General features: G+C 38.0%; 4 protein-coding genes across 10 annotated transcripts; 2 read left to right on the top strand and 2 right to left on the bottom strand.

The window, feature by feature from the left end:
• The first annotated feature begins 9,250 nt into the window (after positions 1-9,250).
• Positions 9,251-52,394, top strand: STXBP3 (syntaxin binding protein 3). Its single transcript, XM_070746422.1, has 19 exons — positions 9,251-9,466; positions 16,069-16,118; positions 21,795-21,876; positions 24,514-24,590; positions 26,607-26,685; positions 27,646-27,746; positions 31,245-31,393; positions 33,380-33,470; positions 34,813-34,937; positions 39,627-39,731; positions 40,341-40,398; positions 41,075-41,140; positions 42,396-42,476; positions 44,833-44,971; positions 46,285-46,391; positions 47,077-47,172; positions 48,855-48,940; positions 49,026-49,174; positions 51,527-52,394. Exons 1-19 carry the CDS (start codon positions 9,409-9,411, stop codon positions 51,622-51,624), a joined length of 1,797 nt encoding a protein of 598 aa, XP_070602523.1. The 5' UTR covers positions 9,251-9,408; the 3' UTR covers positions 51,625-52,394.
• A 953-nt stretch (positions 52,395-53,347) lies between these two features.
• Positions 53,348-75,961, bottom strand: LOC139164379 (uncharacterized). Its single transcript, XM_070746423.1, has 14 exons — positions 75,878-75,961; positions 66,696-66,755; positions 65,305-65,446; positions 65,068-65,210; positions 64,907-64,966; positions 62,241-62,374; positions 61,406-61,556; positions 60,887-61,056; positions 60,260-60,347; positions 60,027-60,100; positions 57,760-57,860; positions 55,532-55,616; positions 54,071-54,218; positions 53,348-53,581 (listed from the first exon to the last, which is right to left on the bottom strand). The coding sequence occupies exons 3-14, from the start codon at positions 65,372-65,374 to the stop codon at positions 53,438-53,440; spliced, it is 1,368 nt and encodes a 455-aa protein (XP_070602524.1). The 5' UTR covers positions 65,375-65,446; positions 66,696-66,755; positions 75,878-75,961; the 3' UTR covers positions 53,348-53,437.
• On the bottom strand, positions 68,634-69,632 carry LOC139163438 (protein AKNAD1-like). Its single transcript, XM_070744241.1, has one exon. The coding sequence runs from the start codon at positions 69,630-69,632 to the stop codon at positions 68,634-68,636; it is 999 nt and encodes a 332-aa protein (XP_070600342.1).
• Positions 75,962-76,005: 44 nt separating the features above from the next.
• On the top strand, positions 76,006-105,127 carry GPSM2 (G protein signaling modulator 2). Of its 7 annotated transcripts, XR_011558614.1 has the most exons (16): positions 76,006-76,317; positions 85,528-85,799; positions 91,555-91,776; positions 92,576-92,711; positions 93,346-93,488; positions 93,944-94,067; positions 94,697-94,812; positions 95,926-96,081; positions 97,440-97,548; positions 97,797-97,926; positions 99,245-99,315; positions 100,248-100,421; positions 100,743-100,896; positions 101,003-101,220; positions 103,415-104,702; positions 104,748-105,127. XR_011558614.1 is itself a non-coding variant. In XM_070746417.1 (15 exons), the coding sequence occupies exons 2-15, from the start codon at positions 85,744-85,746 to the stop codon at positions 103,580-103,582; spliced, it is 1,977 nt and encodes a 658-aa protein (XP_070602518.1). In that variant the 5' UTR covers positions 76,006-76,129; positions 85,528-85,743; the 3' UTR covers positions 103,583-105,127. The 7 variants fall into 7 exon arrangements, 6 of the variants coding, with proteins under 6 accessions (XP_070602518.1, XP_070602519.1, XP_070602520.1 ...); XM_070746417.1 differs by having other exon boundaries at positions 76,006-76,129; positions 103,415-105,127; XM_070746418.1 differs by having other exon boundaries at positions 76,006-76,142; positions 103,415-105,127.
• The last annotated feature ends 1,647 nt before the right edge of the window (positions 105,128-106,774 follow it).

Here is a 106,774-nt window from a genome sequence, read left to right as displayed (position 1 = left end):
GGTCATGTAATCAAAATTTGGGTGTGTGGCACCTTCCCTGCACTTATAACTGCTTCAGAAGTCTTTCAAAACTTCTCATGAAGGCCTCACATGACTTGAATAAGAACACATAATTTGAATAAAGAGCTGATGCGGCTTTAAGAAGGAAGCCTGGTGTAACCACAAGCTGCCCCATAAAGGACCAGATAGGAAGAAAACTGTGAAGGCAGCAAGCAAAAGTAAGCCATGTTCATTTAACAACTGTGTTACTGCAGTGATTCACTTAACAAATATAACAAGAAAGGTCACAAAATGGGGCTAAACTCATTTAAATGTCTTGCTTAGCACCAAAAATGTTGGTCTCAATTGTGAATGTAAGTTAAGGATTTTCCATATGGGAATGATCTTGTGTCAAATCCTGATATTCCAGGGGGAAAAAACAAGTTTCTCTATTTAAGTTGTTATAAATTTATGATGCGTATACAGTGGTACCTCTACTTAAGAACGCCTCTACTTAAGAACTTTTCTAGATAAGAACCAGGTGTCCAAGATTTTTTTACCTCTTCTTAAGAACCATTTTCTACTTAAGAACCCAAGCCCGGAAAAATTTCCCAGGAAATTTGGGAGTGGCACAAAGGCCCAGCCAGTTTCCTGCTACTCCCCCTTTAATCCCGACAATCTCAGGCTTTCGGTGGCGCTTAAGGAGGCTTTGGCAGTCCAGAGCGAACAAAGCAATTTCCTTTCTCTGAGCATTTGGAGAGGGAATAAGCGCCCAGAAAACAGAAATGATCCTCCTCGTCTTCCTCTTCCTCCTCCCACCCAAATTCCAAGCTTTTATTTCTTTCCTAATGGGTTTGCATGCATTATTTGCTTTTACATTGATTCCTGTAGTAAAAATTGCTTCTACTTACAAACTTTTCTACTTAAGAACCTGGTCATGGAATGAATTAAATTCTTAAGTAGAGGTACCACTGTACTTCATTCTAACACCCCCACTTTGGGGAGAAGTTACCATATTTTTCAGAGTATAAGATGCACTGGTTTTTGGGGAGGAAAATAGGGAATAGAATCTTCTTACCAGATATTCATCTGGCTAGCGTCCTTAGTCTGGTCAGCTTCAGCACATTATTTTATTCCCTGCTTAGGGCTTTAAAAAAGCGTTATTTGGAGAGAGTAACAATGAAAGAGTTTGCAAGCCAGTAACATCTGGGAGCACTGTTAGCACCTGGCTAGGGCTGGAAAGAAACATTTGGAGCAAGTAAAACAATTTTTTAAAATCCTGCAAAGATTTAGGACTTGGAAAACATTATTTGTAGAGAGTAACAATGAAAGAGCTTGCAAGCAGGTAAGAGCACCTGATTAGGTCTGGGGGGGGAAAAGCTTTGAGAAAAGAAAGCTACATTCAGAGTTTAAGATACACTCAAATTTTCAGCCTCTTTTAGGGAGGAAAAAGGTGCATCTTATATTCTGAAAAATACGGTATATTCATGAGATGAGGACAGCCCTATTAATTAAACCCAGGGAAGGATGAAATGTTAGGAATTCTGTACTGGGAACAAGAAACATGTCATTGGCTATTCAACAGCCAATCAGTATGCTCAGAAGTCTGCATTTTCAATGCCCTAATTATAACAATTCACTTCCCTAGCTATTCAGGTCAACCGTCATTTCACTACACAGTAATTACAATGTACACCAAAGAGCTTAGGTGAGGAAAGGCTCTAGGGAGCTCTATTCCTTACATTTCTTCCACATCCCAGCAACAACAAAAAAATCCTGAAGCTTAAAACGTAATACTGAGTAAAAGTCAGATCTATGCAAATCCCCAAGAACTGTAATGATTTTTAAAATATGACTTCCATCTGATATTATCAAATTGCAAATCACAACCAATAATAAAATCACACAGATATGCAGTTTTTTTCCTACCACAGATTTATTATACTTTTATTTATATTACATATTTCTAAACCCCCATCTCCCTCAAAATCTTATCTCTCTATTAAAGAAGCAGATAACATCTGTCTGCAAAGAATTGAACCCTAGCCCACTGTTGAAAGAAAAATTTGATCTGGTTTCAAGCTGGGAGAAAGCCCTGATTAAAAAAACGGAGGCAAGTTGCATGAAAAGGTCTCTGTTTATTTGCTTTTCCAGAAACTTCAGTGACAGAAGCATGTTATTAAGGTGGCCAACCAATTGGCTGGGTGAGTGGGTAAATTTTTAAAGGGTTCTGGGGTTTAGTGATTGAGATGCTCCAGGGGGTTGTGAAATGTAGTGAGCCTTGTGTCTTTTGCTATTCTAATGGTGGTGAGTAATCCTATTATGTCCTAAAGGCCTGTCCTTAGACTGGGGAGGGAAAATGAAGATTTTTAGGAATCTTTGTTTTTCTACTTTTTAAAATCTCATCAGCTCCAGCAATCCATGAGAGGTTGTGGCTGAAGGTGTTTTGTTTATGAATAGATTGGCCCAGTCTTTCCGAATGGATAAAAAATATCCATTGCAAAAAACCCCAGTCTCTTCTGCTTGAGGCTGTTTTCCTATGACAGGAAGACAGGGAGCACTTTCTACCTTTAAGAACATGTTCTTCCATTTCTCCTTTGGGGAAATATTCTGTCTCTTTTAATATCCCCAAAATATTTCATTCTCCACTAAGTGGGGACCCTTTCCACACCACTATAACGTGGATATCTGTTTCTTAAGTGTGTAGGGGCTTTTAGAATTAATTTAAATTAGATTTTTATTTTTTTAGCAGCAAATTTTTAGAACATTTAAATATTTCAATAGATAGATAATAAATAGAATTCTTTATTGGCCAAGTGTGATTGGACACACAAGGAATTTGTCTTTGGTGCATATGCTCTCAGTGTACATAAAAGAAAATATACATTTGTCAAGAATCATGAGGTACTGGGGTCTGAATGTTTGTCTGGTGGTGGGCACAATTCACACAAACACTTTTTTAATGTTGTGTGAGTCTTATAAAGAATCATGAGGTACAACACTCAGGGCCGCCGATAGGGCAGTATTACCGGTACTGGCGTCAGGGGCCTGGCCAAATTGAAAAATGAGGGGGGCCCAGCGATTGAAGAAGACCGGTAACATCTGCGGTGTGCTGGTGACTTGCTGGTGACTTGGAGCACTAAGGAAGCTAATTGGATTCAGTTGCAAAATTGTTACAATCGCGACCAGGCAAGAGCACAGATCAGCATGAAGTTTGGATCAGAGCTAATTTGGTATACATTTTGATTATGGTGTTAGGGTTTTTTTTTAAATTGTTCCCTTCTAAGTGTGAGGAAAAGATGTGTTGCTTTGGAGTTGACATGTTTTTTGGAGCCATCTCGCCATTTTAGATTCAAGAAGCAAACACCATCCTGGATTCGAGAAGCAAGCATTGTGGGAAGTAGGAAGATTTGAATATGCAAAGGAGAAGCTGTGTAGAGCTAAGGACTAAGGACTTTTCAAAAAACAAACAACTACATCATATTTTGAGACTTGTGCAGAGAAGATCTGAAGCGGGAGTTTGTTATTTTACATTTTACATTCTAAATTATGTTAAATGCATACACAGTAATATCTCACCGTATGTTTAATAGTTATGATAACATCCTAGGAAAAGAAGAAGAAAAGAGAAAGAAAAGGTGTTGTTCTTAGAGCCACGGACATGTTATTTGTTAAGAGACATTATACATTACACATTTAAAAGCTTAAATATATTAAGTTATGGAACTTAATACCGTGTTTCCCCGAAAGTAAGACAGTGTCTTACTTTCTTTTTACCTCCAAAAGCCCCACTACGTCTTACTTTCGGGGTATGTCTTACATTGGAAAAAATTTGAAAGGGTCCTTTCAGCGGCGCAGCAGCGAGGAGGCGAAGATTGGGGTTTCCCCTTTGCGTGGGCGGCGGGGAAGACCCAGGGAAGATTTCTTCGGCCACCCAGCAGCTGATCTGCTCGGCAGCGCGGTGGCAGGGAGAGGCTTGCGGCCGCCGAGCAGGTGAGAGAGCTCGGCGGCAAGGCACAAAGGATTTCCCTCGGTGCACGCATGGAGCCGCAGACGCGTGTCGGGGAAGCGTGTGTCTGGAGGGGAGGAGCCGCTGTGCGCAGTTGGGCAGCCCCACCTGCCTGCCGGAAAGGAGGCAGGCGAAGGAGGGCGCAGCTCCGCCCGCCCGCTCGGCTCACTTTGGACCAGCGCCGTCCTTCGCCTCACCACGGCGCCACCGCCTCTTCCCCGGCTTGGCAAAGCGAAGGACGGCGCTGGTCTGAAGCGAGCCGAGCGGGCGGCCGGAGCTGCGCCCTCCTTCGCCCGCCTCCTTTCCGGCAGGCAGGTGGGGCTGCCCAACTGCGCACAGCGGCTCCTCCACTCCAGACGCGTGTCGGGGAAGCGGGTCGGTTGCTGGGACGAGCGCCTTCGCTGCAAGCCTCCGCCCGCTTGGCTCGCTTCGGACCAGCACCGTCCTTCGCTTTGCCAAGCCGGGGAAGAGGCTGTGGCGCCGCGGCAAGGTGAAGGACGGCGCTGGTCCAAAGCGAGCCGAGCGGAGGGGAGCGCCGTCCTTCGCCTCGCTGCCACCGCCTCTTCCCCGGCTTGGCAAAGCGAAGGACGGCGCTGGTCCGAAACGCCACAACCCCTTTAGCGGAAGATGGAGAATTCTCGCTCGCAGGAAAAACAATCCAGGCTCGCCAACCCAGAAATGCAAGGCGAAGGACGGCGCTGGTCCGATGTTGTAGAACTTCCATTTTTCTGAGTGACCCCGCATTTCCGGGTTGGCGAGCCTGGATTGTTTTTCCCGCGAGCGAGAATTCTCCATCTTCCGCTGAAGGGGTTGTGGCGTTTCGGACCAGCGCCGTCCTTCGCTTTGCCAAGCCGGGGAAGAGGCGGTGGCGCCGCGGCAAGGCGAAGGACAGCGCTCCCCTCCGCTCGGCTCGCTTCGGACCAGCGCCGTCGTTCGCCTCGCCGCGGCGCCACCGCCTCTTCCCCGGCTCGGCAAAGCGAAGGACGGCGCTGGTCCGAAGCGAGCCGAGCGGGCGGCGGCTTGCAGCGAAGGCGCTCGTCCCAGCAACCGACCCGCTTCCCCGACACGCGTCTGGAGAGGAGGAGCCGCTCTGCGCAGTTGGGCAGCCCCACCTGCCTGTCGGAAGGAGGGCGCAGCTCCGGCCGCCCGCTCGGCTCGCTTCGGACCAGCGCCGTCCTTTGCTTTGCCAAGCCGGGGAAGAGGCAGTGGCGCCGCGGCGAGGCGAAGGATGGCGCTGGTCCGAAGCGAGCCGAGCGGGCGGCGGCTTGCAGCGAAGGCGCTCATCCCAGCAACCGACCCGCACCAAGGGAAATCCTTTGTGCCTTGCCGCCGAGCTCTCCCACCTGCTCGGCGGCTGCAAGCCTCTCCCTGCCACCGCGCTGCCGAGGGAACCGCCGCCAGGGCTGCTGCCGCGCTGCCGAGCAGATCAGCTGCTGGGCGGCTGAAGAAACCTTCCCTGGGTCTTCCCGACGTCATCGGGCTCCCCCCCGGTAATACCCCCGTGTTTCCTCGAAAGTAAGACATATGTCTTACTTTTGGGGTACGGCTTATATTAGGCGACCCCCCTAAAACCCCCGATACGTCTTACAATCGGGGGTGTCTTACTATCGGGGAAACACGGTAGCATGTACATGTATGAGAAAAAATCTTGGATTTTTTGCACATTTGCTTCCTAATGTGGATTTGATGATACATGAGGGTATGTTCTTTTTTAAAAGCAATTTTAAAATTTTGCAAACTTTGGAAAATGCTATAAGGAGATAGGTGGAGAGATTAATTAGAAGAAGAGGGAAGGGTTTTTTGCTCTTCCCTCCTCTTTCTCTTCTTTTTTCTTGCACTGTGCTTTTCTTTTTCTTGTTTTTTCTTTTCATCCTGTTGTGTCTTTATATTCATAGTTACCTTATCTACTTAGTGTAATTTTCTATTTTCTGTTTATATCTCTTTGTATTCTTATTTTTTTATAGATTTAATTCTATTTTTTTAACTTTCTTATTTTTAATTTTTTATATAAAGGAATTAGTAATTAGGTTTGTAATTGGATTAATTGGGCAATATTTGGTGATACTATTTGTTTTGTTTTTTTCCCCTTTGATTATGCTACCGCAAGATGTTTTCAATTTTTTTAGGGTTATTTTTTAATAGGCGCTAATTATCTGTAAAGGGTTGACCTTTTTTTACACTTATGGTGGAGTTTACGTATAGTTTTAAACATTATTGCGTATACAGTGATCTCTCGGTTAGCGCGGGGGTTACGTTCCAAGACCTCCCGCGCTAACCGATTTCCGCGTTATATTGGATGCGGAAGTAAAACCACCATCTGCGCATGTGCGCCATTTTTTTCATGGCCGCACATGCGCAGATGGTGGAGTTTGCGTGTGGGCGGCGGGGAAGACCAAGGGAAGATTCCTTCAGCCGCCCAACAGCTGATCTGCTCCGCAGCGCGGGAGCAGCGAGGAGCCGAAGATGGGGTAAAGGCAAAGGGGAAACCCCATCTTCGGCTCCTCGCTGCTGCCGCGCTGCGGAGCGGATCAGGTGTTGGGCGGCTGAAGGAACCTTCCCTTGGTCTTCCCGCTTGCCGCTTGCCAGTCCACACACGCCCCCCTGGATGAGCCGGCCACAGGGGCGAGGGGTGGGGATGAAGGGGCAGGACTTCCCGGGCGGAAGGCATGCTCGGCTCTGCCGCTCCAGCCTCTTTCGGCCGAGCCTCCCCGGCCAAGCAGCCAGGGAAGTCGAGCCAGGCGTGGCGGCGGCAGCGCTGCTTCTCCGGTCGCCCGGTCCTCTCCTGCCTCCTGCGCCGATGTTCCCCGCTGCGACGGAAGGCAGTCGCTTGGCTAGGGAGGCTCGGCCGAAAGGGGCTGGAGCGGCAGAGCCGAGCATGCCTTCCGCCCGGGAAGTCCTGCCCCTTCATCCCCACCCCTCGCCCCTGTGGTCGGCGGGGATGAAAGGGCAGGACTCCCTGGGTGGAAGGCGTGCTCGGCTCTGCCGCTCCAGCCGCTTTCGGCCGAGCCTCCCTAGCCAAGCGACTGCCTTCCGTCGCAGCGGGGAACATCGGCGCAGGAGGCAGGAGAGGACCGGGCGACCGGAGAAGCAGCGCTGCCGCCGCCACGCCTGGCTCGACTTCCCTGGCTGCTTGGCCGGGGAGGCTCGGCCGAAAGCGGCTGGAGCGGCAGAGCCGAGCACGCCTTCCACCCAGGGAGTCCTGCCCTTTCATCCCCGCCGACCACAGGGGCGAGGGGTGGGGATGAAGGGGCAGGACTTCCCGGGCGGAAGGCGTGCTCGGCTCTGCCGCTCCAGCCCCTTTCGGCCGAGCCTCCCCGGCCAAGCAGCCAGGGAAGTCGAGCCAGGCGTGGCGCTGGCTGTCAACTTTTCTTTTTAGCACTGGGGAGGCAAGTCAGCTCCTGCCCAGTTTTAAAAAGAAAAGTTGACAGCCAGCGATTGTTCCGCTGCCGCCAGCATGGCCTGGCTGGCAGCGGAAGATGTAACGGAGCCCACGGGGGATTCGCCTTCCTCCCACCCGCAGCCGAGACTGATTGTGGGCTCCTTCGCAACCTCGGAGAGCTTCCGGGGCATGAAAGCTCACGAAAACCAGGAAGCTCTCCGAGGTTGCGAAGGAGCCCACGATCAGTCGGCTGCCAGCGGGAGGAAAGCGAATGCCACGGGGCTGGGCTCGGCTCCCCCCTCGGCTCCCCCCCTTACCAGCCCCGCCGCGGAAGGCTCCATTCTGTTCCCTGCCGGCCCGATTGAGCGGCCGGCGGTCTCCATTCAGGGAACAGAATAAAAAAAATAAATTATTTTTTAATATTTTATTTTTTTAAATAATATTTTTTGAAAAACCGCGTTGCAGCGTTTCGCGCTAATCGAGAACGCGCAAGTCGAGGGACCACTGTAATTTATCTTCTGGTTACCTGTTATTTATTGGTATTATTGTGAAAACAAATATTTTTCTAGTGTGATGCAGGAGTATTTTGTCTTTATCCTTTGTGCCATCTTATTGCTGCTTTTAATATTGTTGATGGCAAAATTAATAATATTTTGTTAATTTGGTGTATTTGCACTGTTCTGGTTATTTATTTATATGTATGTAATATGTTGATGTCACTTGATTATATTTTCTGTGTTATTAACATATTATTAATCTGTCAAACAAGTGTACCTTGTTGTAGTGGCAGGGTTTAAATTTTTTTTGTGAAAGGTAAATTTAATACATAATAGGTATGTCACAAAATAAAGTAGTTTTAAAATGGTGGCGGGGAAGGGGGACAGACACTTAGGCTGTATGGGGCCCCAAAATTCCTGATGGCGGCCCTGACAACACTTCATGATTGTTATAGGGATCAAATAAGCAATGAAGAAACAATCAATATTAATAAAAATCTTAAGGCTACAAGCAACAAGTTACAGTCATACAGTCATAAGTGGGAGGAGATGGGTGATAGGAACTATGAGAAAAAAGTAGTAGTAATAGTAATGCAGACTTAGTACTGTAAATAGTTTGACAGTGTTGAGGGAATTATTTAGATATTAGATTTCTCCATGTATTGTATTTTTTATTGTGAGCCGTCCTAAGTCCCAGAAGAAGGGTGGCATAGAAATCTGATAGATGATAGATAGATAGATAGATAGATAGATAGATAGATAGATAGATAGATAGATAGATAGATAGATACATCCATCCATCCATCCATTTTGGGAATCCAAATGTGACCGCGAGTCACCAGTCTTCACATTTAGAGGTCAACAGCTCTGAACTGTAAATCGCCATCCAAACATGACAATCTGCACAGAATGAGCCATCGACGGTCACACCTTGCGGAATTTGTAGCCATTGAATTGCAAACTAACAAAGCGAACGTTAAGAAAGAACTGAAGGTACCCTAAAACAGAAGAATGCCGAGACTGAGAGGGTTTTTTTTGTAAAAGTCCCTCCAGTTATGCTGGATTCGCACATCACATTTAGCTGAGCTATGGCTGGGTGTCGGGTTCCGTGATTTTTGAGAACCCAAACGTTGTGTGGGCGCTTCACCGTTGAGCATATTGCGACCACCCGGGTTTATTGGGTAAACCACGGCTGAAGTTCAGCCGACATTTCATATGGTTATACAGAGCGATTAGCCAACATTTCCTACGGGTAAAGACCGACCAGCGAGCAAAAACCACCGCCCGCTCAGCTGCCGGCTTCCGCCCATCTGAATCCCCAGGGCTTGGGCGGGGGATTCCGGCTTCTTCTTGCGGCTTCTTCTACGTCACGCCAGTAAATTCGGCAGGAAAGGAGGCCGCAAACCTGCAAGGCCAGAGGCGGGGCTTAACTGAAGCGAGGGGCGGGGCTTGCGCGGCGGGGCTTGAATGGCTCCCTTGTCCGGGAGTGCGGATATTTTTTTTTGCTCTTTTTCCGTCACAGCCCTCGGAAGCGCAGAGGCAAGATGGCGCCGGCAGCGGCAGCGAGCGGGGACCGGGGGCTGAAGACTTTGGTGTGGCAGAGTGAGTGTCGAAGCCCGCTCTTTCGGACTTCCCTTCCGTCAGCAGCCGAGCGAGTCGACTCCTTCCCTCCCGCGTTTAGCAAAGCCCGCGGAGGCGGGTTTGCACAATGGCCTTATTAATAAAGGCGGGCGTCCTCTGCCCTGGCACGGTCGCCGAGGAGCGCGGAACCCGGGGGAAACGTGCGGTTGTGCGGAATCGCTCTTCGTGAAGCGACAAGTTACGGGGGTGTGTGGGATGGAGAGTTGACACCTTCGTTTGGGAGGTCTGGAGCTCTCGATGCGGCTGCATCTCGAGGGTCAAGGCGAAGCTGTGCCGCGGCTTTATTTGTTTATTTTATTTTTTCCGCCTCGGGAAGCACTTCACCTGCTAGATCTGTAAGCACGTCGCGGTCTTTTAAAAGTCCGTTTCCCACACTTTCCTCGCACGGCCACTCCTATTCGCATTCTTCCTGGTCCCTGGGATATACAGTATCTCCTCTCGCATTTTTAAAGCTTGCTCTTGCATTTTAAAAGGTCGTCCTGTTATTTAAAAAATAATATACTGAGTTCATTTGTGGAAATGGCTTTAACTGACACACACACATACACACACATTGCATACTGCACCGTGCGTGTGTGTGTGTGTGTGTGTGTGTGTGTGTGTGTGTGTGTGTGAAAAGCCCTGGGTCTTTTAATTTCATCCAGATCCTTGGTAGGGATGGAGAGAGCATGGTGCAGTGTGTATAATTCCAACTCTGGGCAGGTGGCTACTGCAGTGGTAGAAAAAAAATGATAATCAGATGGAGCCCTAGGATGGAAAAGAGAACAGATAGAAGATAGAAATGGATGGCACTATTTTAGAACTGGCATTGCAGGATTTTAATTTCTCCTCCTGCATGTATGTGGCTTTTAGGGAAGCAGAGGAGATGAATAAATGAAGATGCTACTATCACCTGAAAGCAGTCCCCTCCTAGCCTGTTGAGATCTCTGATTTCACTTCACTGTGAACTGCACAATGTGGTAGAAAATTGACCTAGTTTATGTTCTGTGATTGCTCTAGATAAAAATGTCATCAATCCACTTCCTGCATCCTGAGCTCCTTGAAGGCAGGGAGCATAAATTAATTTTAATAAACATTCTGTGGGATCTTTAGGATTTTTAAAAAAACATTATCAAAAATGGTTGCATTATTCCATGGAAGTATGGTTGATCAAGAGCCAGGCATATATGGAATACATAATGCATACCGGGTTCTTTTATTTGCAATTGACAGTTCTTATCCTGGAATGGACGAAGCCATTGAACTGTATGCATAACTGAATGGTGAAGCCTGATGGTCTATTTAATGTTCAGATCTTATTTATTTAGATTTATTTTCAAAGCTTTATGTACAAGATTGTGCTATATATATGCTTCAGATTTGGTCATCTCTTTTAAAACTAAATATAGATGTTGTACTTGTAGGATTATTAATTGAAAGGATCCTTTATCTAATTGTGCCTTGTGGAATGCATTCGTGGATTTGTACATATTTCTTAGTATTCTGTTTTGAGGAAAAGTAATGAAAATATGTTGCACCCAGATCAGCATGGTTGTGGCATTGTCTTTTCTGATCTTATTGTTTTTACTTCTGTTATGATTTAATGTTTCCTCTTTTTTTCTTTGAAAAAAATGTGACTTGTCAGCCATGTTAAGGTAACATGCTTACCTTAATTTAATTGTTTATTAAATGAGTGTCATAATAGTAAAGATATTAAGATATCTTAGCATACATATTTACAAGGATTGTTCCTTTCCTAGTTACACATAAATTTGATATAGATTCCTTTAAAAAATGTTGGTCTTTTGTTGATTTAGACTGGAATAAATTATTTATCTGTTAATCACAAGTTAATCACAAGTTTGGAGGTGCTTTAACATAGCTTTTAATTAAAAATTTGCAATACCTTCTTTTGGATGTACCTTTTACTCTGAAAAAATTTTGAAGTAAGAATTGTTAATTCAGGAATTTCCAGCCCTATATAACTCAGTAGGAAACAGCACATGATTACCTTCAGAAATGAACTTGAAAAAATTCTCAAGGGGATGGACTATTGCTATTGCTCCCTCTCAGACCATTCAATTTGTTCATTCATTTTGTGCATTTTTGTTCTACATTGTTACTATATATGAGCCCAGATGTTTTGTGGATAACACTAATAACACTTTTCCTCTTAGGATAAATTGTAAATGGTTGCAACTTTATAGTAAATTTGGAAAGATAACCACTGCTGGGAGAAACAGTGCCTGCTGAAAAATTCATTTAATTTCACTGACAGTAAAGCTTTCCAGTTAACTCTGGAAAGTTTGAAAGAAAAGATCTGAAAGAATAATTATGATTTTGTTTAAAGATTAAGGATATAGCATCATATAGAGCAGGGGTCCCCAAACTATGGCCCATGGGCCACATATGGCCTGCTGAAGCCATTAATCCATCTCTCATAGGGTCACAAGGTTGCCCTGCCCATCCATCAGCCCATCCTTTGGCTGAGTGGAGGCCTTACCTTGGCAAACCCTGTGGGCTGGAACTGGAAGATAAGACAGCTTTTGCTCAGGAAAGTGCTTTTGGCTGCTCAGGAGGCAAAAATGTGATTTGTGGGGGCCTCCATGCTTCCCCTTTTTGCCTAGGAAAATGCTTCTGGGGGCGAGGGAGGCAAAAATGTAATGCACGGGGGCCTCCACGCATCTTCTTTTTGCCTGGGAAAGTGCTTCCGGGGGCTAAGGAGGAAAAACTACAATGCACAGATGCCTTGAGAGGGAAAATGATGCCGCTCCCACCTCCGCTTCTTAGCTCATCTTCATTCATCCCTAGATTCGGGGTGGGGGATCAATAAGCGTTCCAAGTGGGCAAGCAGCCGTGCAGCTCCCAGCCTGGGCCAAAAGAGGCTCCTGCAAGCTGGTGGGCTCCTATTAATGAAGTGGGACTGGTGAGATGTGAGCGAGCTAGGAACTGGGTGCCGCAAGAGCTGCCCCCACCACCTTCTTTCCCCCTGCTGCTTGGCTGCCTGTCTTCCTGCTTGGCACTTGGCCATTCTGGGGCAGTAGCCAGCAAGCTGCCTGCCCCCGAAAGAGGATGGACATGTCTGTCCCTGGAGAGGGAGTCAGGAAGGGCTGGCCATCCAGCAGATCAGTGTCACTAAACCCCTGCCTACCAGATGTACGGAGTCCTTGCTTGAGATTCCAAAAGCTAATTGAGACCACTGCGATGAGAATGGAATGGAAATGGGAAAGAATGGAATGGTAATAGGAATTGAAGGGATGGGATGGGATAGCAATAGCATGGAATGGGAATGGAATGGAATGGAACTTAGCGAGGCATTCAAGGGCACTGCCAGGATTGAATGGAATCCTGCAGAAGATACCTCAGGATACAAATCTCGTCTATGTATCCATCAAGTATTCCCTATCCTGGTTTCTTTTCCCCAGCCCCATTTGCTCTTCTACCACACTTTTCTTTCGTTTGATATATTATAGATAAAAGTCTTTGAATATGGAATGGAAATAGGAAAGAATGGAATGGGAATAGGAATAAGAATAGGAAGGGATGGGATGGGATGGGATGGTATAGAATGGCAGTAACAATAGGATGGATTGGGAATGGGAATAGGATGGAATGGAATGGAATTCAGCAAGGTTTCTCTTCTCCACCCCCATTTGCTCTTCTAGTAGACAGAGAGAAGGGGAGGGAAGGAGGGGGGAGGGAGGGAAAGGAGAGATATGAGAGATGCTGATTGTAACGTCCTTGGGGCTAAGAAGAATTGCTGCAAAACTGAGTTTTCTGAAGTGGACCACTAGACTCATGAACAAGTTAAATCAGTGATGGCAAACCTTTTTTTCCGTGGGTCCTGAAAGCGGGCTCGCATTACACACGCAGGAGTGCCCACATCTATAATTCAATGCTTCCTGCATGCATGAACACACACCCCCGTGTTGCCTCATCCTGTGGATGTGTGTACGACCCCTCCTGTTCCCCTGCTGCCCCATTTCCTGACTTCCAGTAGGGCCCAGTAGGCCTGTTTTTTCCCTTCCCAGGTTCTAGAAGCTTTTTTGGAGCCTGGGGAAGGCAAATTTGCCCTCCCCTGCCCCCTGGAGGTCCTCTAGAGCAGGGGTCTCCAACCTTGGTGACTTTAAGCCTGGTGGACTTCAACTTCCAGAGTTCCCCAGCCAGCGTTGTTGGCTGGGAAATTCTGGGAATTGAAGTCCACCAGGCTTAAAGTCACCAAGGTTGGAGACCCCTGCTCTAGAGGCCAAAAATACCCTTCTCAGAGCCTCCATGTGAGCTGACTGGCATGCATATGTGCATGTAGCTCAGCTACGGCAATGGTTCGAATGACGGCTGATACCCAACAGGACCGACACAGACTTCAGAGGATAATCAGAACTGCAGAAAAACAATTGCTGCCAACCTGCCTTCCATTGAGGACCTGTATACTGCATGAGTCAAAAAGAGGGCGGGGAAAATATTTACTGACCCCTCACATCCTGGACACAAATTTTTTCAACTCCTACCCTCAAAACGTCGCTCAGAGCACTGCACACCAAGACAACTAGACACAAGAACAGTTTTTTTCCGAACGACATCACTCTACTAAACAAATAATTCCCTCAACACTGTCAGACTTTCTACTAAATCTGCACTTCTATTCTACTAGTTTTTCTCATCATTCCTTTCACCCATTTCCTCCCATGTTGACTGTATGACTGTAACTTGTTGCTTATATCCTAAGATTTTTATTAATATTGCTTCTTCATTGCTTATTTGACCCTTATGACAATCATTAAGTGTTGTACCACATGATTCTTGACAAATGTATATTTTATTTTATGTACGCTGAGAGCATATGCACCAAGACAAATTCCTTGTGTGTCCAATCACACTTGGCCAATAAAAATTCTATTCTATTCTATTCTATACACCACATGTGCCATCACTGACTTAAATGATCTAGTAAAAAGAAAAGTCAAACAAAAGCAAATAAAACACCCCCAGAAGGAAAACAAAGTTTAATTTGTGTATATTATTTAATGGTCTGTTAAATTGCAAAATGGACTGATAAATCACATGGACACCAAGCCACACCCACCCAGTCACATGGTAGCTGGCCTACGCCCACCTAGCCAATCTGGCCCCAACAGTCTGAGGACCATGAAGTGGCCCTCTGTTCAAAAGATTTGAGGACCCCTGGTATAGAGCATGGGTTTCAAGCCTTTTTTTATATCAGAGAACCTGTTACAAACATCTTTGGAATCGCCACTCAAGGGTGTGTGTGCTGAGTGGCTGAGTGTCACCCTTTCCCTTAGTGACTAAGGAAAGAGCTAGAGGGGAAAAAACTGCAAGAGGGTAAAACATTTATTTCCCCTTAACTTCATGGAACCCATTCAAATTCTTTCAAAATCCCAGTAAAAAACAAACAAATCCTAGCATAGAACTTTAATTTGGAAATTATTACAGGAAAGCTGCAATTGCAAGAATAAAAAGCGCTTTATGATAATTACAGTTTCCATATGATGCATTTAAATACATAAATATAACATAGTATGTAAAAATGGGAAATTAACAAAACCCATCAGGCTGATAAAAGCATATGCTGGTATGTTTGGTACTTGGTTGTTGTTTTCCAATAATCATAACCTAATGTTCTGGCTGCAGGTATCCTGTAAATAATATTAAAAACCAAAGGAACTGATTCTTTGATATGTTGTTGCATGAACTATATTTGTGATCTAAAGTAATAAGCTATGAGTTGTCTTATAACATCTACCAAGTTTGTTTAGGCATGTTTTTAATTATTACTCTATCAAATTTAAGGATGTTTGACATATAATGCATATATTCATGATTTTAAAGACATGTCTTTGTCCTATTTATAAATGGGCATGTTTATATTCATTTTATTTATTCCATGATTTTTGTATTTATAAGATCGTGTGAAGGTCAATTTTATGAGATCAACTAAATGATTTTAGGATTTTCCTGTCATTCAGGAAAATATAACTGGCTTTATAGAATTATACCATTGTTTTGTTTTCTAGTGAAAAGAGATAAAGAAGGTTAAAACTTGACTTAGACTCAGTAGTAATTATATAAATGAATCTGCAGGAAATATACCTGTTTTTGTTTTGAATCTAGTGACTTCATTTGCATGACATACTAGCAGTAAAGGTCATTGGATGAGTATACAAATTAAAGTTTAGTTCTTTGTAAGTCAAGATAGGGACTGTTTCAGATTCACTTAGTCCAGTAGACCTCAAGTTATAGAGCTGTTATATAGGTTCATTATTCAAATTCTACAAGATGCTGTGCAGAAGATGTGAAAGCCATGTTTTCCTACTATATCTATGTTAAAATAAATTGGATTTAAAATAGATTATTAGGATAAGGTGCCAACCTACTAAGAATTATTGTTTTTACAGTACTTAGTACTACTGTACTACAACACATTGTGCAATGCTGACTAGCTTAACTCTTTAATGTTACATATGACATTGCATGGGATTATTATTTGTAATGTAGATCATTTCTAGTTTAATTCTTTCTTCTCCATTATTTCATTTTAACCATAGTAATAATAATTTTTCTTTTAGAACTAAAAGCCTCAGTGTTTGATGACTGTAGAAAAGAAGAAGAATGGAAGGTAAGAAAAAATATTGAACTGATTTATCTATGACTTATATAGTATATTTTAAAAATCATGTATTCAAGTATATCTCAATGTGTAATGGAAAAAGTTAATGGTAATTGGAAGCTTTTGTAGGAATATAATGTATCCATAGTTCTTTGGAGGAAGTCCTATGTGTTTAACTGCTAATCATCTGCATTATTGACCACTTATTATGGCATCTCCATCAAGGTCTATAGGAATTACTCTACTTGGGATAGCTTTCTGGAACTCCTGTTGGACCTGGGTCTGGAACTGGAGGGAGCAGTAGTGGGAACAGCAACACTGAGGTTGTCTGTAACGATAGAATAGTGGTATAGTTGAAATTGTAGAATAGCTTTTGGCAGGGGCTGCTACTCAGCTGTTTGGAGATACATCTGTTAGAGTGACATTAGAGAAGACCCTCTCCTTCATAGCAGCATGGATGTGATTTGTTCCTGTGACACCTGATGGACAGAGTAGATGAACTGTCCTGGTAGAACAACACAGAACTGTCTTGACAGTTGAGAATTGTTGCACATTGGCATGATGGGATCAGGAGTTATCTGGCAATCCTGTGAAAATATCATCGAGTATCTTCTGGCATGTCAGGGTGCTTAAAGGACAGTCGCCTTCTTATTTTATCAGTGTGTCAGGGTCCAGAAAGGAGGAGCAGTGATTTCATCTGTTCCAATTCGCAAGAGGACTGTTTGAAGATGTTTGATCAGCCAACGGAAAAGTCCTTGAATAGTGCATAGTTGGGCTGAAGCTGTGCTATTCTGTTTTCTAGTGCAGCGTTTCCCAACCGGTGTGCCGCGGCACACTAGTGTGCCGCGAGACACAGCCAGGTGTGCCGCGAAGCTAGGGAAGCTCCAGCTGGGCGGGGCGCTGCCGGTGCCTCCGACCTCCCGGCTCCTGCCCAATGCCGCGGTTTCTGGTGCTCTCCTGCTGGGCCCCAAAGAAGGAAGGCAGGAAGAAGGAGAGCTTCATTCTTCGCGCCTTTTTCCCGCCTTCCTTCTTTGGGGCCCAGCAGGAGAGTGCCAGAAACCGCGGCATCGAGCAGGAACCGGGAGGTTGGAGGCACCGGCAGCTCCCCGCCCAGCTGGAGCTTCCCTGGCGTCGGCGGCAAGTGTCCTTTGGGGCCTGGCGGGAGGGCAATGGCAGCGGAAACAGGAGGCTGCCGGCTGCAGCGGCCCCGGGCACCGTTCCCTGTAGGCTGCGCACGTCTGCGTCAGCGCACCCCAAAATGCCCCCCCGCGCACCCTTTTCCAGGGGTGCGCAGGGAGCCGCGGCCACCCGCTCGCCTGCCCGATTTCCCTCCGCGCGGCTGGGGACACGGATCCACCGCCCTCGCCAGCCCGATCTCCCTCCACCCGGCTGGGGAGGTGGATTCGCCGCCCCCACCAGTCCGATCTCCCTCCAGTGGCTGGGGACGCAGATCTACCACCCTCGCCAGCCTGATCTCCCTCCGTGTGGGGGGGGGGCGATGAACCAACGACCGGGGGCTGTCCGTCCGTGTTGGGTGGTGCAGGGCAGGCACAGGCAGCCCCAGGGGAGAACAAGGGAGGGAGAGAAAGGAAAGAGAGAGAAAGGGAGGGAGAGAAAATTGAAGGAAGGAGGGAGAGAAAGAAAGAGTAAGAAGTAGAAAGGATAGAGAAAAAGGAAGAGAAAGGGAGGGGGAGAAAGGAAAGAGGGAGGAAGGGGGGAGAGAAAGAAGATATGAAGGAGGGAGAAAAAGAAAGAGAGATAGAAAGGAAAGAGGGAGAGAAAGGAATGAGAGAGAAAGGGAGGGAGAGAAAGGGAATGAAAGAGGGAGAAGGGGTGAGAGATAGAAAGGATAGACAGAAAGGGGGAGAAAGGAAAGAGAGAAAGGGAGGGAGAGGAAGGAAAGAGAGATGAGAGCGGAAGGAGGAGACAGAAAGAGAGGAAGGAAGGAAGAGAGAAAGAAAGAGGGATGGAGAGAGAAAGGAAGGAAGAGAGAGAAAGAGGGAGGGAGAGAGAAATAGAGTGAAAGGGAGGAAGAGATATTTTTTTTGTCCAAACTTTTTTTAGCCCCCCCCCCCCCCCCAAATGTTCCCCAGGATTTTGAAAATATGAAAAATGTGCCGCAACTCTAAAAAGGTTGGGAAACACTGTTCTAGTGTATAAGGAAAAACTGGAAATGATTCCTGACAGCATAGTATTTATCTCAATATGCAACTGGACTTAACTCTACAGGACTTTAGTCCTTAACAGATAGTTAAGACCCATCTCCTGAGATCAGGATGAATTGAATTCCAGTTGAGGAAGATTTCATTTCTGATTGCCATTTCAATAAAATATGTATTGACTGATTATGCTTTGCTCATCTTTGTTTGAGTTGGGCGTTCCTATAAATGCTGCAATAAATGAATAAATCAACTGGCTAGTATTATAGGTAGTTCTTATTGAAGAACCACTTGTTAACAGCATTCAAAGTTACAATGGTGCTGAATAATAAGAACTTATGGCAGGTCCTTATACTTATGGCCGTTTCTAATGTCCTTGCATCATATGATTATTGTCACTTTTTCTGCTGTTTTCTGGCAAACTAAGTCAATAGGGAAACCAGCAGAAAGTTACAAATGGCAACCACATGACTGGGGGACACTGTGACTATTCAGGATTTACCCAACAATGGCAATTGGGAATGATGCAACTACTATCCTAAGTTGTTATTAGTTGCATGAAGTCATACTTTACAACTGCATCTTAATGACAGAGTTGCCAGTCCCCATTACCAATGTTAAGTGAGAACGATGTAGTTAGTCACAGAAATCTGCATTTTGGAATGTAAGAGACTAGATATTTGTGTCAAATACTTATCTAATGTTTCTCTGCACAAGTAATCTTTGACTTTGACCAGTCATTTAATGACTCCAGTCACAACAGCTTTGGAACAGATGCTTTTCAGCTTGTAAAGCACTTCCACCTGTCATATCATGCCACACACACACACACAATTTGCTTTTACAACCAGTTATTGAATGCCTGTGGTTATGTAATTACCATTTGCAATATTCTCTCCTGCTATCCCCAGAAAATCAATTGGGAAATGGGTAGAGAAGGTTGAGGGAAGAGTGACACTGGATCTGAGATCCATTCCTCCTTTTCTGTTGGGCTCTCTGGTAGAATCCTCCCAAAAATTCACAGGTACAAATTTCAGACACACACATGTTTGAAAATTCAAAACAATGTTCTTTATAATGAAAATTCACTTAAACTAAGCCCTCTTTTGATACAGCAAAGAGCACTGGTCTCCAAACAAACTGGTAATTTATACAAGTCCCTTATCAGTCCTGTGATACTTAGCTTGCAGCTGTGAGGCAATTCACAGTCCTTCTTCTTTCACAAAGTGAAACACACTTTGCTCTGGTTTAGTTTCAAAGCGGGGAAAAATCAGCACACAAAAAGTCAAAGTCAGTAAAGCAGTCACGAAACACAATGATCAGATAATCCTCCCCAATGGCCAAACCCACAGGCTGCTCTTTATAGCAGCCTCACTAATGACCACGGCCCCACCCAACCACAGGTGGCCTCATTTTCGTTGATAATAATCTCTCAGTTGTCGTTGCCTATTCATCACTCTCCGCATGCGTGGCTGTATCATTAACTCTTGTTCTGAATCCAAGGAGGAGCTAGATAATTGATCTCCTTCTGAGCTGTCTGCCACACTCTCCTCCTCCCTGTCACTCATGTCTTCTTGGTCAGAGGAGCCTTCATCATCAGATTCCACCGGGGGAGGGGGGGGCAAAACAGGCCTGCAGCATGTGGATGTCTCCCTCACACCCACAGTCCTTGGGGCAGGAGCTGGGGCAGAGCTAACCACAACACCTCCCAGTGTGCTGAGGGATTTCCTCTTCCTTCCTCTTGCAGAGAGGTTGAAATCTTCCTGTGTGCTGAAAGAACATCCCTCAGAACTGGTGAAAACTCTGCATCCTAGGGAAGACCAATGTTCTGAGCCTTTCAAATGTTGCCTTTTGGTAGCATGCTGGCATTTGTTTACTTTTTCCCTTCCCCTCTAAAGGGGAAAACACTAACGAAGGCCAGCATTAATGTTAGCCTTCCTTTCTTGGTGTGCTAGAGGTCAGCATGCTACCCAAAGCCAACATTTGAGAGGGACCGATCTTGTGAAAATACTAGCAAATGCCATCATTCTTAGAATTGTTCCCCCTGCTTTGCTCAAAGACCAAGATTCTATGCCCAATCGCGGTTGTATATCAAAGGCTATCTGTAATTCAAAGCAAAATTAAACGTGAATAGATTATTCAAATACACTGTATCTAGATTTGGGACAGCTGTTGAATTATCGGAGTGAGGTACATCTATATAGATCTCTGAAGGGAAGTCTAGATGTTTAATTTGGAAGAGTGTCAATTCTTTTATAAAACGTGAAGTAAACAAAAATCCTGTAGTTATTACAGGTACGAATGCCAAACAAATACAACGTGATTCAATTTATTGTGTGGCAATCACTCAGTGTATTTTTTTTTTTTTGTAAATTAAAACATTTTAATTAAACAAAGTGGTGTAACTTTAAGAGGTATACTCTTTTGAAACAGGACAGCTCATTTTTACTTAAACAAATAGCTGGGTAGCAGGGTAAGCCAAATTCAGTCAATCCAGGATTTGGGTTTTTTTTGTTCACTACAAGGAATACACAGATTTAATTTTATTCCTTTCATGGTAACAATAGATTTATTTTTGGACCCAATCATGGCATTTGCTTTTATTTTTTTAAAAAAATTGGACCAGGATTTTTGATAAATGACCTAATCTTACACATGCATGGATCCAAGCATCTAAAATTGGTTTTATTATTGTAAATAATAAACATAAAAATGAATTAACTTGGCGTAGGACTGAGTATTCTGACCGAATGCCATAGTTGTGAAATCACAGTTGGGAGATCTACAATTGTTTTGAATCTACTTTTACTTGTACTTTTTCTTAGTAATAGAATCTGAATTGGAGGATCTCTGAAGCAAATACATTCTTTAACTTGTTCTTATGAGACACAAAGTTATATTTTTATAGTGTTACTTTAATGTAATCCTACTGTTGCATACACATTGGTTTTATTTGCACATTATGTTAAAGCAAAGATTTATCCATGATTTGTTGAATAAAGTTTTTTTGTCTGGATTGTACTATACATTAAATCCATATTATGGTTTAGCATAATGTATGAATCCAGCTAGCATTATTAAATTTATATGTTGCCTACCTTGCTATCAAGCAGTTGTTTAAACTGTAGATTATGTACTTGTATTATATACACTTGAGAAATTAAAAGCTTGGGGGTACATTTTGTCTCTACATGAATGAAAGATTTAGTACTTGAAATTTACTTTAGTGTAAACTCATTCTAATATTAATTCGGTAGTAGATGGGATGAGAGGTGATAATATCCTTGAGGAATATGAGAAAGAGCCATAGCCAAGGCAACGGTCAGATAACTGATTTGGCATTCTGACATTGTAATCCTGTAATAAAAAGTATTTTTAATACTTTTTTAAAAATATTCATGACTTTGTTGTTCAACTCCACTCAACCCCGAAGGACTGACAGTATAGTACCAAAATGTAATTTGCAGTCTAACATGGTATCCAGTTGTATGAACTACTGATTTGATTTTTACTTTTATTTATGAAGATAATTCTTCTAGATGACTTTACTACTAAGCTGCTGTCATCATGTGGTAAAATGACAGATCTACTCGCGGAAGGGATAACTGGTAAGTCTGCTAAGCAGAATTATTCATTGTGGCATAGTTTTTGCCAGTTAATACAGTTGCAAATTGAAAACTGTATTGATTTATTTTAAATAATTATATTTAGAATTACATATTGAAAGAGTAAAAGCTAATAAAAATACAAAAGAAACGAAACAAGTATAGTGGTATCTCTACTTACCAACTTAATTCGTTCTGTGACCAGGTTCTTAAGTAGAAAAGTTTGTAAGAAGAAGCAATTTTTCCCATAGGAATCAATATAAAAGCAAATAATGTGTGCGATTGAGGAAACCACAGGGAGGGTGGAGGCCCTGTTTCCTCCCAGGAGATTCCTAGAGAGGCCCCGCGGAGGCTTCTTCCTGCCCTTTCCGGTTACAGTTTCGGAGGCTCGGGTTTGTAAGTGGAAAATGGTTCTTGAGAAAAGGCCAAAAAATCTTGAACATCCAGTTCTTATTTAGAAAAGTTCTTAAGTAGAGCCGTTGGTAGATAGAGGTACCACTGTATTAAATAAGAAAAAAGAACAAAAAGAAAGGAAAAACAAAAAGAAAGTCTCCCTTTATACCAACAAGTAAAACAATACTAATTGTTTTAAATGCAACATAAGCTTTTTTTCATTACAGTGAACCCTCGATCATCGCGAGGGTTCCGTTCCAGGACCCCAAGCGATGATCGATTTTTCGCGAAGTAGCGGTGCGGAAGTAAAAACACCATCTGCGCATGTGCAGATGGTGTTTTTACTTCCACCGCCGCCCGCAGCGCGTTGCTGGGGAGCGCGCGCGCGTTGCTGGGGCCGCTCCCCAGCTGGGGAGCGGATCTGGGGTTTCCCCAAGCGCGCGCGAGTTGCTGGGGCCGCTTCCCAGCTGGGGAGCGGATCTGGGGTTTCCCCAAGCGCGCGCGCGTTGCTGGGGCCGCTCCCCAGCTGGGGAGCGGATCTGGGGTTTCCCCAAGCGCGCGCGCGTTGCTGGGGCTGGGATCTGGGGTTTCCCCAAGCGCGCGCGCGTTGCTGGGGCCGCTTCCCAGCTGGGAAGAGAAGCTAGGCTGCCACAAGCTCGCGCGCGCCGCCCGCCCGCCCACGCTGTTGCCGGCTCCGCTTCCCAGCTGGGAAGCAGAGCTAGGCTGCCCCAAGCTCGCGCGCGCCGCCCGCCCGCCCACGCTGTTGCCGGCTCCGCTTCCCAGCTGGGAAGAGAAGCTAGGCTGCCCCAAGCTCGCGTGCGCCGCCCGCCCGCCCACGCTGTTGCCGGCTCCGCTTCCCAGCTGGGAAGCGGAGCTAGGCTGCCCCAAGCTCGTGCGCGCCGCCCCGCCCGCCCACGCTGTTGCCGGCTCCGCTTCCCAGCTGGGAAGCGGAGCTAGGCTGCCCCAAGCTCGCGCTCCAGCCCACCGCCGCTGGGGTCTTACCGGGGCAAGAGGGGGAAGACCCAGGGAAGCCTCTGCCCGGCGGGGAAACTCCACCATCTACGCATGCGTGGAAGGGCACGCATGCGCAGATGGTGGAGTTTACTTCCGGGTTGAAAACTAGCGAAATAGCCCTTTCGCGATCCTTGAGGACGCGAAACTCGAGGGTTCACTGTACATAAATCATCTCTTAAAAGCAAAAGTCCAAAACTTTTATCCTTTATCTGCAAAAATATAGTAAGAGAAACCAGATATAGCTAATTTAATATTTTATTTCTTCCCTGAATTTTTAAGAATCTTAATTTTAACCCCTTCAATAAGAGTCTTGGAATTTGTTTGTGGTTCATCTTTTTTAAGACTAAAAATCTTTGAAAATTTGAATAGGCTACTTTTTTCATGCAATAAGAATGAAATCGCACACGGAGCTGCAGGTGCGCCCGTGTTTCGGCGAGGTTTCTTTGCTTCCGTGCATGGTGAAACATGGGTGTACCTGCGGCTCTGTGTGTGATTTTTCTTCCTCCACAGGTGCAGCACCAAAATTGCGCTGATCCCGCAAGAACTTATGAGCTGTGGCAGCGAGCGCAATTTAGCGTTCCGGCTCATAGCCCACCGCTGCTTAGAAGTGTGCATTGCAGTATGGGATTAATGGAATCCTTAACTCCTAGCCACTCAACTCATAGCCGGGTGGCGCAGCAGGTAGAGTGCTGTACTGCAGGCCACTGAAGCTGACTGTAGATCTGTAGGTCAGTGGTTCAAATCTCATCACCGGTTCAAGGTTGACTCAGCCTTCCATCCTTCCGAAGTGGGTAAAATGAGGACCCGGATTGTGGGGGCAGTATGCTGGCTCTGTTAAAAAGTGCTATTGCTAACATGTTGTAAGCCACCCTGAGTCTAAGGAGAAGGGCAGCATAAAAATCAAATAAATAAATAAATAAATAAATAAATAAATAACTAACTAACTAACTAACTAACTAACTAACTAACTAACTAACCAGATGCAAAATAACAGTCCCTGTAGTCTATTCACCAGGAGTTACTATCTGGAGTCACATGAACTATTTTTCCTTCCTCCAGAGAAGTTTCACCAATCTGATCCAGCATCCAGTCCCAATTCTCATTTTTTTTAAATTTTTTTAGCAACTTTTCCCTAGTTCATCTTCTTCATTAGTCTATTACATATGTTAGTATTTTAATTTAGCATGCAAATGTATTTTGGATAACTCTTATAATTAATATCTTATTTTACAGCCGTGGAGAATGTTTACAAAAACCGTGAGCCAGTCCCTCACCTGAAAGCCATTTATCTTATTACGCCTACAACAAAGGTTAGTTTCCAGAAAAATAATTCTTTTTTTATTCTGTTTTAAGGCAAGCCAGGAAACCCCCCCCACACACACACGCAAGAAATTTGTGAGCAGTTAATTGATTTTTTTTTTTTTTGTAATGCAAGGAAAGAGGGTGCTAAACATAATTCTGGTCAAGCATGTTAGCCATTTCCAAGATACAGTATATCACTTGTGTCAAGTCCCATATACTTCCTATGGAAGGGAATTCTTAGCAGTAACTGGAGGATGTCTAGGTTGAATGGACAAGTTTATAAAAGCATGCCTAATGTTATGAGTGCTTTGCCATATAAGTCTGTTTCTCCTTTATGTAGGGATCATAGCTTTACATTATGGTTACATATTTATGTACTTGCTGACTGATAGTTTAAGTTCCAGTTTAAGGTCTATTCAAGGCTATTCAATATGTTTAGATTCAGCAGTTGGTAAACATAGATTATTAGAGAATATTTCTTTTTGCATCCCCTATGTACATTATTTATTTGTTTGTAGAGTCATAGACTCTACATCCTTAACCTTGTAGCAGGTACGCAGTTTTCTTAATTTTCATCGTGTATCGGTTGCAAAGCATAAAGTAGAGGACCTACAATTAAAAAGACGACTGATAGAATGTAGGGTCATTTTTAAAATATCTGTTGATGTTCTAGTTGTGAATAATGTCTGCTTTCAGTCCCATACTAAATCCTACTTATAATGCTAGATTTAATTATCCCTCAAGATGCCTTTCAGCTATGCCTTCCAACAACTCTCATCCTTGTCTCTGCTAATTGAAACTCCCCTTAATAACATGTGAAGGATCAGTGATTCCATCCCTTGCCAATGTTAAAACATAATTCAATACATAGTATAGCCCTCAATTTACAAAAGTAATAAGTTCAGGAATTATGGTTATAAATCATGTTGGTTGTTAAGTCATCATGTGACCAACTTGATTTTATGACTTTTTCCCCCAAAGATCATAAAATGAACCATCGTGGTAGTTGAGCAAACTCCATGGTCGTTTAAGCGAATCCATTTTCTGCAGTGGGCATTTTTTGCTGGAAGCTAGAAGTAAACACCAGTTTCTGGCAAAAAAAACAATGTGAATTGCGGTCGTATAATTGTAGAATGCTTCAAAGAGCTGTTAAAGGTAAAGCTTTCCCCTGTCCAGTCATTGTGACTCTAGGTCAGGGGTGTCAAAATTGCATTGTCACATGACATATCATGACTTTTTTCATCTTCACTAAAATGGGAGTGAGCATGATGTACCCTGGCCACAGGCCCCTGCTCTAGGGGGTGATGCTCATCTCTGTTTCTTAGCTGAGTCAGCTTGTCCAAAGATATTTCTGTGGTCTTGTGACCAGCATGACTATAGGCTGGGGTGCAGTGAACATTGTTAACCTTCTCATTGAAGTAATACTGTTTATCTACTCATATTTGTATGCTTACAAACTATTAGGTGGGCAGGATACTGTTTACATACTTCTTTCGCTTTGTATGGCATGAACTAGAAGAAAATTCTAGAAGCATTCTTTTCTCAATTTTTAATTAACTAGAGTTATTAACAGTATCCAAATGTAGTCCTATGGTTAATTTACATCGAGTTGTGTTAATACAGGATTTTAGCCTACAATGTTATCACTACTTGTTTGTGCAAGTGCTAGTTGTAAATGTATTGTCTTTCCCCCTTTTATGTATACTGGTTTTCCATTTAAATGTGATATCATCCATTGCAAAACATTAAATATATGCTGGTTTTTCCATACAAATAAACTATATAAATGAATAATAAGGTTACATATGCGCTTATTTGTTTGCCAGAATATCTTCATCCTGACTTTGAAATCCCTCGCATAAGGAATATAACCTGAGTATTTATATTTGACTTATTTTAATAGTTTCTCAATTAGCTAACTAACTAATAGAAAAATTGGGTTAGAAGTATATAATTTATTAAATGTTTTAAAACATTTGTTCTAAGAACAAGCAAACAAAAATAATATTTTTCTTCATGATTAGTCTGTAGATGGACTTATAAATGATTTTGCAAGTAAATCATCCAGCAAGTACAAAGCAGCCTATGTCTACTTCACTGACTGTAAGTATTTAAGATTGAAAAAATAATTGATCTTAATTTATAGCTGTTGGTGTAGATGAGAAATGCCATTTTAATTTACAAGGAGCATTTAACTGTTTGTAGACTGTCAGGGTGGTACTAGGTTATATGGAGTTTCATGTAACACGGAAGAAATTATTTTATTTGGGAAATCTAAGCATGAATCATAAGGGTTATCATGTTAGCTTGGAACAATAGTCATAGCAAGAAGAATTTGCTTTCATTTTCTGCACATATCTACTATTTTGATAAATTCACTAATGAAAAGACATTCTGCTATGATTAAGATATGAAATTGCCTGAGAAACCATAATATTCCAGTATGAAAATAATTCATTAAATATTTTAGTCTGCAATTTTGTTTGTTTTTGTATTTAAACTACAGATAATCCTTCACTTAGGACCACAATAGAGTCTGGAATATTGTAGTCACTGCAGTCATAAGTTGAGACACTATGTAACCGGACTTGATTTTACAACTGTTTTTAAGGCAATTTGTTAAGCGTATTACCATAGTCATTAAGCAATTGATGTGTTGTCATAAGTCAAAATTCAGGTTAAATGTTTTTTGCAAGAAAATGGCAAAGAATGTTGCAAAACATAAAAATGTGACCATAGTACACTGTAACTGGTCATAAATGCTGGTTGCCAAGTATCCAAAATACAATCACGTATTTTCAGTGGTGGTATGGCAGTTATATCTTCAATGATAGGTTGTAAATAACTTCTTTCGAGTCCATCATAACTTCACTCATTAAGCAATTTATTGTAAGACAAGAACTATCTGTAGTTTGCAACTGTGTATGGAATATTTTGCATAAACTCAAAGTAGCTATGGAAAAATGCAAGATATACCAGTATTTTTAACTGATAGAATGAGGCATTTTACTTCTTGTAAAAAAACTGAAAACATGTAATATATATATATATTTCCCATTTTAGTTTGTGATGACAAACTTTTCAATAAAATGAAGTCATCTTGTTCAAAAGCTATCAGAAGATGCAAAGAAATTAATATTAACTTCCTTCCTAATGAATCTCAGGTAAAGTTAATACTCGAATTCTTAATTTTATTATTAAATGTTATACCATCTATTGCAAAACATTAAATGTAGCTAAATTAATTGCTTTGAGGTGAGACTATATTTTTATAACACTACCAAATAATGTAAAATTATGAAAAATATATGAAGTTACTGAAATGACATCTGTAGATCTATTTTTCCCATTAAAACACCTTTTAAACATTATACAAATTAATTATATTTCTAAATATAATAAATGGTTTCCTTATGTTCCTTTAAGATTTTTTTTTAAGATCACAGGGTTAAAGCATTGTCTAGAAACATCTCTCTTCCCTGGCCCTTTCTCCATTTTTCATTAGCTGAAAAGTAATGGATAATTTAAAGGTAAAGGTTCCCGTTGCACATGTGTGCTAGTTGTTCCCAACTCTAGGGGGCAGTGCTCATCTCCGTTTCAAAGCCAAAGAGCCAGTGCTGTCCAAAGACATCTCCATGGTCATGTGACCAGCATGACTAAAAAGCAAAGGTGCACAGAACACTGTTAATAATTAGAATAATTAGGGATTGGTAAATATAATTACATAGTGGTAGAAGCAGTTATTTCACTGGGCTTATTTTCAAAGTCAGCTGTATTATACTGTGGCCTTAACATGCATTTTGTTTACCAGAAAACCTAACAGAGTTTTTGTGTCTATATATGTTTTTAAAAAACTAACTGCAAGAGTGGTTCTTATTTGGCATATGTAGTCTTTAAATTTAACAAGTGTCTATACTTATACCAAGGAACTCAGAATTTTATATTACTACAGTTGCCCACTTATTTTGTTCTCACAAACTTTTTTGAATTACAACAGAATGATTAACCTACAATTTCTATACTTTCCTATTAAAAACACTTCCCTCCTGAACCAAATATATTAAAGGGTTAAATAAGGTTCAGGAGGGAAGTGTTTTTAATAGGAAAGTGAACATAAGAACAAGGGGACACAATCTGAAGTTAGTTGGGGGAAAGATCAAAAGCAACATGAGAGAATATTATTTTACTGAAAGAGTAGTAGATCCTTGGAACAAACTTCCAGCAGACGTGGTAGATAAATCCACAGTAACTGAATTTAAACATGCCTGGGATAAACATATATCCATCCTAAGATAAAATACAGAAAATAGTATAAGGGCAGACTAGATGGACCATGAGGTCTTTTTCTGCCGTCAGACTTCTATGTTTCTATGTTTAATTAACTTGTGAGAGATTTCCCTGTGAATGGAATTTTAAATCCTGGTGTTAGTATATGTTTCAATTACTAAACACAAATCTCTTGACAATAAGGAGTAATGCATTAATGAAAATAATATATTTTCTGAAAATATTTGGCCTATGATTATCCCTACAGTAAAATCATTACATAGTTTACCAACATTGTAGTTATGAATCTGATAAAATACAGTTAAGTGTAAAGCAGTGATGATGATAACTGAAGTGTCTTTTAAGAAGCTCAGTTGTAGTTGAGAGTTACCAAAGATGTTTTGAATATAATAACCCAACTGTAATATATCAACCAGAATACCTTATTTCAGTGCCCAGGGGCACTGAAGGTCTGGATTCAACCTTAAGAAGATTCAGCTGTTATGGAATTTGAGACTACTAAATGTTCTGCCGGCATGTTTCAACCGCCGGTAATTACAGGGTAATTAGTCTAGGAAGACACACACCACATGATAAAAGGAAAACCCAAAAGTTTTTATAAACAGAAAAACAGAAACAGCTCCCTTTTTAAATGTCAAAGGGATTTTCTGGTACACACAAGGCACAGGTTAAATGCAATCCAATTGTTCACCCAATAACTGGGAAATTGAGTCCAATTCTAAAGTCCAGAGAGTTCACACACAATCTTAAACAGCACAAAAACCATGATCTTGACAAAACAATGAATCAGATAAACTGCCACAAGGCTAAACCAGTACACTGTTCTTTTTATCTGTAGCACTAATTACAGCAGCCCCACCCAACCACAAGTGGCCTCATTTTCTCTTGTAATAATCCTTCAGTTGTTGTCTTCTATGCATCACTCTACACATGCGTGGATGTGTCATTAATTCTTGTTCAGAATCCAGGGATGATACAGATGATTGATCTCCTGGACTGTCTGCCAAACTCCCCTCTTCCCTGTCACTCACGCTTCCTTGGTCAGAGGAGGCTTCGTCGGCAGATTCCATTGGGAGCAAAACCGGCCTGCGGCATGTGGATGTTTCCCCCACATCCACCTGCACATTCCTTGGGGCAGGAGCTGGGCCAGAGCTAACAACAACACTAAAGGAGAGGCATCTTGCACTCATAGCTCCTATTTGAGGAGCAGATGACAAACATGTTTGGGAGAGTCCTGGCACAAATCCATTTTGCATCAGTTGCACTCATTCTTGAATGAAAAGACTCAGCTCATGTTCATTCGAGCTTTAGTAACTTCCTAATTGTATTACTGTAGTGCATTCTACACAGGGCTGCCCATAAAAGGTATTCAGAAACTCCAGTATTCAAAATGTAGGAGTGCATGCAGTCTCAGTTGCATAAATTGCTCACTCATGTGACCTCACTGCAGAAGTGATGGCTTCCAGTACGCTTCTCCATTCAAGGTGCCAATTATCACCTTTAAAGTCCTGCATAGCATGGGTCCAGACTACTTGTCTGTCTCCAGTAGTCTTAGCCTGTCATGCCAGATTTAAAAGATAGCCATGCTCTGTATCCTTCTGTAATTAGTCTTCTAATGGGCCTCAGGAAATGTGCTTCTTTTGTCACAGTGCCTTTCTCTCATGGAGAAATATAGATTTCTATAGTCCCGATCCTATTGGCCTTCCAAAAGACCTGGCTTTCCCCCTCAGGTATTGGTACCAGTATATTACCATAAGATGTATATTTGGGTATAGTGAGTTGTTCTTTGCTTGGAACCATTTGTCAGCCACTTAGATTTTTCTTGAAAAAAGATCCGAAATAGAGACTACATTAGTTTGTCTTTGTCTTCTACTTTGACCTATATTTCTCCTGCATGTTTGATATATATTTTTCCAACATTTTTGGCAGTGTGTAGACTGGTGATGGCGAACCTTTTTTTGCTCGGGTGTCAAGAGGGCGTGTGTGCCTACACCTATAATGCAATGCCCTGTCCCCCGCGCATGTATGCACAACCTCCCCCTGCACATGCTCACAGGCCTCACTGAAGCCTCTGGACTTCTGGTAGGCCCTTTGAGGCATTTTTCGCCATCCTCAGGCTTCAGGGAAGCTTCTGGAGCCAGTGGATGGTGAAAAACAGCCCAGTCTCTGGAGGCTTCTCTGAAGCCTGGGGGGGAGAGAGAAATGTCCTCCCCCCACTTTCTAGAAGCTGATAATCAGCTGGCCAGCATGCATACCCGTGCTGGAGCTGACATAGGGCAATGCCTCATGTGCCCTCAGATATGGTTCCATGTGCCACAGGTTTGCTATCACGGATATAGGCCAACAGGCTGTAACAAAACTGTTTCTTGACTTAGGTATTTACTCTTGATGTCCCAAATGCATTTTACCGCTGTTATAGTCCCAACGTAGAGAAAACAAATGATAATATACTGGAGCAAATTGCTGAGCAAATCGTTACCTTATGTGCTACTCTAGAAGAAAATCCAGGGGTCAGATATAAAAAGTAAGTGTGGAAACACTGTTTTTATACCATTGCGGGTTTATTGAGGGTTATGTTAGCTTAATAGATATGGGATTCCATATCTAACTTCCTAAGCAATCTGGAAGTTAAGTATATTATTCTGGAATGTGAAAAGGGATCTTACATTTGTTTATGTATTTGTTAAACTCCTGTACCACTTCTATCCAAATCTACTGAATGTGTATAGGTGCAGGAGATTGAATTTTATTGTCAAGTTATGATGGCAGTTAAATTTTCTCCATATAGGTTGGATATAGCATCCAGGAATGGGATAAATCTGTCTACTGTCTGATTGGAGTGAGTCTGTCAAAGTTTTTTAAGTCACTCCCTTGTTGCTATTGTAGCCAGCTTTATGACTCGGTCACTGAGCAAGAACAGGCATGCCTTCCATTCCTCTTTCGTGACTGTTTTATAATTCCTGGATGCTATATTCATCTGCTTTCCTTCTAATCGTGAGTGTTTCTGCAAACTGACTCCCAACCATCGTGTAATCTCTGGCCATCCTCTACAGCTGACTTCAGTTCACGCTATATGAGACTTCCAGGCTCCGACCAGCAGCCTGACAGAATTTTTTTTAATTAAGCCTTGCTTCGGAGCTATTGTGCTGATGAGCACTTATTAACATCATTTGAGCTACCACAGAAGACCTCTAGCCAATTTATTGTCAACAACAGAGAAATTCACTTAAAACAGCAGAGAATCTTCCTTGGGACAGTTTATTGCTGGACAGTGTTGTACCCAATTCAGATTCTGATCTCTGAGGACAAGCCTTTCTCCAGACAGTTCCTGAGGAACCTCTTCAGGCTCCTCTAACTAGAACCAGGAGCACCCCAGAGGCCACCTTCATGCCTGTGGCAACTGGCCTGAGTTCCAGTACTGGCATTTTTGCCTTGCCAGACTTAATGCAGGCCCTTTATAACTGAAACAATGAGGCAAGGCATCACCGCCAGGCTTCAACCAGCCAGACCAACTGTCATGTCAGCCCAAGGATATCTGCTGTCTCCGATCCAACACGAAACTTCCCTCCCAAAAGATTATAGCGCATCTCTTGGACAAGGACCTCATTCTTCTTCAAGGAAAGACTTCTCATAAATTTCAAGGGCGGAGGGATCTCGTGGCCTTGACTTGTCTGATGACAATGGCATTGCACCAGACCAACCTCCGTTCATGCGACTTTTTCATATGTCACTCTTTAAGTCCTTGCTGCCCAAGGCAAAACATACAGCAGGCCTTGTTTCTTCGGTGCCAGACACCGTCTCGCGATCTGAACAGGAGTTACCCGGCCCATAGTTTCTCAAACGTACCTCAGCAGAGGAAGTTATCCTTTCCCCTAAGTTGTTCATTGACAATAGGATGGGTGGCTTGGAGAAAAAAGGAGCCTTGTTCTTGTGTTGCTTTAAAAGCCTCATTTCACACAACGCATGTGCCATGTTTCTTTTGCACACTGTGAGGGCTTACAGATAAAACGGGATGCCTCCTAGCAGAAAGTAAGTAAACCTTATTGCAGAAGGAAAGGAAAGCCAGCTTGGAGAACAGCTCAAGGCAGTGAAAGACAGCTGAGCAATTGCGACAGAGATAGGGAGAGGTGCTCCTTGCTCGCAACTTTTTCTACTTGACAACCCAGAAGATAGCTTGCAAATCACAATTAGGCATGCCCAGTTTGCAGTTATTGAATAAGGCAGCTGTCCAGGTGCCTCACCACAATTATTTGCGATCATAAGTCCAGTCTCAATTGTGTTCATAAATCAAGTACTACCTGTATGCACTATAGATTTTCCCAACTATTATCTTTAAAATAGAGTGCTACACATTTTCCAATTTCCAATGGTTTAAAGCAATCTCCAGTGCATATATAGTTTTTTGAATTTCTGAAAGACAAATTATTCTAACTGAGTGAGTGCTCTTTTAAAGATCTATTAATGACCTAATAATGTTAAACAGAAATACTTGCATTTTTTTTCTTTTCAGTAAACCTTTGGATAATGCCAGCAAGCTTGCTCAGCTAGTCGAAAAAAAGCTTGAAAACTGTTATAAAATTGATGAGCGAGGTCAAGTAAAGGTAAAGTGAAAGCTCAGTTTTCTCTCAAACAATAATAAATAGTTTCTTTCTCTCAATCTTTTGGAAGTACAGTGGTACCTCTACTTACGAACTTAATTCGTTCTGTGACCAGGTTCTTAAGTAGAAAAGTTTGTAAGAAGAAGCAATTTTTCCCGTAGGAATCAACGTAAAAGGAAATAATGTGTGCGATTGGGGAAACCACAGGGAGGGTGGAGGTCCTGTTTCCTCCCAGGAGATTCCTAGAGAGGCTCCACAGAGGCTTCTCCACACCTTTTCCGGCCCTGTTTTCTCCCAGAAGATTTGTAGAGAGGCCTCACAGAGGCTTCTCCCCACCTTTTCCAGCCCTGTTTCCTCCCAATAGATTCCTAGAGAGGCCCCACAGAGGCTTCTCCCTGCCTTTTCCGGTTACAGTTTCGAATGCTTGGGTTTGTAAGTGGAAAATGGTTCTTGAGAAGAGGCAAAAAAATCTTGAATACCCGGTTCTTATCTACAAAAGTTCATAAGTAGAGGCATTCTTAGGTAGAGGTAACACTGTAACTTGTGCTATAAGTGTATTACCAAAAGTTACTATTACTGAATATTATTATTATTATTTATTAGATTAGTATGCCGCCCCTCTCCAAAGACTCGGAGTGGCTCACAACAACAAAACAGTACAAATCCAATGATTAAAAACAATTTAATACCCTTAATATAAAAAACAGTCATACATCTCAGACAAACCATACATAAAACGGAAACAGCCCAGGGGAATCAATTTCCCCATGCCTGACGGCAGAGGTGCTATTACTGCAGCAGTTTTTATTTAATGGTTTTGAAATGTACTCTTAGAAAGGAGTTTTTGCTCCTCTATCAATGGAATGTGAAATTTACTCAAAGTTAAGAAGCTGCAAAAAAAAAAAAAAGCAAAAGCAAAAACAACCAGTGGGGTGAAAAACATAATTGCACTATTAAGACCAATAATTTCTACATATAATTGCAATTTCAATAAAAAAACTGATTTGGGGATAGCAAGTAATTCTTTCACTGAAAGAACATACAAGTGTTCTTCATAGAGAACGGAACGGAGTATCGAATCCTGTTCTCTCAATATTATTTTTATTAATGCATTGTGGGAGATAAAGGAACATTTTGGTTTTGCTGTCTTGATACTTCTTAACATTAGTTTTTATTGCTTTCATTTCTAGACTCTTTTCTTGGGAGAGCTATGTAGGAAAGAGGCTTAAGAGTTTTAGAAAAAAAATATATATTAAATTTTAATCAGTTTTCTGTTCCTCTTTTTTCTGTATTGCCAAAAAGATATGTCAGGGTTTCTTTGTTGTTGTTGTTTTGTTTGTTTTAGGGCAAAACTAATTCCCAGCTGTTAATAATTGATCGTGGCTTTGACTCTGTGTCCACTGTGCTTCATGAGCTCACTTTTCAGGCAATGGCTTATGATCTGCTACCAATTGAAAATGATACATATAAGCAAGTATAACTTTATTTTGATCTTTATATGCTAATCACGGATTTGTAGCTTCAAACTGCAATAGCTTAAAGATGCATAAGTAAACATACAGTTTTATATTCAGACTCTCTTTGTGTATCAATAGCTCAATAGTTTACTTTATTATTGCACATTGTACAACAAAATTAAATGCCATCTTCAGTGTACATCCTACATAAACCTATAAGAATAAAACAAAAATACACAACCTTTACATTTTATATACAATTGAATTGAAAACCCCAATACTGCATTAATATTACACTATACAGTTGAATTCAATATAGTTACTACTCTGAGATAGAAGCTGTTTTTCAGCCTTTTTATCCTTGTTTTTATTGTCCTATATTGTCTGCCAGATGATAATAGTTTTTTTTTAAAAAAAGGATGCCCAGGATGAGATGGATCTTTAAGGTTGTTTTGAACTTTCTTAAGGCAGCAGGAACTATAAAACACTTCCAAGGAGGGGAGAGGGTACCCAATGATTTTCTGGGCACTGATAACCCTCTAGAACAGTGTTTTCCAACATTTTTTCTTCAGGGGAACCCTTTGGTGCCGTCAGATTTCTGGTGGAATCTGTACCATGTACCAGTACCATTTATGTCCCTTCAAGGCAAGCCCCCAATTTATTTCACTCTAAAAATGTTTGTATGTGAGTTGGACTGTTGGAGACCATTTTGACTTCAAAAAAGTCAACACTCTGCTATAGTACATTTCATGCCTGCAGTTTTTTCCTCGCACCCTTCAGAAAACTAGTCCACTAATCGTGTAATTGTGCGGTTTGCACAGCAAAAAAAGACCACTTATCATGCTAGCTACCATTAATCAACAGTATTTACAAGTCTTACAGGAGTAGGTTGAGTACGGAAAAATGTTCAGTGTGAACATTGTACTTGGTGCCTTCTGCACAACATCTGTATTCTTGGCCAAATTTTGGATAGACAGACATGAAGTTCTTCCTCGACAGACAAAAGGTGTTCTCGTTTCTTGTGTTTGATGTTGCTCATGGCCGAAAATCCAAACTCTCACATGTATGAGGTGGAAAAAAGCAACAGATGTCCCAAAGCTTTCTCAGGAATTGCAGAGTACGTACTTGTTTTCAACCAAACAACCATTGTTGAGCTCTGCATGTTTGAGTTTAAGCGTTCTGTCATTTGCAGTGCTAGCCAGCTCCTCTTCCTCTTTCAAAGTAAACTGTCCTTTGCATGATTCAAACTCAATGAATGGATTCCTAACCCAGTCATACTGGTCAACAGATATTGATGAGAAGTATACTTAGATTTAAACTATATTGAAAATAAATGCGTACGACACCGTACGGTCTAACAACGGAAATGGAAATAGTATGAAGGTAAACAAGTGCAACAAGTAGTAACTGCATAGTGCACATGCATGGCATGGTGCAGGTACGCAGGTTAGGCGTGATATGGTCCTGGCCGGTCTTGCCCTAATTTTTTTTATTATTATTTTTTCTTATTAAGTCACGGAACTCCTGGCTGGCCCTTGCGGAACCCTTGGGTTTCGCGGAATCCTGGTTGAAAAACACTGCTCTAGAGTGCTATCCTATCTGCTACTATGTAATTGGCAAATCATACACATGTGCAGTAAGTTAAAATACTCTATGCTGCAGCGGTAGAAAGTCACCAGCAATTTTTCATTCAGTTGTTGTTTCCTGAGAATCCTTTATTGTCTGAATAATATTCCAAGAAGTAAAATGCTTTGTGGTGCAATCTGACTTTTTTTCTTTCACAAAGTGGGGCTGGGGACATTCTGGCTTACGGTTACAAAATCTCCAATCCCATGGAAACTTAGCAATTTTTTCATTTAAAGAGTCACAAACCTATGGTAGGTTCTTCACTGGAGGCAACGGAATATTTTTTACCTACATGGTGACAGAATATTGTGTGAACCCTTTAGCATAATCTGCCACAATCTGAGCATCTAACTAAGATAGTTTGAGTCACATGGAAAACACTAAAACAAGAACGGTATGCCAGGAAAGATACCAAAAAAGAAAAACATTGTTCTCTACAAGTCCATTGTTACTCATCTCAAGTTTGCCAAAAAAACATGCAGATGATCCACATGCAGCGGGCTATATTTTATGGGCAGATGAGACAAAGTGGAATTTTGGCCTTTAAAGTGAGTGTTATGTTTGGAGAGTAAAACCACAAGGCATTGTATTCTAACAAAATAACTTCACCACAAATATGAAGTATGGTAATGAGAATATCATGGTTACGGCTATTTTGAAGGCTTAGAATCTAAATGGCTCTTAATCATTGAGAATACAGTGCATTCTGTATCATACTAGCAAAGTTAGTATGCAATGTTAAGTTATCCACCCAGAAGCAGAAATTTAAATTCTCAATGTGTGATAATGATCAAATTGGAAAAATGGCTAAAGCAGGGACATTCCTCCCCCCCCCCCCCTAGAATGGTTAAGTCAGAGATCTGATCTTAACTCTGTTGAAATGTTGTAGCATGACTTAAAGCATATAGTTCATGCCAGACAACTCCCAAATATAGATGAGTTGAAGCAGTTTTCTGTAGAGGTATGTGTGGGATTAATCAGGTGCAAGAGGTACCTATTTCTTTCTACAAATTTCTACAAACTTTCACAGATTTCCCCCCCAACACATTCAGTTCATATGTCTTAATATCTCCAATAAAATACACTATTTTGCATTGTTCGTTTGTTTAAGCAGGATCTCATTTTCTACTGAAATCAAACAAAACTCAGATCATATTACAGTATTACCATTACATTGTAATCTAATTATGATACTTTTAAAGGGTTGACTTTCTCTCCTCCATTGATTTATCGTAATCTTGAAAAGAATGATTTTAACCTATAATCTTTAAAAATAACTGCTAGTGATTAGTATTTAGAAAACATGGTGGGATTTATTTCTAAGTAAAGATGTATATAGCATATGATTAGGCTACAACATTTCTGTGTCTTAATGTCTAGTGCATCCCAGCAACATAGGTTGCTCTATGTACTTTTGTGTATATTTTCATTTTAGGCAAATATATAGACTTTAAAGTATTCCTTGGGAATATTGTCTGCTGATTTCACTGTCAAAATGACATCATTTACAACAACTGAAAAACTGAACATTTGCATTCTTTATGAAATGCCTTGATTTGTGTTTTGAACTAACCTGGATTATCTGTTTCTTGAGAACTTCCATATGTATTTGAATTTAATAGATCATGGGACATTGTTCTAGAGGGCACTTTTAATAGAATTAGTACCTTTGGTGAGAGGTTTTCTTCTATTTAAATTAATGATCAACAAGCCATTATGCAATTGCAGTACTAATTCAGTCTCTCTGTAAACTACTAGAATTCAACGACTTCATTTCTTGAGAACTTTCACATATATTTTAATTTATCTCTTGGAACAGCCAAACATGATAACATTTTATTGATATCATTTTTGTTCCTAAAGTCAGCTTAGAATCATTTAAATATGTTTTTAAAATGATACTTAAACAGGCCTCAGATCCCACTGCAGAAATCCAAGAGTAAGTTGTTGGTATGTATGGCTTATGTAAATACTTCCAAAGAGATCTTAGGGACACAGAAGATTGACTATGAATCACCCCTTTCTGAATTAGTAAAACAGCAGTGTTTTTCTCCAAGATTTGCATAGCTATTCATTATTTGCTCTGGGGTTTTTTTGCCTGCTGGTTAAGTGACAATACATGCATCCCTGTGCAGGGGCAGCCAGGAGTAGCTTTAGAAGGAATTACACATCTCGGAAAAGAGGAGCTTCTTATACAATCCTGTGCATTCATAAGGAATTACCTTGAAGAATTTGCCCAGCCCTAATATCCATATATCAAATATAAACAAGTGACTAGAAAGTAAATATAGAGATAAAGCAGTTAGTGAGCAACTATAGCATTTAACCAGAGGAAATGCTTCAAGAGTAGTCAGTACAGTACTTTATTTAGTATTATAGCCATGAGATAATTTTTGTTAAAACTAACTTTCCGTTTTCCCCTCTTGTATTTCTACTGCTTTCTGGTTGAATCAGTTTCTGTGAGTTTCTATACATATAAAGTGTTTCGTGGCATAACTTTAGTGCGCTCTGCAGTATTCCTTCAGTCTTTAGTAATCTGCTTAATAGTTGGAAATGTAATGCTAAGCATGTTAGTTATAGATATATGTGAATTAAATAGTTATTTTATCAGAGTCTGCTGTGATTGCATGTGAACCTAATATTTAGATTATTTATTTATGTAAAATAGAATATTCTGTGCACAACGGGATATTAAAGAACTGAGTAGTGTCAAATTCAGTGTACTAAAGGAGAAGCTAGGCATTCTAAATAAATTTATAATTGGGTTTAGGGAATCTGTGTTGCATTTCAGTTCATGTTGTTTTATATGTGTTGTTGCAAATTAATATAATTATACTTTCAGCATAAACTTTCCATATGGAATATTACCTCCACATTTACTTAGGGACTTAGGCAATGCTTAAAACTGCAGCACTTCATGAAAAGTGCAACTTGTCTTTTCATCAGATTCTTGATATGTATTCAAAATAAGAGCTTTGCAATGTTGCTTTTCCATAATTATGAAATATCTGTGCTAAAAATACTTTATATGTTTAGCTTCATAGATTAAAATTAATAAACTGCTTTTTAAACATAGGTATAAGACCGATGCTGCAAGTGGGAAAGAAAGGGAAGCCATTCTGGAGGAAGATGATGATCTTTGGATAAAAATCAGGCACAAACATATTGCAGATGTGTTGGAGTAAGTGTAACCCTAACCCTAATTTTTTTAATAACATTGTAAACACAGCTATGGAATAACAGTTACATAAAGCTTAATTGTGTGTATGCACATGCACTTTTTACCAGGAGTTGAGAACGCACAGGGTTCTGTAGATATATTTAAAAATAAGCACCTCACAAAGTTATTTGTTAGTGAAATATCCTGTCTTTTCATTTTGTTATTTTGGTCGAACTAAAATATACTTTTCTCACCAACCTGTCTATATACATAAAATGGTACCGTATATTTGTCTGAAACGGATTTGTTTCAACTGGGGTTCTTTTGATTTCTAGAGTTCCATAAAGCACTATAGGTTCTATGAAAGATCATGATTGGGGGGGAAATATTTTCTAAACTAGTGCTCACAAAAAAAAATTTAAAAAACATTTTCTGAAATAGTTGGAGTCTTTTACATGCTACATCTCAGCTCCCAGAGTTCCCTGATATCTGAAAATTACTCAGAGGTTTCTCACGGATAAAAAGGTTGAGAAAAGCTAGTCTAAAACAATGTTTGTCATTAAGCAAATACCACTCTAGACAACTGTTCCATGTATATTTAATTTAATATGATTTCTTTTAAACTTTCAGAGAAATACCAAAACTTATGAAAGAAGTTTCTTCAAAAAGGAAAGTAACAGAAGGCAAAGTAAGATTTTTATTTTAATGTTTCCCTGTTTATTTTCAGTCCTGCTACTTCTCTGAACTCCTCTATCTTTTTTAATAGTTTAGGAATTGTCTTCAATGATTCTTCTACAGCAGTGCTATCCAACCTTAGGAACTTGAAGATATTTGGACTTCAACTCCCAGAATTCCCCAGCCAGCAAAGTCCAGATATCTTCAAGTTGCCAAGGTTGGGAAACACTGTTCTACAGTAAATACCAAATCATCTGCAAATGCTTGCAATTTATATATTTCCTCTCTTAACGCCATTCCTTTAATTTCTGGATCTTGTCTAATGTTCCTGTTCAAGACTTCCAAAGTCAATATAAATAGTAAAAGCAATAGCGGACATCCTTGTCTTTTTCCTTTTTTTATACTGAAATTCTCTGCGTAGTTCCCATTTATAATTACTTTGGTAATTATGTATAAAATGCTCTTAGTACTTAACTATTTTGACAAATGATTAAAATCCTTGGTGGCTTAAAGTCCATAAAACATTTCCCAACAATATTGTTACTTTATCTATAAAACAGTAACTCTGCTAATTTTCTTGTACTCTGTGATAACGTTATTTCCTGATCTTTAGATGAAAAAATTAAGAGGCCCAAAAGAAATGTTATATATTAAATATTTGAATTAACTTTACAAATGCTTTTTCCCAGATATCATTAAATAATCTGGCCCAACTTATGAAAAAGATGCCCTACTTTCGCAAGCAGATTACTAAGGTAAGCAGAAAATCATAGGACAAACTGGAAAAAAACACTGTTTTTAAAAATGTAGTTAAAAGGAAAATAAATCAGCAATGAGAAGGGGAAAAAAGAGAAACTTACAGAGGGAGGAAGTGAAAGAAGAGACTGAAACTTGAAAGTATACATTCTTCTGAGAGAGAAAAATACAAAATATTATAAACATCTATATTCACTATTTTTATCCAGAATGTTACTTATATGAAGGTAATTTATTATAAAAGGTCTTGTTAGCTATATTAATAATGACCAGGTTTGAATATATTCCTTATTCATTGTAAGTGTTTTTGTTACCTAGACACTATACACATAAATATCATAATTAATAGTAAAAAAAAAACCCTGGTAATTATCAGAGTTTCTTATGAATCATTAATAATTGTCATATTTAATATGCCCATTTTATAAAATTGATGAAATTTCCTTGTTAGTAGGTGGAGAAAATGTAAACCAATTTTCAAAGCTAGCCAACAGTTTTAACTTATATGATTTATATAGTTAACAGAAGAATGATTGAACTTCAATAATTCAAACCATATTGAACATTTTGCCTTTTTCTTTTAAAATCCTGATTATGGCCTAAAACTTTGCACAAATTATGCTGAGATAAGAGCATGACTATAGACACACAACTATTAGTACACCATGTATTGTGTATCAAAACCATGATTTTCAGGTAGCTTTATATTTGAATTACAGTGATCTTGTATTTTTACATGGTTATTGTTCGAGCAGATCACAGTTCATTTAGTCTTGATTTTATTAATTTAAATGCCTCTGCAGACCTCAAAGGCTTGTATAACTGTTGATGAGTCTCAGGGATTTAATGCTTAATTTTTTGTGAGTCTAGTTTGCTGCAGTTGTTTATATTAACCTCATGAATTCCTATTAACAATATTTGAAATTTCATAAAAAAACAATAATTTACATTATGTCATGATAATCCTAAGCATGTCTTCATTAGAGGTACATCCTTCTAAGTTCAGTAAGCTTTATTTTCTTCCTGACTATTACAACTATAGTCTCAGAAATAAAAAATGCTTGACTGTACTGTAAGTCTTCTTCATTATACTTATAATAATTTCTGCCTAGAATAATGTGGTTGTTTTTACTTAAATCCAAATACTATTGTATCAGTTTTAGGAAATACAAGTGTTTGTCAATGATTCTTGAATTGTAAACATAATTTAGCATAATTCCATTAAAAATAGCTTTTCCCCTTTCTGTTTTGCAGCAAGTTGTGCACCTTAACATAGCTGAAGATTGCATGGGTAAATTTAAGAGTAATATAGAAAAGCTGTGCAAAGTAGAACAGGTATGTGAAAACATTCACACTTTATTAAAGCCAAGTGGTTACACAGTAGCAAATTCAGATCTGAAGTCTCCTTCCTCAAAGCTCTAATTAACTTTTCCCTTCTCCAAACCTTCCCCATGGATATCTCAAATTGTCCAATTATATTCAAACAAATTGTTTTGGTAACACTCCCTGGCTTGGTGGGCTAGTTGATGTTGCATTCCAATCCATGACCGTAGAACACTTAGCAGCTCCCCTTGAGAAGGCACCAAGAGTAATTTCAATTTCCTTCATCCCAGTCTCCACCCTCTTCCTCCCCATAGCTCCTTCTCCCCATAATTTGTGGCAGACTGGTATCTGGTGAAGTATGGCTACTGTAGCAGGATGGCAGTCCTGACACTATCTAATTTAAAAACTGCCCATCTACCTCACAGAGAGATACCACTAAACTGATAATATTGTAAATGGTATCCCTACTTTTTAAAGGCAGTCTACATAGGACGAAGTACAATAGGGAGTGCTGGTTTTCTGTTTTGTCTAGCACAGTCTTTTTTTGGCCATCTCCCACTTAAGCATCTCTAATATCCTAATGCCCGCCCCTCCCCGTGACATAATTCTTACTATTCAAAAAGTGAACACCTACTCATGCAGAGAAAGTCTATAAGACCATTAACTTGGTTTAAACAACGTTCCAATTGCTCCCATTAAAAATCAAATCCAAATTTATCACTGCTATGTTGGAAGTGCAGGGAAAAACCAGGTACATATTACCACATCTGGTGGACATGTGAAACCAACCAAAAATATTGGTATAAAATCAAAATTATACTAGAACAAATCACCTCCCAGACCATCCATGCAAAACCCGAACTATTTTTATTAGGAATCATAAGACAAAATTTTAATAAAGAAAACAGATATATTATAATTCACATTATTACAGCCGCAAGGATTCTATATGCACAATACTGGAAACAGGAAAAAAACCCAACCGTTTTATCTCTTTTGATCAAAATAATGGAATGTGCAGAAATGTCCAAGCTAACAATGGAACTGCAAAACAAGGATGAGACAGATTTCTATAAAGCATGGGACAAATGGTACCATTGGTTAAAAAAAAAGAAATTACTTAAAAATTATACATCAAGAAAAATGTCCAACTAAAACAACGTGTAAAACCAGTAAACAACGGCATGAATCATAATACCAAATTGAAACGATAAAATGTAAACATCGATCGGCACAAATTTTGAACTACAAAGAAACTGAATGAATAAATTTATAAATCTCTGATAAATGATGGCACTAGCAACTACGTCAAATACATATGGATAAAACTTCAGGAAAATCTATACCACCTATATGCTTAAACCACAGGCCGCAAAACATAGAAGCCCCAGCTCTAATGCTGGCCCCCCACACTCTTCTTACTACTCTTTTCTTGCTTTATTTTTCTATTCGTCCTCCTCTTGTATTTCTTTCCCTTCTTTCTGAATCCCTTTCCCTTTCTCTCCCTCTCCTTCCCCAATCACACATGCTACTTCCCCAATCACACATGCTATATAAGTAAACTATAATTGCTAGAATGTACGTTATATATATTCCCTTTATTTTTCTGTACCCTGTTTTTAATGTATATAACCAATAAATATATTCAAAAAAATTAAAATATAATATATATTTAAAAAATCAAATTTCCCCCTTGTGGGGCATGGGCCACATTGGCAACCACTGGTCTAGCAAAATATGAGAAGATTGTTCCATCATACCTGATGAACTGAATAATGTTGGAGATGGGGCTCTGATACTTCCGAATGATTTAGATCTAGATTCAGCCCTCAACTTTGTTTCATAGTTTATCTTAAAGTGAAGTAGCACTTAATATATGTGAATGTTGATGTGACTTGAGCAGCGTGCTTTTTGTCAGGACAAAAATGTTGTTGCAGTCTTTTTAGCTCATGAATAATTGGAAGGGCCTTAATTATATCAGATCCTAATTTTTTGGGAAATGAAATTGCTATAGTGTCCCATTGTTAGTTTTTAATTAAAGGTAGGAAGAGAACAAACAAGATAATGGTTTGATTTATTTATAAAATAGATAAGGTGAATTCATTTCTTATAATGTACTTCAATGTTGACTAAAACTAATTTCAATGCAGCCCTGTTTGCTTCTGATATTTTTAGCATTTTTGGAACCTACTTTAACAAAATAATCCAGTAATAGTTAAGTGTGGGAAATAGAACTTTCACCCAAAGTTCAAATGTGACAAGAAAGTCCTCAAAATTCTGTAACTGAAATGAAGACTTAAAAACCATTGTCACATTACAGTGAAGATTATGCTAAAATTATTGCTGTATTTTCTTGTTTATAATTTAGGATTTGGCTCTTGGAATAGATGCTGAGGGAGTGAAAGTGAAAGACTCAATGCGGGTTCTCCTTCCAGTACTGCTTAATAAAAGCCATGATAGCTATGATAAAATAAGAGCTATTCTTCTCTATATCTTCAGCACAAACGGTAAGGTTTGCTTCATATACAGTTCAGAACCACTTCAGTTTATAATTTGATATTGAAAATATATGATAAAAATATTGATGTGGTGAAGCATTTCATTGATCATATAAACCATTGGAAAGCTATGGTTACTATTTTCTACTTTCAGGAGCTCTGGAGATGATTGCTAATTGTACATTACTTGTAGAACTGGGTTATTGGGAGAAAATGTTTCTGAATGTATAAAAATAAAAACAGCTGTGTTAGGCAATACTTAAAGAAATTGATTTGGCAATATACACTTTTTAATTTGGTGAGATTGCCAGGAAAGTCTGAAAGAAAGAAATACACAGGGAAATAAGTTTCCCATTCTGTTTTTCTCCCGAAAGCAATTCTATAAGATTCACTGAGCTTATCCAGAAAAAAGACTTAACCATCATTTTGGGTGAAATTCTTCCCTTCCTCATTAGGCTACCATTTCCTAGTCCAAAATGTTCCAAATCACAACTGCAAAAGGTGCTCGGGGAGGGTGAGGAGAAATTGTGAGAAATACTGTTTGCCGTATTTTTCGGTGTATAAGATGCACTTCCCCCTCCCACAAAAGTCAATGGAAATTGTTGTGCGTCTTATACAGCAAATGTTGTCGAAGCTCTGCCAGCCCCAACTCTTTGGCCTCTGCCTCCCAGCAATTTGCCTCCTTGCAGCAAACAGCCTGGTGAACTTCAGTAGTCTGATTTAGCACAAGCAGCTGATTGGCAGTTGTATGTGCCACCCAGAATACCAACAGCTCTTCCAGGCTGTGAGTATTGCCACCGTCCATCACCGTCCATCACCGCCGTAACCGCTTATCCCCACTGCCTGGAATGAGCCAAAAATGGGATGTGCGGAGGCCAAAAATGGGGGGTGCGGGAGGTGGCGATAGGCGGCAGAGCCGACAGTGCAGCCTGGAACAGCTGATAGGTGGTATTGGTATTGCCAATCAGCTGCTGGTGCTAAATCAGGTTGTATGAAGCCGGTGGGACTGTTTGCTGTTTGCTACAAGGAGGCAAATTGCTGGGAGGCAGAGGCAGATTTCCCTCTCCTTGTTCTCTGTCCCAGAAGTTAGATGCGTCTTATAGTCCAGAGCATCTTATAGTCCAAAAAATACAGTAAATGATCCTCTATTAAAATCAAAAGCAACTAGGAATAGATGATAAACACTAGCATGATGGAAATGTTCAGCATGGTATACGTTCCTGTGGCATATAAAGTTTTCACTGATGGTTTAACATAACTTGCAATTTATTCTACACAATTGTTGTTGATTACTAATTCAAAATGTCACATTTATCAAAAAGGAACTACCCAAGAAAATTTGGACAAGTTGATCCAAAATGTACATATAGAAAATGACAGCAACATGATAAATAATTGGAAGTACCTTGGTGTGCCTGTCCTCACTACAGTAAGGAATACAACTTTCCCCCCCCTGAAAACTATCTTTACTTATTTTCAAGGTTTTCATATAGTACACTAGTTTCAGTTTCTCATCCTTGTAATTTTTTCTGGTCTCATTTAATTTTCCAAATTCTTCTGTCAGCAGTCATTATAATTAAAACAATTTATGAAAATTAATGACAGTAAAAGCATGAAACACAGTGAGATTTCCCCCTCCCCCCAGAATGTAGATTAATAGCACAAAAATCTGTTGACCATATTGAATTTATAAGAAAGCATTCCAAAAGTTTTTATAAAGATGGTTTCAATAACCTAATTAAAAGTTTGGGTAATTATCTCAAGTTAAAGTGACTATGGAGATAAACCTCAGATGTAATGCTTATCTGAGGGCAACCAATGTATTCATAGTTGATAGGAAAGCTGAACTTACAACTATACCTATCTCATATTACTACATTATGCCCAAATTTTTTATCCCTGAAGCTGGAGTGTACATATTTTCTTATTGAATGGAATGGAGCAATAAAAGAGAAGTGTTTAGTGTAATCTCAAGCCATGGTAGATAATTTAGATTCATGAAGAACAAAGCAAATAATTAGCTAAATTACAATTTAGGAGGAGTACTATTGTGGATTTTTGTTTGAATATCTGATTTAGATGTTGTAGATGATAATAAACATTTAACTTTTTAGTCTGCAACACAACGAAGATTACCAAGAAGGAATCGTTCTTCAGAAGGAACATTTCAGCTTTCTAGATGGACACCCATTGTTAAAGATATCATGGAGGTAAATTTTTCATGAAGAATGCTTAAGCAGATTTTTTGAAGAGAGCATGTCTGTGTATGTGTATATTTAATGGAACAAATCCTCACCTTTAGCCATGCTGAATCTTTGAGTTACAGAAAAATGTTATTCTGCAGAATATGAAAGACTACAAATGTCCATTTCTTTTTAACAAAACCTAAGTAATGGTATCTTTGGACACATACACACACACACACTTTTTTTGCAGTTCTTAGCCTTTGCTTATAAAAAGTACTTTCAAGAAGCCAAATGATTTAAAACACCCAGAATATATTTAAATATTTAAAATACTGAAAAAGAAGTGCTTTTCTTCAAAGATTTAATAGAAAGTTATGCAGATACAAACATACACATACAAATACACTATACACATAAAAACACAGAGACACACAGACACTGAAAGCATGAAACACAGTAAGATTCCCTCCCTTCCTCTGGAATGTAGATTAAAGGCACAAAAATCTGTTGATCATATTGAATTTATAAGAAAGCATTCCAAAAAGTTTTATAAAGATGGTTTCAATAACCTAATAAATATTGATGGAATTATACAACATTTTTAATTCCTTAAAACTGACTACATATCTATCCCCGATTTTAAAAATCTGGCGCAAAATACAAATTTGGATAGAAGAAATGATACAGCAAAAATTAGAATTGAAACTGGAAATATTTTTACTCGGAATCTTTGAAAAAGCAATGAAGAAAGAACATTACTATTTAATTCAACACATAATAACAGCAATAAGGATAAACATAGCACAATATTGGAAACAGGAAATAATACCAAATGAAAGAAGCTTGATTAAAAAGATTCTTAGCTGCACAGAAGCAGATAAGATGACAATGGAGCTTAAAGACCAAGAAGATACGAAGTATTACAAAATATGGAAAGAATTCTACAAATGGATTGAAAGGGGGGGGGGAGGAAGCTGCATAAAAGACTTGTGAATAAGTTTAAAAGGGTTTAAAAAATTAGATTTACTTAAGAACTTTGTAATAACTGACTATATGTGAGAGTAGATAGGAAAAAAAGGATTGAAGAATACAAATTACTTGAAATCTGGTTATACTTATGTCCAAATAACATCCGCTGGTAGTATTCACCATATGATAAACCGACGAGTTTAAACTAAGCTGTCAATGAGACAGCAGGGGTGGGGTGGGTTATGTAGAGTCTGTTTTTGTCTTGTTTATGGTTTTCTCTTTCATTTATCTTTTTTGTTTGTTTTGATGATGAATGTAAAGAGGCAATGATCAAGAAAATGTTCTTTTAAATGTATATATTTGGAAAAAAAATATCTTATTTTTTTAAAAAAACCTGACTACAGATCTAAAAGCTCTGTCTTTCTCCTAATATCAGTGTAGAAATAGAAAATTATTTAGTTACACGAATAAGCTGCTTTGTCTTGGAATAAGATCATGAAGTGATAAGTATTTGCAGACATGAAGTGATAAATATTTGGAATGTTGAACATAAATTATTGGTAACTATGAAATGTCTTTTCATTGAGAAAATGATTTATACATGGCAACTTTTGTTACAATCTTTTGTTAATGTATTGTCCAGTAATCTAAGAAATGTTTCTTACTATATACAGTCTTTAAGTCATTACAGGTAATGTTAATCTTTGAATCGTATAACATATTTCCTTGTTTTGTAGGATGCTATAGAAAATAAATTAGATTCAAAAGAGTGGCCTTATTGTTCCCAGTGCCCGGCACCCTGGAATGGTTCAGGAGCAGTGAGGTTAGGAATTTAAATGTACTTGACACAATTGCTCCTTCTTTTCCTGATAATTAGTTTGAACAGTTCTATGTTCTTCCCTTTACAGTGCTCGCCATAAACCCAAAGCCAGTTACTTGGAGGAACGTAAGGGTGCTGCGAAATTGATTGTGTTTGTCATCGGAGGAATTACATATTCAGAGACACGTTGTGCTTATGAAGTTTCTCAGGCATACAAGTCTTGTGAAGTTATTATTGGTAAGCCTCCTTTTAAGAATAGTTTTATTGCTTTAATGCATAAAAAAGAACAAGACAGAAACAGCAAAAATGAAATAACATGAACATATTTTAGGGAAAGCCATTCTGCCTTTCTTCTGAATACAGATAATTCTTGAGGTATGACCACAATGTAGCCTGATCATTATGGTCACATGACATGGCAGTTACAGGTGAAAGATCTCATTTAATGATCTTCCCATCCCTGCTCTCCCTAATGAAATGTTAAATAAATGTGTGCAGAGTGCCTCCGAGGTAGGTGGGCAGGGCATTGGAGGTCATGCACAGGCACAGGTGCATGGGCACAGTTACTCTTGCCCAGGTCCCCCCAAGGCCTTCCCTACTCCCAAAAGGCCCCAAGTTCCACTTCCTGTGGCACTTAGCAGCAGAGCCACATTTAAGGTTGTTTGCAGCATTCCACAATCGCATGACTGTGTTTTGCAGTAGTTTGCCCCAAAGTGGTATTTTGGCCATAACAATAATGAGTTTACACTTAGGGCCACTCTGTTTGCTTGATGATCATGGTATTCTCACATGATTGCTGCGTTTAACAGATCCCCCCCCCCAATACAATTCGCCCTTACGATTTGTAACCATACTATTTTTATTTCTTTACTTTAAATCTTCCCATTTTTCTGCTAAGGTAAATTCTAGAAAGGCCTAAAGCAATGGCCCCAACCTTTTGGGCACCCGGGACCAGGGTTCTGTGGAGAGACATTTTTCCACAGACCGGAGGGAGAGTGGTTTCATTTGCTGCCGGCATCCGACAAATGGGACTTTGCTTGTTTGCACAGACCGGTTTCTGGGGACTGCTGCCAGTCCACAGATCTGGGGTTGGGGACCCCTTTTCTAAAGGGGTGAATAGGACAAGGCTGGTTTATCTTGCCTTTCTTTCTCTCTCTCTCTTTCTCTTTTATATGGTCTCTGTGCTGTTCCACTTTCCAGGTATTTCAATGCAATTTACAAATAGCAACAGCACTTAGACTTACATACTACATACTGCTTAGAGAGGGATGCTTTACATCCCTCTCTAAGCAGTTTACAGAATTACCATTTGCCTCCTAACAATCTGGGTTCTTATTTTACTGACCTCAGAAGGATGGAGGGTTGAGTCAAACATGAACTGGTCAGGATTGAACTCCTGGCAGTGGGCACAGTTAGCCTGCAATACTGCATTCTAACCACTGCGCCACCAATGGTAGAAGTATCTTAAAGGAAATGGGGAAAGAAATAAACTAGGAAAATCAATATACCATCCTGGATTTTGGAGCAATGGTACACAGAGGCCAGTTGTATGTCTAACTAGTCTGCCAGATTTTCTGAACATCTAAATCCTTACTTTTCCTGTTCACATTTAATTGCTGCGGTTAGAAATGTTTGCCTTATTTCTACATTCCTGATCTGGACTACATATGTTTCAGCTCCATATTTAGACCACATTTTCCAGTCTTGCCTGAGGAATTTCAAATTTTTTTCAGGCTGCTGAACATTAGTTAAGAGAAAAGTTCCTGGAACCGTGGTTTGAGTGGGAAAATGAAAAATTTTCACTGGTGCAGATTTCTGAATGCTGCTTGATAAACCTGACTCTTTACTTTAGAAATCAAGTTTGATCTAGTGGTTAAGGCATCTAGGAGACTCTCGAGTTCTAGTTCTGCTTTTAGCATGAAAGCTGCTTGGACAAATCACTCTCAGCTCAACCTACATCATGAGGTTGTTTTTTGTGGGGAAAATAGGAGTAGTAATATTAGGTAAATTTGTTGCCTTGAATTATTTATAAGTATATACTTACAAGTATAATAAAATCAGAATATAAACATCTATTTTAAAAATTGCTACTTGTATGAATGCCCTACAATTGCTTTGTTCTTATTCTGGAACTACAGTAATCCCTTGCTATTTCACGGTTCAACTTTTGCGGATTCGCTATTTCATGGGTTTTCAAAGGGGGATTAAATCCTTTGAAAATTTTAAATCCATTAAAAAGTCATAAAATTCTTCTACAGTACTACTGTACTCTATTAAAGAAACTGGTAGGGTATCACATGTAGTTCCAGTTGAGAAACATTATAGAATGACTTTAATGCAAAGGGTGGGTTTTAAAAGTTCAAATACTTGTTAAATACATTAAAAAATGTCTTTCCTCTACTTCACGGAAATTCGTTTTTCACGGGTGGTCTTGGAATGCATCCCCTGCGAAAAACGAGGGATCACTGTATATCAAGTTTTTCATTTTTCGTTTTTCTTCTGCACATTAGAAAAATTGTAATCTTGTCTGTTATCAGTGACAAATGTGGCAAATTAATGTTTATGAATACATTGGTTTTTTTTTACCAGGATCCACTCACATTCTGACACCTAAAAGACTTCTAGATGACGTAAAAGCACTTACTGTAACAAAACCAAAGGATAGTGTGTATTTGAAAGATGAGTAGAAAGCATAGTGAAACCTTTACTTCTGCTTAACTTAACAGATTTTTAAAAATCATACTATAGGCATTATGGATGTAATCTAGGTGGACTAAGCATTTTAAGGTCCCCTGGTTTCACTGGAAGAAAACAGCTTCACCGTTTTTAAAACTTCTTTTTGAAATCAGTGGGTATTTAAGAGCACTCAGTTTGAACTGTATTCTGTGTACATATTTTACAAATAAGTGTTATTTAGAATTGTTTTTTTATCATTTGAGATTGCTGCTTTTCATTGTGGTGGGGAATGGGAAGATGGTAAAAATGAAGTGCATGCAACAGCTTGTGTTTTATATTGTTTTGAGTTATACAGTAACTGGCTTTCGTTGTGAAATGTTCACTGTAGAGAATGTTCATCACTACAACATATTACATGAAGACTTGGAAAACATGTTTGTACATATGCTAATAATTTCAATAATAATGTGTACACTTTCTATCGTGGGAACATGTCTGTTTCTAAATATATAGTTACAAAATGTTATTAAATTAAAGTATGGAAGAAATTTAAAATATAAATATGTAACGCAATTTCACAATTAACAGATGTAGAGCTACAAAATTCTATGCAACTTCAATTTCACTGAAAACTATTTGCAGTAAACTACAGATATAAAGCTAACTTCTTTTCTGTGACATTTGATATAAATTATGAAATAGATGCATCTGGGATTGCATGGCCCTTTTATGGTATTTGGATAAAATTCAGGTATGTAATAAACGGTTTACCATAATTAAAGAACATTGGAAAATGTGTTTTGTGTTTCTGGAGACTCCTTAAAGACTGCAGTACAGACCAGTTGGTCATTTTCCCCTCCTCTTCTTTCTTCGGAAAATTGCCTTACTGGAGTCTTTCAAACAGCATTCAGTATTGATTGGAGAAGCAAAAGATGAAGAGTTATGGCATAAAGAAGCTTAAAGACGTATAAAATGGTACAAATTGTATTAGAATTTTTTAAAAAGATTGCTTATTTAAATGACACTATCCTTCACCAGCATACATTTGTGAAATACAGTTCTTAATTTGTTGAAAGAATCATTAGGCAATTTATTAATTTAAAACCCATGTTTGATGGCAGTATGGTTTATTACTTAATAATAAAATGCTGTCTTGGCTGTTCACTGCTACTTCTTTGGATCCCTGTCCTTTCTGGCTTGTACTTGAAGTTAGTGGGATGGTACTGATCCGAGGTGGGTTCCTCCCAGTTTTGGCCGGTTCTATAGAACCGTTAGTAAACCAGTGATGATGTCACAGAGCTGGTTCTGTTGGTGCTGGTCTATGGATGCTGCCATCTTATTTTTGGCTTCTTTTTGCTATTTTTTGCTGGTTTTCAGCATTGCGCATGCCCCTGTGAAGCGCCATGTGCGCGCAGCCACATGGCATGGGAGAAAGCGAACCAGTGGCAAGATAAGCTAGATCCCATCCTGGTGTTGATGTGAATGAATACGATACCTCTGAAACATGGCAAGTACATTTAAGAGGTAATTATGATTAGCAGTATTGACAACATTTATGAATGTAGATAACATATCACGTGTTAGCACAATATTTTATTATAAAAAAATCATTAACTTTTTAAGGGAACTGAAACATTTTGTGATCTGAAACAAGAGTAAGATACTGTACTATGTTGTGTATCTAAGATGGTCCATGAAAATAATTTGATTTATTTGGACACAATTTAGAGACATCAAAACCAACACAAGAAGTTTCTTTTCCCAGTAATTTTGGATGGAATATCTCTATTCTAGATATAGATTATTAGTCTTCAAAATACACTGTCAGTACTGATGAGCGGTGCCACTGGATAATGTCTGAATTTTGACCATGGCTAAATCTTCTGAGATAGCTTGCATCATATGCGCTGTTGTTGTCTTCAAATTGTTTGCCATCTGTATAGCATTATCCAAAGTGCAGTTTAACATCTGTTAAAGACAAAATTTCACAATCATGAAATATATTTTGTTAACTAGTTTAAACAATCTATTTTAATTAGTCATTTCATTGATTGGTATATATAGTTCTCCTAGTCAGCATACAATATAGGGCAGAATACTTTCACAATAAAAATCACTTAATAGACAAAAGCATTTTTTTTAAAAACCCAACGCAGCCACACATAAGTCACATAAAGTGCTGGGATGGCGGTGGGGATATATCCAACAAATCATACTGTTTTCCAACAAATCATACTGTTTTCATTTCCAGTGCTTTTAAGGAAGAAAATAGGATTTTAAAGGCCAACCAAATCCAAGTAGTCATTCATTCCAACAGATATATTTCCTGGGACCTACTGCCTAAAAAACAGGACTGAGAGCATGGCAACTGAAAATTCTTTAAACACTGTATCTGAAATATAAATTTCTTAACATTTCCATCAACTACTAAACAACATTGTAATGATCTTGTCTTACCATGCTATTTATGTCTTTACTTTGCCTTTTTCTCCTATTACTGACTGACTTCCTTCCATTAATATTACTATCAGAAAAGTACTGTGGTGAAAGGATAATGCCATCATGCATCTTTGAATAGCGGGTTTGGGGAATATATAGATTCTGTCTAAAAATACAAAGCAGAAGAATTTTTTTAAAAATGTTCATACAGTACATTCCATGTTTAATATGTAAAATGTAAAAAGCTGGCAATCCAATTGAAATCAAGATTTGATTGATTTGATTGATTGATTGATTGATTGATTGGATTTGTATGCCATCTCTCTTCAAGGACAATATACAATATATGTATCTTAAAAATCCAATTAATATAGCTAAAAAACTAAAAACTCTAATAACATTTAAAATCATTTATTCCCATAGCAAGACATATTACACTCATTGGCCAGGGGGCTAGGGTCTAATGGCCCCAAGCCTGGTGGCACACATAGATCTTTAAACTTTTACAGAAGGCGAGGAGGGTGGGGGCAGTGCGAATCTCTGGGGGGAGCTGATTCCAGAGACCCAGGGCCCCCACAGAGAAGGTTCTTCCCCTAGGTCCCACCAAACGACATTATCTAGTTGACAGGACCTGGAGAAGGCTGACTCTGTGGGACCTAACCGGTCGCTGGGAATCATGCAGAAGAAGGCGGTCCCGGAGATAATCTGATCCAATGCCATAACCAACACTTTGAATTGCATCTGGAAACCAATCTGTAGCCAATGCAGTCCGCAGAGTGCTGGAGAAATATATGGGTATGCCTTGGAAGGCAGCTGCATTCTGGACGATTTGGAGTTTCCGAACACTCTTCAAAGGTAGCCCCATGTAGAGAGCATTGCAGTAGTCGAGATGATAAGGGCATGAGTGACTGTGAGTAGAGACTCGCTGTCCAGATAGGGCCACAACTGATGCAGCAGGCGAACCTGGGCAAACACCCCCCTTGCCACAGCCAAAAGATGATGATAATTTGTCAGGGGGGGATCAAATAGGACGCCCAAGTTGTGGATCCTCTCTGAGGGGGTCAAAAGTCCCCCCCTCCAGGTAATGGACAGAGAGGTGGAGATGTCCTTGGGATGCAGAACCCACAGCCACTCCATCTTGTTGGGACTGAGTTTGAACCTGTTAGCACTCATCCAGACCCTAACCGCCTCCAGACACCGGCACATCACTTCCACTGCTTCACTGAGTGGACACTATTTGTCAGACTGCTTTCAAGTATTTAAACACAATAGAAAAGACATTCAACAATGACCATTTTTCCCTTTTAACTTAAATATATCTGCATAATCAATGTTTCACCGAAGTACAAGCTTGAACAATTGGCTATTGATTGGTTCAAACTGTTACAGACTTTATTTATTTATTTATTTAATTTATTCAATTTATTTAATTTATTTAATTTATTGGATTTGTATGCCGCCCCTCTCCGTAGACCTTACCTGTCACATCGTCTCTCTATAAAATCTTCTCTCAGTTCTTCTTTACAAATCCTTTGATGGGCAATGCTCTTCTTCCGCAATGAACCTGAAAATAATTATAAATCAATATTTCATAAAATAAACATATCAGCAGTTCCTGCCCTAAATATGAAAATGTTTTGAATTATTATAATGCTGCACTTTAATTATTACAAAAGGAGGCTTGGGATCTTTTGCTAAGAGATAGCAATTTATAAAGGCTATAAAAAGATTAAGATGTGTCACTGTGTCATTAAGATGTGTCACTGTGTTACATGCTATGGGCCAAATTCTGCTTTATTGTGATCAAACTTTTTCTACAGCAAAACAAAATATGTTGCAACACACGGAGATGTTGACTTATGACTGATTATTTAGCAACTGTTTGAAGTTAACAACAGGTTCCCACAAGGTACTTACAACCTATCTTTGATGGATAGTACCCCTCTGCCATGTTACTGCATTTACAGTGGTTTATAGCATCCTGGATTCAAGTGACTGTGATTTTTTTTTTTTAACTGAAAACTAGAGTGTCAATTTTGACCCTGGTACATGACCTTAAATTCACTACTGAGCTCCTAAAAGCTTATGAATTAGCACATCCTCTCGTATCAATCTGGTCATGCCTTCAGAAGTTGGTAGTGGCTTCATCACTGGAGGTTTTTAGGAAACGACTGAACAGCTACCTTTCTGAAATGGTATAGGGCCGTGATGGTGAATCTATGGCATGCATACCACATATGTCAGCTCCAGCGCACATGTGCGCGCTGGCCACCTGATTTTCAACCTTGGGAAAGGATGTTTTGCACTCTGGATCCTTCAGGGAAGATTCCTGAAGTCCCAGTGGCAAAAAACAAATCGCCCAACGGACAACCGCTAGTTCAGAAAAACACACTTCCGGTTTGCTGTTATGCTGTTTTTTGCACTCCAGAGAGTTTAGGGAGGGTTCTTGAAGCCCTGAAGTTCAAAAAAAGCACAATGGGCAAACCAAAAATGCGTTTTCTGGACTTCCAATTTGTCCGTTGTGCTGGTTTTTGCACCCTAGAGCTTCAGGAAACTTCCTTGAACCCTCTGGAGTGCAAAAAACAGCACAACGACAAACTGGAAGTGCATTTTCGTGAACTTCTGGTTTGCCTGTTTGGACATGTTTTTCATGTACCAGGCTTCGGTAAGGCCTGTGCATATGCAAGGGGAGCAACGCGGAGGTGTGTGCACATGCATGGGGGGGGGAGAAGGGGTGTGGGCATGTGCATGCAGGCTAGCACATCCACACATACCCTTTTGGAAATTCAAAGACCAGCTGGCCAATACCCATGTGCGCGGTAGCCACCATGTCTTCAGGTTTCTGGTGTGTGCATGCATACCAACCAGGTGATCTTTTTACATGCTGGAGCGCCGGAAACCCTAAAACCAGGTGGCTGGAGCACGAATGTGTTTCTGGCACTTCAGCAACCCCAAAGGCCAGCATGCATGTCAAAAACTGGCAATGGCACGCTTGCCCACCTGCATGCCATCTCTGGCATGTGTGCCATTGGTTCACCATCACAAGCCTAAATGCTTGGTGTTTTTATAAGAGAAGTGAGTATCACAATTTCCTAAATGCAGTGCCAGTTTTTTTTTTCAGTATAAATTTTTTATTTTTTCCTTCATACGCTTTAGTACAATGTCAAATATCTTCTATTTCCAGTACAAAAAAATGCAGTATTTTGTTAGTAACTCTTATATAATACCCAAAAAAATAATAATACAAAATTATTAATTTCTCTATAAACCTTTTGTCCCTTATTGAAAAAAAAAATATTTATCTAATCTTGTCGTCCAGCAATCACAATCATCATGTATTTCCTCTCTTCATTAATGTTCCCTCAAATATATACTGACAAATAATATTTCTAACATTCTAATTAAGTGATAGGCCTCCTATTTCTCTTTACACATTTTACTTAAATCTAAAAACCCCTATATCAAATCACAAACATTGAAAATACTAAAAAAGAAAATAAAAAAAAAATATAGTGCCAGTTTTGATATAAGAAATTTGTTCTGACTTGAAGATTGAAGAAATTATCACAAAGTTTCTTTAATATGCACTAGTTTCAAGGCCATCTGAAAATCCCAACCGTTTCTTCTGATGGAGAACAACGTTTTGAGAGGCTAAAGAAACTTCAATCTTACTTCAATTGAATTTAAATAAATGATACCTTATATACCTGTTCCATCTATATCCACTGGTTTTTCTTCAAAGAAGATCGGAAATCTTTCACAATCAGAATGTTCTCTAGTTGCTTTTCTATATTCTGTTGTTTTATTTCTAGATTAAAATATATATATATATAATATTGATGTAACTGAAATTTAAGAGAAAACGTGCAGCTAATGATACAATCCTATGCAAGGTTATACATAAATAAATCTCGCTAATCTTTATTATCTTCTTAGAAAGGTTTTCTTGAAATCTAATAATCACTTATCTGGGTGTATTTATATGATTCAGTTAACCTCATTTCTAAGTAAATGTGTAGACTTGCAATCAGTGAAGGGCTACCAAAATTTCTACTACCACACTGTGGGCGTGGCTTATGCATTTTCTTTCAATATCTTTCATAGAAACATAGAAGTCTGACGGCAGAAAAAGACCTCCTGGTCCATCTAGTCTGCCCTTATACTATTTTCTGTATTTTATCTTAGGATGGATATGTGTTTATCCCAGGCATGTTTAAATTCAGTTACTGTGGATTTATCTACCACGTCTGCTGGAAGTTTGTTCCAAGGATCTACTACTCTTTCAGTGAAATAATATTTTCTCATGTTGCTTTTGATCTTTCCCCCAACTAACTTCAGATTGTGTCCCCTTGTTCTTGTGTTCACTTTCCTATTAAAAACACTTCCCTCCTGGACCTTATTTAACCCTTTAATATATTTAAATGTTTCGATCATGTCCCCCCTTTTCCTTCTGTCCTCCAGACTATACAGATTGAGTTCATTAAGTCTTTCCTGATACGTTTTATGCTTAAGACCTTCCACCATTCTTGTAGCCCGTCTTTGGACCCGTTCAATTTTGTCAATATCTTTTTGTAGGTGAGGTCTCCAGAACTGAACACAGTATTCCAAATGTGGTCTCACCAGCATTCTATATAGCGGGATCATAATCTCCCTCTTCCTGCTTGTTATACCTCTAGCTATGCAGCCAAGCATCCTACTTGCTTTCCCTACCGCCTGACTGCACTGTTCACCCATTTTGAGACGGTCAGAAATCACTACCCCTAAATCCTTTTCTTCTGAAGTATTTGCTAACACAGAACTGCCAATACAATACTCAGATTGAGGATTCCTTTTCCCCAAGTGCATTATTTTACATTTGGAAACATTAAACTGCAGTTTCCATTGCTTTGACCATTTATCTAGTAAAGCTAAATCATTTACCATATTACAGACGCCTCCAGGAATATCAACCCTATTGCACACTTTAGAGTCATTGGCAAATAGGCAAACCTTCCCTACCAAACCTTCCCCTATGTCACTCACAAACATATTAAAAAGAATAGGACCCAGAACAGACCCTTGTGGCACACAGCTTGTAACCTGACTCTGCTCAGAATACTCGCCGTTAACAATAACTCTCTGATGTCTACGCTTCAGCCAGCTGCAAATCCATTGAACTATCCAGGGACTTTCAATGAAAATTGGGTGATCTAGGGTGGAGCTCCATTTTCGCTACCCCGCTGCGTCCCCCCCCCCCCCCGTCCAGGCAGTAGCCCACCCCTGCTTGCAATATAAGTTTATAAGGTAAATATCTTGGGTTTTGGCATTTTATATTGATAAGGATGCTGATTCAATTTGTATTATGTCTTGCAATATACATACTAACCTATTAGAATAACAGGAGTATATTTTATTTCTTGATAACTGCATTTTCAATGTAGGAAGTATAATAATTTTAGGCTTATCAGTAGAATGTCTCACTTTCTCAAAGCTATCTGAAGCTGACCTTCCTATGGAAAATATTACAGGTTACAAAACTGATTAGTGGATGCTTTTTATTCAAATGATTTAATTAGTTATTAAAACACAAATGTTTATTTTTATCTTGTTCTACCTTGTTCATTCAGTAAAGTGAAATCAACCTCATTAGATTCTTTGCTGATTAAATTTGCTAGGGCTGAAGATCTTATTTGAAGATCATTTAAATTCCTGATGGAAAATAAAAAGATTAGAATTGTATAGTGTCAGATTACTATCCGAGATGATTGGAAGTTGATTGGATTGATATTCTGATACTTGGCCAATTAGTAGCAACACATAAATAAAAGCATTTACCACCAGTAGATGTAATTCTATTTATAAAAAACTCTGAACTTTATGTAGTGTAATTGTCATATTGGACAATATTTGGTTTTGGTTCAAGAGGAAAATGCCTCAAAATGAAAGAATATGAGAAAGGAAAAAATAGCAAATTTAATATATTTTGGTAAATTACCTATTTGTATTTTCTTGTTCATTGTAATTCTGTTTTGTTCTGTTATATCTGTTGTACTGATCAAATTCTTCATTCTTAATTATAAAAATAAAATATATAGTGGTTAATAAATTAAACAATAAGAATGATAGAAAACAGCACATTCATTTAATTTATAGCAATGTACATTATTACATAATTAAACTTTAATTTTAATTGAACCATTAACCAGATTAAATATGAACGTGACTTACAAGAATATGCTTATTTGTTTGTTGTCTTGCTTTGCCCAGAGATGCCATTGTTTTTAAATGGACATTTTTTTCCTGCAGTTCTAGATGACTATAGAAAAAGCAAAATATGAATCTTTTAAAAATTATTCCTTAATGTACTTTTTTTAATGAAGAATGCTGTTTAATTTCAACACTGATGGTAAGTTTCTTCAACTTTGAAGAGTTATACTTGTCCCAATCCTAGATACACATTTAAAGGAAGTTGCAATGGATGTCATTTTATAACAAACCTTTAATCATATACTTTAAAATAAATATATTGAAACTACTCTTTGCTTATAAAATGCTGATAAAGATGATAGGTATATACTTTAAAAAATAATTAAAATCTTCAGCAGCAATCACTGAAATTTATGTAACAGGCATTTCAAAAAAATAATAATCAGTATAACAAGCCATATGAAAAGCTGACAAAAGCAAACACCTTGGAAAATAATTAAATTTCCTCAAAGTGATGTCATGCCCATTGGTGTTTAAAGGAAAAAACCAAAAACATTCTTAATTTATACTGAGTCAAACATTCAGGCAGATGGGCATTCTTACTAAATTTAATCAACTTCAGTGATCATTATAAAAATTTAACCTTACATTTCCTGGAATGGATGGTTGCTGTCACCTTGTATAGATTTTTTATATTCCTTGTGTGGAGTTTTTTCTATAGGATGATTTTTATTCTTCCAGTAGTTCTCATTTTGGAGAATATTTAGTCCTGCACCATTTCTTTTTGGAGATTCATTGGTACTTGTAATAAGAGGACTCTAAAAGAAGCGTAAGAGAAATATAGGAAGCACAATCCATCTATTTAAAACATGGGAAAAAAAAATTGAAACTACTCTTTGCTTATAAAATGCTGATTAAGATTATAGGTATATAATTTGTCTTGCCATAAAATATGGATAATTGAGAAAATATTTTTGTTGAAGAGACAGCTGTAATTTTGAAAATAATTTTCTTGATTAAATTAACAAAAACAAAACGTTTATACGGGTCAGTATTACTAAATGTCAGGAAATTATTATTTTTAATTCTTTTGGATTGATGACTACATTATTTTCTTTCTTCACTAATCAGTCTTTAAGATTTACAAAATACAGGATAATGGATTACCGCAAAATAGCTTGAACAAATAGGAGATTGGTGGGAACTGAGTGACGGTGATGTTATAAATGTTGATGAATATGAAGCGAATGTCTTCTCAATTTTCTCTTTGATATCTTCAAGGAGCATCCCAAGTTTAAATATTTCCCCTTCTACTTTTCTAAATAGAAAAAAAAACACTAAACATTATATATAACATTAATTTTTCTCTGTTCTTTCATTATCAGATGTTATCAGATGTAAAATCTGAAACAATAGAAAAATAAATTAAAAATTGGAAATTGAAATACTACATTTATGAAAGATATTTTTTAATATTTACTGACAAAAGTGAAGATGAATGGGAAAATTCAAAATGTCTGCAGTGATGAAAATACTAATTAGATTAACAAGAAACAGCTTAGTTTTGGAGAAGAAAATTGATAGACAGTTCTACAGAGTCAAGAAAAATGGGTCCTATAATGTAGTTATATTTTTCTATGTTGCCTACATTTTTAATAGCAATAGGGTTACCTGTAGAAAAGAATTACCTGCTCTAACTCCTATACTTTTATTTGTGACAATGGGGTGAGATGGTTGCTATCTATTCAGTTATTTTGCATTTTGTTCTTGGCTGATCATAGTTATAACTATCACTTTATAATTATAAAATATTAAATATTTACCCAACAAAAAAGATTATGACAATAAATACTGGATTTGGAAAGGCTTCAAATGTATTTTAAACTGAAATCAAGCATTAATAGGCTTTATTTCTAGGTACACAGGATCAGATTGCAATGTTAACAAAGTAGTACAGCTAAAAAATTAACAGCTATGTTATTTTAAAACATTAATACTGGACCTGTTAGGATCAAATTTTCCAATAGTTCTTGATGAATGCTTATTGTTCTGAAGTTGCAAAGCATAATGTTTTTCCTTGGTAGCTACATAATTATGTTCCAGTTGCTCCAGTTGTTCTTTTAAAAGTTGCAAAAACTTCATTCAAAAATAATTAAATAATTTAATTCCATATTAATTTTACTATAAATTTATTCAAGTAATCTATTCCATTAATAGAAATTGAAATGTCAAATTCTGCTCAGATATACAATATCAATAATTTTTCAACTGAACTCCAGCTTTAAATGTTGCCATACATAATCCATCAAACTCATTCCTTGATATTGTTATAATTTTGCTGCTTCAGTACCTCTTCTTTGAAAATACAGTAAGCACTTGTTAAAATATCTAAATGGTACATTACTCTATGCCAGGGTTTTTCAACCTTTTTTCTTCAGGGGTACCCTTTGGTGTTGTCAGATTTCTGGCGGAACCTGTACCGTGTACTGGTACTGTTTATGTCTCTTCAAGGTGAGCCTTGAACATTAAGGAGATAATTTAATTAAAACAAAATGTTTGTAACTGGATGCAAAATTAGGAGAAAAAAAATTGCGACTTTTTTGATGATTGATATTAGTCACTAACAAAATACCGCATTTTATTCATGGAAAATTAGATGGTACACTGTATTGTTTGAATGTATGTTGAGAGAAACATAAAAAAAATTCACTCCTCCCTAAAACAGTCCTTCCTTCTTCTGTCCCTCCATTCATTTCATTCTTCCTTCCTCCCTCCCTCCCTCCATTTCTCCTTCCTTCCTTCTTTCCTTCCTTTGTTGTTCCCTCCATTTCTCCTTCCTTCCTTCCTTTCTTCCTTCGTTATTCCCTCCATTTCTCCTTCCTTCCTTCCCTCCCTTCCTCTCCACTTCTCTCTTTCCCTTTTCTTTCTTTCTCTCTACTTCTTTCTCTCTTTTCCCTCTCTCTCATTCTCTTCCTCCAGGTCTCTCTCATTTCTGTGTACCTCTACCTCTTCCCCCCCTTCTCTCATTTGTTTCCCATCCCTTTTTGCTCTGATTTCTCTTACTTTCATTTCTGTTTTTCTCTCTCTTTCCTCTTCCTCTACCTTTTTCTTTCTCTCTTCCCTCTCTTATTTGTTTCCCTCTTCTCCCTTTCTCATTCTCTCGCCCCCGCCAAAAAGAAACAGTGAACGGAGGATCGGCAGGGATAGGCGTGGTCCAGAGAGCCGGAGCAGCTGGGCGGCGCGGGACTCTGACTCACGGGGGTTTCTCCCTGCCCAACAGCTTGGTTTCTGGTTGCAGCTGTCTGGCGGGGAGAAACAGCGTTCTGGGAGGAGGCAGAAGCAAAAGCAGAGTAAGGTGGAGAGGGTGGCGAGGGCTGCTGCTGCTCCTGGTCGGTTTTTTTCCTCATTAAGTCATGGAACCTCTGTCTGGCCCTTGCAGAACCTTTCAGTTCCACAGAACCCCGGTTGAAAAACACTACTCTATGCAGAATTCTACATGTCCTTTTTATGTGGGAGGCATCCATGCATATTTAGGCTCCTGAATCCAATTTAACAGAAGAAGAGGAAGCATCACACAAAACAGTAACTTTATACATCTGTTTGTTCTCTGGAAGTGGTCATAATAGTACAGAACCACAGGGCTAGGGACTCTATATACTAATGGTTTCCATTCTGTCACACAAAACTATACTGAATCCACATTTAAATTATTTTGTTAACTTCCAACACAGAATATTCAAGTCATAGTTGTGTTCATCCATTTTCATCTCCAAATGTATGCAATAAATTAGCTTTACATATTATAGTATTCTGAAATGATAAAAATCACGCAGTACTGTTTATATACGCAAAAGATTTGAATCTAAGCTGCCACAACTATTGTAACTCTGTCAAAGGCCAGTGTAGGAAGACTGAAATGGAATGAAATTATTGTGCTGTTATGATGAATAATTTCAAAGACTGCTATATTAATAAACATTTTCCTATCATAGAAAATCAAGTTCCCATAATAGTTGAAACTGGGTGTGTTAAGAGAACATTTGAATTCAGATCTTCCTTATTTGTCTGATAAAGTCACAGATTATCAAAGCTAAAATTTCCTTGTTTATTTTAATGAGAAAAAATAATTCAAAGCACACTAGTTTAAGTAAGGAGAAAATGCTATAGTTCAAGGCATAGAATAAATCAGTAGGTGTGTGAATGATTGGGCTCTGCCATGTAACTTTCCTTTCAGCCTAAGGTTGCTTAATAAATTAAACTTAGTTCTTATTAAAACAGATAACAGAATAACAGAGTTGAAAGGCACCTTGAAGGTCTTCTAGTCTAACACACTGCACAAGCAGGAAATCCTATACAGTACCATTTCAGAGAAATGGTTGTCCAATTGCTTCTTTAAAACCTCCAGTATTGGAGCATGTACAACTTCTGGAGCCAAGTCATTCCACTGATTGTTATAATTGTCAGAAAATTTATCCTTAGCTCTAGATTGGTTCTCTCAATTTCTATGCATTGCTTCTTGTACTGCTTTTAGGTGCTTTGGAGAATAGATTGACCCCCTCTTCTACATCATGATCTACATCATGATGATCTACAGTTCTACATCATGGAACTGGATAACCTTCAAATGGCTCTCCTCTCTTTTAAAAGTATATTTAAAGTTGAATTTACCTGAAAGTGTTCTTGTACTGAAAATACATTCTGGTTAATACACTCAGAAAATATTTCAACCTTTAAAAAAGGAAAGAAATACATTGCATTTGAACTTGCTGATGAGACATCAATAAAACACGTCAAGTTCCAAACATTTAAAAATTAACATGTGGCATTACATTTGCTTTCAGCTCTTCAGTTTGTTTCTTTAGTATCTGTTCCATGTCATCTGTTATATTTTGCAGAAAAGGAGTGTTCACAGATGGTTGTCTTGTTACATCCACTAATGGCAATGAAGAAGTTATATTTTTATACCGTGATTCTACTAAACAAAAATTTAAAAAATATTAAACAAAAACTCTGGAAATTTTTCTCAAGGCAGCAATTTTCTTCTTTGTAAAGCGTATTTAAAGTACCTGGATGAGGGGCTTGGGAAAAATCAAACCTCTGCTCCATAGGAATGGTTGCAGGAGAAAAAGTAGACATTGTGGAAGCTATTCCAGTACTTTGTGCTTCAATACTAAGTTCTGCTGCATGTGAATTTGAACAAGGAGGTATCTGTGAAAATATACACACTCACTTAAAAAAAAAATCAACATTAACAATATAAATCATTCACTTGCATCTCTCTTATCCCATCCTTTTAGCAACTTCAAATAATAACTTTGTAATTTAAAAAAAATTTATAAACATTACCATATTTTCATTATTCTAAATATTTACATGTATACATCCTGCAGAAATATCTGTTGGCTTACAGAGTAAGCACATAAAAATGTAATTTGTAGCCAGATCCTAAATCAGGAGATAACATAGTTAAAAGCATCTAAACAATATTACTTTGTCAACTCTAAAAATTATGTTCATACTTTAACAGAACCTGCAATGTCCTAAAAAAAACAAGGCAAGCACATACTTAAAATATTTCTAAAACAATATAAAATAAGTCAGAGGGAAAAATACATTATGGAATTAATTATATTATCCCTGATTTCCCAGTTAATAATTTTGATCATGGGATGCTTTAAAGAGAAATAAGTTAAATTGTGAGACTGAAAGCTGTTGAATAGCAAAGACTAAAGCAAACAAGAAAAAAATTAAGTGATTTTCAGAATTGGAGGGAGGAGGAGAATTAAGGGAATAAGATAAAGTGGACAGCTGGGAACAAATTAAGGCATTATTTAAGACACCAGTGTTGTAATAAAAAGGGAGAAAATGGAGGAAAACAGCTACTTGTTCTTTAGTTTTCCTGCCTGACTTTTGAAAAATTAAATTTATAAATATATTAATTACAAACTGCAAGCAATCCTAGTTATAGAACTCAAAAAGTGCTGAGTTGCTCCACAAAAGATAATTTGGCCATGGGGATTGAGATTTTCGATAGTGAAAAAGCGAGGTTGTCACAACCTGGGCCATGAATATTTCAAGGAATTTCTCTACATGGTGTGGACTCTACTCAACTTCAAAATCCCTCTTCCAAAACAAAACAAATACACAAAAATTTCTTCAACTGAGATGCCTTATTTATGGAAAACTCTCCCTAGGAAAACATACTACTTCCAAATATAATGTTAATATATTTTCATTGCGAGGCAAAAATAGTCTTTCTGAACAAGATTTTAATATTTTTGTATTCAGTTTAATTTTAAATGCCCACTGTACCCTGCAATAATAGAATTTAAGTTTGGTGAACTATGTATACCCTATCATACAATTTGATATGGCTTTAGAAAAAGAAAATACATTATTTTTTTATTAAGAAGTTATCCTCAGTAATGAAATTGGTTTCTTATTCTGAGAGATTTACCTTAGGACTAAATCTTAGGTGATCGATATGATTTTGAACCTCAGCTTGTCTTGTCAACACCTGTAGTGTGAAAAGGTGCAGTAAAACATTTTTGAATATGGTTACTATTCTTAGCATAACATTAGTTGCACTTTTACAATAATGTAAGACAGAAGTCAGCATCATTTCAGGTTCCCAAAACCTGTTAAATTTTATGAAGATTTAGCAATTTTACTCTTAGATCTCATGGGATTTTGCATACCAATGCCTAAAAATTTCATACATTTGAAAAAGTGTAGAATTCAAATGTAGTTTAATTAATTTTGATTGGTTGTAGGTATTGGACACTTAAGTACCCATAGGTGCAGATTTGTTGATCTATGTCATAGGATACTCAAAAGCATTCTAACTCTATAGTCAGTAAGCTGCTAACAAGTACTGCAATAACTGTGAAGGGAAAAAAAGAATTTGGTTCAGAAAAAAATCAGTAAAACACACACCATTAGACAGGAGAACAACATATATAAACTACTGTAGTTTTATTTATTAAAACCCATATAGCCATCAAACTGGACAGATTCAAGGCAGCATACATTAAAATCTAAAACGAATATATCAGCATGTAGAAAACATGAAAATGAAATGATGTAGTAGGAAAGTACATTACAAACATAGAACGAAAGGAAGACTGGAAAACAAGCCCTTTCTAATAATATGCTCAAAAGCTAGCAGGCTAATTTGAAGAAAATGCGACATGCACGAAGAATCCTGAGCCAGTATATTGTCATAAATTAGCTACTACTGTAATATTGCTAGAGATTTATAATAGCAATAGTAAAATCATTTAGACTTCTATACCGCTTCACAGTACCTTACAGCTCTCTCTAAGTTGTTTTACAGAGAGCATATTGCTTCCAACAATCTGGGTCCTCATTTATTCGACTTTGAAAGATGGACAGCTGAGTTAACCTTGAGCCTACTGAGATTCTATCTGCCAAACTCCTGGCAGCCAGTGATCAGCAGAAGTACTCTGCCCACTGTGCCACCAAGGCATAATTTATTTATTTATTTATTTATTGGATTTGTATGCCGCCCCTCTCCAGAGACTCGGGGCGGCTAACAGCGACAATAAAACAGTGTACAATAGTAATTTGGTATTGATGATTAAAAATCAATTAATATAAAAACCAAACATACATACATACATACCATGCATAGAATTGTAAAGGCCTAGGGGGAAAGAGGATCTCAATTCCCCCATGCCTGGCGGCAGAGGTGGGTTTTAAGTTGTTTACGAAAGGCAAGGAGATAATGGATTAATGATTTGGAAACTAGGAATTGTTAGCATAAATAAAGATAATTTATGTTATTATGATAAACAACAATTAAAATTATTTCCACAATAATCAGTGATTTCTAAGGCTGATTGTAGGATAGCAATGTACTCTTCTAAAACAAACAAAATAAATAAAATAATAAATACATACTTTATTGTCATTGTATGTATATACACAGTATACCCATACAACGAAATTCATGATGTCCAAACACTAGTCCTAACACACATAACAATCCCCCCAAAACATGTCCCACTCACCCAAATAATGGGGGGGGGGGGAAGAAATGACAAAAAAATAATAATCAGAAACTAGTCTTAATGTGTAATTTTTATTTGTTAAAATTCCATTGAATTTCAGTTAATTTAAATATTCTTCAGCACATGTATGTCATACTGCATTTATTGCAGTATAATTGTATGTAAGAAACATATTAATAAGACTATGAAAGTGTTATAGGATTGCAATCCCCCCCACCAATCAAGAAGCTAGAAGAATCCCCCTGGCATTTAATTTAAATTAATAAATGTTTAAAGTAGGTTTTCAGCATTGATTTGGAGATCTAACTCAAAAATAGAATTTATCCATATAGAAGAAGAATTTATATCCAGACAAATCACTTTTAATCTACCTCTAGCTGTTGATCAAGTTCAAAAGTTCCATTTTCGTCTTCTTGATTTCTGATTGTACCAGAGTCCAAAAATGTAATTGCTTCTTGAACATCTTTACCAAGCAAATTTGTGGAAGATTGAGTCCTTTTAAATACAAAACTTTCATGATTTTTTTTTAATTCTTTGACTTTTGGAGAAATCTCAGAGGAATCATGAAGTCTATAATAAACCTGGTGTTCATTGCATTGGGGGTTATGAAAAATTTCAGTGTTATCCAGAAAATATTGTTGATTTGGGGAATCTCTGAGGGTAGAGGTATAATTTAAGTCTTCATTAAGTCTTCCAGGTTCCTTCTGGATTAAAAATTGTGAGTCATCCATATTACAAACAAGAGCACACCCATCTGTTAAAGATAGCTTATCTTGAGTCAAGTCCCAATTCTTGACAACCAAGTTACAACTTACTTTCTTTTCATTATTCATTATTTCTTCTGGGGAAAATATCTCTGCATTTTCTGAACTCTTGTTTTTTATTAGCACGGTTTCATCAAAACTGTCAGTAAATGACATATCCGGGATAGTTTCAGAATCAATTAATTGGTATGTTAAGTTTTCTGTTGGAAAATGACGTAAAAGTACATCTGACATTTTTGAGTTGGAAAATTCTTCATTTCTTCCTGAACTGGTAAAACCGCCAACTTGTATTAACTTTCCTGTTGTCATGGTAAATTCTACGTCATTTTGGGGGGTCAATAGCACAGTATTTACTTTCCTTTGAGACAATTGCTTTTTGCAGTCTGAATTTTCTTTTGACAGACTGCTAATAGAAGATGTCAATGTGGAAACAGTTGGGGAGACATGTTCTACAGAAATAAATTCTTCCAAATTCTGTGAATCACAACTACATTGACCTCTATGTTGTAGATCTCCATCGTAAGGCAAATCTTCTTGCTCATTGTCAGTATTGTCTTCAGAGTAAAGCATATCAAATAATGTACTATCACTTTTCATATAATGAATGTTGGTATATTGAAATTATTTATATTTTGATCATATTCTGCATGATTTCAAGCTCTGTAAGATTTGAGAGAACAAATTTAATAATCTCAGTTATGAATAAGAAGACAATTAAATCTTGTAAATCTTCCATTTCCTTTCTGTAAAATTTTCAGAGTCATCATTTAACATTTGCATTTGTTCCAAAAAAGTCTATGTGATAACCCAAGGATCTAGTTTGGGTTGAAAGACAAATATACCTACAATTCCTTACACAGTTTAACTAGATGATCAAAGTTCTATTGGAAGGTTCATATTATCTATTGAGAATTATGCACATCAGAACAATTATGTATGTCAAATGAATTACGGCTTCACCTGTGATTAAAAATTAGACACATACAAAACAGTTATTTTATATAAAATTTTCTCCAACGTTCCTACTTTCTATATAGATTAACTCATTAATGTGCCAATTTTGAAACACACCAGGATGACAAATTTGAAATTGAATAATAAACAAACTTAACATTAACATCTGCATGCTTTTTTTAAAGATGCTGTAATCTTTCTTCCAATACACATATTCTCCAAATATATACAGAAAATAAGAAATGTCATTAGATAATAAAAAATAGCGATTATATATACTGTATGTATCACATAATGGTAAATAAATAATGAACCTTTATACTTACATACTATAGAAAAATGTTTGGTTAATTTTCAAAAAACAAAGATAGTTATTGCAAATCCTTACAAAGCTTTCTGTAATCTAGCTCAGTTGTAACAAAAATATAACCTTTTGGAAAGAACCAAAAGGCTCTTCTTTATTAGGCGTACTTTATTTCGTCAGTTGTAACTCTATACTGAACACAGCTGACCTAGAGAAGCACAGTGTCTTTAATAATGCAACCATTCACCTTGTTACTTGCTTATTTGATCCTGTGATTATTCAGTGATAGCATAAAGGGAATAAAGAATAACAAACCAACGTTTTGAAGGCCAGGAATAAAATTCAGCTTAATCTATTTATCAACTAATGTTTATTTTCACTGGGACTGATTATGATGTCTTTAGAAGTGAAACATAACATTTCAGGCTCTTATGACTATCTGCACTGTAAGGACCTTAAATAATTTATTTGTGAAAATTAATTATTTACTACTACTCCAGACACCATATGGGACTGTTTCCTAAGATCATGAGCATAAAGCCTTCATGAATTATCTCTAGATAGGTAATTTCTATAAATGTAAATGTAGCAGATGTAGAGGGATGACATCATAGGGCATTCCTGCCAGAATTTGAAAATTATTTTAAACGATAGTTTTCTTAATTATTTTATTGCCTGTTTTAGTGAAATATAATCTTCTCATAAACCAACGGTTTGCATACAAAAAAAGCATTTATTACCAACAGGGATATGCTGGAACATGTAATCTGAGAATGAACAAAGAAGTAGTACACCTATTTCCACTATAATCTGTCTCCCATAAAATTTTCTTCTGTGTAAGTACATCCTTCCCTCTACTTCAAGCTCAAAGTATTTAAGTCAAGAACACTTTGTGCATCTGATGTAATGAGCTGCAGCTAACAAAAAACTTTTGCATTACATTAAAATGTGCTATTCTGAAGACATGTTACCAGGTTCTTTCTGATTTTAGGCATAGCTATAAAATCTCTTCCTGTATTTAATCATTGGTTGTTTGCTCTTCTGCAAAATTAGCTCATACTGTAATTGCAAGTAGTCTTAAATACCATGAGGTCTCAACAAAAGAACCTTTATTACAGCGTTGAACCAAAAGCACAGCAAGTTCATGATCTTGAGAAATGGCCTCTTCAGGGAGGCTTTCCCAAAATAAACACCAACTATGAATATGCAAGCCAACAGAAAAGCTGAATGAAAACTGGTAAAACAAAATCGTATATAAGAAACATTGGTGAGCATTGATGCTGCTGATGCTGTTGGTATAAATTTTTTTAGTAATCTAATTCCCAAAGATATAACCCAAAAGACACAGAGACCCCTTTTTGGCAATTGTTTTGGTAGTACCAAAACATCATGTACAGTATAATTTTCTCCCAAACCAGAAAGTAGAAATCCAACAAGCATAGGTTCAACAGTTATAGAGCAGTTTTGCTGTACTATAAAGTATGAAATAAGGCTTGCATATACACTGTTATTTGAAAAGGTACAATAGGAAAGTCTCATATTAAGAAGACTGAAGTAAAAAAAGACGCCTCGCATCTGGGTATACATTTTCTCCCTTTTAATGTTTAGTAGAAAAAATATGCTGATTACATTTGTCCACTATCCAATGCATATCCCATGATAGACACAATTTTTCTATCACCAATATGCAAATAGAGTAGCCCTTTTCAACTGTTTTAGGAATTAAAAGCTGCATTTCTTAACAGTTAGGTTTTTCTAATTAAAGAGCAAATGGAGTTGTTTTTCTGTAAGCTATATTTGAAAAAGCTTGAAATTCCTTTCAATTTTTTATTAATATTTGAGATACAAAGTTGTTATACACAGTGAGAAACTGATGACTATGCACTTTAAGGAGCCCTAATATTTAAATATATTTGTATGTATATATAGCTTGGCAAAAATAAACTGACTATCCCTACCTGAAATATAGGGAGTGTTCAAACATGCTGAATCAGGATTTATTTATTAGACATCACAGGTAAACTGACAAAAAGCAAATTTCAGAAACATTAAATTTTCAATGAAATACTTAAAAAGGTATCTAGTACAATGATACCTCGTCTTACAAACGCCTCGTCATACAAACTTTTCGAGATACAAACCTGGGGTTTAAGATTTTTTTGCCTCTTCTTACAAACTATTTTCACCTTACAAACCCATCGCCACCGCTGGGATGCCCCGCCTCCAGACTTCTGTTGCCACCGAAGCACCCGTTTTTGCGCTGCTGGGATTCCCCCGAGGCTCCCCTCCATGGGAAACCCCACCTCCGGACTTCCGTGTTTTTGTGATGCTGTAGGGGAATCCCAGCAGTGCAAAAAGGGGCACTTCGCTGGCAACGGAAGTCCGGAGGTGGGGTTTCCCAGCGAGGGGAGCCTCAGTGAAATCGCAGCATCGCAAAAACACAGAAGTCCGGAGGTGGGATTTCCCATGGAGGGGAGCCTCAGGGAAATCTCAGCAGTGCAAAAACAGGCACTTCGGCTGGCAAAAGGGGTGAATTTTGGGCTTGCACACATTAATCGCTTTTCCATTGATTCCTATGGGAAACATTGTTTCGTCTTACAAACTTTTCACCTTAAGAACCTCGTCCCGGAACCAATTAAGTTTGTAAGACAAGGTATCACTATCTTATTTTAGCAATACAGCTAATTTTCTGAATGAATGCAGAAATTGCATACAGTACTCACTGTAAGAAAGGACCATAAATATCTGCTTCTTGTATAATAGGAAAAGAGTATATTGCATGGCTGAAGGGGATAATAAATTGTCTAGAACAGTGTTTCCCAACCTTGGCAACTTGAAGATATTTGGACTTCAACTCCCAGAATTCCCCAGGCAGCAAATGCTGGCTGGAATTCTGGGAGTTGAAGTCCAAATGACTTCAAGTTGCAAAGGTTGGGAAACGCTGGTCTAGAATATATATGGTCTGTTAAGCATTTAATAATATGGTTCCCTTATGTTAACCACACCATGCCACAGATAAGTTGCACTACTCCAGCAAGTTTTTTGGATGAACATGTTCTAGCTGTCAAGCAAGTATTAAAGATAATTTTCCACCCCACCTTTTCTTGGGTGAATACATTTATTCTGAAATAGTGCCAAGAACTGTTGGTGAGTAACTGTGGTTATTTTATTGCCCCACCCTTTCTCTAGCCATACTAATTTCATTAACGCTCCTTCTGTAATTTAAAAGAAAAAAAGAACCAAAGTCCAAATACATCCTCAGCTACGCAGCTTCAGTGAACCCATTCTTAAGCATTACTTTTAGGCTTGTTGAGCTCATACCTGTACTTAAAAATTAACCCAACCCACTGAATCCATGTTACTCATTACTAGGTCAAAATGCAAGTGGTTTTGTGGATCAGTGTTATGCAAACACAATACTGTCTGAAACTACCTCATGGGGTTACTGTTGAAGGGAAAGAAATTGGACAATGCTGTGCATATCAAAAGCAGGATATGCCTATAGTGCAGCGTTTCCCAACCTTGGCAACTTGAAGATATCTGGACTTCAACTCCCAGAATTCCCCAGCCAGCATTTGAAGTCCAAATATCTTCAGGTTGCCAAGGTTGGGAAACACTGCTCTAGTGAATGAACAAAGAAAGGCATGACTATAATATAATTCTTGAAACGTGGTTATCTACTTTCTGGAAGGAATCCTCAAAAAAGACTTGATAGATGTATTGTACTGTATATATTTAGCACAGTTATTAACTCCTCCATCTTATAACTTTGGGTGGGGGTAACAGACCAAAAATCCGTAGACATATAAATAATGTAATAATCATAAAAGATATAACAAGAGCATGCATGCATGGAAGAACCTCATGTAGCGATCAGTTGAAACCTAAGGCTAGTTTATAATAAGTTTGAGGGATGCATATTTCTCAACTCATACAGATGATTGAAAACATGTCCCAAAGAATGGAGACAAGCATATGTGTCTTCATTCGCAAGTACAGTGGTACCTCTACTTAAGAATGCCTCTCTTAAGAACTTTTCTAGATAAGAACCGGATGTTCAAGATTTTTTTGCCTCTTCTTAGAACCATTTTCTACTTAAGAACCCGAGCCGGGAAACTTTTTCCAGAAAATTTAAGAGTGGTATGAAGGCTTGGCCAGTTTCCTGCCATTCCCTCTTTAATCCTGGCCATCTCAGGCTTTTCTGGGTTGCCAGAGGAGCCTTTTGGTGGTGCTTAAAGAGGGTTTGGCAGTCCAGAGGGAACAAAACATTTTCCTTTCTCTGGGCGCTTGGGGAGGCAATAACCCTCTGCCAGCGCCCATAGAAAAGAAATACTGTACTCTCTTTGCTCTGGGCAGTGACTGTCCTCATCCTCTTCTTCCTCCTCCTTCTCCCACCCAAATTCCAAGCTTTTATTTCTTTCCTCGTGGGTTTGCACACATTATTTGCTTTTACATTGATTCCCCTGGGAAAAATTGCTTCTACTTACAAACATTTCTACTTAAGAACCTGGTCACAGAACAAACTAAGTTCTTAAGTAGAGGTACCACCGGCTCAAGGTTGACTCAGCCTTCCATCCTTCCGAGGTGGGTAAAATGAGGACCCGGATTGTGGGGGCAATAGCCTAGCTCTGTTAAAAAGTGCTATTGGTAACATGTTGTAAGCCACCCTGAGTCTAAGGAGAAGGGCGGCATAAAAATCGAATAAATAAATAAATAAATAAATATTCAAATTTTTGAACTAGCTCAGAAAGGCAGGAAATTAAGCTTAAAGCATGATTATTTTTCAGATGCTGTCAGCAGCTTTATTCGCATGATCCAGATCGACATCTTTACATACAGGCAGTTTTCGATTCATGACCATAACTGAGCCCAAATTTTCTGTTGCTGAAACAATTATTAAGTGAGTTTCCCCCTATTTTATGACCTTTCTTGCCACAGTTCAGATGTTTGTAAAAAGTGATCAAATGGCCACGGGACTATTGCAACCATTTTGAATTTTGAAAATGTGACCCCAGAAGTGCTGCAATGGTTGTGTGAAAAAACAGTCACAACTTACTTTTCCCCCCAGTGCTGTGGTAACTTTGAACTGCCACTAAACTGTTTGTTAAATTGAGGTCTATCTGTATTCTACTCTCCCTGTGTAGGAGCGCTGACCACTCATATCAAGTTTTTTTTTTAAAGTGATGAAAAGGGCGATCTATTCTTTATTGCATGATCCTGTCAATACATATAAGAAATAACCATCCTTTATAAATATACAATATATTTGAATATTTATTGTCCATATTTACCGGTGCAAGATTTATTTAGAAATCAATAGAAATAAGGGATTATAGCTTGGCTGTCACTATAGACAGCAGTTATGTTTGGGTTTTTTTTGTGATGTTAGTTATATTGTTTGTAAAGTTTGTGTTTTATTTTCTCTTTTTCTGTTGTTTTTAAATGTAAATAAATCTAATAAAATTTATATTTAAAAAGAAAAACAACAACCATCCTTTCCTTTGCTTCGGACCCTTCCCGTGCGAGGGACGCTGTCACTTTAAATCTCTCTACCTCTCCCCTTGGAATATACTGTAAATCTAACCGTAGGAAAAGAGAGGAGAGGACAGGGCTCATCAACTTCACCCTCGTCTTCTGATTGGCCAATGCAAAAGATGCCGCGGCGGACGGAACAAGCGCCGGATTAAAAGAGAAGGCGACGCCTTCAAAACAAGAGAAAAAGGGCACGGCTTGCGAGGCGCGTGCGCTGTGCGGCGCGAGCGTTCGGATGGCCGTTTTTCCTCCCCCCCTCCTCGTCACGCGAGGAGGCGGAGGGGGAGCGCCCTTGACTGGGCAGGTGAAAAGCAAAAGTGGGGAGCGCCTCCCTTTCTGGCTCTGCGGCGGGGGGAGGGGGGAGGTATTTTCGCGACGTCTTGTGTAGTGAGCTCCGGAGACCGAAGGGAGAGCCGCCCGCTTGCTATCCTGAGGCAGCTTGGAATGAAAGCGAACGAAAAGGAATCCCCTTCGCTGGTACCGCTGAGCCTGGTATAAATGGGGGAGAGTGCCAGCGGCCTGTTTGCGTGCGTGGAAAGTGGGGGGGGGGGGGGTGTTTGTGAGGCAAAAGGCAGAAGCCGCCCCCTGAAGACGGTGGGGGGGGGGAAGCGGAGGGCTGCCCGTGTTTGGGAGTCCTCACAGTTTAAAAGGGGAGCCATTTTGAAAGAAAACCATACGGGGAGGATGGGGGGCAGGCATGGATTCGTGTGACTTTTGATAGGAATGGGCTGCATTTTGATTAGTCAGATGCTCCTCGAGGGCGGGGGAGAAATACGCTTTGCCTTTATTTAGGGACACAGGCATTATCTCTGTTAAAAAAACACACATACAAATTCCAAAAATGGGGAGACCAAACGAAGGCTATGCGCCTCGTAACGTTTTCGGTGAAAATCACCCGAGAATCCTCCTCTCCCATTAATTCTGGCACGACTGGTTTTCTTCGCTCTGGAAACGATTTAGAATTGTGTTAAAGTTGGCGGGCCTCCATAAGTATTTTAAAAAATACGGGGGGAGGGCGGGTTGTCCTGGCTTGCATGGATGTTATATGACAGGATGTTTTTAGGATCCAGTAGAAGGGTTTAAAAAAAAAAACATTTCTCAATTGCACGGCTTGCTTAACAGCGTTCTCTTACTGTACAGTTCTTATTTTTGGATTGTAAACTTGTGTGGCATTGGATTCTTCTTTCATAGTTAAGTTGTTGGAGGTGTGCCAAAGCCATATTTTCAGCACTTGCTTAATTTTTAGTAATTTGTAAATTACATTTTGGCCAGCAGATGAAAACACTAATGCAGCAGATGATACATAGATCTGATTTTCTATTTATGAATTTTCTATTCAGAAGTTGTAACTAAACTTAGTGAAGCTTTCTGCCAATCCTTAAAGCTCTGAACCACCTTGTAATTTTTCATGCATATATTTTTTTATTAAAAAAAACAAAAATGAATACAAACTAAGAAAAAAATAAAACAAAAAACCATGTGCAAAAAATGAAATTAAAAAAACAAAAATAGTACAGGTAGTCCTTAAAACCATTCATTCAGCCTCAGAAATTATGACACTGACTGAACAAAGAACTTAGAACGCTCTTGAAGTTATGGTAGGTGTAGCACCTCCATGATTACATTGATTATGACCTGGGGTCTTGGTAACCTGTTCACACTTGCAACTAGTTACTAACCATTCTGTGATCATGTGACTGTCATTTGCTATCTACCCTGCCAGCTTCCCCAGAAAGTCAACAGGGAAGTTGGCAGAAAAGGTTGCTAGCACTGCCAAGAGGACTCCCCCAGATTTCTGGAGGATGGCTGGAAATGTCCAAGCAGAATTTTGGCATTTGCAAATGTGCTTAGATTTTGGGATGGATGCAGTGTGGGGTCTTTTTTGCTGTCACTTCTCAGGAAACAAGACAGATTCTCGGAGAGGGGCGGCATAAAAATCCAATTAAATAAATAAATAAATAAATAAATAAATTCTTGTTATCTTTTGGGGGGGGGCTGGCTACAAATGCCCCATGCTGCGAACACACTCTGCTAAAATCCTGCAGCATTTGTGAAAAGATTGCCTTCTGTAGGGATTTAGCCTCCACCCTCTCATAGGAGTCAGTGTGTCCAGCAGGCAGGGAGTGCAGGGATTATGATTGTTGAACCAAGTAGTCACATGATGTTTTATTTAACCCGTTTGCTCAATGACTGAACATTTCAGTCTCAGTCAAGGACTACCTGTAGCTTCCAACTTTACAGCAGTTATAAGTACTAAGTTACCTCTGAACTTTATGGTTACAACATAAGTCTTTTCTTTCTACAATCTATCTCAGTGATGGCGAACCTATGTAATGGGTGCCACATAGAGCCATATTTGCTGGCAGGCGGGGAACATGCTTTTTTTTGCTGCAGGGAGTAGGGGTTCTTTGCACTGAACAATAGCACACAACACAGAGTAGGAAATATGAAGTGCATATAACAACCCTTAAGAAACACCATGGAAATATTTAACAGGGTTGAAAAGGAAGGAAGAAAGAGACGGGGGTAATGAGATAAACGTAAGTCCTGAAAGCTAAGATGAGGAAATATGACTGCAGTGGGAGACGAGAAAAAACCAGTATGTTTACTGTGTCTAAAAATGTTGGCAGCGGAGAGCATGAAGCCGAATAAATTAAGGCATCACTTAAACACATTACACCCCAATCATCCTGATAAGCCGCTTGGGTTTTTTCAGCAAAAATGTGCTGAATATTGCAAACAATCATTCCAGCAGAGACCTGAGGGGTGGCATGAAATGTTTACCTCTTCCTGGGGTGGGGGTGTAACAGAAAATAATTGAGAAATACTGCTCTAACTCAATGTATGTATTAGAATCCAAAAAGTTCTAACTTTTTTTTACATCACCAAAGTTGATAAAAAGGTACTTCTTGTTCACATTTCTGACATAAATATGAAGTGCCTTTATACTAGAAAATTTATCTGGTGACATACCAATATACATTTTATTAAAAAAACTTAAGATTGTGGCATAGTATAAATTGCAATCCTTTCAAGCACTTGTTTTCCTTTGTTCCATCTTTACAGGGAGTCCTTGATTTAGGACCATAATTGAACAAAAAAAAATCATTGTTGAGTAAGACAGTTATTAACTGAGTTTTGCCCCATTTTATGACCTTTGTTCTGATTAGGCAAGTTTTTCTCAACTGAGAGATTGCCGGCTATAGGGTTCGGGTTAGGATTAATCCTAATGAAATCGACAGTTGTGTGATACAATCAAGATTGATGTGAATGTATAATTGCTTTAAAAGAATTTCCATGGTTTGTAGCATGTAGAAGAGGAAAGATAACCCTCATTTGCCTGATTGATATGCTGTTGGTGTATAACAGATTTTTTAAAATAGGACTTGGATTAAAAATAATTTTTATTGTATGGAAGACAGTATGAGGAGAATAGCCCCATGATACAAAGACCCTACATACGTATTCTAGAGAGTTGCCTGTTGAATTTTTAAAATCCACATTCATTCATTCCATTCATTCATTCATTCATTCATTCATTCATTCATTCATTCATTCATTCATTCGACTTCTATGCCACCCAACCCCAAAGGACTATTATTTTTATAATTCAAGGAGGCCAACATATTTAATATTTCTTCCTTCTCCCATATTCCTGATAATACCACCTTACGAGGTGAGTAGAGCTGAAAGAAAGTGACCGTCCAAAGGTCTCAAGCCAGTTTCGTTCTTAAGGCCGGATTGGAACTCACAGTCTCCACAGTCTGATTTCTAGCCCCGTGCCTTAATCACTAGATTAAACTACTCTCTTATTTCTTGCTTCCTGTTAAACTCACTTCTCATTTAGTGACCAAAATCAATTTCGTTGACTTTGTCATTAAGTGAAATGATTACTGAGCAAACATGTGACCGAGTTGTTGTAAAGATTGCTGTCTCTTTCAGATAATTCTCTTGTACAATTTTCACAGCATTAGTCTCTAGTGTACATTGTATTGGCAAATAGGACTGTCTTATTTGCCAATAGTCAGTAACAGGTCAGTAAACAAGGAGTAATTAACTTTCATGGTTTCAGCTATATATTATTTTCCATGTATAGATTATCACATAATACATAGGAAATTGATAAATTTGATAAAGGTATACAGTAATTAAAACCAGCAAAATTGCATTTGTGTTTCACAGTATAATATGGGTTTTAAGAGTCGGGTATTTAAATTCTATGTATCATGTTTTGATTGGTTCTCTCAATTGTGCTTTGCTTGTTTGACAGTTTCTCTCAAGTGAATTGTCGTATACCTGTTGATCTTGCAATCCTTCAAAGGATTACTAAAAGTTGTTAATGAGCTTTAAGTGAATATTTAATGTTACATTAATGAAATTCATGGAATGCAGTTGTGTGTGGTCTGCATTTTCTTCAGGTTTACACTTCTGAATCATTTTTGAAGAATGCACAGTTTTTGCTGGGGTAGGAATTGATGTTTTTAGTTGCCTGGACCACTGGTAGGCCTTGATTTACAACCACAATCGAGCCCAAAATTTTTGTTGCTAAGCGAACAGGTGTTAAGTGGTTTTGCCCATTTTTACAACCTTTCTTGCCACTGCAGTTGTTAAATTAGTAACATGGTTGTTAAGTGGCTTCCCCATTGACTTTGTCAAAAGGTCACAAAATGACCTCAGGATTCTGCAACCATCATAATTATGAACCGGGTGCCAGGCATCTGAAGTTTGATCATGTGACCATGAGGATGCTGCAGTGATTGTAAGTATGAAAAATGATCATAAGTCACTGTTTTCAATTCCTTTGTAACTTTGAATGGTCACTAAATGAATGATTGTAAGTCAAGGACTATCAGTAATTTTCATATTGGTGACTATGATACTCTACTGGCATAGACATCTATTATATGCCATAGTGATATCAAAATCATGGTACCATAACTATATCGTGTTTTTAAATCATGATGTCTGATACAAATGCATAACTCATATCATTTGCATGATGATGTAATGATATACAGTATGAAATATTGTCCCTCTGAATATGGCTATGCCTTCTGGTTAGGAACTGAAAATCTGGAACTTGATAAAAAATATTGGTACTGTTCTGAGGTGTTGTCAATCTACCAATGATACCGGTACCGTGTTTACTCTCTTTAACTTTGCTTAGTATAGATACTAAATATGTTCTGGTTTAGATAAAGATAAAATAAGATAAAATGTAAGATAAAATTCAGCAAATAGTATAAGGGCAGACTAGATGGACCATGAGGTCTTTTTCTGCCGTCAGTCTTCTATGTTTCTATGTTTCTAGATAGTAGCATGATTAATAATAGTTTGAGGGTTTGGTATTCAGGATAGTTTGGATGAAATTTCAATTGAGGAAGGAGTAGTGTTTATTAGTCACATTGCCAGTATTTCATTTTTTCAGTGAAATATTTATTTTCATAGACTATTCTGTACAGAACAGGTGCCTGAACCAAAACATCCCTGTTTGTTTTGGATATTGAATAAAAACACAGTTGTTTTATTGTATAGTCCAGAGATGGATGAAAACACCATATTTTTTGCACTATAGGATCCCTCCCTCCCAAAGTTGAGGGAAATGTTTGTGCGTCTTATAGAGCAAATAATATGGTGGGGTGAGGGGGGTTGCCTGTCACTGCCACTTGTCACTGCGGCTGGCCTTTGCCACAACCAGGGAACACTGGAGTCTTCAGTGCCAAGCAGCTGATTGGTGGTTGGATGGCCTCCTGGAAAACCACCGAGCAGCTGTTCTAGTTGGCAGCAATAGACAGCAGCCTACAACAGCTGATTGGCTGTATTCTGAGAGACCAATCCAACTACCAATCAGCTTCTCAGCAGTGAAGGCTCTAGTGTTCTCCACTGGTGGAAGCAGCTCAGGTCAATTGACCAGTGATGGAATGGAGCCCTGACGAGCCATGTGCTGGTGCTGCGATAACATGCTGAAGCTGACCAGGCTGTTTGCTGTAAGAATGCTAGCCAGATGAATACCGGATGAATGCTGGGAGGCAGAGGCAGATTTTTTTCTTGTCTTCTTCATCTAAAGCTAATGTGCATCTTATGGTCCAGTGAGTCTTATAATATGAAAAATACAGTATTTCCAAACAGAAGTGGTAAAGAACCAATGGATACTGTTCAGAGTATGTTTCCAGTAATATAGTGTAGCCTCTTATATTATTGGGATATTGGAGAGCTGCTGTGTCCGGTACAGGTCCTAAAGCCTATACCCCTCTCTTCTTTTGCTATTTGGACATCTGTAGCAGCTGAGGGGTAGGGTGGGAGGGAAGGAAAATTCATGGGCAGACTGCCTAGAGAAAAATATTCTACTGGGAGCTTCCTTTTCTACTGAGTAACAAATGAACCGACCCTTTGGAAAAGGCAATGGCAGATGACGACAGTTTCATTTGTACTAGCCTTAATAAGTGAAATCATACTTAAGATCTCTGTAGGTTTTGTTTTGCCCAAAAGATAGAAAAATAAAACCTTTCTGGGTTCTGTTTTTGCCAAAGGTCAATGGAATTTCCAGAAATCACAGTTGAAACTAAGTATATTTTTCATTTTGTGTATATTTTACACAATCCAGTTGTGAAAGTTGTGATATTGAGTCCTCAGTTTGATATTTTTCTATTACTGTAGTTTTCATGTAGTTTATTAAGATAACAATTTTTCCAAATAAAGTTTTTCACAGTTTCTAGAAGAAGGAACACTGGCTTTGAACATGAGCCCGAGATGGGGGTCACTCAATCTTGGTGCTACTTGACCTGTCAGCTGCTTTCGATACCATTCATCATGGTATCCTTCTTTGATGACTAAGAGAGATAGGGGCTAGGAGGCACTATGTTTCAGTGGTTCTCCTCCTATCTCTCTGGTCAATCTCAGTCGGTGTTAGTCGGAGGACAGAGATCGACCCCTAGACCTCTTGTTTGTGGGGTGCCTCAGGGCTTGGTCCTCTCCCCCCTCCTATTTAATATCTACATGAAACCACTGGGTGAGGTCATCTGACGATTCTGGGTGAGCTATCAGCAATATGCAGATGATATCCAGTTACCGTATATACTCGAGTATAAGCCGAGTTTTTCTGCCCAAAAAATGGGCTGAAAAACACAGCCTCGGCTTATACTCGGGTCATTGACAAAGTCACCACACGAGGGCGCCATTGCTTGAGCCAGAGCGAGGAGGCACCAGCTTTTGTCCCCTCTGGCACGCCGTAGTTCCTCTCCCTGCCTCAAGCAAATGAGGCAGCCATTTGCTCCAACCGAGAGGGGGGGAAAGCAATGGTGAGTAACTATTCTTTGCTCTCTCTGCATTGTCCTTAGTCGGATTAAAAAGGCCCCCTGCTGTCAGATTCTCCTCCCCCTCCTTTGAAAGGATTTAAACTGTTTAAAAAATGGTATTTTGTGGTAGTTGCTGTCCTTGCTTGGATAGGATCTAATAATGTGTTATGAGGCAGAGCTAGACAGGAATTCTTTTTCTATCTGTCTATCTTTCTATCTATCTATTTTTCTATCTATCTATTTTTCTATCTATCTGTATCTATTTTTATCTATCTATCTATCTATTTTTCTATCTGTCTGTGTCTGTCTGTCTATCTATCTTTCTATCTATATCTATCTATCTATCTATTTGTATCTATTTCTATCTATCTATTTTTCTATCTTTCTATCTATCTATTTTTCTATCTATCTATTTTTCTTTCTTTCTATCTATCTATCTATCTATCTATCTATCTATCTATCTATCTATCTATCTATCTATCTATCTATCTATCTGTATCTATTTCTATCTATCTATCTATTTTTCTATCTGTCTGTCTATCTATCTTTCTATCTATATCTATCTATCTATCTGTATCTATTTCTATCTATCTATCTATCTATCTATCTATCTATCTATCTATCTATCTATCTATCTATTTTTCTGTCTGTCTGTCTGTCTATCTATCTTTCTATCTATATCTATCTATCTATCTATCTATCTATCTATCTATCTATCTATTTGGTTTTCTATGCTGATAACCTCACAGCAGCTAATGCTGAAGCTCTTCTTTGGATACACTTATTTATTTGTTTGTTTGTTTGTTTATTTATTTAATTGGATTTGTATGCAATCCCTCTCCAAGGACTCAGGGTGGCTCACAGCATATATAAAAACAGAACAATAATGTAAATCCAATTAATGATGAGAAGGAATCCAGTTTTGAAGGATTTTAACTGTTAGGTTTTAGCTTTGTTCCTGATCGAGCTACTTTTTTTACTTTTTAATTTATTGTTAATATTGTTAATTTGTTTACCCTCTTTTAAATTTACAGAGCTAGTTTACTGGTTTTCTTTAAAATAAATATTCTAAAACATGTCTCAATTAATGTAATTTTATTGTTTTCCATTTTTATAAGTTACCAGTAGCCACTGCATTTTCTAACCTCGGCTTATACTCGGGTCAATACGTTTTCCCAGTTTTTGTGGCAAAAATTGGTGCCTCGGCTTATACTCGGGTCGGCTTATACTCGAGTATATACGGTATATATATCCACTCCGTGTCAATTCTGTGAAGCAGTGAGACTGTGAGGATCTGGATGGGAGTCAGCAGGCGCAGACTTGACCCAGACAAGACCGAGTGGCTGTGGATATTGCCTCTTAAAGACTATGCCAATTGTCCATCCTTGTCTCTTGGGGATGAGAAATTGTCCCCTTCAGAACGGGTTTGAAATTTGGGTATCCTCCTAGACTCGCAGGTAAAATTAGATCAACATTTGACAATTGTTGCTAGAGGGACCTTTGTACAAGTCCGTCTAGTGCATCAACTGCAACTCTACCTGGATCGAGAGGCACTCCTCACAGTCAATCATGTCCTTGTCACCTCACAATTAGATTATTGCAATGCGCTCTACATGGGGCTACCCTCGAAGAGTGCTCGGAGATTACAACTGGTCCAGAATGTAGTTGCACATGCTGTTGTGGGTGCACCTAGGAACACCCACATTATACCAATCCTCGCAAGTTGCACTTGCTCCCTTTGGTTTCCAGGCACAATTCAGGGTGTTGGTTATTATCTTTAAAGCCCTACACGGCTTAGGGCCAGGTTATCTTTAGGACCACCTTCTGCCACACTACTCCCAGCAACCGGTGTGATACCACAGAGTTGATCTCCTCCAGGTCCCATCAGCTAAACGTTGGCTGGTGGGCCCATGGGGGAGGGCCATCTCTGTGGCTGCCCCAGATCTTTGGAACCAGTTACCTCCAGAGGTTAAGACCTGGCTTTTCTGGCAGGCCTGGGGCTATAGATCTCGCAGTTGTAATCAGCAAGATCCAGCCATGGAATGATATGTATGGGCTTTAATTGTTTTAAAAGCTTAAGATGTTTTTAATATTTTATTCTGTTTTTAAGCCACACAGAAGCTTTTGGGAGTTGGATGACATATACATTTAATAAAATAAATAAAATAAACAAAAGAAAACATACTTCTGTGACCAAGCTTTAAATTATTACTTTATAACCAATCCGTAAAACAGTATTCAGCATGTATGTATTAAATTTGCCTATATGTGTGAAATAAAGGTTTGCTTTCTAAGGTTTGTTTATGCAAGAATTTCAATTGGTGGATCTTCACTAATCTTTAAAAAATTAATTTGACACTCACTATACAAATGAAATTGAAAACAGCATTTTCTACTCCTTTTGCAGAAATACAACTGAGCAACACAGATGGTAATACAACATATGATATGTGATAAGAATCTCTTTTTCTGATCAAGGAAGAATATTACAACAAGAATTTGAATTTTATTAACTCCAAGTCTTGGAAACATCGGGACAATGTTATGAGAATATTTTTTCATTCCTGGGTGATTTTTCTACATGCTGCCTAATTGATAATAAATTCATTCAGAATGTGAATTGATGGAAGATGTTTTGCTAAACATGTGTGAAGATAATTCATTTCATGTTCGTTACAGGTAGGCATATATACTCATTTTTAATACGTTGAAAAATTAACTGAAAGCTTGTATCTGAATGCTTATTTTAATTATTCAAAATGCTTCAGTGGGTCTGTATATGTATGATTAGTTATACAATGGTATCTTTTCCTCATCCCCATCTTTAATAAATCCTAATTCCCCCTCGCAGCCTTTTTGCTACTATTGTCCCACCTTGCTTCCCCCTCCCTTTAAAACGAGGCTAGGAAAGAAAGCCAAGAGGGGGGAAATCTGAGGGAAGAAGAGATCCAGGCAGATCCCTCTCTGAATAGCCTCCCACCCAGATTTCAATTGATTTCCTCTCCGATCCTCCAGTGAACAGACCCCAGACCCCTTTTTGGACTCTTGATTGCTGGACCTTTATTTTTCCCATTTTGGGGGGGAAATTGGATTTTTATTGTGTCTTCCCTCTGCCCCATGTCAAAAGGAAAATCAGCTGGGCCTCTCCTCCTAGAAGCCCCCCCCCCCGCTCCCTTCCCCCTACCTCCCAGTCAATCCCCCTTGAGTATAGAGGAGTGCGCGCTGGAAATGCATGTTGGGGCAACATGGGAGCAAGCCTTTTGACCTTCCAGTACTCAGCCCGCAACTCTCCGCGCTCTTCCAAGTCCGGCTTGTTGAAGGGGGGCAGCAACCCTGATTCCTCCACTGCCCTCCCTCCATGGCTCCAGCCATCGCTGCCTGGCTTCCTCAAAGACTCTTTCAAAGATGGCATTTCAAAGGTGGCAGCTTGCGTTGGAGGTGCCGAACAGCATCCTGTTGTAAGAGCCGGGCCAGGTGCTTTCCTCCAACATTAAGGCTCTGCCCATTGCCACCACTATGTCAGGATTACAGCTCTTTCATCCCTCTGCTGGGACAGTGCGATGAAGTGGCAGCAGAGGGGTGAAAAAGCCACATGGGTTGCATTGTGGCTCTATGTCATTATGGGCTTTAGGAAGCGCGTGATTGAAAATGTTCTCTCAACCAATTCCAACTTTGTGAGATCTTTTTCTTTCGTAAGAAGTTGGAATTGATTGAAACACGATGGAGAAATGTAATTGGAGCTGGACTTGGGCGACTGCGTTCATGCCCACAGAAGAGGCTCTTTGTGCCACATCTGGCATCTGTGCCATAGGTTCGCCATCACAGATCTAGGATAAAATAAATCTTGCATTTGTAGTACTATAATCATACTGACATATTTTCCTAAAAAAACCTGTAAACCGTTGCCAAAGTTACTAAGATAAATCTGCAATAGTGAGTTTCCACATACAGATTTGATTTATTTATTGCAGTCTCTACTCCCATATTTTCGGGGCTGAAGCTAATGTTAATTCAGTTCCAAAACACTGGAATTTTCATGCCTTTTATGCCTTTAGTCGCTACATGAATAATATATATTGTTTTATTATTCATACATCCTTTGTATGTTTTTATTATGTTTATTATCTTATAAAACAATAGTGTTGATGCTTAAAAATATGTGCAGTGTTTTTATCCAGAACCAAAAATATGGTTTGTATCAGACATAGTAATGCTTTGCTGGCGAAAGTATTCTTAAAGAAGCTGCATGTTATCCTGGGCTTTCATGGAACCACACAATTGAAGGAAAGTGCAGTTTATATTGAAGGAGATCCAGCTAGCTCTTCCATAGCAATGCCAAAGAATGTAAAAGACTTTAGTTTTTAAACAGAACAAAGATAGCAATCTGAGAGGAATACTTATGACACATAGATCATTTTTGGATTTAATTAAAAGTAGTGATCCAATAGAAACTATAAGATTCCAAGCGCATAATCTTCCCAGATAGAAAGATGGAATATATATATAGTACTTGATATATAATGTAGGGCTATATATCTTGTTTCCTTTGCATCATCATCACACTTGAGCCTGCTGTACCTGATCACTATAATAATACCACTGGCTTGGTAACACAATTTGCTTGGTTTTGTTTCTCACAAGTAAATGATTATTTAATTACACTAGCTTGCTTGTTTAAATGATTATTGAATTACACTTTTTGTATTCTAAAGTAATAGAAATTCCAGCATTTCAAAATAAAATGGACTAAAGCTTGAGAAGAATTAAAATATTGAAAGTATTTTTTTAAGGATAAATTGTTGAATGACATCTGAACATAAATACAGGAAATGATATGGATCTGAGTAAAATGGATTGATTGTTTAGATGCAAAACAAAGCATCTTAAGCAACAGTCTAGTGCAAATATTTACACTGCACCCATAATACCAATATACTGTACCTAGAATCCAAAACAAGGCTGCAGTGTGATGCTTGTCCTGGTTTATGCAAACAAATGGAAAAAGGTTTTTTCCTTATACACCTGTCTGTGCTGGGCTTCATATTTAAATACATTCTAAGACTGAACATTTTGATAGCTCTACTAAAAATCTTTTTGGATGATGATGCTCAGTTGTATAAGGTAGCTGTGCAGTCCCAGAAAAATGTTTTAAAGAAATGCAATCCTGTATGATATTTCTACCTTCGAACCAAAGTACTGCAGAGCTTTATCCTACATTATCTAAATTGTATTATTTATTGAGTACTTGGTTATATAATAATTGTTCATGGAAAAGACCGAGTAGGAAGCTGTTTTCATAGATACATAAAGCTAGGGGGAGCCATTTAGATAAAAGTCCAAACTCTTGTTTTGTGCAGTAATTCTAATTAATATATGGATTACAAATATTTATCCAAACATACTTACATGCACTTAGTAAAGAATGAAAATTGGCTCAAATTGTTATGTCTGTCCTAACATTCAAATAATTTTGTTTTATTCCTTGTCCTAAAATCTGAAATGATAGGGAACAGATTGGCCTTCTATGTGATTTTTTTAAGGTAGTGCACCTGCTCCCCCTCCCCCCAAGATAAAACTTTAAAAAGAACTTTCTTAATTTCCAGGCTTGGAAACATTTTCATTTTCCATTTCAAACTTATTGCACTTTGCCTTAGAATTAGAAATTAAGAACTAAGTGATTTGGAAATTAATACAGTGAAAATTACAATTCCCTTCTTTGCTACTGTATTACACAGCTGTTTTTCAAAGTGTGTGTGTGTGTGCGTATTTGTATATGCACACAAAGATATACACATACAGTACATATATACATACTCGTAAGCCAAAAATGAATTAGTGGTATGAGGGGAATTACAAAATTAATTCCATTAATAGTATTGTACCTTTTAGGCACGGGGATAGAATGTATTTCATTTTAATTGGATGTGACGTTTGACATAAGGTGCGGGGAGAGAAAATCTCTTGAGAGGAGAGGATTAGTTAACATTACCCTACTTTCGTTATTGCAATTGTAACAGTGCTGTAGTCAATTTTGTTATATCATTTTAATAAAATGGAAGAAAATACAGTACCTGTTTGCCATTTCTGAGAAATGCTATAGGTATGTTATAGTTAAGCAAACTGGGACACTTCAGGGGCAAAATATAAATTTTACTTTTCCTGCGCAAGCTAAGAATGTCTGTCATATCGATGTGCTTAGGCTGCGGAATGTCAAAAGCAAAGAGGTATGGAATTCTTTCACTAATTTCATTTTATATGTGATCTCTAATTATGATTTTATCAAAAACTCTTTATCAAAATACTGAGGAAGTAGACCTATTCAGAATGATTTTCTTTTTACAAGTGAGCATTTGAAACATACTTTATATGTATATTATATATGCCCTAATTTCTCATTTATGACTTCCTTATGACTTTTCTAAAATGTAGCTTTTTGTTAAACAATTGTGCTAGTTTTATGTGTACATTTATGTCATCTTTAACAAATTCTTTGTATTACACTAAAGTAGAAATAGTAGCTTCAAACACTATTTGATCTGTTTCATGGTGGTTAAAATAATAAAAGGAAGTTTCAGATTGAAAAACATTAACAGAGTTATGGTATTTGCACGTTAAATAATTGATGTAAAAGATCATTTTTACAAAAGTTCATCAGGCATTAGGAAAATAGAAGGGAACAATGATTACCTTATTCAGAATATGTACAAGATAAATAAATAAATAAATAAATAAATAAGATAACACCTGTTGCATCATATAATGTGGATAATTACTCAGTGTTCTTTGGTTGCACAGTAAACCAGATGGCATTTTTATTATTACCAGTAGAAAAATGGTTGAAAAGGAGCTTTAATGGCTGGATCCTCTGCATGGTACAGTCTACCTCCAAAAGTTGCTTAAGTACTACCATTCCTCCCAGATTTTTTTAATTCTGCTCAAATTTGCTTATAATCCTATACAGTATAGTGTTTCAAGCCAGGCAAAGAGGAGAATGGAGACTGGGAAAATAGAAACCAAGAAAGCCCTTTAAATGCCATTCTTACAGGTAGTTCTTACTTACAATGGCCATTGGGATTGAAATTTGCATTGCTTAGCAGTGATGCCATAAACTGTGAGATCATGTGATTTCTGTAATTAATAGGTGACAGCAATCCCTGTAGTCCTGGTTGTTATTGTAGCACCAGGACTGCAAAGGTTGATAAATGGGAAGAGGTGCCACTGTATATTATTAGTTTCAGTTAGAAAAGGAGGAAGGCCATTGGGTATTGGCAGTGGATAGTAACTAGGCATAACAGTGGGTGTGCAGAGGCCCACTCCTAACAGGTACTCTGAAGATGGGCACATGTCATGGGGAGGGGACTGCAGTGGATAGGCGCTATGGAGTCTGGGTGAGGAAAAAAGCAGGATTGATAGCAATTTCCTGCCAGCTTCCCTACCCTTTCCTGTAGATTTGAAGATTCATGTTTGGAAAAATTTCCTTGTGAGAAGCTCCAGAGAATGAAAGAAATCATAATCATGTAACCGTGAAGCATAGAATTTCAAGAATTGGTCATAAATACCACTCATTCAGCACTGACATTAATTTTTGAATGGTTGCTGAACAAGTGGTCATTACTTGAGGACTACTTGTGCTGCTATTGATAACTTAATACTACATATAGTATTTCACCAGCACATATGCCTTCTCATTAGTTACTATCCACTGCCAATACCCAATGGCCTTCCTCCTTTTCTAACTGGAACTAATAATATACAGTGGCACCTCTACCAAAGAACGCCTCTACTTACGAACTTTTGTAGATAAGAACCAGGTGTTCAATTTTTTTTGCCTCTTCTCAAGAACCATATTCCACTTACAAACCCGAGCTTCCGAAATTGTAACCGGAAAAGGCAGGGAGAAGCCTCTGTGGGGTCTCGCTAGGAATCTCCTGGGAGGAAACAGCCGGAAAAGCAGGGAGAAGCCTCTGTGGGCCTCTCTAGGAATCTCCTGGGAGGAAACAGGGCCCGAAAAGGTGGGGAGAAGCTTCTGTGAGGCTTCTCTAGGAATATCCTGGAAGGAAACAGGGCCGGAAAAGGTGGGGAGAAGCCTCCATGGGCCTCTCTAGGAAACTCCTGGGAGGAAACAGGGCCTCCACCCTCCCTGTGATTTCCCCAATCGCACACATTATTTGCTTTTGCATTGTTTCCTATGGGAAAAAATGCTCCTTCTTACAAACTTTTCTACTTAACAACCCAGTCATGGAATGAATTAAGTTCATAAGTAGGGGTACTACTATATTTTAAGCTTGTGATGCAAAAAAAAATCCTTCAATAAGTACTTGAAATTCAATAAGTATTTGAAATAAATTAATATGTTTCTATTTTGCTTCAATGACTATTAGAGGAAATCATCAATATTTTAAAACACAAGTTTTGTTACATTTCATATTTATAGAATGGAAGCATCATGTCTGGAGCTTGCGTTGGAAGGGGAGCGTTTATGTAAAGCAGGGGATTGCCAAGCTGGAGTATCTTTCTTTGAAGCTGCAGTTCAGGTTGGAACAGAAGACTTAAAAACACTCAGTGCTATTTATAGCCAGCTGGGCAATGCCTATTTCTATTTGCATGAATACGCAAAAGCTTTGGAATATCATCATCATGATTTAACTCTTGCAAGGTAAATGCAGATTTTGGTACCTTTATGTCAGCCCTTCAAGATAGGCTAGTTCAAGAAATAGTCATAGCATGGGTATCAGTAATACTCTTTATTGTAGTAAAGTGGAATGTCCAACTCTTGAAAGCTTTTTCCTGTCTTACACTAAGCACAGTCAAAGTGGGCTTCTTTGAATTTCTTTCTTACACATCCTTCCATTTTAGGACTATGTAACTTCTCCCAGGCAACTTTAACATTCATTGTTCCTTCCTCCCATAATAACAGCCTCATATGTTTTCCAATTGCTATAAAGTTATTTATACTTTTTCTAGATATTAACACATATATTTTACACTATATAATTGGGTATCTGATCCTCTGACTTGTAAAATAAGCTCCAGATATATTTTATCTGGAACATAGTATAACCACAGGATAATGTTATGCTGATAAGTGTGAAGTACAATTTAGCCAAACATGTCGAAACACATTCATTGGCACTTGTGAATATGAAATATATTCTTTCCCTAATATGGATCACAAGGTGTTATTTTATTCTTTTTATCTTTTCTAATGATTATACATTAGTTAGGAATACTGGTAGATTTGAAGATCTTTGAGAAAAAATGAATTAGAAAAAATTAACAATTATATAATGAGTTAGGATAATTAAGGCTCGGAGTAAAATGTTTCAGCATAATAAGCGTATAGTTGCTGACACTTTATTAAACTTGCTACCAAGTTTAATAAAAATCTGCTACTCAAGATTGAGCTGACTCTTTAACAGAAAAGCAGGAGGACTGACTAAATATCCAATTTTCAGAACAATTGGGGATCAACTAGGAGAAGCTAAAGCTAGTGGCAACTTGGGAAATACCTTAAAGGTCCTTGGGAATTTTGAAGAAGCAATTGTATGCTGTCAGAGGCACCTTGATATTTCGAGAGAGCTAGGTGATAAGGTAAGAAAAATCACTACAGTCAATATTGAAAGAAAAAACTATTCTTTGAATATTGGTATTATTTTAAGATAAACCTGATACCAGCAATAGAATAATGCTATTTTGATAAAGTTCTTCAAGCTTATTAGTTGATTACAATGGTATCTTTAGATGTTGTCTCCCTGATCCAAACCAAAAAAGGAAAAATAATCGGAAAATATTCTTGCTATCTTTCTTCCTGAACTAGTATTGTGGAGTTCATAAAGTATGTTTTGGGAAATGAGGGGCTTGGGAGAAAATATTGTTCTGTGACATAATACAAAAGTAAGATGTGAACAGAGGATAATGTGGAGATAGTATATAATAGTAAAAATCCCTACAACTAGTCCTTGATTTAAAATCCCAATTGAACCCAAAACTTCCTTTCTAAGCAAGAGTGTTATTAAGTGACATTTGCTCCACTTTTTGACTTCTTGCTACAGTTGTTAAATAATCACTGGAGTTGTTAATAACATGATGGTTAAGTGAATCTGACTTCCCCATTAACTTAGTTTGTCAGATTTCTTGCCACAGTAAATAAGATTTTTCTGTTCAATTAAGTGAATAGCTATATAGCCTAAGAACCTTTAAGAAAATATTTTATTTGTATTTGTAGGTGGGAGAAGCAAGAGCTTTGTATAATCTTGGAAACGTGTATCACTCTAAAGGTAAAAGTGTTGCCTGTGCAGGTACCCATGATCCAGGAGAATTTCCAGATGATGTTAAAATTGCCTTGAGGAAAGCTGCAGAATATTATCAGTAAGAAAAGCTTTAGTAATAGATTAATGTTTCAAGGGGAATACAGTTTTTAATCATCCTTTTTATAATACATTAAAATTTGTTATTTTAATTTTTTTAAAGCCACTTTTAATTTTATGATGTTAATGCATAAAAATTGGAAGATATAAAATTTAGATAAAACTGAGTATAATTTAAAATTTCAGCTCTATTTCTTCTGCAGTAGAAACTTAAATAAGATGAATGTCTAACAAGGAAAAATAATTATTGGACAATAGTCATCAATATTGTTATTATAATTTATAGCATGTGAAATCACAGGTGATTTTAAGACAACACCTTAAGAGGATGGCAAATAGTAATATAATGAACATTAAATCAATCTTCATAAATGTTTTTTTAATTATTTTTCATAATTGTTACTTGTACATTTCTTCCATTATAAACCTAAACTTAAAACTTTGAATATTAAATAGGGAAAACCTGACAATTGTAACAGAATTGGGGGATAGAGCTGCCCAAGGACGTGCCTATGGAAACTTGGGAAATACACATTATCTTCTGGGCAACTTCCGAAGTGCTGTTACAGCCCATGAACAGGTATTAAAGAATCAAAGTCGTTTGGTATTGCTAATAGTACTAAGGGAAGGAGTTCTTTGAAAAGATGGAATTGAATGGGGTAATTGAACTATTCTTTTCCCCCAGGCCTATACAATTTATGCATGGTATGTTTGTGTGTATGTTTTGTTTTTTTAAATAAGGGTTTTTAATTATTTTAAACATTAGATTTGTTATATGCTGTTCATTATTGTTGTTAATCTACGGAGAGGGGCGGCATACAAATCTAATAAATAAATAAATAAATAAGAGAGTGCATGTTGGTCTGTTCTGGTTCTTTGTAGTTTATATTATTGGTTTAAAAAGTACATTTAGTGTATCTGGATAAAGTTAGTGAAGCATACACTATAGTTTCCTTGATTTCTTCTATGAAATATACTGTATACAGAAAGATGGATATTTAAGGAAATATCTATGACATGCCTAAGTTTACAACAGTGATGAGCCAATTTCTTCATAATTGTAATTTGAGGATTCCCAGTAATAAAAAATATTCTGCTAAACATGTTTTGGAAAGGGAAAAAGAGTGAATCTCTGTATTCACTTTGTGATTTATTCTGGCAATAGCATTGAGTATTATTACAATAATTAATAGGCTAATTCTTTTCCAGCGCCTTTTGATTGCAAAAGAATTTGGTGATAGAGCTGCAGAAAGAAGAGCGTACAGTAATCTTGGAAATGCCTATATTTTCCTGGGAGAATTTGAAACTGCTGCTGAATATTATAAGTTAGTTTCAGTATAATTTTATATTATTATTAATACATTTACTCTGATTTACTGCTGTCTTAAAATCAAATCTTTTAAGTTTTCATTAGCTTTAGCTATTTCAAAATAATACTTATTTGTTGTCTTCAAGTGTTCTTGGCTCCATTTGTTTTCATCATTTATTTTTATTATTGCTTAAATTTGTTATGTAAGAAAATAAATGCAACCTTATCCAGTCATAATTCTATAAAACTTATAATAAGTTATAAATATAAAATATTTAAGTTGATAGAATATATATTTAAATAGTTAGACATTTCTTGTATTTGAATCAAACTGGTTCACTGAATACAATAAGGCTCAATCCTTAAAACAGAATATAGCTTTTATTGAAAACAAAATATAACATAAATTCTATCCCAGCGGTTAAGACATGATGTTTAAATTTGGTTTTCAGTGCTAATGGCATTTGAAACAGGGCTGCTTTAGCTGATTGGGAAAAGAATCTCATCTGGGTATATAAACACTGAGAACTTTAGGTGGTAGATATCTGCAAAATTATCTCCCCAGTAATTCTGCAAAAGTGCCATTATTTTTTAATTGCATCTGATTACACTGTGTGGTATTTCATTTATATTCTTTAGCAATGTAACTTGATTTAATTTATAAGGTTAGGAAATTGTAGCACATTAAGTATCTTGCTTGGGATCTTTCAGTACAGATAGAGACTTCTTGGAAAGGGGAAAACCCAGAAAAAAAGAGATTATTGCTGAGATATGCTGGATAATTGAGAAAATGGAAAAGAAATATTATAAATGCCCATAATGATTGTCTAGCTTTCTTGATATGCTGATTATCTGTCACTTCCACATATTCCACTGATTATTTTTTATCACATTAATTGGTTGACAAATAGCTAAATGGCAGCAAAACATTTTCAGTATTAATGTATGCCACAATGTATACCAAATTTTTAAAAAATTCCCAGATTATATAAAGAGCAGTGGTATATACATTGCATTGGATTTTATAACAGATCTAGTAAATATCATTACTATACATTACTTTATTCTGATACATTGACTATGGTGATTTGAATCGTATAAGTAAATACTGTATCTGTTTTTCCTTTAGGAAAACATTACAGCTTGCAAGGCAGCTTAAAGATAGGGCTGTGGAAGCACAAGCGTGTTACAGCCTTGGAAATACCTATACCTTACTTCAGGATTATGAGAAGGCGATAGATTATCACCTGAAACATTTAGCAATTGCTGAAGAACTGAACGACAGGTAAGAGTTTTAATTAATATAGAGATTTTTGTTCTCTATAGAAATACAGTGGTACCTCAAGATACGAACCCCTCGTCTTACGAACAACTCGTGATACGAACCCGGGGTTCAGAAAAATTTTGCCTCTTCTTACGAACTTTTTTCGAGTTACGAACCAGCGTTCGGAGACTGCTGGGAAGCCGCGCGGCTGTTTTAAAAGGTGACAGCCGGGCGGCGGGGCTTCCCAGAAGCCTCCCGAACGCCGGTTCGTAACTCGAACAAAGTTCGTAAGAAGAGGCAACATTTTTCTGAACCCCGGGTTCGGTTCGGGAGGTTGCTGGGAAGCCCCCCAGCCCGGCTGTCACCTTTTAAAACAGCCGCGCCGCTTCCCAGCTGTCTCCCAAAGCCGAACGCGGAAGTTCGGCTTTAGCGTTCGGCTTCAGGAGACAGCTGGGAAGCGGCGCGCCTGTTTTAAAAGGTCGCAGCCGGCCTGGGGGGCTTGCCAGCATTGTTTAAGAGAGGATTGTAGTATTAATTGCAATAATAAAGTTATTCTGTCTGTTAATGGAGGACTTTGCTCCTAGATTAATTTGTTGGAGCACAAATCAAAGACTTGGGGTCTTCTATTGGCATTTGGGTACCAAGTAGAAAAACTGGTAGACTTGCCCATTAGTATTGCACATTTTACATTCATAAAATGAGCAATTTTAAACTCAAAGAGTAAATCAATTGTTTGAGATGTAGCTATTCATAAAGTTAAGGACTCTGTTAAGTATTATTCTTATATGGGCTCAACTGTGCAACTTTTTCGATACTTTATGGAAGTTATCTGCCAGATCTTTTAAAATTTCTCCATTATAAACTTTTTTGGAAAGTTTTTTTTCAATAGAAAATGACAAATGTTTGAACTAGGGAAGATGTTTAATTTCTAAAATATTCCAATAATTAATAAATATTTATTCTGTAGTGACTAGCATTATCACAGAGATTAGTGTGCTTTCTATATCTTCAGCTTTGTAGTTACACAGCAATTTGTTAATTCAAATATTGCTATACTTTTTAAAAAACATTTTAAGACTGTTACATTGAAACACAGAAAAGAAGTTGTAATCTGACTTTGATAAACATAATTAAAGTAAATTACAGTTAATATCATAAATTAAAATGTACCTTACATATTATATTTGTTTTTTTTCCTGTTAAAAATAAATCCAACAACAAATTTTTAGAATGTTTGGAGATTATGATTAAGGTCCTCAAGAGTCCTTGAACTGTACATATCTATTTAAAATCATTCATATATATTTAGATGTATTTAAAAGCTCTCTTTTATTTTTAACTAGAGTATTTGATGTGTATATTATTTAACTGTGTTCCAGAATTGGGGAAGGAAGAGCATGCTGGAGTTTAGGGAATGCATGCACAGCTTTGGGGAACCATGATCAAGCTATGCATTACGCAGAAAAGCACTTAGATATTTCAAGAGAGGTATGTGCACATATTCTTAATTCTTGGTTGTGTGCATTTTTCAAATAAAACAATGTATCTATTCTATGTAATTGGAATAAATTGATTAAATAAAATTAAGGAAAAACAGACTGAAAGTTTGAGGGCAGGGATTATTTTGGTTTTATATTTTGTAAGACATTCTAAGATTATTTCAGAATGATGTGTGAGTCAAATATTTTAAATGAATAAAATAATTTACATAAAACATCTAATACCTTTGATTGCAGGTTGGAGATAAGACTGGAGAATTAACAGCTAAACTTAATCTCTCAGATCTTCAAATGGTACTTGGTCTTAGTTTCAGCACAAACAACTCAATGATGACTGAAAATCAGATTCCAGATTATAACTTGAATGGTAGATATGCCCAATAATTTTTAGTATTGTTCTTTATTAACCTTCAATTCTTTATTATTTTCTGTATGATTACCAAAATGCAAAACATACCTGCAAAGGACTACATTTTGTTTGACCTTGGGCCAGGGTGGGTGTGGCCTAGATGGGCTTGACCAGCTTGATGTCACTCATGTCAGGTTTCCTGTGGCGGCCCAGGCGCTCTGTCAGTGAAAACAGGCTCCCAAGCTCTGCTTTTGGCTGCAACAGCATCTTGCAACCCTCTGCCAGTGAAAACATAGCTTGGGAGGGGCACTGTGGCCCATAATAAGAACTTCCCTTTCTTTTGGGAAATCTTGATAAAAGTCAAGTACCATTTCTGAAGTAATTTCTCAAGTTAAAAGGCAACATTAAATGTGAATTCTGCTAAAAGTAAAGAAAATAAATTAATGCATTGATCCTATAATACTTACCATAGACATGGAGGAAAATCAATATTACTAGTATAGAAGTTTCCACCATAGAAATATTGTATATTGTTTGTTCCTACTTTAATTTGTACAAAAATATACTTTGTTCAAAGATTTTTAACTTTTGTAGCTAATGAAGCTAGTGTGAGACCATAGCCTCATAAATCTCCTTGTACAAATTTTGTAAAAAAAGATTGAAAAATGAAATATTATAAGAGCCATATTATTCAATAAATACGGACATTATCAGTGCTAAGGAAATGATTGGTAGATATGTCTTAGGTTGGATTTTAATTAAGATTTGATGAGGAACACCAAAAAGTATACAAGGCCATTTATATATTATTTTAAAAACAGCTTGCAGCTACTGAACTTTGTAGCAAACAAATAATTGTAAGCAGAAACAAAATGTTGGAGATAGAACAAATGATCTCTTCCCTACTTTATCCATTAAGTCAGGAGTATCAAACTTGATTTCATTGAGGGTCACATCAGGGTTGTGTTTGGCCATAGAGGGCTGGAATGGGGGGCATGGCCATCTCAAAGTCACTCGTGCTGTAGGCACCTGCAGTAGCCTGAGTGTTCAGCCAGCAAAAATGTGTTGCTGAGGTCAATTTTGGCTGCAATGGCTTTCTGCAACTCTCTGCCAGTGAAAACGGAGCTCGGGAGGGATGCATGCAGTCCTCCTGAGTTCCATTTTCGCTGACAAAGGTACTGCAGGCTGGTCCTTTGCTGTTTCCAGGCCAGATCTAAGCAACCCATGGGCTAGATTCAGCTCCCAGGCCTTGAGTTTGACACTCCTGCATTAAGTTCCTTAAGTTGTATACTTTGTTCCTTCAAAGTAACCCATTATTTAATTTTTGTAATTCTAGGCACTAAACAGAGGTTAGGACGCCGCCATAGTATGGAAAAATTGGAACTTATGAAATTAACACCTGAAAAGGTTAGTGTCTTTTAAGTGGAAGTGGCTTTGTAAACAAATATTTCATAATATTGGGTCCAGATAAGAATGCATTGATTTTCTAATAATACAGGTATATAAGTTTTCTACCATAAAAGTATTATCCCTTATGGATTTTATTTGTTAAATTGTGCAAAAATCTTGTAAACTAACGTAGACAATGTCTAACCAGTAGTTATTCTTATAATAAAGGTATATTTCTTACAGATTCATTTAAATTACAGCAATAAGCTACCAGTCAAAATAATAATATATGAAAACAGAAAATTAGATAATCTTATCCAGAGTTGACCTTTTAATGGACTCCAAAACTCCATACCCGCCCTTTCTTTTCCCTGCAATGCCTAGGTTGCTCTTAAAAAACACACCACACACTAAACCTCCAAGCTTATCCAACAGTAGTTTCTCTTTTCTTTCATTTTCAATTTGGGAGGGATAGCTGCCTAGATTTTCAGACCCTTTGCATTTGACATATGCTCTGGGCCCTTAGTAGTATTTGTTCATAGCATTTGTGTGAAGAAGTTAAGGAGGTCAAAAGTATTATCCCTGATCCAAACCGTGTCATTTTCATACTCCCCTTCCCTTTCTGAATTCTATGTTCAGGTCCCAAAGGCATGTTGAAAGAGCAAGAGTGAGGGGAAACCTGTAGATTGATGTGACCCCAAGTTTGATTGTCAGTCTCATATCTAGCACCTTGGAAATATAGAATTTGGTGGCAAGGAATTTTTTTCCTGCAATTATGGTCAAATTGATTTGCAGTGTTGGTTAAAGCACTAGTTTAAAGCATTGGTTAAAGCAAACACAGAAATAAATTACCTATATTTCGGTGGGAAAATTAAATTAACTTGCATTTCATATAGTGAAAAACTGTTTTCTGGAATTTTTTTTAGTATACACTGTTATCTGTTTCCTAGGTTCAGGATTGGAACAGTGAAATTCTAGCTAAGCAGAAACCATTGGTTCCCAAACCTTCAGCAAAACTGCACTTTGTAAATCGATTGAAAGGGAAAAAGTACAAAAATATTACTTCTTCTAAAGTTCTTCAGGATACTAGTAATTCTATTGACCATCGACTAAATTCACAGAAGGTATTTGTGGAGAAATAAATGTTTTAAAACTTCAGTGTTTTATTTTTTATATGATATAAAATATATACTTTATATTTATAAATGTACTTTATATATAGTATAAAATGTATACTTTACTATTGTGAAAACATTTTTAGAAATATGAGGTTTTTTATTGCTTTGCTTAATTTTTTAAAATGAAAACTCATGTATTCTTATTTATTTACTAGCCTAATATGCCATTCCAATTGTAACTGATTCGGAGCATTAATTGTAAGACTCTGCTGTTTTATAAATGGCTGGCATTATTTGTATTTACTTTTGTACTTTATTATTTTTAAGAAAAGCAGTTTAGAAGTCCCTGGAGACGAAGGATTTTTTGACTTGTTGAGCCGATTTCAGAGCAACCGAATGGATGATCAGCGATATTGTTTCCAGGACAGGAACAGATTGACAGTGACGGCTTCTGCCACCCCATCCAGAATTATGCAAAAATGTAATTAATTTTAAACATTGCCACCTCTTTAAATGAAATTAGATATCTCTTTAACCAGTATATTATTGCACATCTTAACTGCTTCTACTTGTAATTTTTTCTGCAGCCTTTTCTGCTTCAATGCTGTCTCCACATACAGATGAATTTTTAGATATGCTTGCTAGTTCTCAGAGTAGACGTTTAGATGATCAACGAGCCAGTGCCAGCAATTTACCTGGACTTCGTCTTAATCAGCATAATAGTCAGTCAGTCCTTGGTCACCTGATGGCCAGCAAGAACAGTGAACCAGATGATGACTTTTTTGATATATTAATAAAATGCCAGGTGAGTTTTTGGTTGATTGGATAGTCTGTATGGCATGGATTCTTAAAAAGACATTCTAAAACAAGTAATTTTCATAGCACCTTCTGATGGTATCTTTTGTCAGTTGAATAATTCAGTAAATTTGGAAGTAAAGTGGGGGGGAAAGTATTTAGTCAGACACCAGTTGTGCAAGTTCTCCCACTTAAAAAGATGAGAGTGGCCTGAAATTGACATCATAGGTAGACCTCAACCACGAGAAACAACATGAGAAAACCCATCCAGAAAATCACATTGTCTGATTTTTAACGAATTTATGTGCAAATTATGGTGGAAAATAAGTATTTGGTCAATAACAAAAGTTCATCTCAATACTTTGTTATATATCCTTTGTTGGCAATGACAGAGGTCAAACGTTTTCTGTAAGTCTTCACAATGTTGGTACACACTGTTGCTAGTATGTTGGCCCATTCCTCCATGCAGATCTTCTCTAGAGTAGTGATATTTGGGGGCTGTTGCTGGGCAACATGGACTTTCAACTCCCTCCAAAGGTTTTCTATGGGGTTGAGATCTGAAGACTGGCTAGGCCACTCCAGGACCTTAATATGCTTCTTACGAAGCCACTCCTTCACTGCCCTAGCGGTGTGCTTGGGATCATTGTCATGCTGAAAGACCTAGCCAAGTTTCATCTTCAGTGCCCTTGCTGATGGAACGTTTGCACTCAAAATCTCACGATACATGGCCCCATTCATTCTTTCATGTACATGGATCAGTCGTCCTGGTCCCTTTGCAGAGAAACAGCCCCAAAGCATGATGTTGCCCCCCCCCCCCCCAATGCTTCACAATAGGTATGGTGTTCTTTGGATGCAACTCAGCATTCTTTCTCCTCCAAACAGGATGAGTTGTGGTTCTACCAAACAGTTCTACTTTGGTTTCATCTGACCATATGACATTCTCCTAATACTCTTCTGGATCATCCAAATGATCCCTGGCAAACTTCAGACGGCCCCGGACATGTACTGGCTTAAGCAGGGGGACACGTCTGGCACTGCAGCATCTGAGTCCCAGGCAGCATAGTGTGTTACTGATGGTAGCCTTTGTTACATTGGCCCCAGCTCTCTGCCAGTCCTTCACTAGGCTCCCCTGTGTGGCTCTGGGATTTTTGCTCACCGTTCTTGTGACCATTTTGACCCCACGGGGTGAGAATTTGCGTAGAGCCCCAGATCGAGGGAGATTACCAGTGGGTCTTGTATGTGTTCCATTTTCTAATTATTGCTCCCACAGTGGATTTCTTCACACCAAGCTGCTTGCCTATTGCAGATTCAGTCTCCCCAGCCTGGTGCAGGGCTACAATTTTGTTTCTGGTGTCCTTCGACAGCTTTTTGGTCTTCACCATAGTGGAGTTTGGAGTGTGACTGAGGTTGTGGACAGGTATCTTTTATACTGATAACAAGTTCAAACAGGTGCTATTACTACAGGTATTGAGTGGAGGACAGAGGAGTCTCTTAAAGAAGAGGTTACAGGTCTGTGAGACCAAGAAATCTTGCTTGTTTGTAGGTGACCAAATGCTATTTTCCACCATAATTTGCAAATAAATTTAAAAATCAGACAATGTGATTTTCTGGATGTGTTTTTTCATGTTGTCTGTCATGGTTGAGGTCTACTTATGATGTCAATTACAGGCCTCTCATGTTTTTAAGTGGGAGAATTTGCACAATTGGTGTCTGACTAAATACTTTCCCCCCCACTGTATGTAAAAAGGACATAATTTTATTTAAAATCTTTTTAATGTTAATGAAGCAATTTTATCTGATAATGTTAAGTTCAACTCTTTGGCAGGGGATAAAAAATAGAAGAGTAGATTGTGTGTAGGACTGCAGTCTTTTGATCATAAGTTACTATCCAACTATGAAACTTAAGTTAAAGGATTTCATCCCTTTGTAGGTAGGTGACTTAGTGTATGTAAGGACCGGCAGGCAGCATTTCAATGGCAGCCTCTTCTTATATGTGGACTTCTGGATTTTCTTCTACATATGTGTTTGTTCATCAAGTGAATATTAAAATTTAAAATAAAAATCATCTAATCTATTAGAATAACTGTTCAGAATAGTTCTGGAAGACACTCAGGTTTGAAATAGATGCGAGTAGGGTTCCCATGGAAAAATGGACTAGCTGAAACTCTAAAATAAAACAGTGGTTTTAATATGGTCTTTTTTAGGGCTCTCGATTAGATGACCAGAGATGTGAGCCACCACCAAACATTCCAAAAGGGCCAACAGTTCCTGATGAAGATTTCTTCAGCCTTATTTTGAGATCACAGGGGAAAAGGATGGATGAACAGAGAGTCTTCCCACCATCTAATTTGAAGAGGCCAAGTTCTACCTAATGGACCTAAGCTCATGTGAAAGAACAAGGGATGATTATGTAAAGCAGCAGCAGATAGTTTACAAATAATGCCTTCAGGGGAAATATATATATTGAATCAGTATATGTACATATAATACGGTACAGTCATTACTACCACTGCTTAAAATCAGACATTGAATACTGGTTTTAAAATCAGTTGTATAGTGTTTTATTTCCATACTGTCTGCTTTTCTGTTCATTTCTCTTTAAGTAGATATACTGTTATTAATGGAATCTTTGTTTAAGGTACTTTTGTCACAAATTTAGGACAACTTTTTCTGCTAAAATATGTAAACTGTAGAAATAAATACAATTTTTTCTAACTTTTACATATTACAGAATGTTTTAAAATGAACAGTATTATTGTGCTTTTTTTAAAGAAAACATTTTAATACTGTTGTGTTTTTTATCTTTTTATCTATAAAACAGTATTAAGCTGATGCAAAGAAAAGAAGCCAATTCCGTTTAGGCCAGGAACAAAGCACCCAAAGGCTTCATCATCACCTTTCACTGAGCTTTAAAAAAATAATTAAGAATTTTCATTACAATAATAAAAAAATATGTTAATTGAACTTGAAGGGAAAGGGAAAAGATGATTCCTAGTGTTAAATAGAACAAGCATAAGCAAATGTAATAACTTTTTGCCCTCTGTAAGGTTACAGGTATCTCTTCATTCCCTAGTTTTATCCCTTATTTAAAAGCAAATCCATAAAACTTTTAACTTTTCATGCCGCAAACAGACTATAAAATGTTGCTGGAACTTTAAAATCTCAGTTTTAAACTTGATCAAATAGATTGTATATTAGGCTATTTTTAATCTTAATTCAATCACATACAGGTAATCCTCAATTTATAGTTCGTTATTTAACGACCATTTGACTTTACAAATGGACCCTCCCCCAAAACTGCTAATGGCTGGATTTTGAAGGCATGACCACTAGTATCCTTGTGGTTATTCACTGATTGACTGTAGAGATGCTGCAGCGCCCCAGCTCACTTATCCCATAAAGGCGATTGAATGAGGGTGGGTGGAGAGAAGTGTGACTCAGTTGGGGAGGAACAGGCCCAAAATCTCTGGATCCAAAGATGCATGAAGCAGAGCATGGGGTGCCTTGGAGCAGAGGAGGTCTTAGGACGTCTGGGAGGGTTTTTCCTCTGGGGCCTGAGAAACCTGTGTGTCATTTAATGATCCACATAGTCATTTAATGGCCATGTTGGGAAGAGCAGGTATGGGGATTTATAAGAGAGACAACCATATTGGTGCTTTACTTAATGGTTGCCCTGACTTTCAACTGTAGTAGGCAGGCTCTATTATGGTTGTCAGTTGAGTACTACCTGTATTGTAGTAGTTGATTTCTATTCTTATCCCATTGTGCAGTTTTATTCAAGATTTTAATAATTGTCTTTTGTAGAGCCAATAAGAAACATTTTCCAGGTCATTTTCTCAATTGTTTGTATTTTCTTTTTAATTTTTAAATTCCATCCAGTTTCTTTTGTATATCCAGTAAAATATCCTTTTCCAAAATTCTTTTGCCTGTAATTTGTAGTTCTACATTTTATACTTTTATCTTATCAGATAAAATTAGCTCCATATCTGTTGTTTCATTAACATCTTTTGGACATGGTATATCCATAGAAGCATATATCATTACTGACATGGTTGCTATTGTATTTATTAATTTCTGGCTCCATTCCTCCAAGATCTCCTTTAATGTTTTTGTATAACGTTTTGCGTCACTTTGTAAGACACAGTATTAATTGATATCAAAAACATGCTTGGGGTTTTTCCCTTCGTCTTTAGTCCCTTCTTGTATCCAGTTTCAAAAATCATAATTGAAAAATCTTTGTCATAACTTACAATAGCCCAGACTGCCAGAATAAGTTTTTTCCCCCATAAGAAACTGTTAATTTTTAAAAATAATTAATTCCAAAATCTTAAAGTTCAGATTTATCTGGCTCCTTAAATTGTTTATAACTTTCTTAGATATGTATTGATATTCTCAATCATCCAGGTCATTCATGATTGTCCCAAGGGCACTTTTGTTCAAAAGATAAGTTGATATTTTTCTTTGAAAATGTTATGCTTCTCATCAGCTTCCCCTCCAATCACTCAGAACGGAAGAAGCTTCTTGTATGAGAAGCAAAACATTTTCAAAGAAAACCCCCCAAGAAAATCCAGTTCCCTTTGGGGAGACAACTTTCTTAGATTAAAATCTTATTTAGCTTTTTTGCTGTTTATTTCAAGATTGCTTAAGCTTGTAATTTTTCTTTTGTTCGCATTTGAAAATGAACTCACCCAATAACTTTTCAAACTTGTAATTTAAGGTCTGTAAAAGACATAGAATAACTTTGTCATTTTGAATGTATACTAACTTAAAATGAAATTTCATTGCATATAGCTCTCAAAGAGTCACCACCTCCAATATACACTACATAAATATGACAAACTAAATACAAAATTATGCATATACCCACATATATGACCCAGTAAAACAACAAAGTCTGGTTTGGGTATATATATGTACATGGCGAGAAAAACTAATCTTGGGAATTTACCAGACGGATGGCATAGGGAACAAAGCTATTGCAGAATCTCATATTTCTATTGGAAAGTTTGAAACCTCCCAGAGGGGAGCATCAAAAGCAGACTGTAGAATGGGTGTGTGGCAATGGTGGGTTCCTACCGGTAAGACCCGGAGCTCCATGGTAGCACTTCGCAGATTGTTCAATTTGCAGGTAACAGCTCCAGTACTATCTGTTGCGGGGTGCCATCTTTTTTGGGGGAATTTTTGGCTTTATTTTGCTTCCTGCACATGTACAGAAGAAAATTGCACAATGGGGCATGTGCACCCCCAAATCAACAGGAGGCATACACAGTACACTGGTAGTCAGGTAAGAGGAACTCGCCCAGTGAAGGGCTCCCAAAATTTTTACTACCACACTGGGCGCGGCTAATGCAAGATGCCCTGCATTTTCTTTCAACATCTTTCAATGCAAATTGGGTGCTCTGGGGTGGAGCTCTATTTTTGTTACCCCACTGCGTCCTGTCCCATCCCCCCCCCCTCCGGGCAGTAGCCCACCCCCAAACCTGCCCCGTGTGTGATGTCTCTAACAATGCTTTGAACCTTAAGCACATAGTGCTTATAAGTAGTGATCCCTCAATTTTCGCGGC

Source organism: Erythrolamprus reginae, chromosome 3 (genome assembly GCF_031021105.1).
Source record: "Erythrolamprus reginae isolate rEryReg1 chromosome 3, rEryReg1.hap1, whole genome shotgun sequence".
Classification (NCBI taxonomy): domain Eukaryota; kingdom Metazoa; phylum Chordata; class Lepidosauria; order Squamata; family Dipsadidae; genus Erythrolamprus; species Erythrolamprus reginae.
This window is presented reverse-complemented; position numbering and strand designations above follow the sequence as displayed.

Excerpts from the sequence above, each read along its gene's own strand:
- GPSM2 (XM_070746417.1), top strand. The coding sequence starts at position 85,744 with ATGGAAGATGTTTTGCTAAACATGTGTGAAGATAATTCATTTCATGTT. Across the intron at positions 85,800-91,554 it reads TCATTTCATGTTCGTTACAG|AATGGAAGCATCATGTCTGG; the intron begins GTAGGCATATAT and ends TCATATTTATAG. Across the intron at positions 97,549-97,796 it reads ACTTAGATATTTCAAGAGAG|GTTGGAGATAAGACTGGAGA; the intron begins GTATGTGCACAT and ends CTTTGATTGCAG.
- LOC139164379 (XM_070746423.1), bottom strand. The coding sequence starts at position 65,374 with ATGTCTACTTTTTCTCCTGCAACCATTCCTATGGAGCAGAGGTTTGAT. Across the intron at positions 65,211-65,304 it reads TTCCCAAGCCCCTCATCCAG|AATCACGGTATAAAAATATA; the intron begins GTACTTTAAATA and ends TTTGTTTAGTAG. Across the intron at positions 62,375-64,906 it reads CAGTACAAGAACACTTTCAG|TTTTTGCAACTTTTAAAAGA; the intron begins GTAAATTCAACT and ends TTTTGAATGAAG.
- STXBP3 (XM_070746422.1), top strand. The coding sequence starts at position 9,409 with ATGGCGCCGGCAGCGGCAGCGAGCGGGGACCGGGGGCTGAAGACTTTG. Across the intron at positions 24,591-26,606 it reads TTATTACGCCTACAACAAAG|TCTGTAGATGGACTTATAAA; the intron begins GTTAGTTTCCAG and ends CTTCATGATTAG. Across the intron at positions 46,392-47,076 it reads GTGTGCCTGTCCTCACTACA|TCTGCAACACAACGAAGATT; the intron begins GTAAGGAATACA and ends TTAACTTTTTAG.
- LOC139163438 (XM_070744241.1), bottom strand. The coding sequence starts at position 69,632 with ATGAAAAGTGATAGTACATTATTTGATATGCTTTACTCTGAAGACAAT.